We start from the raw sequence: 144,179 nt of genomic DNA on the forward strand, positions 1-144,179 counted from the left end.
GGGCAACAATATCGGGAAGAAATGAAAAATCGATTTTTCTTTGTTTTCTCAAGAATATTCTGGACTAACACAATTTTTTGCTGATCAACTCAACAGCAAATCCAATTAACCTCATCAACCAGCTTTTATTTGGTTCTAAGAATGTTCCTTTAGGAACTTCCCACACGGAAATATTTCAGTTTGAATGAAAAATTACCTCTTCGTCTTTGAAGATGAAAAATTAAATAAACAACCATCGCACCGCAAATCGAAAGGCAGTTTTGAAAAGTCCAATAAATTTTGCTCAAGGATAATTAGTTACTCTGACAAAAAAAAACATATTTAAATTTTTTGCAACTCTTTCAAAAAAGTGCCAAAAATATGATTTTTAAGTGCTTTACAAAATCCACTGTAGTTCTGCAAATATCGCAGTAAGTTCTAATGTTTGATGATAAAGTTTTAGCCTAGTGTACTCCCTAATCGCAAATCGTACCGAAGGACAAAATTCAACGCGACTCTCAGAACGAACGATATGCGTGAATTTTTCACGAAGTTACAGCATGTCAAAAATCACATGAAGTTTCGGACTTCGCACTCTGTTCCTCTAATTTTTTTGTCGAGTGTATATTGATATATATATCAATTGATAATTGATATATAATCGCTTGTGATCGAGTATATTTCAACAATGGAAACAACCTCCACGATAGCTGTTATAGCTATGATGAAAAAAAAGAAGAACGAACAAATTGCGGTATGTGGTCAGCTTGTGTATTGTTGTCGCGAGAGTAAGAATAAATCATGAATCAATCACATTCAGCAGCATTTACAAAATCTCACAAACCATTCACATTTTACTATTTTTTTTATTACTCAAGAGTTGATTCTGGAATTTATTTTATTTTATTTTTAATGGCAGAAAATATAGCATTATGGCATTCAAAGCGAACTTATTTTACGCGGGGCTATTAAAGGCTCCCAAACTAGCCAAACTAACGTTGGCAGAAAAATATCATCCTTGTCAGCTTCTTGCTTTTTATTGTGTTACAGCGTTAAATGCACAAATACCAGCACCTGTTTTTAAGAGAATAAAAATGTTCGTATGTATGAAGCAGGCTTCTCTTTCTCTCAGACTGAATACCAGCTTGGAGTTATACACAAAAAAAATCCAAACGATGCCAAGCAGGGATTGAACGTAAGCTGGCTGAGTTGTAAGGATGTACACAACCACTGGTGCTGTCATAATAATGCATCACATCATGGAAATTGAAATTGAATCTTCTTTCACGCTCAGACAACACGGACATTTTTTTTTTAACGTGAAGTTTTTGATGCGTGCTTATTTGAAAAGTCTCTCTTATTTTGCTTTTTATATTGCTCGTTTATTGCTATGGCATATATATTATACACAAACACGGTTCTCGCTTAAGTAACTGTACAACTGTAGTAACAAATACACAAATTAAAAGGAAATATGTTCAGCAATATCAGTTTATTCGCTCTTTCGTTCAGCGTCATCAAAATCGGTATCAAAAACAACATAGGATGTTAGCTGGAACCCAACATACATAGACATATCCTTGCACTTGTATCGTTGAACATTTTTTTATTTGCATCGAATTTATATTTTTGAAAATACGGGGAGAAAGAGAAGGTGCTTCGTCGCAAACTGTATATGAAAAAAAAAACATATTTAACCATTCCGTCCAGCGCAATCTGCCACATCTTTTCAGTTCAGCTGCACTCATTCGTTCGCAAACAGTTCGTTCCAAAATAGTTCACTCTTAATCAGTTCGTTCTCAACCAGTTCGTTCGCAAACAGTTCGTTCTGAATCAGTTCGTTTTTGAACAGTTCACTCGCAAACAGTTCGTTCCAAAACAGTTCACTCGCAATCAGTTCGTTCTGAAACAGTTCACTCGCAAACAGTTCGTTCCAAAACAGTTAACTCTCAATCATTTCGTTCTAAAACAGTTCACTAGCAAACATTTCGTTCGGGAACGGTTCGTTCGCAAACCGTTCACTCGCAAACCATTCACTCGCAATCAGTTCGTGTGACAAACTAAAGGGTGTTCGGATCAAAAAGTGGTCTACTTAAATTCGCCGTATTTTTATAATCATTCATATAAAAAACCTGATCACCCCTCATTTTGTAAGTGTGTGTGTGTAGAATGATGCCTCTATTTGGATTTTGACATTAGATTTTTAGTTATCAAAATGGCGTCAAAGCAAGAGGAGCGACGAATCAAAATTTTGTACATGCGTCGTGAAAATCCAAACGACACGCACGCAGAAATAGCAAAATCGTTGAATGTGGCCAAATCAACCGTCACAAAGTAATAAAAGTGTTCTGGGAACGTTTGTCAACAACTAGAAAGCCTGGATCTGGGGGAAATCGAAAGCCGGGAGCCGCAGTGACGAACAGAAGAGTGGCTAGCGCTTTCAAGCGCAACCCCAACCTCTCCGTTCGATATGTCGCAAATAAGTTGGGAATATCGTCTACAACTGTGCATGAAGCTAAAAAACGATCCGGACTATCGACTTATAAGAAGGTAGTGACTCCAAATCGCAACGATAAGCAAAACCTTACGGCAAAAACAAGATCTCGGAAGCAGTATACGACATTGTTGACAAAGTTTGATTGCATGGTAATGTACGACGAAACCTACGTCAAGGTAGACTTCAGACAGCTTCCTGGACAAGAGTATTATAAAGTAACCGGAAGGGTGGCAGACATTTTCAAGCATATTAAACTGTCAAAGTTTGCCAATAAATATCTCGTTTGGCAAGCTATCTGTACCTGTGGCTTGAAAAGCGACATTTTCGTTGTAACGTTCAAAAGCGTTTGCTGCCTTTCCTGAAGAAACATAACTTGTCCGTGCTGTTTTGGCCGGATTTGGCATCCTGCCATTATGGAAAAAAGGCCATGGAGTGGTATGCCGCTAACAAGATGCAGGTTGTGCCCAAGGATAAGAACCCTCCCAACACACCAGAACTTCGCCCAATCGAGAAATATTGGGCGATAGTGAAGCAGTACCTTAAGAAGACCCAAAAAAACTGTTAGCAGCGAGAAGCAGTTCAAAACAAACTGGCGTTCTGCGGCGAAGAAAGTGGATAAGGTGACTGTAGAAAATCTGATGGCAGGCGTCAAACGAAAGGCTCGCCAATTTGGACTAGGTCGACTGGAATCTTAACTGAGTATTTTTTCCGTCTTTTATACATATTGAACTTCAAAAAGAAAGATACTTTGATTTTTTCAATAAACCAATAATCGATTTACTTTTTGATCCGAACACCCTTTACCTTTCTTGAAAAAAAGGACGACCATTTGTTTACTCTTTTTGGCGAACTAGTTCTTTCGTACCGTTCGCGAATGATTTGGTCATCTCTAATTCTATCGCCGGAAGCCAAGCAGGAAAGATATCGAGGAGCAGCTATATTGAGCTAATTAGATGTCGAAGAACTTGCAAACTGTGTATGCAATGCGATACCGCAAGAGAAAGAGAGAGGAGTCTCTACTGAGATACGAAGCGGGGGAGCCTAATCGCCAATCGAGGAGTATTGGAATAGGTGGAAGCGTCACGTCGTATGGAGGAGAAATCCATCGTCTTAAATGCGATACACATACAACGACCCATCACCGTGAAGTCAACGTAAAGGAATGAAGTGTCAAATACTATCCCATGGAAATCGTATGGTAGCATTCACATACACCATCACCGGCAACTTTGACGTCGGCAAAATAAGTCCAAGAGAATAGCTGACGGGACGGTGACGGTGGCATTGTATGTGTATCGCATAGAGGTAGGCAAAACGGTTCATTTCAGTGAGCGGCTCAGAGCCGCTCATCCATTAAAACGAGCCGCTCATTTGAGCGACTCTTTTCTGAACCGCGGGTCTTTTTTGAGCCGAGATTTTTTTGAACCGCGGTTTTTTTTAGCCGAGACTCTTCCAAAAAGCGGTTCTTTTTGAGCAGAGATTCTTTCAAAGAGCGGCTCTTCTTTGAACAATGGCTTTTTTGAGCCGAGACTCTTTCAAAAAGCGGCTCTTTTTTGTCTCTCGTTTGAGTATTTTGAGTTTTGGAGGAAGGCATCGGCGTATTAAATTTTCATCGTCATTTCACTAACCGGCGGAGGTCGGTAAATAGTCTTTTCTCAAGGCAAGATTGAGAGTTAGCATTTATTATCTTCACACAGGCTTGTATCAAGACTAAAGGTACATGATTAATGCGTTAGCATAATTCACGGTAATGGTAAGTTGGATTGTAGGATTAGGACACGATGTATCGCAATTTTGTCTGGCAGCCTGTTACATACACAAAAGCACAGCATCAAGTTCATTTGATCTGAGAAAGTTAGTAACAGTTACTAAGTGACTGTTTGAGCAATTTCAACGTTTTGGTTATATCACGATGCCAAGCGGTTTGCTTGCCACCAAATGTTTGTTGCAGCTGAACAAAATACTCTACAACATTTGCATGCACCGCGTTTGAGTGTTTTGGTGAAAATATGAAAAATTAACAATGGTCACTGATGTTTCATTCTACCCTTTGAATTTGTTCTAGCTCAGGTATCTTACAACTTAGATTTTGTGCATAAAAGTTGGTCAAAGACAGTTTTAAAGGGTGTGTCACATCAAATTGCATCACGGAAAAAACGCTGTAGAAATTAAATTTTTAGGAATTATATCTTCAGCTTTCGCTTATAATCAGATAAGAGTGTATAGATCACGTTGGCCATGCTTCACTGTCAATTTTTCGTAAATTTGGAAAAATGTCGTCGAACGAATAAGAGCGTCGTGAATTAATCCTGTACACTCATTTCGAGAATCCGGAGTTGTCACATCGGGACATCGGTAAGATGCTGGGAATCGTCTAATCCACGGTCAGCAGAGTACTAAAACGATACTTCGAGAACCTAACCATCGACCGGAAGGTGAAGAACGGCAAAAATGGATGCTCCGTCAGTGAAAAAGATCACAAGCGCGTAGTTAGGCAGTTTAGACGTGATCCGAGAAGTTCGGTCCGGGATGTCGCCAATAAGCTGAATTTGTCAAGTTCATTCGTCCAGCGGACCAAGCAGCGGGAGGGCCTGCGTACATACAAGGTTCAGAAGGCTCCTAACCGCGACGAAAGGCAAAACACGGAAGCTGTACACCGAAATGCTGACGAAGCCGCATTGCCTGGTAATGGACGACGAAACCTACGTCAATGCGGACTTTCGTCAGCTGCCGGGCCTGTTGTTCTTCTCCGCAGAGGACAAATTCAGCGTTCCGGAGGAGATTCGCAAGCAGAAACTATCCAAGTTTGCCAAAAAGTACATGGTGTGGCAAGCGATCTGCTCTTGCGGAAAGCGGAGCGCCCCCTTCGTGATGACCGGCACGGTAAACGGGTAGGTTTACCTTAAGGAGTGCCTACAGAAGCGCTTACTACCACTATTGAAGCAGCACGAGGGCCCGACCATCTTCTGGCCGGATCTCGCTTCGTGCCACTATTCAAAGGACGTGTTGGAGTGGTACGAAGCCAACGGGGTCACTTTCGTGCCAAAGGAAATGAACCCGCCCAACGCGCCGGAGCTTCACCTAATAGAGAAATATTGGGCGATTATGAAGCAGGCCCTCCGGAAGAACCCAAAAGTTGTCAAATCGGGGGCGGACTTTAAGAGAAAATGGATTTCTGTTAAAAAAAAACTACAACCTGACGTTGTACAGAACCTTATGGACGGGGTAAAGAGGAAGGTGCGAGCATACGGGATTGGGCTCGAAGTATGAATAAAAAGAAAATGCCAAAAGTTGTTTAATAGTTTTTATTTTACTGTCTAAAATTTTCAAAAGGATCGGTCTACTGGGCGAATTTCTACAGCGTTTTTTCCGTGATGCAATTTGATGTGACACACCCTTTATATACGCAGTCGTTGTAATTCTGCGATCTGTGCTCTAGAAAATTCGGAGAATAGATTCATACATTAGCGATGACGGCCAGCTGTATTTATTTAATGAACAGGTGTAGTCCTACATTTCTCCGATTATGTCTCCGACATTACCCACCCGTTTTTTTAGCCCTTAAATTATGGAAATAAGTCACAGTACAAACGTCATTCTTGAAAGTACATTCAGTTACATGATTTCATGAGCAATTTGGCTCATAACATCATACTGGTCCACCTCATATGTACCTTATTGGGTGATAATCTATTTGAGACATTCCAACACTTTATTTCTGCGAATTATTTTCTTTACGATTACTGTGTGTAGGAAAAAGTATAAAAACGTAAACAAATTACTGCTGCTAAAATATGATAATCGAAGAGTTCTTTGTATGGTTATCAACAATTTTGAATAATGATGACAAGATTCATGGAGCAATTGGTTTTGGGGCTGTAAACGTAAAATGATGTTAAAAAAATGTTTTATGAAAAAAATCGGATGAATTTTTATTGTATTTATAATGTAGGACAACATAAAAAAACTAAGCCTCGATTGTTAAAAGAATCCCCACCTAATGTTGTAATAAATATTAGCCAGTAAAACTAATGAAAATTTCTACGGATTCACACTGAAAAAAATAACTGGCATCTATGAAACGGGACACGATGATTCACAACCTGATACCCTTCGAGCAAATATTTGGATAATTGGATTTGTACCAAATATTGTTGGGGGGAAAAAATTGCGGAAAAGAGCGATAGAATGTGCTCTCTTCTGGCCCATTTTTTCAATCGAGTTCGTCGTCTGCTCACGGAATGAATCTCACCTGAGTCTTTTGTACCGTGTACTTATGGATGAATACGAATGTTCATTTGGAGTTCGAGTTCAGTAGTATACATATTTCTCGGAGACTTGGATACTCTCACTCGGAGCTCGCACCTAGCAGCTTAGTTCACGCTCTTAGTGTGCAGCAAACCGGACAGGCGGCTAGTTTTAATTGTATCCCATGGATCGGATTGCGTTCAGTTCGCTTCATTCACTGGCACTGCCAACACGTCGTTGCCGTCGTCGTCATCCAGTGTTGCAGTTCGGTTCTCACGCGTCGTGACAGAAGAGTGAATTATCTCGGTGTATTGGTTCCGTGGTGGATCGGTGAAAATAACGCAGTGCTAGTTCTGTTGACGCGAAATCTTTCGGCTTATAAAATTTGTACTTGAAGTTCAATGTCGTTATCAGCGACTTTCGTCGTAGTCGTCGTCGTCGTCGTTTGACATCTCTGTGATTTGTTCCGATCGGTAATAATGGATGGATTGTTGTTATCCACGCACCAAAGTTTAGTGGCGATGATGAAAATGCAAATAGCAGTGCGCTAAGGTTACCGCCGTGAGACAGAAAAAGCGCGCAATTTGGTGCAATTAGAGATCCGGACGAAGTGATGCAATGGATGATGAAGATTAGAGCCGCACGATGGGAACGATCTTTCGCACGAGGGTTGAAAATGTTGACACACACAAGTCCTCTCAGCCGCGTGGAGGATTTTCGTTTTCAACATTCGTTGTTTTTTTCGCTCGTTGCTTCCTTCTCGTGCGTTTCTGAGCTGCCGTGAGTTGGCGTGACATTGAAGAGATGTGCAGCAGCGCGGTGCTATAAGTCGCCGTGAGATAAAATTAGAGGAAGACAAAGGCAGAGTGAACTATTCTGTGCGGTGTGTAGTTCGATGAGATTACGACGGCTTTTGAGATGTGGTTGTGTTCGGTACACTCTATAGGTCATATTTACAAATCGTTTCCGAGCCTTGAAGAGATGCTAATTATTTAATCGAATATAAAGAAGCACACGAGTTTTTGCACTTTTCCAATCAGGTTATTGGCGCTGATTCAGCAGTGGCGATATAAATTGCTGATCTTCTGGAGTGTAGATTTAGAGTTTTAGATTCGATTGACAGCTTTCTGCAGGTCGGATGGAGGACATCGCGAACTTGAATTTAAAATTCGTCGTTCGTGTGGTTGGATACACTACTTCATTCTCATAGCGGTTTAGGCCTATCGTAAAAGGGAATGTTCCGTTGTTTCCATTCACATCGTTATTTCACACTCGATTTTCAGTAGCTAAATACAAGGTCGATTATTGTCGAATAAATTTTGTCAGATAATACCAATTTTTGTCTCCCCGAGGGCTTCTGGGGATTGGACGATTCAAAATGCGGGAGACGTATTGATCATTGATTCATTTATTGTGTTTGTCTTACTTTGCTACGAAGTGATGCACATGGAATGCTCGGACAGGAAGTTTCGGATCTCAAATCTTGACACTTCAGGCTAAAGGTTGAACTTGTTATTGTATCTTCCAGCTCCCAGTATTGCATATCTGGGAGGTGAAGTAGGCATGTTCACGTTATTCACGTATTATATTTTTCATATGAGAGCCCCAAATAAATAATGAGTATTTGGGGCACTGTATAAAAAAAATTTATATTATTTCACGTCTACTTCACCTACAATTATTATTTGATGCCTTTTGTTTATAATTTCTAGACGTTTGTAATCATCGTTTGGTTCCGAGAGACTTGAATGCTTGCATACGTTTAACTGTGAAAAAATTTGCATTATGTTTGAGTGTTCTATGCTAGGATTTGGTATATTTATTCCTATCCCTGTTTGTGGTATTTTTGGTCAGAGAAGAAAAATCTCTCCATCAATTTGTTTGGTCCAAGGAAAATAGTTCTTTAAAATATTAATTAGCTCTTATAATGGTAACTGGGTATTTTTGAGTATTTCTGTTTCGAATAAAAGTTTGTATTCCATTTGGGTTGGATGAAATATTATTTTTCCACAGCATTTGGGAATTATTTGACCCAAGTATAACTTTTGAAAAGGGCGTCTTGATTTTAGTAAGAGAAATCTTTGATAATTTATATATCAAAAACTATGCTACCGAAATAGTGTCTTAGAAAGAATTATAGAGTATTGATGTCCAGACGTGAAAAAAAAATATACTGGGAGAAGAAATAGTACTCTTTTTTTATTTACAAAAAAAAACTTAAATTGGCAATACAGGTTGGACTCGAATATATACAATTTTGGATGCGATTATATACAGTCTGAAGAAAATTTTTTTATGTTTCAAATATGACTTATTTCAAGAAGAAATGTAACCGTTCAACGTTAATGTGTAATTTAAGTGACTAATTCATATACAGTGGGGTAAAAATCGTGATTTTTGAAGATTTTGCTTGAATTTTCACCAACAGTTAATTATATCGATATTGCAGCCAAATCAAGATAGATAGAAGTTGGGTGTCAAAGAACAAATTGTAGAGCGGTTAGAGAGCTTCAATTTGATTGGTAGAAGCAATCCAGTTTAATAAAAAAAATCAGGATGACATTAATAATAATACATTACCAATTACTAACTTTTAAGTTTTTCACTTCCAAAATGTTATTAAAATCCATTAATTTAGATGTTTCACTACTATATCCTGTATCAAATTTCTCATCTTTCAAATGAAAGCAACAGACTCGTCTTCCGTAGCGTACTTTGTAATGTAGAGTCAGTTCGAGGCAACAGAGTCCGAAACAAAAAAAAAAAGGTCTATTACTCTGTCATTGTTGAAATTCGAACATATTAGTAGAAGGATTTTTTTCCATCAAATATGATCGTCGATCACCCTCTGAGAGAATCTGGATAATTTTTTTTCATGTGAGAAAGGTATTTTCTGTCTTTAAGGGGATGAATCAAAAATCAAATTTCTCTTTTATATTTAAAAAAAAAAAAGAAAAATACATGCATATTTTACATATTCTTTTTATTTTTTTCATATAAAAGAGAAGTCATGTAGAAAATTTAAAAAATAGGTAAAAAATGGTAAAACTGTTTTTGACGAACTTTGTGGAACATTGAATTTTTATGAATTTTCGAAACTGCGAATTTTTGTATGTTAACAATCATTTTTAGTCACAAATTATGAGTCCTGATATAATTTAAAATAAAAAGCTCTTTATCAATCCTCCTTCTAAATGCAGTCATTGTTGAGATATTTAAAAAAAACATTTCTAATTTATTGTCTTTTCTCTTAATTTTTTTAAAATTTATATATGTACTTTTTATTTTTTTAACTTTTTCAAATAGAATAGAAGTCATGTAGAAAATTTGAAAAATAAACCCAAGGTGGTAAAACTATTTTGACGAACTTTGTGGAATATCGAATTTTTTATTAATTTTCGAAACTTGTATTGTTAACAATCATTTTCAGCCACAAATTATGAATCCTGATATGATTTAAAATAAAAAAGCTCTTTATCAATCCCCTTCTAAACGTAACTATTCTCGAGATACTTAAAAACATATTTCTAATTTTTTGTCTTTTTTTATAGTAAATAAATAGGCTCTTTTAATATATTTGTCAAAATTTTATGAATTTGCTTATAATTTTTAACAACTTTTCCAAATACATCATTATGGTGAAAATATATGTTTATGAGTTACGTTGAAAAACATTTGAAACATTGTCTTCATGTGGGTTAATACAAAACGTAGCGATAATGTTTTTCAACGTAAATCTAAAACATATAGTTTTACCATAATGATGTATTTGGAGAAGTAGTTGAAAATTATAAACAAATTCATAAAATTTCATGAACAATTTCCAATGTGGATTCGAAGACCCCCCGCACGAAAAACATATTAAAAGAGCCTATTTACTATAAAAAAGACAATAAATTAGAAATATTGTTTTATAATATCTCGAGAATGGGTACATTTAGAAGGAAATTGATAAAGAGCTTTTTTGTTTTAAATCACATCTGAATTCATAATTTGTGGCTAAAAATGATTGTTACTATACATAAATTCGAAGTTTCGAAAATTCATTAAAACTCGATGTTCCACAAAGTTCGTGAAAAATAGTTTTACCATCATGGAGTAATTTTTAAAATTTTCTGCATGGCTTCTTTTTATATAAAAAAAAAATTAAATACATAAAAAAAGTTAAAAAAAATTAAAAAGACAATAAATTAGAAATGTTTCTTCAAATATCTCGACAATGGCTGCATTTAGAAGAAGATTGATAAAGAGCTTTTTATTTCAAATCACATCAGAATTTGTAATTTTTGGCTGAAATGATTGTTACCATACAAAAATTCCAAGTTTCGAAAATTCATAAAAATTCAATGTTCCACAAAGTTCGTCAAAAATAGTTTTACCATCTTGTACCCATTTTTAAAAATTTTCCACATGATTTCTATTTTATATGAAAAATTTAAAAAAAATAACAAACATATATTTTAGATATTTAAATATTGCAATTTTTTTTGTAATAAAAAAGAGTACTATTTTTTTCACAGTATATATTTTTTCACGTTTTAACATCAATACTCTATAACTCTTTCTAAGGCACTATTTCGATACGACTCATAGTTTTTGAGATATAAATTATCAAAAATTTATATATCGATAGAATAGGAATACTCTCTAACGCCTAGAAACGGCTAATGTGTAATAGATAAAGATGTGTAGCAATGAGATAGGAATACTTTACGCCTAAATGGCTACTGTGTAATATACAACATTATAAAAATGTTTACGATAAATTCGGCTCTGTTACAGTTGAAATGCTAGATGAACCTAATAATAAAAATAAAACAGATGGGATAAAAAAAATCGAAGATTTCTCTTACTAAAATCGATACGTCTTTTTCAAGAGTTACACTTGAGTCAAAAAATCTCCAAATGCTGGGGAAAATTCATATTTCAAAAATACAAGTTTTTAAAATCGGCATTTTTAGTTCGACGTCATTTGGAATTGCACTATACCTATAAATTACGGTTTTCTGAAAGAAGGAATCAAATGTTAAGTATTATACCGCTTGGTCGCTTTGTTCGAATACATGCCTCAAACACTGACATTCATACTCTGTCTGGTTTTACACCCGGCAACACAATTAGATCCAAATTATGTCTTCTATTTATTACCTTCATCTAGTCCTATTTTTCGAGTCTATACAACATATTTTCTGCCGTTTTCCAATATTTTTCATGAGTAATTATGATATGATGTCCGCTGCTTATTACTGATATCGATTTCGCACTGTTTAAAGTGTAATATGGACGGAAAACTCTTTCTCTCTACAAGGGAACTTCGATATAACGTACAATTCGCTTTCAAAGTTGTACGTTATATCAAAGCATAATAAAGAACCCAGGAACATACCTTACATTACTTTATGGTATTGCTGTTTTGGTAAGGTTAGTAAATAGGGATGAAAAAGTTCAATTAGAAGATCTCCAACCTTTCTTATGATGTTTCCTTCATATTGTTGATTAAAGCTTGATTCATTTAGAATCAGGAATCACAACACCAGTTGTATCTCGGAATTTGTTGAAAGTATAAAAATGTATTTATATTAAAATACATATATTTTTTGTTCTTTCAAAAAAGCTATTGACAAAATTATTCCTTTACCGTTGGAATTTTCGTACTTTTCTTCGAATACCTCCATCCGAGTTTAGACTCTCTGTTGGTAGATCCGTTTGATGTTCGGCCAAATTTTTGACGTGGGACTACGTCTAACCGGAGTATATGGGGGGTAAAATGAAAACCTAAACACTGAACATGCAGGAAAAAATGAAAGATTCCGAATGATTATAACTTGAACATTTCATACTGGATCGGAAAGATGTTTGCATCAATTGATAGGGAATATTTCTACGCTTCTATCGCAATTAATAAAATGTTATTTTACATTAGATAAACAATTGAATAACTGTAAAATGTTAAGCGTTATCTAAACGGCATAACTGCCTCTTTTTGATTGGCCCGATCTACGATTTCCCTGACACAGCCATCAAACCCAAGCAGCCTTGGGTAAATCAGCATTTCAAATATATGAAAATCGGGGGTATTTTTGTTCCGACTGAAATGTGTTTCCCTAACACAGACTTTAAATCCAAGGAGCGTGGGGAAATTGGCATTCCAAATACATGTAAGTCAGGGGCATTTTTGGTCCGACTGAAATGTGTTTCCCTAACACAGAGTTCAAATCCACGTAGCGTGGGGAAATCAACATTGCAAATTCATGAAAGTCGGGGGAATTTTTGTTCCGACTGAAATGTGTTTCCCCAACACAGACTTCAGAACCAAGGTGTCTGAGGAAATTGGCATTGTAAATTCATGCAAGTCAGTGGCATATTTGTTCCGACTGAAATGTGTTTGCTTAACACAGACTTCAAAACCAAAATGTCTGTGAAAATCGGCTCTGCAAATAAATGCAAGCTTCGAGTACTTTTGTACTCGCTTGCCTTTGCTGCGATAACGCCTATTCATTAAACAATATGCGTTCGACATACATGTCAAAATCGGAACTGTTCATATAATCAAGCGAATTCGCGGTTCAATAAGTACGTACACTTGAGAGATGCAAACTTCAGAAGCAAATGTAAAATAAAATAATCGTTTGAAAATTCTCCCGTTCACAAACCGTAAAAGGACTGTCATTAAATTTACTATCACAATGCATGAATTGACCTTACATGACATTTCACAATCTTTTTACTTACAAATCAAATATATTGAATTCGGGAATTGTTTCATTCCATCAAAAATTTAATCAATACAAACAAATGATTGATAAGCTAAGGTAGTCCCACGTCAACCTTGCGGTTATATCATAGATATAACCCACCCATTTTTTTTCTATCGGTTGCAGCTGGGGAGCGTTGGGAGGGTTGGTGGTCTTCGGTAAATCATTTTTTTTCCATCCAGTCCATCTTCTTCATTACGTATCTGCATATTCGTGCTGTTTAGTCATGACACAGGAATTGTCGGAGAATCTTGCTGGTCGCTGATGCCATACCTTATTTCATAGTTACGACCGTACCTCTTGATCGTCCTATCGAGGAGGTTCAACAGGCTGAAAGAAGCGGCTTGGAGAATCAGCAGCATCCTAAACTGCATGTTCTCAGCAACAACCAGGTACAACGGAAGAACGGACTCGTTCATGAGATTGACTGCACTTGTCAGCCTGCGGGAATGCTGCCACTTCGGTATCCTGGAGCACGACGAAGTATTTGTGTCGCGAAACTGTGTTATCACCTCGTCGAAATGGAAGAACAGATCACATAGTAGTTGTTGATCTGGCTGTGGATCTTCTGCCTCGGGGGGTTCTTGTACTTGACTTCCATTGATGCGAAAGGTTCGTGTCCCTCTACGGATGAATTGCTTAGCCGTATTGAACTTAGTCTCGACATATCTCTTGCTCTGTTGTTCCTTCCAGTTCTCTGCATTTGCTGCTTGATTTAATCGATTTCCGTTTGGAAGACCATATTATTGCGTACAATTGCCCTACGCCTCGCGTTCATTGCATTTTGATTAAGCTTCCCAACGAACTGTGTATACACTTCCTCGAACATTTTGAGTATTCGAAGGGCGAGTGCTCATTACCGTCTGTGCAGATGTAATAGACGTGAATCTGTTCAATTCGCTCCGTTCTGTTCCGTGTCTCCTTTGTTAGCAAATTAGGCGATGGCATGGCATTTTGAAAGTCCTACCCTACAGTAGGACGTTTTCAAGGTGCCGTCCCTAATTTGGAGAACAGATTCAAGCCACCAGTGATCCGGGAGCCCTAGCCCGGGATAGTTATAGCGCTCTTACTCGTTCGTACTTAGCCACAATCAAGCACCCGATCTCGGTGCCAAAACCAGGTGTATGTGTGTTTCCCGTTCACGCTTGATAAAATGAAATGACTTATCTGATCTATGTGATAAACGTAGAGACAAGTGAGACCAACATGCTCCCCTCGGCCAGAATGATATCGATTCCGGTAATAATAGAGATAGTGGTCTGAAAAATACCCTTCACTCAGAAACTTTTTCAGTGACGCGATAAATATGACTAGGCTTTGCTGTACTACCGTTTTCAAAGCTACGTTGGGACTTCCTTTAGGATCCGGCGCTTCAGTTATCATCGGTCTCTTTGCTGCCGTCTTCAGGTTCTAGATGGTAGGTAGGTTCTATCTGATCACCGTATGGTGTGGTTGACCAGAGAGCTGGATCATTCTCTAGGGAACATCCATTGATGATCCTTTTTAGTTCCTCTGGGCAACTTTCGTGTGGCGTCGGTTCTGGCCCTCTGAATGCTTCTTCGATCACTAAGACAGCTCAATTGAAGAGAACGAATAGTTCGTTCCACCAGTATGTTGGGTGGCGTCCATTTCTCGGTTCATGGTTCCTCGGCATAGCTACACATGCTCTCGTTATTGTCTCTGTTAGCTGTCGTAAATTTATGATACCTTCTCGTTCTTCTTGTTCGGATCACTTATTGGGTACATTTTATAATGCATCTCGAATATATCAACAACATTAATCTTCTATACATTCTCACGCTTCCAATAGTTCAACGTCAGTGCTCAGTGATGATCGGGATCATTTATGTTTTTTTTTCTCCCTGCATAATTATAAATAATTAAAACATGCCCTTCTCTGTAGACCTTCAAACAAGCTTGTACAGTTCAAGCTCCATTTCAGCTCCCGTGAGCTGAGCAGCTGTCAAACGAATTTGTTATTTATCTGCTCAATTAAACAGTCACGTCTCGGGGGAATTGTGCTCTGAATCCGACTCCATTCGAGACGACCAAAAGACGCGAGATTTATCACCGCTGTTGACTCGCACAGGTCCTGTGTACTGACATGGTTGCTCAGAATGCGGGTCTCAAGGAGGTCGCCTCGCGCGCAAGATTCGTTTGCTGATCATAGGTGTCTGCAACAGGGAGCCATACAATGATATCTTCAGAGCAGCTAAATTGGTGTTCGCGCACAGCTTTCAACGAATCGAGCCCGTGCTCGAGGGCACAGAAAACAACAAACCGTAGCAGCTCCACAACGTTCAATTGGAGGCACTGAAGCGTGATCCAGGACTAGTTTGGCAGTATATGGTATTGAAGGTTTATTCAGCGCAAAATGGATTGGAACCCAAGCTGTTGCCACGGCCCCTGCACCGGTTCAATTGTCATCACATAAAGTGCAGATAAAGATTGTTGTCGTGCTGCGACCGCATTATGTATGCAAATGATTGTCGATCCTAAATATAATCCAATCCAAGGGTAGTTTCCAATATGAGACCGTGTTGGTGAGTGATTGTACTGGCAAAGGTTGTACCATGCTCTGATTACAAAATTGAATGATTTGTGAAGTTGCGCAACACGGCATTGTTTACGCTGAAAATCATGATCCGACGGTAAAAAATTGTGTAAATATTCTCGAATCGAAAGTTCGGATAAAACTCAACACAGGATTTGAGTGGCCCGAATGAAATCATAACTAGAGGCTCGCGGAATTCCAGTTCGAGTTCATTTTTCGCCACCTCGATTGGGACCAAATACTGAATGGCGATTTTGTCACTCGTAAATTCCAAATATGACATCGATAATCCGCTTGATCCGGTAGCGGGCGGCGAATAATAAACCATTGAAAAACATCGGTTTATCGGTACCGGCTCGATGTGGGGCAATTTAGAGTGGAATGGTTTTCTTAAGCGGTCTTATTTTTTATGTTTTTGCTACCGCAATCGCAGTTGTTGTATTCGTCAGATGACACCCAATCGACCTCATTGGTATGTTGAAACGAATGGAATGGGATAATAAGATCAGCAGTGATAGTTTTACGCCTGTGTGGTCTTCAAATTACGTTTTGAATCTCATTGCCTCACGTAGTGGTCGTACTGTGTGGTCCTTTTTTTTTTGTTACGGATCTGTTTGTTACAACATCATGGTCATTTAGTTGTGACAATTTCATTGTGATCTTATTGCGATTTTTGCGGAAATCATAAAACAGGGTAGATTGTTCCTGAACCAACTCTCTGAATTGTACTAGGTGTGCAAGTTGAAATTGTCGGTTTTTTTTTTAATGAAGAAAACACATAGTTTTGCGAAGAGCCTTAACATATTTTTATTCCAAGTATTCCCCGTTTCAATCATCTTAACACATCTCTCGAAAATTGGTGACCCATTCTCCAACAACTTCGTATTCGGCGAAGTGCTGCTCTACAAGTGCGTGCGTGTGCGTGTGTGATTATATTTTCCAGGGTTTCTATCGCGTCTTTAAGGTGGTACAGTGTCGACGCGATGACAGTGGTACGGTGTCGACGTCTAGTGGCAACTTCCAATTAGGGGCCATAATTTGGGTCCCAAACTCGTTAGTGTAATGTCTATCAGATTAGAAGACACGAATCCAGTTTTAAAACGTTAAAATCTGAATGAAAATTTTTACATCATGTTATTTAATTACTTGAAACATGTGTTTCTGACTTTTATTCAACAATGTCCAACATTGTCACTGAATATTTTCATTATAATATAAAGTTGTCTTCAAAAACAATTTTCATATACGAGCACTTTGAAACGATTTTTTCGAACTTCAACTTGAAAGTTATCTGAAAAAATCACTAAATCATCAAATTGAAATTTGATTGCAGCATATACAAGTTATAACAGATGACTTTTGATAAAAAATAGTGATTCTCACTGGATGTTTCGAAAAAAAAATCAATTTTGAAAATGTTTAGTTTTCATATGCATTTTTTCAACTTGTCCGTAGAGCGGAGTAAGATGAAACGCGGAACTATCATGAGTTTAATGTGCGGGTTTGCTTCTCGAACTATCTACAACTGATTTATGGAATACTAAATTGAAGGAATTACATATAAAAATTTGGAAAAAGGGTTTTGAAACACGTGAGATTAGGGGGAGTAGTCTAATACACACAAAATCAGGGTTGCCAATAATATTTTTCAAAAAACTGGAAAATTGCTCTCAAAAAACTGGAAGAAAACTGGATCCTGAAGAACCGTTTTATTTTAAGAAGATTGGTTATGATTTATATAAAATTATTTTTTTATCCATTCCAATGCTCAAGAAATAAACTTTTCTTTGAAGCTTCGTGTAGTAATTATATGGAGTTCATAAAACTGTAACTGTAATTACTGTGAAACGATATTTGAGGGACGGTTTCATTTGGGCAAAACTTGAAGAGTCTCGCATTTATCGCTTCATATTCATAAAATCGCCGCAAAACTGTGAATAGTTCAATACCTCAAAACGATACGGATTAGCATAAGATACGAGGTGAAATACCAAAGAAAAATACCATAAACAACTTCCCATAATTTTATATCAATAATGAAATGAGCATATTCCATGCCAAAACAGCACTGCTCAAGTATTACTTTGATATTGAAATTATAAAATTTTGGTATTGAGGAGCTATTTCTCTCATTTTTTGGTATTATTCATTGGTAATTTACTTCTTATATAAGGCTTGTCCAAACCAAATTTTAGTATGAAGATCAAAATGAGATATCCTTAAATATTACCTCTTATGGTAGATCGATTGGTCTGAACTTCAGAATGGTTTGGAAGACCTACAAAATCTGAAATTTATATAAATCGAAACAAAGTGTGACACATTGGCTGTTAAATAAGATAGAAATTGAGTGATAGCCTGTTTTTGAAGTAGTTTGATAAGTTTCCAGCATTCGGTTTGCTCTTCGTTTTAGCATTTCCGACAAAACACCGACGAATTGAACGAAATGGGAAGAACCAAATAACAAACTCGCCTGTCGCAAAAGTCCATGAGGTACATGAAACACGAAAAACAGTATATTTTCACTACACGCACTGCGCGCTAACCGTATTGAATCCGGAAATGTAAGCAATTCGCGATGACAGTGGTACGGTGTCGACGTCTAGTGGCAACTTCCAATTAGGGGCCATAATTTGGGTCCCAAACTCGTTAGTGTAATGTCTATCAGATTAGAAGACACGAATCCAGTTTTAAAACGTTAAAATCTGAATGAAAATTTTTACATCATGTTATTTAATTACTTGAAACATGTGTTTCTGACTTTTATTCAACAATGTCCAACATTGTCACTGAATATTTTCATTATAATATAAAGTTGTCTTCAAAAACAATTTTCATATACGATTTTTTCACCACCTGCAAAAAGGGATTTTTGTTTGAATAGAATATTTATTTGATTCGGGAAAGTAAATTTTCATTCATAATTTTAATTTTGAAAACGTGTTCTTTCCGCCTGAAAATCAGTTATCCTTTGACGCCCCCCTAAACTAGTAAACGAAGCTCAATGTCGTCAACGCGGATACTGAGTTGACTATGTAAGAAAAGAGAGATCGATTCAAGGTCGAACGATAAATGTCAAGAAAAAAAAGACGGGTGGGTAATGTCGGGGACATAACCGGAGTGACGTAGGACTATACAAAGGGGACAGCTTTTGTTAAATATATATTTTAAATATATTGTTTTATTTTCTTCTTCTATGTGAATACCTACCTATCTACCTGAAAAATGGATTAGTTTACTGTTTACTCTTTATGAACATGTTGATGGTTCTGAAAAGAACCTTTGGTGTTGTGTTTTTGTTATCACTCGATATTCCCATCTTGTTCGGTTAAACTTTCCTGTTTAGCTATTGCGTTTGCCACTCGCCACAGCTTTCACAGTTGGAAAATTTCTTCCCATTCAGCTTGTGATATGTTGTTCAGTAAATTACATTTAATGCGACGTGCCGGAGAAACACTTTGCCACTCACTGAAACTAATTGTTGCCTTGATGAGCGCCGAACCGAACCTGTTCTGTTCTTGATGCGGGTTTTCTAATTGTCGTGAGCAGCTTTGCAAGCCAACTCGAGCACTCCGACGGCCGAAACTCTATAATCGCTGTTAGGTATACTGGTGCTCCGGCACCAATCCGTTCGGCCTAGTTACCCTTGCGGAGCAATCAGTGAATGCGATCAACAGGGAACTGGAGACCTGCACGGTTCGAGTGAGACTTTGCCTTTCCCTTAACTTGTCCTCCTTTGTTACTCCCACGATGCCGATGCCGTACAACCACACGGGTTTACGGTTTGAAAGAAAATAAGATATTTTTTTGGGGTCCGCGTGTTTTATACTCTAGCGGTACACACTCACAGGATAGAGACAAATCGGCAGACTCAGCCAGAGGGGCGAGTCCAACGAGACGAACGAATGAGCGTTAAAAGGGAGCGATGGCAAAAAAATACATTCATTACGATTTGTTCGCTCGTTGGATTCACATGCAGGCTAAAAAGGGTCCTTCTCAGGATCACAAAATTATCTTCAATCTTAAGAGTTTATTGTTTTGTTATCACTCGATATCCCCATCTTGTACGGCTAAACCTTCCTGTTTAGCGATTTGTTGCCACTCGCCACAGCTTTCACAGTTGGAAAATTTCTTCCCATCCAGCTTTGTGACATGTTGTACTATAAATTACATTCAATGCGACGTGCCGACGCGCCACTCAGTGTCGCATTGGAGGCGATTTTAACCTGTAATTGAACATTTGCGATGACAGTGGTACAGTGTCGACTATCAATGTTTCGCATTACATGTCCGTCCAATTAGCTAAATGTCGAACTAATTGTAAATTACTGTACTTTCAATCTGGAAACAATTTAGAATTGGTGAAAATTGAATAATCAGGAAAATCCCCAACTATCAATAAGCTCAGAACAACTGTCAAATTCACATACTCATCAGATCTTGGCAAACAAATTATGAAAAAATCAATTTGTGTTTTTTTTTTATTATTTTGGATATTATTTTAGAAAGCATTGAACTGTATTTCCTAAACTCTTTTTTGGAAGGTTTAATGGCCCTGAAAAGCGCCTTGTTTTATGGAATGGTTCCAATTTAGAAAACTTTGTACTCGTGGTTTTGAAAAAAACCATTTCGAACGCCCTCGATGCCGCCTTGTTCTGGATTTACCACTAAAGCAGATTGTATAAAGAACAAACTTTTTTCTTCTGCTACCAGCTGCCGTTTTGCGATTGCGTTTGGCACTCGCTACTCGCTGCAACTGCCTGTTGTCTTGATGTCCACCGAACCGAATGTGTTCTGTTCCGAATGCGGGTTTTCTTATCGTCGCGAGCAGCTTTGCCAGCTAACTCGATCACTTCGGCGGCCGAAACTATATAACGACGGCTAGGTGGACTGGTGCACTGGTACTAACGCGCTCGGCCTAGCTACCCTTGCGAGGAACTCCAGATCAACACGGTTCGAGCGGGATTTTGCCTTTCCCTACACTTTTCCTCCTTTACCATGTCCAGACATGGCTGCTTGGGTTGGTTTGTTGATGTGTTGTGATGAGAACCGATGTGGTGTACGGTTTGAATGAGAATGATCGTTACGGCAGCGGAGCGGGGATTTTTAAGCTGACTGGCTGGCTCGAGAATTACGCATGTGTGAGACTGCGACCAATGTTTCGTTCATTTTTTTCTTTTTCCTTTCCAATCGTGCTTCATTATATTTCGCTGCTGCTCTGGTTGCCCGTTTTGGTCGGTACGATTTGAGGAGCACAAAATGGACCAATCAAAAATGGGCACATAGTGCATTTTGACAATGGTTGATAATTCACAATTATTCAATTATTTATCTCAAGAAAAATGAAATGTTATTCGTTATGATAGATGCGTAGATATATTTCCTATCAATTGATGCAAAATCCTTTGCGATCTATTGAGAAATGCTCGAGTTATAAGCGTTCCAAATCTTGCATTTTTTCCTACTTGTTCAGTGCCTAGATTTCCATTTCACCCCCTATATCTTCCGGTTAGACGTAGTCCTACGTCAAAATTCTCAAGGAATAGGTAGGTGGAGGGAGAGATAATATTCATCATTGTAAATTTATTTTACATAAAATTGATAAAACTAGAGCATACATATAAAAAACTGGATAAAACTGGACGATATTCCAAAAAAACTGGAAGATTTTAAGGGTTCAACTGGATGACTGGATCGAGAAAAAAAACTGGAAGAATCCAGTTTAAACTGGAACATTGGCAACGCTGCACAAAATGGACACTACATACTAGGAATTAATATACGAAATAATAACATCAAGAATACTATTTTGGACGCTTTCATGTCAGTGTAGAGCCACTCTAAACGGCCACTAATGAAGTTTTTTTAACACTGTTTCCGTTTAGGTGCAAGAGAATTTCTATTCTATCGATGCACAACACATGTCGCCTTTTTTCAGCGTAAGAATATTGCTATTGTTCGAATGTTCACAGTTGGGTACCGCAAGATGGCGGATTTCATATTTTCTCAGAACCTCATCAATATGGGTATCAAATGAAAGGGCTTGACTAGTAGAACAGAGTTATTTATAAAAGATGCGAATCCAATATGGCCGCCACCGCAGGATGGCGCCATATATATTTTTTTCACAACCCCATCAATATGGGTATCAAATGAAAGGGCTTGACTAGTAGAATACAGTTATTCATGAAAAATGGCGGCCACTACAAAATAGCGGATTACCTATTTTCTCAGAACCCCATCAATATGGGTATCAAATGAAAAGGCTTGACCAGTAGAACATAGTTATTTATGAAAAATGCCCAAAAATGTTTAAAAAAAAAGTTCTCGACTAGTAGAACATAGCAGATAATGAAAAATCCAATTTCAAGATGGCCGCAGTCCTCAAACAACTAATTACTTTTTGAATGGTTTCATTCAGCTTGACCTGTTTCTATGTATGCTTGAATGTTTGTTGGGTTGTTCCACATTAATAGAAAATTGACCCCGTTCCTGTGGAATGATTCATCTGAAATTTGGAACATACATTTAATTCTGCTGTCATTATAAAAATGCGTATTCCATGATCTTGAAAAATTCAATTTGGCCACCGCAAAAAAAATGGCTGAATGGCTTGATTTGGAGAATACACTACACTTTGAACAACATAAATTCAGAAAGGTCGCCGCCACAAAATGGTCGACTATGTACTTTTTGCAATCCTCTCAATATTGGTATCAAACGAAATGAATTGACTAATAGAATACAGGTACAGGTCGGACATGATTATATACTGACTCGATTATATGTGATTTGATTATATACAATTTTGGACTCGATTATATTCAGTTTGGATTTTTTTTTATATTTCAAATATGGCTTATTTCATGAAGAAATATATTCTTTCAACGTTAATGTGAAGTTTAAGTGGCTATTACATGTACAGTGGGGTAATAATCGTGATTTTTGAAGATTTCGCTTGAATTTTCACCAGGAATTGTTTATATCGATATTGCAGCCAAATTAAGAAAGATCGAAGTTGGGCGTCAAAGAACAAATTGTGGAGCGGTTAAAGAACTTTATTTTAATTGATAGAAACAATCTAGTTTAAAATAAATTTTTCGGATAAAATTAATAATAACACATTAAAAATGATTAACTTTTAAGTGTTCCACTTCCAAAATGTTATTAAAATTAACTAATTTAGTTGTTCCAGTACTATATCCTGTACTAAATTATCTCATCTTTCAAATGAAAGCATCAGAATCGTCTTCCGTAGCGTACTTTTTAATGTAGAGCCAGTTTGAAGCCACAGAGTCTGAAACAAAAAAAGGTTCTGTAACTCTGTCTCTGTCATTGTTGAAATTCGAACATATGCGTAGGAGGATTTTTTCCATCAAATATGATCGTCTATCACCTCCTGAGAGAATCTGGATAAATCAATTTTTTTCATGTGAGAAAAGTGTTTCTGACTTTAAGGGGATGAATCAAAAATCAAATTCCTTTTTCTTATTTTCAAAAAAAGAAAAATACATGCAAAAAAAAACAAATAAAGAAAAAAATTGTTTTGACTCGATTATCCGGAGGATTCGATTATCCGGAGTGAAAAAAAATCAATATTCCGGATAATCGAGTCCGACCTGTATTACCTGACGCGCTCAAAAAGGAAGGAGGGGATGGCATGTGGAAACTAGTTTAGAAATAAATCCAACTAATTCTAAACATTTTTATGCAAATGATCATTTGTGACATGTTATGTGGAGAAGAGGGAGTCTGAAACAGTAAAAAAATGCGTTACGTAATATTTGAACGACCCCTAGTGGCAAAATTAGCAAATTTTACTTGTATCATGTCTGTGTATTCATAAATAATGTAGAACATACTGAGGAACGGCATTTGAATGATTCCATCATTCCTAGTAATAGTTATGATTTCCGTTTCAACTTACCCCGAATTTCAGATTGCCCCGGTGTACCTTATATAAAAATGGGTTTCTGTCGGTCTTTCTGTCTGTCTTTCTGATGCTTATAGTCTCGGAAATCACTGAACCGATCGACATGAACCTTGGTATGTAGGGGTTTTTTACGGCCGGGGAAGGTTTTTATGATAGTTCGAGGCCCTCCCCCCTCTCTGCCATACAAATGAAACACATATTTTTGCATTACTCGAGAATGAATCTAGCAAACGAACCCAAATTTGGCATTTGGAGGTTTTGGGGTACAATAAATGATTCTATGGTAATTAGACACTCCTCCCCCCTCTCCTAGGGGAGAGGGGGCGGTTCAGCCATACAAATGAAACACAAATTTCTGCATAACTCAAGAACTAATCAAGCAAATAGACCCAAATTTGGCATGTGAAGATTTTAGGAGGCAAGAAACGTTTCTATGATGAATGGAAACTAGGGTGGCAATGGATATATGGAAACAATTCCATCATCGAATTTCAAAAACCGACCATGTACAATTTGTTTATTGGCCCAAAAAATGACTTGTGCAAAGTTTCAGCTCAATCGGACATGATTTAGGGGTGCCTCAAAGCGCTCAAAGCGGGTTTTTTTTCGATGCCAAATGACTTAAAAATGCATGAAATGTTTCTCACATGCTCTCCTATGGAGAATATTTAGCCTATCGGTGGATCATGTAAGTTTCGACAAGCATATGATGACTATAAGCTGCACTTTTGTTTCGAAAAAATAATACAAGAAAACTTCCTGAAAAGATTTTTTACGGTAATTACGGAAATTTGACATCATCAGCAAAATAAAAATATTGGTTGTTTACACTGCAATACGGTGAACTGTTCTACGTTCTGAAAACTTCAGCATAACGTCAACAGTATGAACACCTATTATGAATTCGTAAATTCACACTTGTACACTTGATATTCTTGTTCTAATTGAGAGTTAACGAATAAGAAGTGATTTGTCTGTATACAATTTGATACGGAGTCAATGTTCCAAATAATTATTGATCTAAATTGAAACGCTACGTATCGAAGTATTCAGCGAACCCTGTAATCATGTTTTCAATCTGATGACTAAATGCAATTTCAAGCTTCCTCAAATAGATCATTTGCACAGCTTCTAATTGATTACCATTCACAACAAATCACGGTTGATTTGATCGTGAGTCATCGCTTTTTTCCATTCTTGGCCTATCTCCGGCGGTGTTGACTTTGGGCGTACCACGCGAAGGCGTATTGCAAAAATCAAACCCGCTTTTCCACGCATCACAGCCTGCCCTCGGAGTCAGTTGGAAGAACGACAAAACAGTCATCCTACCCAAAGTCATTAAAATATCAGACACACAATGGTGGTGGACCTGTCCGGGGCCACACTTTCCGTGGTTGTGTCGCTTCGGACACCGACTTGTCACACATTTTGAGGTGCCCTAAGTCACGTCCACCATATATTGCTGTCCGACTGTGCAAACAACAGCGGATGTGTTGGGGCGACTGGACTGGTCCAGCCAGAATAAGAACACTTGACTGGGCCCGATATAGAGTACTCCAGGGGGCTATCTTTACATGGCCGTAAACCACAATTCTCGGACAACATCCTACGTGTCTACGTACAACGAGGGCGATCCGCATTCAGTGCTGGGTGTTGTCTGGCAATACTAACTTTACCCGAGACCAAGTCATACCGAGTCAATCAAATTATGTTTTCGAGCGATGCTCGAAACCGAAAGTGAAAAGATCATAATAGATAAGAGCTTACGTTTCGCTGCTGGTTACTGCTAAGATGAGCAAGGTGGCTGCGTGAACAACCACAAGACAGGTAGATTCATTCCGATATCGCACGTCATGATTGCACAGATTGCCCCTAAAGTGCCGAGGTGTCGTGCCAATGTTTCGTGCCCAGAATACGTCACGAGTTCATCGTCTGCTGCCAGCAGAGAGGCTTGTGGGACAAGCTTGTGGGATGGTATTAACATTTGAAGAACAGGTTTTGTCTGCCTGCCATGATCAGCACAGTTATTTCGCGCTCATATTGTGGTCGATGATGATGATGATGATCCTAGGATGTGTTTCAAAATCTTTTTCATTCGATTTTTCACCCATCTGCTTCTCATCTGATATTAACATACTTCAGCTACATGTGCTGACGACGGTTGCACTGAATCTATGGCCTGACGTATTGCATAATCTTGTGTGACTTCAACGGCATCAGCATGGTGTTGTGTGGCTGGTTTTTAAAGTTCCCTTCTCGTGCTCATCCGAACAAGTGTGATGTGGAGGTGTCTCTCGGATTGTGCCTCAAGTTGAGGGTTGTCTTTTGAAAAAAATGCTCTGTATTGATAGAAATCCAGTTCTCGATGGTTAACTTAGATGTATTGTACACGAAGATTATAGCTATAAATTGTAACACGTGTCATTGGGCTCCGTTCTAGGTATCGAAGCTGCTGAAAATAGTTGGAAATAAAGAGAAACTGAGTGATCTAAAAAAGTGTTGCATTATTCCCAGCAAGATTCACAGTGACGCGATGAAAATAAACGATGTCTCATATAGATGATCTTATGGCAGCTTCGCGTGTGACGAATGTGATAAGTTTCCGATGATAATGTGTGATTCTGCGTAGATAAGAAGAGCAGGGAAAGTGAACAAACGAAGGAGAGCATTAACCAGCGAAGATGGCTTTAGTAAACTACACACTGCCATTTGGAAATGTACAGACTTCTAACTGGGCGACAGTTAGCCCAGTCCATAGTCAACATGCGTCGGCTGTGAATAATCTATTATACGGACCAGCGGGTCACCAGGAAGGGGATCCCAACAATCGTGAGTTCAGTCCTTACTCGCCACCGCTACAGCAGCCCCAAAATTCTCCTCAACAACAAAATTCCCAATACCGACAAGCAACAAGAAACAATTACCTTCCCCCACCCCAACCTTACTCGCAGTCTCCCCCGAAGCAGCAAGTTTACCAGCAGCCGCAAGTTCATCCTCAACAACCCTCGAGAACGTACGGCGAGGGATCATACTCTGCAGGTCCTTCGCGAACTGCCAATCAACAACAGCAGAGCCCTAGCTATTACAACCCAGGCGGTTACAATCAGCAGCCACTGCAACCGACGAGCTTCAATGCTCCCGGTCAGCCGCCCCAAAACAACTATCGTAACAACGTTGGATCTCCACAAATACCACCGCCCCAGAGTGGCTTCCAGGCGACTCCCCCTCCGAACCGGGTTCCACCGCCGCCGGTTAGTAGTGGCCGGGGGATAAGTAGCACCTCCGCGGGCAGTGCACTACCCGAGCGACCGCCCGGTTTCGTCAAAGTGAACGCCGGCCAGGGCTCACGGACTCAAGTGCACGCCGTGCTGGACTACGACGATGACGAGGAGGAGTATTATGACGATGCGGACGATGGCTCACCCACTGGCGGTCGAGTTCCCGGTGAGTGTCGAAAATTACCTGTTCAAATATATCGTTTTGGGTGAGGGTACCTCACAGTCATTGCTTTTCAACTCGAAAGACAAGTATGCTTGTACACTTGAAATGTTTGGGTTTTGTTTCGATTGATTGATTTGTTTTTATATCAATTAAAGTACGAATTATGAGGAAGTGGTCACGAAGTTGATTCATCTCCATATTTGAATTCATCATTTTTATACGTCACATTTTGAGCGACATCATCGATAATCCTGAAAACTCAATCGAAATTTGTTTGTTTCGTATATGCGCTAGATTGTAATTCTATATAAACAAAAATGATTCCGTGTCCGTATGTCACGATTTAACTCGGAACAACGGATTTGAACGACTATTATGTGTTTTGGTCTGCGTCAGGTTTATTTGCGAATTTGTACACATTGAATCATGTATCCTACCTAGCTTTTATCCTTAAAAGTGGATTGACTTCAGAAAATACAACATAGTGAAATCATATTTTTGAACTTTTTGTAATGTCATATGAAAAAAATTAAATTGTTATCTTCTCTATCAGTACTTAATCTAATAGTCAAATAAAATCTCTAATTTAATTCTCCATTCTTAGTGGATCGAGTTCAGCAACCAGAAATGCTCCTCGGTGTGCCAAACGTGTCTATGAATCTTGAGGAAATAGTTTTTTTTTGTGATTTTCGAGGTATCGAAACCAAAGAGACCCTAGCGATTTATATCAATATAGTTACAGTAAAAACTGAATATTTCTAAAACAAATAAATAATATTTTTTAAATTTTTTTATATGCTTCGTCAAAAATTCTCAGCCTTTCTAAAATAAGATGAACAGGTAGGGTCTTTTTAGTTCCATAAAAACGAAAACCACAAAAAAACAAATTTTTAAATGTTAAAGCGCGTCCACATTATGCCGAATGATGCCGATCGGCCTGAACCAGGCGGCATATTCGGTTCGTTATGTAATGTGAACGCCACATCGGGTGCACGAAGCCGAAGTCCCATCGGATGTACGAAGCCGTCACGAACAAACGAAGCACCATGTCGTCAACGCTAATTTACTTCGTTTTGTTTTGATTCGACTTTCTCGAATCGGACCCTCTTGTTTCGGGTTGGGTAATGTGGACGCGTCTTTATGCTTGAAGTACACTCTTGCAGTGCAATTCAGTTTAGTTTCTTAGAACTTAAATCAGAGATATGTTCAACGGTTTTAAGGCAAAGAATTTTCATAAGTAGGTAATAGATCTAAAAAAGGCTTAAATTTTCAAAAATAGGTAAATTGTCAGACAAAAGTAGGTAATAGATTGAAAATATGTTTAAATTTTCAAAAATAGGTAAATTGTCGAACAAAATATTAAGACCACTGCCGATGAGATCATTCCGGAGATCAGTGTCTTCCGACTTGCACTAGAACACGTGTATTTTCGAATTTGCCACTGTGAATACAGCCAAGGCATGCATAAAAGTCCCATCCAATAAAAAATAATACTAGATTGAGATGAGGAATATCCTCTAGGAACATTGCGGAAGTTTATTGTTTTAATGTATTTCTAATGAACCAGAGTAAGAAAGAAGAAAGAAGAAAAAAGAAAAAAGAAAAAAGAAAAAAGAAAAAAGAAAAAAGAAAAAAAGAGGTTCTCAAATGGGGATCAACACTAGGGTAGGAGCCTACCTGTTGGTCTCAAATGTTCCTATCTCACGCCTCCACGAAGATCATATGACGACATTTTTAGATCGGGCGTGAACTGGAAACACACACCTGGTCTTGGCTCCGAGAACGGGTGTCGAAAGTGGCTAAGTGAGGGGGTGCGAGCGAGTCAGAGCGCTATATCTCTCCCGGGGAAGGCCTCCCGGGTCATGGAGGCCTTGCCAACCCGCTGTCTCCCGGGCAAAGGAGATACACCCAGAAAATGGAGCTACGTTCACGAAGAATACTCAGAATGCGATCGCCCGAGGAGGGTCCCCGAACTGGAGCTGGTCCTGGAACGGGCGTAAGAGCGAGCGGCCAGCGGCTGGAGGGCGAGGTGCAAGAGCGGGCCACCAGCCGGGTTCAACCCGAAGAGCTACCGCCACACGGAAACAGCAGCCATCGACATCACCAACGAAACGCTGCGCCTACGAGGCGTGTTGCGACTGTCAGACGACAGTCGTCCACACTTGTGGGTACTACTAGGCGACGGATCATGTGGACACACGAAATGAATGAATTCGTGATCCGCGCCTATTACATCTGCACTGCTTTGGAGACGGACATGAGCGGTCGCCCTCGAATACTCGCAATGTTCGAGGAAGCGTATCCAGAGTTCGTCGGGAGGCTTGACCAAAACGCGATGAACGCGAGGCGTAGAGCGATTGTACGCAACAATATGCTCTCCCAAACGCAAGTCGACGAGATCAAGCAGCAGGTGCAGAGAGAACTAAGCTCCAGAACAAGCAGAGCAAGCGATGTGTCGAGACGAAGTTCAGTACGGCTGAGCAATTCATTCGCGAGTGGGGCACGCGAATCAGCACCAGTGGAGGCCACAGTACTACAACCCCCTGAGCCGGAAGACCCACAGCCAGATCAACAACTACTACGCGATCTGGTCTTCCACTACGACGAGGCGATCTCACAGTTCCGCGACACAGACCCATTGTCGCGCCCCAGGATCCCGAAGTTGCAGCATTCCCGCAGGCTGACAAGTGCAGTAAAGCTCATGAACGAGCACGTTCTTCCGCTGCACTTGGTTGATGCTGAGAACATGGAGGAGCTGCAACTGAAAGTTTACTGTGCTGCTGTGGCGACCGCCAAAAGTTTAGGATACCGTATTAGGCCAAGAGGCGGACTGCTCCAACATCTCCGTGAAAGGCGTGAGCCTCCATGGCGAAGGAGATTGGAGCAACGGATCCTAAACAAGCGCGCCGCAATTGGAAGACTGATGGCGTACAAAAGAGGCAGCAGATCGGCGAAATTATGTCGCCAAGTTGCTGTGATCGTGCGGCCTACTGAACTTCGCCAGCTGGGAGCTCACCAGCTGACGGAAAAACTCGACACACTGGTACAGCAATTGAGCGTCCTAACTAAACGGCTGAAACGTTACTCTGACTCTGCAAAGCGCCAGGAACAAAATCGGATGTTCAGAGATAACGAAAAAGCGTTCTACGATCACATTAGCGACGAGAAGCCCGACTACCGCGAAGGTTTGCCAGATATTAGCGATGTGACGAACTTCTGGGCTGGTATTTGGGAGACCCCAGTACAACATCGCGACGGGCAAATGTGGTTAAGACGGGAGGAGGAGAGTTGTGGTGAAATTGGAGAGATGCCAGCTATCATCGTCGAAGAGAACGATGTCCGCGAAGCCTCGCGGTACCTGAGGAACTGGGCAGCACCGGGCCCCGATGGTGTTCAGAACTTCTGGCACAAGAAGCTGACCGTCGCACATCAAAAGATAGCTGAGTGCTTCAACAAGGTGCTACGTGACCCACACAACCTCCCTGAATTCGCCACCCGTGGCGTCACATTCCTCCTCCCGAAAGACAGCAACACATTGAACCCATCAAAGTACAGGCCGATAACGTGCCTATCGAGTCTGTACAAGATATTAAGCAGCATCATAACCGCCAAAGTTTCTGCCCACTGCGAACAACACCATATCATCGCAGAAGAGCAGAAAGGATGCAGAAAAAATACGCATGGCTGCAAAGACCAGGCCATCATCGACGCAACCATAGTCGGCCAGGCGGTTTATAATCAGCGGAACCTAAGCATGGCCTATATCGATTACAGGAAGGCTTATGACTCCATACCTCACTCGTTTCTCGTCCGGGTATTGGAGCTCTACAAAATTGATCCCGTCGTCGTTAGGTTCCTGCAGCATGCGATGAGGCAGTGGAGCACGTCTCTGCACCTTAGTGATGGGGAAAATGTGTTGCAGTCTAGAACGCTGCAGATAAAGAGGGGGATATTCCAAGGCGACTCTTTCAGCCCGCTTTGGTTTTGTCTGGCACTGAACCCCCTCAGTAGGACGCTCAATAGAAACGGTCATGGCTATAAAATAAGGTATGGCGACGGCGCCCACGAAGAAGTGACCCATACCTTTTACATGGACGATCTCAAGGTCTACGCTGATTCACGTCAGCGTCTAGGTGTAGCTATCCGGGTTGTCGAAGACATAAGCAGGGATATCTGTATGGAGTTCGGCCTCGACAAGTGTCGCTGTGTCCACCTGCTGAAAGGACAACTTACCGAATCCGGAGGCTACGAGGTCTATGACGGCGAGTTTATAAGAGACATGGTTCGTGGCGAATCCTATAAATATCTTGGATTCCGACAGCTCACCGGGATTCGCCACTCCGACATCAAGACGGAGCTGCGAGACAAGTTCTTGAGTCGAGTGAACTGTGTCCTGAGGACTTTCCTCAACGCGGGGAACAAGGTACGCGCGATCAACACATTCGCGGTTCCCCTGCTGACCTTCAGTTTTGGTGTAGTCAAATGGAGCAAAACTGACCTAGAGGACCTTGAGAGGAGGATGAGGAAAGCATTTAAAGAGGCCGGAATGCACCATCCTCAATCGGCACTGGAGAGAGTTTCACTGCCACGCAAAGAAGGGGGACTTGGAATCGTCGACATTTCTGCACTGTGTGTTGCCCAGGTACGACAACTGCGCGAGTACTTCGCAGAACGCGCCAACCAAAACGCGCTATACCGGGCTGTCTGCGCCGCCGACAGAGGATACAGCGCTCTGCACTTGGCGCAAGCGGAGTACCAACTCAACTGCAATCTGCAGACAGTGGAGGAGAAGATTGCAGCTTGGAAGCAGAAGGCAGTGCATGGTGCCCACCCCCATCAACTGGACCGGCCACACGTCGACAAGGCCGCATCTAATCTGTGGCTAACGCGTGGTGAACTCTCTTCAGTAGTAGAAGCCGACATGATAGCCATCCAGGACAGGATAATGCCGACGAGAAACTGCAGGCGGTACGTCTGGCATCAAGACGTTGATGACATTTGCCGGATGTGCCATCAACCAGGTGAAAACATAGAGCACATTATGGGAGGCTGTCCCGTTTTGGCCAACGCAGCCTACACCGAGCGCCACAACAACGTGGCCCGTATTGTTCATCGACAACTGGCGCTCCAATGTGCTCTACTGGAAGACAACGTACCAAACTACCGGTACCTGCCTGCACCTGTCCTGGAAAATGACCGTTTCAAGCTGTACTGGGATCGCACTGTTCTGACCGACCTCTCGATCCACCACAACCGCCCAGATATAATGGTTTACGACAAGAGCGACCGCAAAGTCACCATCATCGATGTCGCTATTCCACTGAACCAGAATCTGGAGGAGACCCACGGTCGCAAAATCTGCAAGTACCGACCATTGGCCGTGGAGCTCAAGGAACTGTGGGGGCTAAGGGAGGTCCCAAGAATTGTTCCAGTCGTTCTCTCTGGAACTGGAATTATCCCGAAGACACTTCTGGAAGCGCTAAAGGTGTTGAACATCGAGAAGGAATTGGCCGGCATCCAAAAGTCGGTCATCCTTAGCACCTGCGCGATTGTCCGACAATTCCTCGGTCAGGACTAAAACAGCACGAGCATGCAGATACGTGCATTCCGCAGAGCCTAGTCCCCCTTTGGCATTCAGAAGCCCGGGGGCAGGTGAAAATTCTGGCTAGGTTCGCCTAGTTAAGAAGTGAGATAAGTCTGCCAAAAAAAGAAAAAAGAAAAAAGAATATAGAAATAGAAACGGTCATGGCTATAAAATAAGGTATGGCGACGGCGCCCACGAAGAAGTGACCCATACCTTTTACATGGACGATCTCAAGGTCTACGCTGATTCACGTCAGCGTCTAGGTGTAGCTATCCGGGTTGTCGAAGACATAAGCAGGGACATCTGTATGGAGTTCGGCCTCGACAAGTGTCGCTGTGTCCACCTGCTGAAAGGACAACTTACCGAATCCGGAGGCTACGAGGTCTATGACGGCGAGTTTATAAGAGACATGGTTCGTGGCGAATCCTATAAATATCTTGGATTCCGACAGCTCACCGGGATTCGCCACTCCGACATCAAGACGGAGCTGCGAGACAAGTTCTTGAGTCGAGTGAACTGTGTCCTGAGGACTTTCCTCAACGCGGGGAACAAGGTACGCGCGATCAACACATTCGCGGTTCCCCTGCTGACCTTCAGTTTTGGTGTAGTCAAATGGAGCAAAACTGACCTAGAGGACCTTGAGAGGAGGATGAGGAAAGCATTCAAAGAGGCCGGAATGCACCATCCTCAATCGGCACTGGAGAGAGTTTCACTACCACGCAAAGAAGGGGGACTTGGAATCGTCGACATTTCTGCACTGTGTGTTGCCCAGGTATGACAACTGCGCGAGTACTTCGCAGAACGCGCCAACCAAAACGCGCTATACCGGGCTGTCTGTGCCGCTGACAGAGGATACAGCGCTCTGCACTTGGCGCAAGCGGAGTACCAACTAAACTGCAATCTGCAGACAGTGGAGGAGAAGATTGCAGCTTGGAAGCAGAAGGCAGTGCATGGTGCCCACCCCCATCAACTGGACCGGCCACACGTCGACAAGGCCGCATCTAATCTGTGGCTAACGCGTGGTGAACTCTCTTCAGTAGTAGAAGCCGACATGATAGCCATCCAGGACAGGATAATGCCGACGAGAAACTGCAGGCGGTACGTCTGGCATCAAGACGTTGATGACATTTGCCGGATGTGCCATCAACCAGGCGAAAACATAGAGCACATTATGGGAGGCTGTCCCGTTTTGGCCAACGCAGCCTACACCGAGCGCCACAACAACGTGGCCCGTATTGTTCATCGACAACTGGCGCTCCAATGTGCTCTACTGGAAGACAACGTACCAAACTACCGGTACCTGCCTGCACCTGTCCTGGAAAATGACCGTTTCAAGCTGTACTGGGATCGCACTGTTCTGACCGACCTCTCGATCCACCACAACCGCCCAGATATAATGGTTTACGACAAGAGCGACCGCAAAGTCACCATCATCGATGTCGCTATTCCACTGAACCAGAATCTGGAGGAGACCCACGGTCGCAAAATCTGCAAGTACCGACCATTGGCCGTGGAGCTCAAGGAACTGTGGGGGCTAAGGGAGGTCCCAAGAATTGTTCCAGTCGTTCTCTCTGGAACTGGAATTATCCCGAAGACACTTCTGGAAGCGCTAAAGGTGTTGAACATCGAGAAGGAATTGGCCGGCATCCAAAAGTCGGTCATCCTTAGCACCTGCGCGATTGTCCGACAATTCCTCGGTCAGGACTAAAACAGCACGAGCATGCAGATACGTGCATTCCGCAGAGCCTAGTCCCCCTTTGGCATTCAGAAGCCCGGGGGCAGGTGAAAATTCTGGCTAGGTTCGCCTAGTTAAGAAGTGAGATAAGTCTGCCAAAAGAAAAAAGAAAAAAGAAAGAAGAACATAATTGAATCGCGAAATGTTTTCTACAACTCTTTCAACGTTTCGGTACAAGAAATTTTATTTGCAACACAAAATTTCATCCAATATCTTTGACCAATAGAATTATCCATATCAAAAATCGCCGAACAAAAAATAATAGCTTTTTCTTGATAACGCGGAAAATAAACTAAATGACTCAAAAAATGACATTAAGGCATTAATTAAAATTCATTAATGGGAAAATTCAAAATTTCTAATTCCCGAGTCATAAAAAACCAATTTTCTCTCGGTAAACGTAATATAATTATGATTTGCACTTATTTATTAAACGGTTTTATCTAGGTTGAGTCGTTTGTATGTTTGTGACTTTGTAACTTTGACTGTAGCGCTGTACCACATTAATAGAAATTTAACCCCTTTCCTGTTGACCGTTTAATCTGAAATTTGGAGCACATCTTTATCTCTGGTGTCATTATAAAACTGCGTATTCCATGATTTTGAAAATTCAAGATGGCGGTCGCTACAAAATGGCGAATTATGTACATATTTTCTCAAAACCCCATCAATATGGGTATCGAATGAAAGGGCTTAACTAGTAGAACACAATTTTTTTATAAAAGTTGTAAATCAAAGATGGAGACCGCTACAAAATGGCGGATTACAAACTTTCTAAGAACGCCATCAATATGTATATCAAATTAATGGGATTGACTAGTAGAAAACAGTTATTTATGAAAAATGCAAATCCTAAATGGCCGCCACCACAAAATGGCACGATATTTTTTTTTCATCAATATGGGTATCAAAAGGAAGTTCTCGACTAGTAGAACATAGCAGATAATAGAAAATCCAATTCCAAGATGGCCGCAGTCCCCAAACAACTAATTACTTTTTAAATGGTTTCATTCAGCTTGACCTGTTTCTATGTTTGTAGGGTTGTCCCACATTAATAGAAAATTGACCCCGTTCCTGTTGACTGATTGATCTGAAATTTGGAACATACATTTAATTCTACTATCATTATAAAACCGTTTAACTGAAAAAGTTTTTTTTTACTTGTTTCATTTTCTAGTTTTTAGTAAATTATCTGTATCATTAATATACTTCTCTACATTACTTTACTTTCTTCGGAATATTTTGAAAATACACTGTATTGTATTAGTCAAATCATGTCATTTGATACCAATATTGAGAGGATTGCAAGAAATACATAGTCGATCATTTTAATGTATGTTCCAACTTTCAGAACAATCATTCAACAGGAACGGGGTCAATTTTCTATTAATGTGAGACAACCCTACAGACAACCCTTTTTTTTTTTATTTTTTCTTATATTTATCCAATAGTCAAACACGGTGCTTGTTTGTAGGCACCCTCCGAAATCCAATTGAACTAACAACGATGTCATTGTAAAACATATGGGAATCACTTCTTCGAACTGTTACTCGAAGTTTTTAAAAATATAAAAGGACCTGTCGGGTGAATAAAAAATAAAGGCGGCTCAAATCGGACGCTTGCTTCCTCGAGTATTGCGTTTAGCAACACATTTGGCGGTCCTTTTTTATTTATATAGATAGAAGATATACGAGTGCGTTATTTCACCTGACAATCCACTTCCACTTTCGAACAAAGATCAACTTCGATAGCGCAATCATCGAATGGACTAGCAGCGTTAATTACGATGTAATTATGGAACATATGGGCATTCAATTTTCCGATTTTTTACATTTTCCTTCAAAGTTTCCAACTCCAGTTAGTGCTCTGAAAGTTGAATTTTCATTTTTCAATCTTCTGCAATGGTTTTGTTTGCATTGGTGAAGGCATCGTTATTTTTTCGACACTGATGCCATACAACATCATCGAAACAGCGAAGAGAAGAGTTAAGGATCTCCAACGTGAATATGTGAGAACAATACGATCAAAGAAGGAAAATATTAAGGAATTATCAACATCGGGTTACTATGCGGAAGAACTTATTAATACCAAAGGGCCGCAATTCGCATGTGTTAAAAATTTGCTCATGTTACGCTCGCGTATAATCTGAATCTTACTTCATATGCAAATGCACCTTCTATATATATTTATATTTGCAATTGTTCATCGGAACATATCGTGCATACATTTTACTTTAGTATTGAATTGTTTTTTTTTTCAAATTTATTCAAAGACTCGTGTCAATGTAGCGCCACACAGTCTGATAAGTGAATTGTTCTATTTACGTGTGCTTTGCTCTTCTCTCACAAACACTATTACCCCATTTTAACACGTGGGTTCACCTATACTACTGCAATGGTTAGCTTCCACCTTCACCTTAAAGGTACCAAACGAATTTTAGAATCGAAATTCAGATAATTTATTGTTCTTCCAGAAAAAAATATTGAAAAAAATATTCCTTTACACTTTGAAAATGTGTACGTTATATCGAGGTAAAATGTACGTTACATTGAATGACGTTATATCGAGGGTACGTTTTATCGAAGTTTCCCTGTACACCGAGATGGATATAGATCTCCTTCATGCTGGAAACTGTTTTTTAATAGTAGAATTAGAAAACACTTTCCAACTCCAATTTGTTATGAGATGTAATATTATAGCATCATTAGCTATGTGGATAGCGTAGTCGTGTAAAACAGTCTTGCATTCCAGCCGGCCTTGGTTCGATCTCCGTTGAAGTCGTTTGGACTTTTTTTTTGGGTGCAATCCCAAAAAAGATGAAAAAAAGAGATGTCTGCTTCCATACATACAAACATTTTAAAGCGTTGGGGGACAGATGATTTTATTTGCTCATTTGACGCTACAAGACATGAAAAGACATGGCTTCCGCTAAGAATGAAATGTTTTATAGCAACGCTAGTTTGGGTGTGGATACATTTTCCGTCCAAATCGAATTCTTGTTCCAGACTGTTCTTTTTTTTCATGGAGTTATTCAATTACTGCCAATGCCAATATGATTCATTCGATTCAAAAGGAAACCAAAATATGACCCATCTAATTTAATAAAGAATGTCATTTGAACTATTATAATACCATTTTTTGTCTGAGTTAAAATCCAAGTGAAATTGTAGTGTAGTGTCAAGTTCGAATTGAAAACTCATAAAGAAACTCACAATCAACTCTCGCTGTCAATGTACCGTTACTACTATGGGTGTATAAAGGTGGAAATACATATCAATGCAACCCCCTTCCTCGCACCACATGGCTGTTCAATATCAACCCTTTTCCGACATTGTCATCGAGCTGTCGAACGAATAATTTATTTTATTAACACAACAGTTCCCCTCCTCGCAGCTCAATACTGATAGTAGCTGCTGCAACCAGTAAATTCAATCTTCCTTCCATCACTCGCAACCTAGCGATCTGAGAGATGTCTGAGATGGCTATGGTACTCCAGTCATAGCGCAGTCGCGAGTTTAATTACAATCTTTTGTTGTACGGTCTCAAAAGGGGAATATGAGCTTCTGCGGTTGCGCCGTCCAAGCTACCAACACAGAGGCCGGCTCGCTCAGGGGGGGTTCTTTGTTTTGTTTTTGTTACTTCACAAGAGATGAGCTTCCGCTGCGGCGCTCGGCTTCCATTCGACTGAATTGGTCAATTGTTCGACTTGAGGTCAGAAGACCTCTTTTGATTGACGAGTGCCTCAATGGTCGTTGACGGATTGTTAATTTTATTTATTATTTCGCAATCCCAACACTGTTTCGCAGTCGTGCATCTTTTTATCTCTTGGGACCACTGTGAATCTTCACCCTACAATGTATTCGAGCTTTATAAGCTTATTCATTATCTGAACGGCATGATTGAAGATCGAGGTGAATGGGTTGACACTAGTGAGCAATGTAGTTATAACTGGTTCTCCGCGGGAATTTATTCGAAAACTCTACCATCAAACCGGTGTCATGGATACTTCCGACCGGATATTTCCATCCAGTCTATAATTTATTTGTCGCTACGTGCGGCGAGTGTTTTCATAGTATTTTATTCAACATATGTTGCAGTTCTTTCACCGAATCGTATTTGCAGGATTATGGTTAGGAAGATGCAATGATTTCCGTTGCATGTAATGTGTTTAGAAAAAGTGATATGTATGAAAAATGCGGTAAAATTACAAGTGCAAACTAATCAACTGTAAATCTAAAGGTGGTATGAAGAGAACCTGATCTAGGCCACACATATCACATTTACTATCGATTCGTATATACTACATGGACTGAAAAGTCCCTGGATTTTTAATGAAAACTATTGTTTTTGGGGCATATTTATTCCTCAACATAGTTTCCTTCGAGGGCAATACACTTGGTATAACCATTTCGATTCCCTTTCTGTAGTACGAAACGTCTAATTCTTCCAAATATGCCTCAGTATCACTCTGCATACTGCCTATTGGACTAAGGAGTGTGGTAATGGATCCACGATTCATCCATTGCCACGAAACGTCGAAATAAGTCCACTCGGTTACGCTTCAACAACACCAAACCGGCTGCTGAATCATCAACGCACCGCTGTTTTTGGTCGACGATCAGCAAACGCGGCACCCATCGCACGTATAGCTTTTCCAGATTCAAAATGTCGTGCAAAATGTATCCCACTCGTTCTTTTGAAATGCTTATGGCCTCAGCTGACTCGCGTAACTTCACTTTACGATCGTTCAAAACTCTTGTCGATGCGCTTGTTTTTGGTTTTTTGGATTTGAAGCCTCATTTGGCCTTCCAGAGCGAGGTGCATCTGCGTTGCTTATACGGCCCATTTTAAATTCGCTAAACCACCGATAAACTGTTGTTCTCGAAAGGGCAGAAGTAGAATAACATTTCGTCAACTACTGAATTGATTGTTCAGAAGTTTTTCCCATCATAAAACAATGTTGGATCAAAATACGATACTCCTCTTTTTCCATTTTCTATACGAATTCGTGATCCGCGCCTATTACATCTGCACTGCTTTGGAGACGGACATGAGCGGTCGCCCTCGAATACTAACAATGTTCGAGGAAGCGTATCCAGAGTTCGTCGGGAGGCTTGATCAGAACGCGATGAACGCGAGGCGTAGAGCGATAGTACGCAACATGCTCTCCCAAACGCAAATCGACGAGATCAAGCAGCAGGTGCAGAGAGAAATAAGCTCCAGGAACAACAGAGCAAGCGATGTGTCGAGACGAAGTTCAGTAATTTTAAGAAAAAATACAAAAAAACATTGGAAAAAAAATTCGCTGAAAAAAAAGTTATTTTAAAAATTAAAACTCATCTTTCTCAAAAACGTATTTTTTGAAATTCCTAAATATATATATATATATATATATATGAATAGCCCTTACAATTTCCAACAAGTCGTCCACACATCGGAAGATGAGCACTTTCATAGGGAAATTTTTTTTTCGAACAACAACTTTTTCATGTTTTCTTTAAAAAAATACAACTTATCCTAATTTTGTTTGAAGTCAAGATAGCGATATAGTGTACTCGACAAAGTCTTAGATTTTGTTAAATATAAACTATTGTCGAAGACATCAACTTTCTATCTTTTATAGTTTTTGGTTTATAGTTTATAGTTATATTAGTCATTTTTGTATGAAGACTCCTGAAAAAAAAAAATGTTTCGCTCGTAACATTTTTGTGTGTAAATACTCACGTTTGACATGTTTCTAAATAGAAAAAAGACGGGTGGGTAATGTCGGGGACATAACCGGAGTGACGTAGGACTATACAAAGGGGACAGCTTTTGTTAAATATATATTTTAAATATATTGTTCTATATATTGTTCTACGTGAATACCTACCTATCTACCTGAAAAATGGATTAGTTTACTGTTTACTCTTTATGAATATGTTGATGGTTCTGAAAAGAACCTTTGGTGTTGTGTTTTTGTTATCACTCGATATTCCCATCTTGTTCGGTTAAACCTTCCTGTTTAACACAAGCACAAAATGGACCAATCAAAAATGGGCACATAGTGCATTTGAACAATGCTTGATATTTCACAATTATTCAATTATTTATCTCAAGAAAAATGAAATGTTATTCATTATGATAGATGCGTAGATATATTTCCTATCAATTGATGCAAAAACCTTTGCGATCTATTGAGAAAGGCTTGAGTTATAAGCGTTCCAAATCTTGCATTTTTTCCTACTTGTTCAGTGCCTAGATTTCCATTTTTCATATCTTCCGGTTAGACGTAGTCCTACGTCAAAAAGCATGTAAATTGCGATAATTTATACATAAATATGTAACGAATTGAACATATTTTCAAAGAAAAACATGAAAAAGTTGTTGTTCGAAAAACTTTTTTCATGTAAATGTGCCCATCTTCCGATGCAGAGGCGTCTGGTCCGCCTGTTCAAACTGTTCATAGGACAGGTAGACAATCTCAGAATAAAATGTATATTATTTCACATTTGTAACATGGATGAGGAATTATCGAAGGTAATTTTTCTTGTGATTTACATGTTATCCCGAATATCTTTATTATATTTTCTATTTTGGTGGAACTCAAACCCACCGTGAAGAATATTACCTGATAATTACATTTGAATACACCCTAATCCGCGCGCAGTACAGCCTTAACGCTACGAAATAAGTAGTAATAACTACCGGGTTCAAACCATTTATCTGAACCCGCCGTCATCCAAACACAGGGCAAACACAGTCTACTACGAATGAAACGATCACTACTACTAATGCGTCGCCTTGCGTAAAAATAACGTTTTCGGTTCAATATTTCTGCTGATCAAAACCGATGCAAACGATGGAAAATACACACCACCATTCTTCAGTGTTTGTTCGTAGTTGTCATCGTTTCCCTTTCTGTTGCTCTTTCAATTCCTGACGTCATTAATATTTAAGAGAGGGCACGAGACCGCGAGAGTACACAGAACCAAACACCCCAAGCGAGCATGATACAAATAAAAAAAAAACCAACAAATTCATTCGTGATTCTGTCGATGTGGTGGTATTCTTCGTTGATGTGTGGTTTTAATTCGAGCGTTTTTATCGATTTTGTTCATTCGACAACTTGAACCCGGTACATATAGTACGCGTATGTCTGCTTACGTTTCAAAACCTCCGCTGCATTGGTCGGACATGTGGATGAAATAGCTGCGTACTTTGGTCTTAATGCTGACAAAATTGTGGCCCAGAGCTGTGATGGCGCTACTGTAATGTCCGGAGATAAATCTAGTGTGCAAACATTGGTGAAACAACGGTTATTCACTGGATATATTTACTGTCGCACACACGTATTGAACATGGGTTTGCTTCACCGAAGCTCAAAACAGATCATCATTTCGATAGTGCCTTCAAAGATGCAACTGATATATCTAGCGAAACTATGAAAGACAGTAACGTCATCAATTGTCGTCGTTAATATGAATCGATCATAGACAAAATTATTGACGAAATGACGAAACGGTTTGAAGAACTAGATGAATACAAATTCGTCGCTTTGTTGAATCACGAAATTTGCCGACTTCAATGTCGCATTACCTACTGAGAATTTGAAAATGCTTATTTCATACCACTCGTAATTCGATGAAGTGAAGCTTTGTAGTAAGCTGACGGTTCTTTTTAAATTACAGTCATTATTTTGATTATCGTTGGACAAACCTGCATCCTTCTCCGAAACGGCTGGCCAGAATGATACTGACATTGCCTTATATAACGGCATCCGTTGAAATAACTTTTTTTGTTGTTTGACGGATCAAGAATTATTTGCGGTCGAGATCTGACCAGAAACGGTTATTCGGAATCATAATGATGACTGTGGAAAAAAGATCACCTTTATGACATAAGGCAGATGTTTTTATTTTATGAGGAAATCATTGAAAAGTTTGCGCTCATAGTTGACCGTAGGATTCTTTTGTTATACAGGCAAACCTGTTTTTGTGCGGGTGATAGGGACCGCACAGAAAAAATCGTGTTCGCTAAACAATTTGAAAAATAAACTTTTTGTTAGAAAAAAAGATTTTTTTCACTTTCATAAGCGGCCTACTCACTTGCGCAGATCATAAAATCAACTCTTTGCTCCTGTCAATAAGCTCCTACTGACACCTTAAAACAAACAAAACAAAACATGAGAATGGGAATTAACTGACACAGTCCCTATGTAGAGCGATAAAATACATATCAAAGATAGAAAAAAATGACCGATTTTTTCATATCTCGCACAAAAAAAAAATCACATGAAAAACCGTACAAAAACTGGTTTTACTGTACAGATAAATGTTGAGAAATAAAAATGTTAAAATCTGCCATCGCAAATACTGTTGTTTTAATGTTGCAAAAGAAATTGAACAGGTAGCTCAGTTTGTCACTCGTCGCCTCTGATCCGATGTATAGAAAACTTGTTGGAAATTTTAAGGGATTCATATCTATTTTTTCAGAATTTCAAAAGCATATGTTTTCGAGAAAAATGAATTTTTTAATTTTCAAAATAAATTTTGAAATGAAAAAAAATTAAAATGAAAAAAAAAATCTTTGATAATTTTTAATGAAAACCTAAGCAATTTCCTACATTTCATTTCCATATAAATTATCGTAATTTACATGCTCTGCTAACTTTTCTCTGTTTAGAAACATTTCAAGAATATGTCAAACGTGAGTATTTACACACAAAAATGTTACGAGCAAAACATTATTTTTTTCAGGAGTCTTCATACAAAAATGACTTATATTCCAAAAATTATAAAGGATAGAAGGTTGATGTCTTCGACAAAAGTGTATATTTTAATAAGATCTAAAACTTTGTCGAATACACTATATCACTATCTTAACTTTAAACAAAATTAAGATAAGTTGTATTTTTTTCCAAGCAAACATGAAAAAGTTGTTGTTCGAAAAACTTTTTCCCTGTAAAAGTGCCCATCTTCCGATGTATGGACGACTTGTTGGAAACTGTAAGGGCTATTCATATGTATATTTTTGGAAATTTAAAAAAAAATACGTTTTTGAGAAAAATGAATTTTAATTTTTAAAGTAACTTTTTTGTCAGCGAAATTTTTGACGTAGAACTACGTCTATCATTAAGGGTGCCAAATCAGAAAACAGGTCACGTTTTTATGAAATAAAGTGAACTTAAATAACTATTTTTGCCGCGAACGGATTTTGGTTTTACATACCAAACGAATCGGAAATTCACTAAGATTTGTTTGATACGCTATACATTACAATCCCATGGTTTAAATTGATGAAAATTGGAAGCATTCTCATTTCCTCATACATTTGTTCTGTCCATTTGTGTGCTTTCCTGAACAGAGCTGTCAATAACGAGCAACTTATCGACGAGCAACGAAGGGGAAATCGTGTAAAGTCTCCGTGAACGGAACGTAAACGGAAAAGAAGAAGAACGAAGGGGAATATTTGCCTAGAGTATAAACAGTGGATCTCGCTGAAGCAAACTCTCATTCTTCGTGAGGAAATAGACTGAGCAACATCGTTGCTGGGTAAGCTGGCTTTCTCAAGGCAATGGGGGTGGAGGAGTAATATTATGTATAAAGTAAAGTTTTCCATGGGCCTTCTTGAAGGTTAGAGACGAATGAACTGAAGAAGTTTAAAGTATCAAGCAAGGAAGGAAGGAAAAACTTTCAGTATCGTTCTGTATTCAAAGCAATGAATATCGCTTGTTCTTCCTTGTTTTGCGTCATCACATGTCTTCGTTTCGGATTGAGCTGTGGACGCGACCAAATTACTCACTCGTTGATATCTCTGGCATTGCAATCATTGCATCAAACTGACACCATTGCATTAATGTTTTGAGCTACACAATTGTGTGGGGAATCATCAAGCTAGGCTATTGTCACCTCACCAAGAAAATAAATGTTCTGGAATTTTGTCAGTGATTTGGTTTCGCATGACGGTAGCAAAACTCTCTCCACAAAGGGATGACAGCTAAGCTAATCTAGACTGGTAATATTAACAGTAAGGGCTTCTGTTGAGAAGAGCGCAAAACGGAGATAAGTGTGTGAATATTTAGTTGCTTCAAGCCATCGTATATGGATATTTGTATGCGTACGTGCGTGCTTCATAATCCGTACATAAAAATAGAGCATCTTCGCTACGCTGAAACCCCATATGTTATAATAAATATAAGCAAGGAGGGGAGAGAGCGGGAGGGAAATATTTACGCTAGTGTATTGGTAATGAATCTCTGCTGAGACAAATATTCAGCCTTTTTCCAAGCAATTACCATTGTTTGTTTTCTTTCATCAATGCATTGAACTGACGCTATGGTGAAGCAGGTGTTGAGGTTGTGCACCAAAACATTATTTGTGAAATACCAAGTTATTCAATAAGTTATTTTAAGTTATTAATTTATTTGGGCTCGCGTGCCAGTCGCAAAATTGCTTTCAGTTAGGATTGCATTTGCACTAATCTTGATCATAATGAAGCATGATTAATGAGATTAACAGATAGAGTTCATTTCGTTTATTTAGTCACCAAGAAAGTAAATGTCATTCTGAAATGTTGTATACGATTTGGTTTCGCTTGCCAGTAGCAAAACTTTCTCCACTGAGGAGAAAGATAAGCGCAGCTTATCTCGAGCGTGTATTGTTCTGCGAGCACAAGAATGAATTATCAAACAATTATCGTCAAAAGATTTTACAATAAAAAACATTTCAGGGCTACCAAACTGGTAGGATGGTTATTTCAAAATTTTCGTAGCATTATAAATTAATATTCGCAGTTATTAACAAGCGACTTGAATTAAACTCAGCGCAGTTCTACGTCAACAATGCGGTCGTGTCTTGAACACAACCTCCTATATTTTTTTTCAGAAACAATTTTTGGCATTTTTTTGTGAACATTTAAACATTTAAACAATTTCCTACATTTCATCCTTTAACAAGAATTTTGTAGGTATCATAGATTTTAGGCTATAAATTTTTGTAAAAAAAATTGGCTTTTTCCAAAAAGTAGTCTAATTCTTTTTCAAATATTTCAAGTATGCAAAGTTGCTTAAATGACCCATGTCTTTACTCCCACAATGTTTTACTACTATCTGAGATGGTGCTGCCAACTCCTAAGACGAGTTGGCATGGAATCCGTCTTATATTTCATAATTTTTTTTATTAATGTTAATTCTACAAAAAACAGGAAAAATCACGATCATTTCAGTTAAATCAGGCAAAATTGAGTGTGTGTCAGGTTATCAGGACGTGACCAGAAAGTCTGGGAAATCCTGAAAAATCGGGAAAGTTTGCATCGTTGGTAATTAAGGTTGAAAGGGGTTGTTCTTGTTATTTGTGCAAAGATCATAAATCGGTCCAGCTATTTTTGAACTCTCTGTAATTCGAAACCATTACAATTCCACGCAACTCATTATTTCTTCGAATAAGGTCTAAAAGAGAGCGATCCGATACAGTTTCAACGATTCATACATCTCCAAATAAGTCTCATGAAAGCCTTTCGCGTTACGAGCCTATGAACAATGGAGAAGAACACTTGCAGCGGTGTGTTGATACCCAAGTTGCTAACAGTCAATGCCGAAACTTACGGAATTTGTCCGTTTTTTCGGAAGTACCATACGAATGACAATGTAGTCTTTTCGCCTGACTTTGTGTAATCTCATTACGCGAGAAAGGGTCTTTAGGAGAAATTACCTAATGTTACCTAAATATTCAAACACCAATCTAATCGCACGGAATAAAACAAACTATTGAATGCTGGGTAGTTATGTTTCTGGACCTATGTGAAAAAGTCTCTTTGGTTATAGAGCACGTTATAGAGGAATTTTGCGAACATCAATCGAGAGCATCAAGACGACGCCATAAATGTTTCATATCGACATAATTAAATATGATATGAGCTATGCACTTCCGATATTTTGCCTTTACACGTGTAGGAGGGAAACTATACAAACGAACTGAGGCTATCCAATTCCTGAATCACTTCAGCGGGATACCACACTTCGTGCATATGCCAGAATGGAATCAAGAATTCGAAGGTATCCTCAAGCTATCGAAATGTCACAGAGTGCTGAATGCGTGACTGTTTTAAATGGCACGACCGCCATCTAAATAATAGGCGACCATTATCCTTGATATACTCGTGTCTTCCAGCCGGCAGCAGCGAATGAATGGGGGGAAAACGGAAGATTGATTGAGAGACTAAATGAGAAAAATAGTGATGCAGCTAGCGATGCTCATTTTTTATCAATCTATGTCATCTTTAAGAACGCGTTCGATCAGCCGGAGACAAGTGTATCTTCTCTTTTGGGTTCGAAGCAACGCAATCTTAATTGTATGGTTTTGCATGAACTGAATGACGAGTCAAATGTTTTCAGGTATTCAGTTGAACATGAAACGACAACGTCAAACCACAAAAAATATCGTTTGTGGCGCTCAAGTCATTGATTCCAGTTTCCTTTGTTGGTCATCCTAAACTGCTGCTGAAGTTTTCAAAATACACTCTACTAGAATTCCCCGGTGTGTTTATTTATATTGCAAAATAATGCGATAATAGCGAACGCAAACATTCGCAGAAGCTAAAAAAGTGTGGGTGATCGAGTGAATAAGCGCACAAAATTGTTGCATATTTTCTATTTTGTTTTCCGATGCAGCGATTGCCAGCTTGTGTAAACAATCCAGCTCTGTATTGGTAATATCCGAATATACTGAACAGTGATTATTTTCCACGCCGGGAAGCATCTTCTCCCCGGTATTTACACTGCGATTGAACCGTTAATTAGTTGGACGCTGTAATTAAGTACTACATTAGCTACTACTAGCGCTAGCGCGCAGAGTGTGTGATTGTTTTAGCCTCAATGTATCTCGCTGAGATAAGGTTAGTTCAGTACGGTCAGTACGACAAAGTGGCTGTTAAGCTGTGGCATTGAGTATATCGTTGTTCGGACCTTTTTTTTGCTTGTGTTTGCCCCCGTATCCCCGTAGGTGAGTGTTTCCCTCATCAGTGCTGCTGCGTTGAATTTCTAGTTCAAAACAACAAAAAAAAGTTCATCAAACAGATTTGATTTATTTACCAACACGTTCGAAATGTCAGCCGTAATTTACGATCTGAGGAAATCGTAAACGCATTGCAATGCTTATTCACGGTGCAATATTTGCATACTAACAACTATTTAAGGAAATTAAACAAGGAGCTGTCTGTGCTTTTTGTTGTATAAAACTGATTGGAGGTGTTCGGGTGAGTAACTGTGCAATTCGTCAGAGGTAAAGCTTTGTGGATATGAGAAAGTGTAACGTGGATATTACCTTTTGATCATTATTGAATAGTGAGTCCAACGCCCATATAAAGAATTTAACTTAATTTTCGCCCGCAAATGTTAGATGGTAATGTAAACAGCTCTAGGGGTCATTAATCAAATCGCAGATCAGATTAGTTTTGACATTTCTCGATAAAATGCCCTCAATTATTTATTGTCTGTAAGAACGATGTCGTTGTCGTCACGAGTATCAAAATATCGTGTTGTGTGTCGTGTTACGTCAGTTGTCAATGCTTATGCGAGTTACGTTTGCCGCGATGCTCAACCCGAGAATGTTGCATCGATTTACGACTTCCAAGACAAACATAATTATACCACTAATACCACAAATAAGCGATCGCCTAGAACATGGCACGTACACAGAGCCAGACACTGGTATTGCTTGAATTTCTTTTCACAGATTTTTCTTTCCCATCCGCTCTTCTGTCATAATGGTCCTACGACAACAATGCGTTCTGGTATTGGTCCCTGTATGTTTTAAATTTTTTTTTCAGTATTTTTCGGCCGTGAATTAAGTTATGGCCCTAATAATAATCGAATGATAGCCAAACTAGAAATTAGAAATTTAATGTTTAATATGATGTATGTTCCATCTCCATGAGTTTCTTTAACACTAAGTAACAACCTTTCATGAATTACTATGCATCTCGATGTGGCACCTCGCATCAGGTACGCTGTTCCAATTCATCGAATGTGCACCATACGAATCATTTCGTGATCAAAATTATTGCTGCAAACGCTTGGTATATGAATCATAGCGGGTGTGGGAAGGATTGGCAGCGGATCAAAAATTGAGCCAACCTTGACTTTCGAGCTATGTGCAACTTTCAATGTACTCAGATCGATTCGTGATTCAGTTGGAATTCTGCATGGTGCCGCCAGTTTGGGGTGGAATGGAATCATAAACCTGACGACGGTGTGATCGCCTCCGTAGAATAAATTAGCAGTCACTTACCTCCGGAGACCCATGCCGGTTCTACGTTAGGACTGGTGGTGCGTGTGCTACCGTGAATTAGTAGAGCTCGTGGTCGGTTACAATGTAAGTTACTGTAAACACACACCGGAGGCGTTGCCGTAGAGTCTCGTGCCATACCAATCATCGGGGCAGGTATCGCGAATACCACCAGATCGTCTGAATGGAGCGTTCGTTTGAAATGCAACGTAGTATTTCAAATTACTATGGGCAATTTAGCGAGCGTTTTTTTCCTTCTCTTCCACCGCCAAGGAAGCAATGATATTATCCAACGCTCAATTGTGCGCCCAATCACGATCACATTGTTGAAACGATTATAGCGAAGCTGATTGAAAAGTAAAGCAGGTCGCATTTGTGAATGGAGCACACATTTGATGATGTCCATTTTGTTCTTGTGCCCTTCAGTTAAAACATACTAATGATAAAGTTGATAGTTTCGGCTGATTCTAAAAACAAATGTTCGTTTGTTGTTTTTCCCGTCTATGACAGTTGTTTCGAACTATTTAAATATGTTTTCTGTGATTCTTCAAGTATTTCAGTAAACAATAATATTAGTAGGATTTTTTTTGTGTTAGTGCAGCTATATCTTCGCGCCGGCATGAGTGTAAACGATATAACTTAACACGTAAACGTGTCGAAAAGTGCAGTGTACCACATGAATATGGCTTGGAAAATAAATAAAACAACATATACTCCTGAGCTTTTGCTAGAAAAACGCACAAATGGCTTGAAAATATTCCAGAATTCTGGGAGAAGGAAGTTTGACCGCCTTGCAGTACTAAAATCAATCTCTTGGATTATTTTGTGCGGGGCGTCGTCGAACGGGACATTAATAAAACTACTCACACAACAATTGGATAAAAAATGTTGAAGATAATGACGTCACTAAATCGCGACATGGTAAAACGAGCTTGCAACAGTTTCCGGAAGCGTCTTACAACGGTCAGCGACTATGAAGACAACTTTATCGAATAAAATCCTTTAAAAATGCTTCATAGTTTGAAAGAAAATTATTAAAGTAGATTTCGGTCCATTTACTATGTTTAAATAATTATTTGATCACATACATCACTTTGTGCAAAATTACCGCACGCACCCTGTAAAAGTCGTGATAACCTTAGAATTAATTACCTATTTGTCACGTACGATTATGTCTTCCAGTAATGGTGTCGAATCAGGGAAAAGCGCACGTTTTTATGAACCACTAGCTGACCCGGCAAACTTCGCCCCGCCCAAAATTAATTTTTCGTTACATCCACGTTTTCTTACTAAACGATGTTCATGGTCCAATCGCAGAATTACTCATTGATTGATCTTCTAATGTACGTGAAGAAGGCGTGAAATAATCGAAAAAGTACGTTTTTCACTATAGATCCTACGTCAAACCACATAGGGGTTCAAATAAACCACCAAAATTTGTTATTTAATATCCTTTACACTATTTGCCATACAGCTAGTGATTTGGTTTGGGGGCACTTTTTACTCCCTTACCCGGCCAGGCCCTTTGTGTTTCATTTGTATGGCAGCCCCCTCTTAGAAGGAGGGGGGGTAGTATCTAACCACCATAGAATCATTTACTGCACCCTTAAACCTCCATGCGCCTAATTTGGTTTCATTTTCTTGATTAATTCGCGAGTAATGCAGAAATTTGTGTTTCATTTGTATGGCAGCAAGGCGAAAAGAAAAGGATTAAATCAGTTCAATAAATTATGAAGCTCGAACCATTGAAAATGCTGAATTCGCCCGCTCTCACTGAAATCCGTCGTTAAACATAACCTAGAAAGATTCAGCTACGACCGAAATCCTATTTTACTTTTTTTGAACTACGATTTGCTAATGATTGTTGAATTGAACAAAATAAACTGAAACACCTGAAATCACTTAAATTATTTCGAACACCAGAGCACTATATCTTACTTTCTTGAGTAATATATGCCAAGAATAATACATCAAATATCAATTTCCAGGACCAGACTTTGGAGATTTAGAAAAGCATCTGAAGATATATACGTAGGTGTTGAAAAAGTAGAAATAGAAGCTACTGAACTAGGTGAGATCAAAACAATAGCTTTTAGGACCATTTGCTGAACCATCAGATGGTTGGACGACTAAAGTTTGAATATCGAATAGAAATTTAAATAAAAACATATCCGATTAATTTGTTTAGAATGGACAGTTCGTGTCCTGTTCATATCCTAAGCATTAGCTATATAGTAACTTTAAATGCCCTTCTCAAGAGTTGACAGTTCCCCAGTTTAACCTTATCATGCTACTTTTTAATTCATTTCTATCATTTTTGTGTGTACCTGAAGTATATTATAATGAAGGTATTTACGTTGCCCAATGCGAACAAGCATCCCCTGGTAACTGAATAAATTTCCATTGTGCCTCAATAAAGCAATGTATTTATTTTTACTACAGTGTATATGTTTTCTGGCATTATGCAAATACCGTCAACATCGTCTAATCAATAATTTCTATGCCAATCAATGATACCAAAGCTAAAATTATGCTTAAAAATTGGACTTATAAACCTAATACAGATTTCAATACAGTTTTTTGAGAAATAGTTAAGATAAAAAAGATTTTTTTAAACCAAAAACAAAGATCTTGATTTTAACATGGATGCTAAACAAAAGTTTATTCCGTCTGTTATTGCAGGATGCTAGGGTACCTTGGTCATGCTGAATCAGTTTAATACAGTAGTCCAATGTACGTTGCAGTTCGTTCAGGAAGGCACTGTTCTTTGAACAGAATAATCAAGCCATTTATCATAAATAGTGTGGATGGAGGACCAGACGAGAACCCGTTTTTAAAAGGTCATATATATTTTCGATTTATCATTTTAATCAATTGAATCTTGATCCAAAATGCGTTACTACGAATGCTCCAGGAAGCAGTGCTTCCAATGGTTTCTCGGATGGCTCCTCTTTTCCGGGATTTAGTAGGTTCAATACTTCCTCATGATCATGAGGGGAATCGTTAGCTGATGTGTGGAATAATCTAGCGATCGACGGATATTCCCTCAAAGCAGAATATATTGGGGTTACGCCTAGGGCACGAACGCATTTTCGACGTAGAACTATGGAATTATTTGATTCAATCCGCTTGTTTATCACTTCGGATAATACTTTCGAGTTGTATCAGCCAACTCGCACCTGACTTTCTTCTTCCCCTCAGATATCCACCACAGACTATAAACACTGTTGCTCCTATATTTCGCTTGAGGTGGGAGCGAACTCCACCACATGCCACATTAAGGTTGTATCTAAATAAATCCATTTTCCGAAATTCTGGATAGTCTTCCATATCCATATCCACATAAGCTTTGGGAATTAATGTTATCGTTTGTTATGCTGTGTTCACTTGCTCGCTCGAGGCTGTTAATTCAAATCCCAGATGGCTTATTTATATCAAATAAGTTGAAACAGAAATTAATGTATTAGTTGCTCGTTTTTGATGGTACGGGTAGGAAAACTCACAAATCGATAGAAGAAATGTATGGGAAAATGGGAATGCTTCTAGTTCTCATTAATTTAAACCGTATAGGGATTAGGAAATTGTAATGGGTAGCATATAAACAAATCTTAGGGAATTTCCGATTCGATTGATATGTAAATCATTAGAATTCGTTCATTGTGAAAATATTTATTAACGTTAACCTTATTTCATAAAAACGTGACCTGTTTTCTTATTTGGCACCCTTACTGAAAGACGTAGTTCTACGTAAAAAAAACTAAACTCGTGGCGCACGGCTTATATACTTGCAGCACGGCCAAATAAACCGACGCTCGCTTCTTCTAGACGGCGAAACTGGGGGAGAGCAAATTGAACCAATCCAAACGTGAGATTAAGCGTAGCAGAAAATTAAGACGAAGATGGAACGAAGCCATTGTAGTAGTATAGGTGAAACCACATGTTCTTATAGGATAATAGTGTTTGTGAGAGAAGAGCAAAGTATCCCTTTTTGGTACGTTAATAGATCATTTCACCTATCAGAGTGTGTGGCGCTTCACTAAGACAAGTATTAGAATACATTTGAAAAAAATAACGATTCAATACTGAAGTAAAATGTATGAACGATGTGCTCCGATGAACAATTGCAAATTTAAATATATATAGAAGATGTATCTGCATATGAAGTAAAATTCTGATCATACGCGAGCGTAACATGAGCAAATTTATAACTCATGCGAATTGGGGCTCTTTTGGTATTAAGAAGTTCTTCCGCACAGTAACTCGATGTTGATAATTCCTCAATATTTTCCTTCTTTGACCGTATTTTTTATTTTTGCAAAAATTCACGTTGGAGAACTTCAACCCTTCTCTTCGTTGGCCGAGCCATTTGGATTGAATGTAATACTTTTCCGTTTACTATTTTTGACAGCTGAGGCAGCCGTGGCAGTGTTCCGAGCACTGCAATACAATTTTCTTAACCAATGTTACAGTTGCTAAAACTTACATTATAGACCCATTAAATGTAAAAATAATAATTGTATTGATAGCAACACAATTTTATTTTATTGATTTTCATGACCTGAAACGCTATGACTCAGGAATACCATTTTATTGAGTGGTTTTTATAGCTGTTACGATGATGTTGTATGGTATCAGTGTCGAAAAAATAACGATGCTTTCACCAATACAAACCATTGCGGAAAATTGAAAAATGAAAATTTAATTTTCAGAGCACTAGCTCGAGTTTTCCGACGTTTTTCATTATACATTGCGACGGGATGAAAATTTAATATAATCGATTAGAGTTTGGTTGATTTTACTTGATGGGAAGTGTGCGGAAGCGATCATTTTCTACACAATGTTTCGCAAAATTATTGAATTTCGTGCGAGGTGTGAAGAAGGGAGATGAAAGAAAGGAGTGCCATTGTGACCAGGGCCTGACAATTTCACTTCAATTAGCACATCGTCACTCAATAATGTGTCTATCGCTTCTCAGAACAGAACCAGAACCATGCAGGCTAAAAATATATCTATTCTCTTTTCACGCACAATAAGAAAAATATCTCGTCTCTTTCGTACATATTCCTTTCATTTCACGTTGATTCCTTTCATTCTGCAAACAAAAGCAACGTTAGAAATCGTCACTTGGAAATTAATTTGAAGCATCCATGTATTCTGGCAGTTTGTATAGAAATGAATGTTTCCTTGTTGCATTCGAAACTTATTCACTGAAACTAATGAAAACGGTGCAGTGAGGGTTGTGTAGTATGCCTGCAGGAGTAATTTTTTACCGGCGCTAGTTGTCAGTGTGAAATTAGTGATGAAACGGATAGTAGTTTGGTCGGATACTGGATACCGGTCAGCTTCGAGTCCGGATAGCCGAGTATTCGACAGCCCGATGTTTGTGTTTGTGAACGTGTATTTGTGTGGGTGTTTGTGTATGTTCGCGTGTTTTTTGGGTGTTCGTGTGTGTGTGTGCGCGTGCGTTTGGGCCTATTTTTTTTTGCTTGCATGCAGGTGTGCGCTTTTTTTATGCGCGGGCATGTGTAGGCGTGTTTGCGCGCATTTGTGCGTGTTTGTGTGCGCGTGTGTACGTGCGTTTGCGCGTGTTTTTTTCTTGCTTGTGTGCAGGTGTGCGCGTTTTTTTGTGCATGGGCATGTGTGGGTGTGTGTGCGTACGTGTGCACGTATTTGTGCGTATTTGTGTGCATTTGTGCACGTGTGTGCTTGATTCTTTTTTTTCGTGCGTGCGTCTGTGCGCGTGCACGTTTGTGCGCGTGTATGTGCTTGTGTGTGCGCGTTTGTGCGTCCATTTGTATGTTTGTGTGCGCTCGCGTTTTTGTGCACATGTTTGTGCATGTTTTCGCGTGTGTGTGCGTGTTTGTGCACCCAATGGTATGTGCGTGCGCGTGCTTCCGGCGTTGTGTATGCGTTTGTGCGTGCGCTCGCAATTCTGCGTGGGCACGCTGAAAGCGCAGACGTAGTCGAAAATCGCGTAATTTCGAGCAAATCGTGTAAAAAAATCGCGTAATTTCGAGCAAATCGCATAAAAAAATCGTGTAATTTTGAGCGAATAGTGTAAAAAATATCACGCAAAAAACGCATAAAAATAAATCCAGCGTACTTGCAAATAACATGCTTCTTCGTAACATGGAATACATGTTTGATACAGGAAATATAATAAAATAAAGACAGCTCAAATCGGATTATTCTTTTCACCCTTAGAGAGGGTGAAAAACTCGAGAAAGGAATAGTCCGATCTGTGCCGTCTTTCATTTTATTACATTTTCTGTAACAATCATGTATTCCAAATAACAGAGAAACATGTTATTTACAAGTGATTGAAGAATTTTGAACACGGTCCGCGACGATCCATTTTGGTAAAATAAAACTTACGTTTGAAAGCAGCAAGCATCCTCTAACATGCGAAATGAAAATAAATATAACCCGTTCAAGCAGTTTTAATCGTCAGTGAAAGCTTCTGCTTTTATACTTGTAAGAGAACGAAAGAGGAAAGGAACGAAACAAAAGAATCAATGTTACTGTATGCGTAGAGAATATTTCGTTTCCACTTCACCCCGATACACTGAAATTAATCCACCGAAAATGACTGTAGTAGAAGTGAGAGTTGTATGAATAAAATTCAATCACATTTATTAGCTTCGAAAATAACTAGCCCTGATTGTGACAGCCATTCATGGCTTCCTTCCGCCTTCACTTTAAACCAAATGCATAATTCATTGCACAGTCCCGGCCCGAAGAGCACATGTAGCTTGTTCTTGACCAATCAGAACATGTTATATTGAAAAAGTTCAGTTGTTCGAAGCTTGATTTCATAGATTTTTTTTCTTCATGGTAATACATTGAAGTGTCAAATTCGATTGATACGAATATCTTATAAATTCATCAGGAAATAACTGAGGCAATAAGCGTTTGAAATTGGATAACTTGCAACAGATACGACAGATTGATTTTATTTCAGTTTGCACCCCTAATATGCTCCCGAAAAACGTAATCCTACGTCAAGTCGTGCGTGTTATATTTGCGTCCTACTCTATACAAACGCCGCAGAAACTTTTTAATGTTGACACAACTTGCAAAACCGACGCTATTTAATTCGTTTATTTTTACAGGCTCAGTTACTTAAGTTTAAAGGAGCCGAATTCTTAAATATAATTTTAAAACTATATATAGGAACAATTTTCTTACATCTATGGTTAGTAAGGTGGGAAACCGATTACTCGCGGTGTACTCGAGTTTAGAAGGGTGACATATTTTTAGGAGAAGGATGGGATATAAGGAAATCGTAACAATGTTGATGAACACTCAATTCTTAAATCTATTCGTATATCTATAGTGCATTTACGTTTCAACATATTCTACTGTTTATAGCAAGGGAACGAATTACCCGCAAAGGAAGAAAAGGAAGGTATAAGGATATATGGACAATTACACACGAAGAACCATAGCTTTAAGGAAAACATATATATGGGATATGTAATCAAGGTCTAACCGAGCACATTGGGCTGTCTTCCTCGGGCCCGTAGGGAGTTTCCTAAATTCGATCTGGCGACCAAATACACCTCGCACGACCAAACAAAGTGCTCGATGCCGTGATAACCTTGGCCACAAACGCAGAGATTTCTGCTTTTTTTTGTCGAGTGTATATCAAAAAATTGACGTAATTGGACCAAATGTTCGATCGAATAATTTTAATTTAAATTATTGATGTACATGTGTTAATCAACTGAAATTTATCGTTACGCTCGCGTAATTTTTTTGATTTCGAATGTACCATTACCCGGGAAGTATTCAACGGGAACGTTAGTTCTATAATACTTCTTTCGAACACAGTCACGTAATTGTTCCAATCAGTGAATGTAGACAGTGAATTCCAATTCCAATCCAATAATGTTATGGCATAAACAAGTCTCGGTCACCGTAGAATCGTTCGAGAATGTTTGCTATGAGAAGATTGTTAATCGCGATAAAATCGTTTGGTATGTCAGTTATGCATTGGAAAACCTCCGAACAACTTAGTACAGTAAGTTACCTCTAGTTCGACATACGCGATGACAGTGGTACAGTGGCGACTTTCAATATGGGGCCATCATTCGGATCCAAAACGCGATGTTTACCAAAATGTCCAATTATAGGCGAAAATGTCCAATTATTCGTGTCGCATTACAGGTCTGTCCAATAAACTAGATGTCGAATTAGCGGTAACAGACTGCACTAGCTACTTCTATCACGTAATGATAAGTCCAAAAGGTGGTCAACCATGCGCACAATATGGCTTCACAGCAGTTGCACCGCATGCATTGTGTCAGGAAACCTGGAGCATTTTTTTTTTGGCAGCCAATCGTGACGCGTGCGGCGTGCCAAAATTTGTCTAACCAAATGGGGGACTATTGTATTTAAATTTTACGTTGTGATTGTTCCCACACGACCTTTGACGATGATTCTTCGATTCGTAGAAATTGGATGAATAGGGTCTTCCGACAGGCACTCGTCTGAACTTCTTTTTTTTTCGCTTTTCGTGTACCTACCAGTGACGTGCCTTCACATGACTATGCAAATTCGCTGCCGCAGAACAAACGATAGTGAGTCGAAGTCGGTTGCAAATGCCATCAACTGAGTCAACCATCAGAGCAGATTTATTGGCTCACCGCAATGGTACAGATTCTACAACAATTGATTGTATAATAGAGCGCATAAACTTAGCAGCTCGTATCGATTTCAATGCGTTGGATAAGGTTACGAGCATTGAAGCCTCTTCTTAGAATCGAACAATTGATCCAACCGCGTCGGCCCACACATAGACAATTAATCATCATTTGTGTAAGCAGCGGCGAGATTCCCAGGTCAATGTTTCATTGGTAGTAACTACGAGTCGGTAGTTTATTTACGTTTCCATTCGGATAAAGTTGCCCTTCGAAATGCTCCGCTCACTTAACAGAGATTGTTGATCTTACTGCGCACAAAGAGCAGTTCTAGGGAATTACCTTTTGAGGGAAAGCCACATTACACATGTTATCATCCTATTTTCATCCGTTCGAATAGTGAGAAATAAAATCCCATAAATTCTATCATTAAACGCTAACATTACTCATAACATTCCGTTCACAGAGCAGAAGACAATCCTGTATTACTAGTTTATTTTCACCTACCGTTTCAGATAATCGTAAAAATTCTCGTATGCCAACGGTAACCCCGATACAGGGTCCAATTTTTCTCAAAAATGGAACAGTTCCTGTCGTGCCATTATTCGCATATCCTCAAGTCAGCAATGGAACTTTTGTCCAGATACCGGTGAGTACTATCAATCATTGTTGTTTAGTTTGCTTCTTGTGTGTTGATTTCACAGTATAGGTTGACATGAGTATTATTTGACTCATGAGTATTATTTGTGAACCAGATTTCATTGAGAACTCGTCTGAACAAGACCTACAGATTTAAGGAGTGTTACCATTCATTTCATGGTAAAACTGGCATTCAAATCACTAAAATCAACTGAACCGGAAACGTATGACAGTTGTGACTGCAAATGGGATACAGAAAATATTGTATTTTCACCGCTCGTCTGTGTGCATTCGATAGGAAGAAAGAAAACATAAACATTCAATTGACGGTGGTGTATTGTCGTGTATGTGACTGTGTATTCATTTCTGAAGAGATAGCTACAGCTAAGGGAATGCATTCATAGTCACGTTCACAGTACATATTGAGCCATAACTTTAACGCAAGAGCACTGTGTGAACGTCCCAAAAGTGTCGACTATCTAGAAGACTAATCAAGACCTGGGAAATCTTAGTTTTTATAGCATTGTTTGGAAGCTGACACTTCTTTACATAAAATAATTGTCATGTGAATTCGAAAAATATAGGGTTGGGGAAAAAGAAATTTCGTATTTCTGATCGAAATTTGACGCTTTATTTAACATACTTAAAATTATCCAATTTAAGTCAAATGTACGTCGTTTTGTTCGCAAACTTGTTGCCATTTAGAAGGCAACTTCATTATCCCCCTCTTATAAAACCCCCCCTCCTTATTTGCAAAAAAACTCAGACAGCCAGTTTTCGCAAGCCTCTTTTGAGGCCAACTTAGTATCACCAAGAGCATTTTACATGGACCGGAAAAGATGATAATCATTTGGAGCCAGGTCCGGACTATACGGTGGGTGCAAAAGGACATCCCATCCGAGCTCCCGTAGCTTCTGGCGGGTCATCAAAGATGTGTGAGGCCGAGCGTTGTCCTGGTGGAAAACAACACCATTCCTATTGATCATTCCTGGCCGCTTCTGGTCAATCGCCTACTTCAAACGGTCAAGCTGCGCACAGTAGAGAACCGAGTTGAGGGTCTGGTCATAGTTGAGCAGCTCATAGTGGATGATTCCCTTCCAATCCCACCAAACACACAGCAAAACCATCCTGGTCGCCAATCCGGGCTTGGCGATGGTTTGAGCCGGCTCACCGCGCTTCGACCTCGACTTTTTTTGCTTTAGGTTGTCGTACGTGATCCACTTTTCATCACCAGTCACCATCTTCTTCAAAAACGGCTCGAGATCGTTCCGTTTCAGCAGTGCATCGTAGACGTTGATTCGGTCTGAAAGATTTTTTTGCGTCAACTCGTGTGGCACCCATACATCAAGCTTTTTTTGGAATCCAATCTTCTGCAAATGGTTCCAAACGGTTTTATGGTCTATACCCAGTTCCAATCAAACCAACGCTGTGCTGTGCGAATCGTTACAGAATCGGGTCCATAAACTACACGAATGTTTCCGGCCGTCTTCGTTGCAGTTTTACCTCGCAGGTAGTAAAAACGTAAAATATGGCGAATTTTTTGCTTGGTGGACTCCATCTTTGACGCGCTATAACTTGAGACTGAAAAGGACAATCAGAACACTGTCAAAACGACACTTGTAGCACAGATTGTCGTCTTTAAATAAGCCGTACAGTATGTCCCGATGCGATAAGTACAACACAAGATATGTTTAAGTGTTGCCATATATTGACAATATACGACATTTCTTTTTCCCCAACCCAATATACTATTTTCGAAAAAATATACTAGTTTTTTAGAATTTTGGATTTCTGGATCCCCAGGTTTATACTTTTAGAAAAACATTTTAGTATTTTATTTTATATTTTTGAGGTGTCGATGCGAAAGAAGAGACCCTTGCTTTTTATATGATTTTCCGAATCATGAAACTTTTGACATAGGACTATGTCTTTGATTTCTATATAGGGGGGTCACTCTACGAATGTAACGATGTAACGATACATTAAGAGTTTTCAAACGCATGTTACTCAATATGTTTATTGGGACATATGTTGTGTTATATTTCATTAGACAGGAAATTTATCCAGATTTTTTTTTGCTTGAAACATGAACAGTGAATATAGTAAAAAAAAGTTAACAATTTGATGATTTAATTGGGTATGTTTTCTTTCGATTGCACTATTCACTCGCTTCCTCCCCGACGAAACGAGCAATCTGTTTGCCTACATTCGGGCGTTAGTTTAGATGCGTAAAATGAATTATCCACCATTTACCGATAATAGGCATTAATTTTATATTATATTGTATGTTGCCCAATCAATTTGTGCTCAATTCATGTTTTTATCGTGTAGGTCTCACTACTAACAATTTGTGTAATTGTGGTCCAGGATAATATCGAGTATGTTGTTTGGTTATGTGAAAATACAATAAATGAATTTAAATGGCTGCTGATTAAGAAGATCGAAAGGGTATATCCACGTAAATCAGATTATGATATCTTGAGTAGTCGTGATCTTACTTGGCTCTAAAGTTATTACAAACAATGTTCCGGACAATGTGGTAACGAAGGAGATAATGCTATTTTTATCTAAAAAATACAGATTTTGAACAATGAAAAACTCAATTACAATGAAATCCCGATTATCCGCGAGTGGATGAACCGCGGTGCGGATTATCCGCGAAAGCGAGTTCCATAGTAATTCTATAGAGTTTCCCGAAATTTGCCAGTGAGAAGTAGGCCCTTGCTTTTTTGTTTTGGTCGTAGCCTTCATATTATCTGACCACTGGTGAACATGACCTCGCAGATGGATAGTTCAGTGTTTTCTGTATTGATAGATCATAGTTTTCATGCTGAAATATCTTTATTCTGTGTTTACACCTCATGTTTAGTAGTATATCGCGTTATCCGCGATTTTCGTTATTCGCGGTGACCAAGCCAGACTATTCCGCGGATAATCGGGGTTCTACTGTACTACACACAATTACAGTCCTATGTCAAGACCCGTCCGTGCCCCTAGGCTCAGACCCATCAAGTTTTTCACATAGTATATGAACACTAGAGTGCCAATGGATGTATGGGAAAAAAGTGACCCTCGAATTTTCAAAGCGAACTTGATTATCGCACATCGGTCAAAGTTTGAGTTTTTTGAAAACCGAAAAATCACCCAAGGGGAGGAGTTAATGAAATCGGGGGTATCTTTACTCCTCCCCTTGACCGCTGTGCGACACTAGTAAATGAAGTCCGATTGATCTGATATTTTGCATAGGGTAGTTTTTCGTGGGAATCATCATTTTTAATCAAGTTCGCTTTGAAAATTCGAGATGGTCATTTTCATTGGCACTCTAATGAACACATATCAGTTCGGAATGAAGAACCCTAAGAGTGAGATAAAAAACAGCGGTGTGAAGCTTGATTTTTTTAGTGAATCCTTTTTTTTAATTGCCTAAGAGTTATATACGACTGAGGATGGTTTACATGGTTATTTCATATGAATACACTTACGCCATTTTAAAGCGGTTTATACGGCTATTCACAAGCACTTTTTAAAAACAAATTGTAACTATCAATAACCATCAAGATTAATACATTCCATTTTCCTATATTATCCGGTGATAAATTATTAAGGATGGAACGATCGAAATTTGTTATACCACTTATATTTGATATATTATTTTTGAGTTTATTCTAAAAAAAAGAATAACACCTATATCCACTATCTTTTAAACTATTCACATCCAAAAAGTTATTTAACTCCACTTATTTAAATGTTTCACAACTTTATCGTGTACTAAATTTTCTCATCTTTCAAACGGAAGTAACAGAATCGTCTTACGTAGCGTACTTTTCAATGTAGAGCCCGTTTGTGGGAAACAGAGCCCGAAACAAACAAAAAAAAAGTTCTATAACTCTGTCATTGTTGAAATTCGACCATATGCGTAGAAGGATTTCTTCATTGAATATGAGAGATTCTGGATATTTTTATTTATTCATATGAGAAAAATGTTTTCTGCCTTTAAGGGGATGAATCAAAAATAAAATTCTACTTTTATATTCAAAAAAACGAAAAAAAATTTGTGTAAAAACAAATATTTTTTTTTGACTTGGTTATATACAGTAAAAAAAAGACGGGTGGGTAATGTCGGGGACATAACCGGAGTGACGTAGGACTATACAAAGGGGACAGCTTTTGTTAAATATATATTTTAAATATATTGTTTTATTTTCTTCTCCTACGTGAATACCTATCTACCTGAAAAATGGATTAGTTTACTGTTTACTCTTTATGAATATGTTGATGGTTCTGAAAAGAACCTTTGGTGTTGTATTTTTGTTATCACTCGATATTCCCATCTTGTTCGGCTAAACCTTTCTGTTTAGCGATTGCGTTTGCCACTCGCCACAGCTTTCACAGTTGGAAAATTTCTTCCCATCCAGCTTGTGACATGTTGTTCAGTAAATTACATTTAATGCGACGTGCCGGAGAAACACTTTTGCACTCACTAAAACTAATTGTTGCCTTGATGAGCGCCGAACCGAAGCTGCTCTGTTCTTGATGCGGATTTTCTGATTGTCGTGAGCAGCTTTGCAAGCCAACTCGAGCACTCCGACGGCCGAAACTCTATAATCGCTGTTAGGTATACTGGTGCTCCGGCACCAATCCGTTCGGCCTAGTTACCCTTGCGGAGCAATCAGTGAATGCGACCAACAGGGAACTGGAGACCTGCACGGTTCGAGTGAGACTTAGTCTTTCCCTTAACTTGTCCTCCTTTGTTACGTCCACGATGCCGATACCGTACAACCACACGGGTTTACGGATTGAAAGAAAATAAGATATTTTTTTGGGGTCCGCGTGTTTCATACTCTAGCGGTACACACTCACAGGATTGAGACAAATCGGCAGACTCAGCCAGAGGGGCGAGTCCAACGAGACGAACGAATGAGCGTTAAAAGGGAGCGATGTCAAAACAATACATTCATTACGATTTGTTCGCTCGTTGGATTCACATGCAGGCTAAAAAGGGTCCTTGTTCTGGATTTGTCACTAAAGCAGTTTGTATAAAGAACAAACTTTTTTTCTTCTGCTACCTGATGCCGTTTTGCGATTGCGTTTGCCACTCGCCACTCGCTGCAACTGCCTGTTGTCTTGATGTCCACCAAACCAAATGTGTTCTGTTCCGAATGCGGGTTTTCTTATCGTCGCGAGCAGCTTTGCCAGCTAACTCGATCACTTCGGCGGCTGAAACTATATAACGCCGGCTAGGTGGACTGGTGCACTGGTACTAACGCGCTCGGCCTAGCTACCCTTGCGGGGAACTCCAGACTATCGCGGTTCGAGCGGGATTTTGCCTTTCCCTTCACTTTACCTCCTTTGCCATGGTCAGACATGGTTACTTGGGTTGGTTTGTTGATGTGTTGTGATGCGAACCGATGTGGTGTACGGTTTGGATGAGAATGATCGTTACGGCAGCGGAGCGGGGATTTTTAAGCTGACTGGCTGGCTCGAGAATTACGCATGTGTGAGACTGCGACCAATGTTTCGTTCATTTTTTTCTTTTTCCTTCCCAATCGTGCTTCATTCTATTTCGCTGCTGCTCTGGTTGCCCGTTTTGGTCGGTACGATTTGAGGAGCACAAAATGGACCAATCAAAAATGGGCACATAGTGCATTTTGACAATGCTTGATATTTCACAATTATTCAATTATTTATCTCAAGTAAAAATTAAATGTTATTCTTTATGATAGATGCGTGGATATATTTCCTATCAATTGATGCAAAAACCTTTGCGATCTATTGAGAAATGCTCGAGTTATAAGCGTTCCAAATCTTGCATTTTTTTCCTACTTGTTCAGTGCCTAGATTTCCATTTCACCCCCTATATCTTCCGGTTAGACGTAGTCCTACGTCAAAAATCTGAGACTGTATATTAGGGTGCTAATGAAAATGGTCATCTCGAATTTCAAAAAGGTACCCCATGAAAAATGTTCACCACCTCGAAAAAACACCCTACGCAAAATATCAGCTCAATCGGACTTAACCCTTTCGTTAGGAGCGTCGTCTATAGACGACATCCGCGCGACGAGCTGTGTGTACGAGCGTCGTCTTTAGACGACATGAAATTCATACTGCTCTTCGATCACACCAGCGCGATGTGCATACTTTTCGGCGCAGTGCTCCGTACAGGGATAGCATTTCGGCGGAGCAGCGGTTATATCCGTACAGGGATAGCATTTCGGCGGAAAGTTACAGTTAAAAGTATGAAGTCACCTCAAGGGATATAGTATTGCTGTACGAATTTTAAACACGTTTTTCTCGAAACCATGTTAGTTCAACTGGTGGTATCGATATCTTAGGATCTACTCGACTGATTTATCTGAATTTTTTTATCAGCAAAAATGAATTATCTAAGCCGTTTTTTGATATCTCATTTTTTAGATTTTTTAAAAATCGCTATTTAGAGATTTTTAATGAAAAATATATAACTTTTAACAAAAATGACCGTCGTTTTGGCAATTTTCCAAATTTTCAAAAACCCGTATGTAACGCTTTAGGTATTGTCCCAAAGTTTCAGAATATTTATTGGAATTTGTTCTACGACACTCCGTTGCTTTAGAACCGATACCACCAGCAAGGTACCGTTTTTCAGACAGCATCTACGCGTCCAGCTGTCAACAACGTCATAACCATTATTTGTGCACTCAAAAATTGGAAAATACATCTTCAAATATACCTTGAACAATAACCAAAATACACGAACTCTTCACTTTATTCGTAACATCCGAAAAAAATCCGCGAAAATTCATTATTTTCCGACGTTCCAGACAGGGGTCCCCCTTAAGGGATAGTGGCGCAGAGCGGTAAAACTTTCAGTTTTTTGAAAATCGAAAAATCACCCAAATATATTGGGGTTTTCGAAAAAAAATTGTTTGAGGCCAAATGTCTTAAAATTGCATAAAACGTCGAGATCTAGTGTCATCTCGATTTTTTTTTGTCAAAAATCGCCATTCTGGGACTTGGTTTTTTTCGGAGTACGAAACACTAAGTATGGTTTTGGGTGCCAATAAAAGTAGTTATCTCGATTTTTCATTCGGAACTTGCTAGGAAATGTTGATTTGCACGATAATATACCCTATGCAAAATATTAGCTCATTCGGACTTCATTAATGGTGTTTTGAAAACCGAAAAATCACCGTAAATCGGGGTTTCTAAAAAAAAATTGATGCCAAATGTCTTAAAATTGCATGACACGTCGAGATTTACAGTTATCTCGAATTTTTTTTTTTTGTCAAAAAAAATTTTTTTTGGCATTTGGTGGTTTTCCGCCTGAAAAATCGATTTGTGACAAAACAATTTTTTTAGATAACACTAAATCTCGACGTGTCATGCAATTTTAAGACATTTGGCATATATTTTTTTTTAAAACCTCAATTTCCTTTCCTCCCCCCCTGGGTGATTTTTCGAAATTCAAAAAACTCAAATTTTGACCGCTTTGCGCCACTCTCCCTTAAGTCCGATTGAGCTGATGTTTTGCATAGAGTGTTTTTTCGAGGTGGTGAACATTTTTACGGGGTAACTTTTTGAAATTTTAGGGTGGATTTTTTCCATACATTCATTGGCACCCTACTGTTATATAGTTGAGTCCATCCAGTATTTTGATTTTGATGTTTGCTCTTCGGTTCTTGATATAAAATCCAAGCAAGGGGAGTAATGTTTGAAACATTCGCTCGCGCAACGTGAAAATCTATGCTTATTGCAATCGAAGTTGTCTAAATTCTTACTGTACCCAAATCAACTGTGATTGTAGCTTATGTATCAGTAGAGTACTGTAGAGTTTATTCGCTGTAAATTATATATATTGAATTTTCATTCGAAACTACAGAAACATTTGGAGAACACTTGGACATGATTGCTGTTGAACTGTTGAACTGTTTGCTTATGAATCCGTACTAAGAATCAGAGAGTCAACTATTTTTGTACGTTTCGTGAAAAAACAGTTCCAAAATATCGTTTTGTGAAGAGTCATTAAATTTTCTAATGAGTTAACCGGATACTATGAGTTTTGCTTAAGTGGGTATTCTAGAGTAGATGTACAATTTTTGGACGCTTCGAGCTCTGATAAATATAACAAATAATATTTTTATTATCCATTACTTTATTACTTGATTATTAATCTATTAAGAATACTAACATATTTAAACGAAACAAAAATATTGAATATTAAAAGGTTACATAAAAAGTGAAGTGAAGACGTTCCGAAAAAATAGTGCCATGGCGTACACGATTCCAGCTCTTATCCGAATCAAGAGAAAATCCAACAGATGAAAATATTCAGAGAAGATGCCGCTATGGTATGAACCTCTGGCGAGCCAAAAAGATGTTTGTATAGAAAATGGCGGCAATTTGCATTTATTTTCAAAAATAGGGTTCTCACAACTTTGAGTGAAATATTATAGAAATGATTACACCTATACCTCGCTATACGGCCCCTCTTTATACGGCTTTTCGTTGAACAAGCTTGGAACCGATCCGATAGAGTTTGTATGAATTTGTATTGGAATAATTGATTCGTTATACGGATTTTTTCTTAGCGGCCCAGGAACGTATCTAGGCCGTAAAGCGAGGTATGGGTGTACTTATTGGTTCATCGAATATAGAGATGTATAAAGATCTCCTCTCCTAGATTAGATACCGCATCACTCAAATGGTTACTCGGTAAATAATTTCGTAAATTCCTTTCTAGACAATATTCTTGATGTCCAAACTCCAGGAATATGGGGGGAAAAAGTTGATTTTTTTAAATTTCTAGACTAGAGTAACCTCTTAACGAAGAACCTGCACTGTAAGAAAATATTGATCTGATTGATCTGATGCATAAAAATCGAAGATAATGATGAGTTTCGTCATACAGAATTCGAAGTAAAAAAAGAAAATAAATTAATAATGAATCAATTCAACATGAGACAAAGGACTAAAGAAGGGAAACCAAATGCAAAGCATGAAAAAATTAATTACATTTTTCCATGGACGTGACTGTCAACATCGATTCAAGCAATTATTCAACATCTTCATATAATGGCACCTTGCCGAGCGCACGACCAATGTCTTATCGTACTCACGAAGGATTCGCCAGAGATATCGCAAAAGGTCAGCTCGGCAGCTGAATAACGAGCTTCAATTAATAACCATCAAAGCTGCCCCCTTGCCAGCAGCCAGCCGTCATTTTCCGCACGAAACTGGGCCAGCGATGTTGAGTGGCGACCAACAGCCCTCCGATCATAAATTATCAATCATTCATCTTCTCATCATAAGTTTCAGTTCAGTTTGACTCACTCTATTTTTCTGTCGCGTGTGACAGTCGGGAGGACGCCAATTTCATATGCAAATTTTCCCGCCATCGGCAAGAATATTCATCACAACCGCCGGTTGATTTCGAGTCGATGTTTGGAACTGATCTGCCGGAATTTCACCGCGTGGTACCTTGTACCTTGCCATTCAACTGAATAATCAAACCGGTTGGCGGGAGATCTGGCGGTTAGGTTAATCAGTAGACTTTTTTTTCTTCATTCTTATTTATCTGTTGAGAGTTTTTTAAAGAGAATTTTTCAATCATTTCATATTAATTTTTTCGTGATATTTGTGCCCCGAATTGTAAACGGTGGTTGAGTTTATTTTAGTATACCAAACCTAAACTTGAATCATGCATAACAACTGGTCGAGCACAAGATGCACAACAAGCAGAACAGTGTCCAGACTTCTTGATAATACGATGACTCAATTCATCGAGCTGACAGCACTAAATGTTACGCTGGCCAATGTCTGGCTGAACTTCGCGAAAAAGTTTAGCCGATGCCAATCGCATTTCGAGACTTATCGATGGGCGTGATATCGATGAAATCATTTGCCGAGAATTTCAATAAATTCTTAATTCGAACAGAAATTCCACCGGTAATGTACCGATGCTGAATATCCTCGTTTGCTTGTCGGCTTCGATGATGTGTCTTATTGACTGTGTGAAAATGCGTGGCAAAGGCGTTCCATAGAATTTTTCGAAAAGTATCAGAAATGCGCGGGTGCGGATAAATTTACTGAGAAGAGCACTATCGTTTCCATGGTTGAGATAATCTTTATTATATCAAACTATCGAGGCCTTGATGTTGCAATGCGATAGCTGAGGTGGTTAATCTGTCTGTGGTATTTAGACTAGATTTCCTCATTTGTGTCTGACAAGATTGTTGATTAATGAATCTCGTCATGATGAAAGTGTTTTTGCTTCATGGGAGATTGTCGCAGATTTGCTATCGACTGATACTTGAACGTGAATACACTGTACTGCCGTTCTACGCATAGTTGTCCCATGTTCCAGAATCAGCAACTGAGAAATATGCATTCAAAGTTTTCCACTATATTTGTCTACCAGAAGCTTCAAGCATTTCAGTTTAGCAATACAGCGGTTTTTTATAAGCAGTAAATTATTGTCTAATGAAATTTGAAAAGTTTCCCTCACTTGAATCAATCAAGCTTAATTAGTTATGCCTAGAATATCAACATGGGGAAATTGAGCTTAATGTTGTTTTTTTAAAGCTAAGAACAAACAATAACTTTTTTGGTGTTTTCCGAAGATTACGCACAAAAAAAAATCGTTTTATGAAGAAAGGTGAAGTTGATATAAAGTTGGGAAACATGAATTAATTTTATCCGGAAGATGGCTATAGCTATCGACCAGGAACCTCTTAACATAAGTCAGTGAAACATTTTCTCCCCACTGACAGTTCCATAATTATTAGTGGGGAGAGGTAAAACTCTGAATTCACTGAGGTAAGTGATGTGATTTTGTAAACGAGAACTATCGACCACTCGACGAAACGAAATTCCGAAAAGCTCACATTCATCTATCATTCATTGCGTGTATTTTTTTATCGAACTTCAATCGCGACAACAGAAAATTATGCTTGGGAAACCTAACAAGATAATCCGAAAAATTTCTTCAAAACTTATCAGACCGGTGATATACTCCATTATTTATCGTACTCCTATCACGACAGCGAAAAATCATTCTTGGGAAACCTGACAAGATAACCAATAAAATTCTTTTGAAATAATCGAACCAGCAATATATTTTATTACTTATCGTGCCTACTTTTTATCAAATTCAATTATAGTGGCAGAAAATTATTCTTGGAAAACTAAGAACACCAATTTTCAGTTAAACGTCCTTTAGGATTTCCCCTATTTGTGCTACATATCATTGATTATAGAATAATCTACTATCAAAAAATGTGTAACTGTTGATTGTATAACTTTTTTGGCGTTTTTTCATTGATTTTTGAAATGGTAAAAAAACACTTCTTATTTTGCTGGCGGGATAAGAAGGGCCACCCGCAGGGTAGATGGAGCGATACTTTTTTCAATCAATTTAGTCTAGTACAAAAAAACAGGAACAGTGTTGTCTAAGGTACTAAATGTTTAGGGTTATTCATAGACTACACACAAACTTCGCAAAAGGCTTCCATTTGCTGACTTTTCAAAAAATTCGTGATAAATCTAAAATCTAAAATCTCACAAAATCTCTTCAAGTAAAGTCTTAATGACCCCGAAATAGATGTTTCTGGTTCCGATTCGATATGTGCTTTTACCCCGTCGAAAATGGTCCGTCTTCCCCCCAGAGCCTTTTGCATTATTTTACACTTTACATGTATGCAGGCAGAACCGGAACAATCTACTGAAAGACTGGGATACTGGAAACTAACGGAATACACTATTTCGGTTATCTTGAAAATTAGATCGCTTGCAACCTCAATAGACGAAAACTTTGTTTTGTTTATAATTTTGATATTTCGTGCGCTCAAGTGTCTCGAAATGACAAAAGTATGCTATTAATGCTTCTTGCGTAGCATATTTGCCAAAATACCGAGAATTTCTTATAAAACTAGAAGTGGTCCGTTTTACCCCGCCGGACGGTCTTACCCCGTCTTCGCCTACGTTATTTATCGTGCCTACTCTTTGGGCCTGATCACGAACGCCACTTCACGGTGAAAACGAAAAGAATTGTACGCGATTTGTATGCATTTCATTCCGTTTTCACCGTGAAGTGATGTTAGTGATCAGGCCCTTTATCAGACTCCAATCGCGACGGCGGTAAAGAATTAATAGATTATAGATTAAAGAATGATAGAATTATAGAATTATAAAATTATAGTATTATAGAATTACAGAACTATAGAATTATAGAATTATAATATTATAGAACATGCTCATGAACAATATAGATAACATTGTGTAACTGTACCGACCTCGGACGCTCCTTTATAGGTCTATCTCCCACATCAACTGTTTCTTTGTACTGTTGTAGAGTACGGCACACGAATTGTTCATTTATGCAAAACGATTTGAGCAGCTCGTATATCTGTTTTGCCGTTTCCCCGCACTTAAGTAACGCGACAATTGTCACACGCTTCTCGTACAGACCGAACTTCATAGTTTTTAGGAAACCGAACAAAAACTGATGAAACATTCTCTCTCTCTTTTATATACTCACGCTTACGTATATTCCATTCTCTCTAATAAGACACTTGAAAACGTTTCCAGCAGTTACTACCAGGACACGTCATAGTCATATTCAACTGAGGATAGTCATCGGACTATGAAGAAATTCAATTGGAAATGACTTTTGGTTTCTTCACGCAGTTTCTCCGTCAACATGACTCAATAGTCAGTCGGGCGTTCAATCGCTATCTCCCTCCACGACTCGATGATCTCATTTCATTCTTCCCCGTCAAATAGACTTCATTGTATTTTGAAGTGACTCCTCTCAAAATGAATTCATTTCTCTCTCATGTATCACGTATGCACACTCTTACGAAATATTGATATATATATATATATATATATATATATATATATATATATATATATATATATATATATATATATATATATATATATATATATATATATATATATATATATATATATATATATATATATATATATATATATATATATATATATGGCGAATTTTTTTTGGTAAATATTACCATTGTTTAGTCAATTTTTGCAATACGAATTATTCGTACATATTGGCGTATATATATATATATATATATATATATATATATATATATATATATATATATATATATATATATATATATATATATATATATATATATATATATATATATATATATTGAGCTTCGTTTACTAGTTTAGGGGAGCATCAAAGATAGTAATTGATTTTCAAGCGGAATGAACACCTTTTGAAGATTAAAATTATGAATTAGAATTAGTATTCTATTTAACGAAAAACACTTTTCTTTGCAGGTGGTTAAAAAATTTCGTACGGAAATTGTTTTTGAAGAAAACTTTATATTATAAAGAAAAGTTTTAGTAAAAATGTCGAAAATGGATATTCAAATGTTTAAATAAGAGTCGGGAATACGTGTTTCAAGTATTTAAATACTATATTTGAATATTCAAATATAGTATTTAATTACTTCATTTAAATTTTAACATTTGAAAACTGTCGTGTCTCTATTCTAATCCGGGACCTAAATTCTGGCCCCTAATTGTCGTCACCAGGCGTCGACACCGTACTACCGTCATCGCGGATAACGCGATAACATTGGTGAATAAATGTCAAACCGGCCAGTATAACTCAGTATAAGCCGTCGGTCCAACGTTGGTTTAACATATACTTTAAACATGTTATGCTAACCCAACCTTTATGCATGTATTGTTATTGTAGTTTTAGTGATTTATTGAACTATCTAAAATGCGATATTAACAAAATTACATTGCATATTAACTTGTGTCACGGCTAGTGCAGCGCACGACATCTGATTCTGCATCGATTGAGTTCTGGTCCGCGGCTACAAATTAGGAATACACTATGATTACTACAAACAGCTACGATAGCCAATTCTCACCATTACTCTCTCCCAGGACCAGCGTGTAAATACTTATCAGCCAACCAAATTCGGGAAATACCACGAAGCTGACGAAACCCAGGCGGCATTAATTGAAGTCAGCTCTATGTCCCCTTGCAACATTGAGTTGGAGCACAGCGTCGGTGGAAACGGAATCTTCGTCCGAAAACATCCAATTGATCGAACCACCAATTACAATCGTCAGCAAATCTTTTATGAAGTTACCCTTGACCTAAACCGACAGCATAGCGGTGGAATTAGGACTCAGCGGGGCTCGTTCTTGGGCCTCGAAATCGCCAGATTCCTCATTATTGAAGTAATATCTTCGCATTCTCCCCCAGCAGCACGGATCATTGTTTGGCTGTCCAATATGTATCAAAGTTGATTAAAGAACATAAATTGAATTGATTTTAAAGTCACTCACCTTTCCTGAATCTGGGTTAATTCGTCCTTCTTCTGTGGAGAAATCAATATAGGAAAGTAGTTCCGCTCAACTCATCTATCAGCACGGCAATTGGGTTAATAATGTTATGTTTACATTTTCTTTGCGGTTGCCAGTAATGACAATCGTCAAAGTTAACGATACCCCCTAGTAAAATGTACCAATCGTTGTCGGGGATATGTATTGCATCAGACATTCATTTAACATACAGTTGGTAATATTTACAGAAAATATGTATGTCCAGTCCCTGAAGAGAAGAGAAACATTGCATCGCAAATTCATTCCCTGCACCTTTTGTGATTCTCTCAGCGAGAAGAAGAGAGTATTTTTGCATCCGTGAAACAGTACATCTCAAATTAAAACCAAAATAGAAGCAAAACAAGACACTTTGAAACGTGTTGGAACATGTTTTGACGTAGGACTACGTCTAACCGGAAGATATAGGGGGTGAAATGGAAATCTAGGCACTGAACAAGTAGGAAAAAATGCAAGATTTGGAACGCTTATAACTCGAGCATTTCTCAATAGATCGCAAAGGTTTTTGCATCAATTGATAGGGAATATATCTACGCATCTATCATAACGAATAACATTTAATTTTTCTTGGGATAAATAATTGAATAATTGTGAAATATCAAGCATTGTCAAAATGCACTATGTGCCCATTTTTGATTGGTCCATTTTGTGCTCCTCAAATCGTACCGACCAAAACGGGCAAGCAGAGCAGCAGTGAATAGAATGAAGCACGATTGGAAAGAAAAAAGAAAAAAATGAACGAAACATTGGTCGCAGTCTCACACATGCGTAATTCTCGAGCCAGCCAGTCAGCTTAAAAATCCCCGCTCCGCTGCCGTAACGATCATTCTCATTCAAACCGTACACCACATCGGTTCGCATCACAACACATCAACAAACCAACCCAAGCAGCCATGTCTGGACATGGTAAAGGATGAAAAGTGAAGGGAAAGGCAAAATCCCGCTCGAACCGTGTTGATCTGGAGTTCCCCGCAAGGGTAACCAGGCCGAGCGTGTTAGTACCAGTGCACCAGTCCACCTAGCCGGCGTTATATAGTTTCGGCCGCCGAAGTGATCGAGTTAGCCGGCAAAGCTGCTCGCAACGATAAGAAAACCCACATTCGGAACAGAACACATTCGGTTCGGTGGACATCAAGACAACAGGCAGTTGCAGCGAGTGGCGAGTGGCAAACGCAATCGCAAAACGGCATCAGGTAGCAGATGAAAAAAAGTTTGTTCTTTATACAAACTGCTTTGGTGGCAAATCCAGAACAAGGCGGCATCGAGGGCGTTCGAAATGGTTTTTTTCAAAACCACGAGTACTAAGTTTTCTAAATTGGAACCATTCCATAAAACAAGGCGCTTTTCAGGGCCATTAAACCTTCCAAACAAGAGTTTAGGAAATACAGTTCAATGCTTTCTAAAACATTATCCAAAATAATAATAAAACACAAATTGATTTTTTCATAATTTGTTTGCCAGGATATGATGAGTATGTGAATTTGGCAGTTGTTCTGAGCTTATTGATTTTCACCAATTCTTAAATTGCTTCTAGATTGAAAGTACAGTAATTTACACTTATCTCGACATTTAGCTAATTGGACGGACCTGTAATGCGACATATTTAGTTGGACATTTTTGTAAACATAGAGTTCGGGGTCCAAATTAAAGTCTGCTTCATTTAATATTGGAACACAAACAATTGCGTGTAGTTCAGTCATTTATTAACGAATTCATAATTTGTTTTTCATACAAATGTAGCATATTCTTTACTCTTTCATAAAAAAAATTTAAAAAATTATTCATTGCTGTTTCGAAGAAATTCTCGTACTTTTCCCGTAATACGGCACATTAGGCGGCGCACACCCTTTTCGTCCACCGTTTTGGCGATTTGATTCCACCAGTTCTTCATTTGAGTCATGTTCCTAACAAGTTTTCGCTTTGCCTTAAGCCTCCGCTTCGTGATTGCCCAGTATTTCTCTATCCGCAAACACGAACTTAAATTTTGCAGGTACATCCCCCCGAGCCGTCGCCAAATAAAATTTTTGACCTGGGATTTGCCCAAAGTCCGCCTTCACGTAGGTCTCATCGTCCATCAGAATACATCCGTCGAACTTGGTCAGCACTTGGTCGTACAGCTTTCGAGCACGGATTCTGGTCACATTGTTCTGCTTCAGCGTCCGATTTGGCTGTTTGCTGACTCGGAATGACCTTATTCCTTCCCGGAGACGAATTCGTCGCACCGTACTGTGAGCGGCCTGGAACTTATTGGCCAAATCGCGGTCTGAAAGATTGGGATTCCTCTTGACGGCCTTGATGACTTTCCCACGCAGTTTCCGGTCGACAGTTCCACTCCGACTCTTCGAATGCGGCTTCCGAGCCGTCGTCAATGTTTCCTTGTACTGCTTGATAACACGCCATACGGTATTTCTGGGCATTTTAAGCTGTTTAGCTAGCTTAGATGGCGACAACAATGGATTTTCAAGAAAACTGTGCACAATTTTATCTCTCCGTTCGGCTTCCATGGCGGTTGTTTACAAAATGCTATCGTTTGGTGTTATGACATAAATACATGGTGAAAGGTAATGAATTTCCCGACACGTGGGTGAAAAAAGTTTCCAAATCCGTCCACTAGGAGCGCCACAATGAGCAAAAGAATTTGTTCCAATATTAAATGAAGCAGACTTTATGACCCCACATTGAAAGTCGACACTGTACCACTGTCATCGCAAATGTTCAATTACAGGTTAAAATTACCTCCAATCCGATACTGAGTGGTGATAATGCGACGTGCCATTGAATGTAATTTACTGTAAAATATGTCACAAGCTGGATGGGAAGAAATTTTCCAACTGTGAAAGCTGTGGCGAGTAGCAAATGCAATCGCTAAACAGAAAGGTTTAGCCGAACAAGATGGGATATCGAGAGATAACAAAACAATAAACTCTTTAGATTGAAGATAATTTTGTGATCCTGAAAAGGACACTTTTTAGCCTGCATGTGAATCCAACGAGCGAACAAATCGTAATTAATGTATTTTTTTTGCCATCGCTCCCTTTTAACGCTCATTCGTTCGTCTCGTTGGACTCACCCCTCTGGCTAAGTCTGCCGATTTGTCTCTATCCTGTGAGTGTGTACCGCTAGAGTATAAAACACGCGGACCCCAAAAAAATATTTTATTTTCTTTCAAACCGTAAACCCGTGTGGTTGTACGGCATCGGCATCGTGGACGTAACAAAGGAGGACAAGTTAAGGGAAAGGCAAAGTCTCACTCGAACCGTGCAGGTTTCCAGTTCCTTGTTGGTCGCATTCACTGATTGCTCCGCAAGGGTAACTAGGCCGAACGGATTGGCGCCGGAGCACCAGTATACCTAACAGCGATTATAGAGTTTCGGCCGTCGGAGTGCTCGAGTTGGCTTGCAAAGCTGCTCACGACAATCAGAAAACCCGCATCAAGAACAGAGCAGCTTCGGTTCGGCGCTCATCAAGGCAACAATTAGTTTCAGTGAGTGGCAAAGTGTTTCTCCGGCACGTCGCATTAAATTTAATTCACTGAACAATATGTCACAAGCTGGATGGGAAGAAATTTTCCAACTGTGAAAGCTGTGGCGAGTGGCAAACGCAATAGCTAAACAGGAAGGTTTAATCGAACAAGATGGGAATATCGAGTGATAACAAAAACACAACACCAAAGGTTCTTTTCAGAACCATCAACATATTCATAAAGAGAAAACAGTAAACTAATCCATTTTTCAGGTAGATAGGTAGGTATTCACGTAGGAGAAGAAAATAAAACAATATATTTAAAATACATATTTAACAAAAGTTGTCTCCTTTGTATAGTCCTACGTCACTCCGCTTATGTCCCCGACATTACCCGTCTTTTTTTTTTCTGCACCATATTTAACAATGAAGAGTTGAGATTTGTGTCAAACGTGAATGAAAGACCCCGTGTGTTTTTATGTTCTATTCTTGTCGCTTCGTGCTTTTTCTTTGTGTAACCAAGCAAACTATTTCCCAAAAGTGTTTCCGCTGTGAACTTCGTAAGTTCAAGCGTCCATTGGCACGTTGTCCCGGGTGAAACGGTGCACCATCCGACCAGAGCCTCCGCTCTGGAGCTTGTCGAACTAACAATGTACATTTTATCAATGTTTACATTACCAACAATTTGGTAACTCTTTTTAGTAATCCATTTTCTGGGGATCATGTATCGATGTTTGAGTTCAACGTGTTTTGACACATACTACAGCTGAGCTAGATTGATTGGTATCGTACACGAAAATTACTGTCATGTATAGAATAGCGTGCAATATTGTGCTCAAACTGCAGGATATTTTGCACGCTATTTACTAATACTAACGCGAGGACCCTCATAGCATACCTAATAACTGTCTAAGTTCGTTGGTTTGAGTTCACGGATAGACAATAAACCGTCCATTAATGGTGCAACTACTTCTTTGCATCAGAAATCAAGTTTTCGTTTCACTTTATATGGACGTAAAATAAAATTGTGTACGCGGGTAAGAGATTAGTGTCAAGGGGAAATGTGTGGATTGAAGTCAGTTGAATGAAAACATATATTTGTATTCATTAGTCACGTCAGTTAGAATAAGTATTGACTAGAATAATTCATCAGTCATCCTCGCTTTCAACGCTCGTCAATCCATTTTCTAGTCAATTCAGTTTCTGTTGATGGCGAATGCCGAAGTAAATCCTAGTCGATGCGAATCTACTGAGAGTAGAGTCGATCATCGAAAAAAGTACGCTAATTCGCAAAAAAATATCATTTAAAAGTTGATGGGTCTGAGCCTATGGGCACGGACGGGGTTTTGACATAGGACTATGATTGTGTGTAGTAATTATATCTGAATTGAGTTTTTTCAATGTTCAAAATCTGTATTTTTTCTCTTTTGATACATCAAATGGAAGCCCGGCATTACCACCCCTTTCTTCCGTTTATTCAATTATCAGAAGATGGAGTCATTATTTTTCATTTTTAAACACAAGCCTAAATAGTTAAGATCTACATAAATATAAGCCTAAGTCAAATCAATCTATGACTACAGAAATATATCTATATGTATAAAAATGGATTTCTGTCTGTCTGTCTGTCTGATTTTTATGGATTCCGAAACTACTGAACCGATTAACATGAAAATTGGTATGTAGGGGTTTTAGGGGCCGGGGAAGGTTTTCGTGATAGTTTGAGACCTCTCCCCCTCTCTAAAGGGCGGCTGCCATACAAATTAAATTTCTGCATTACTCGGGAATTAATCAAGCAAATGAAACGAAATTCGGCACGAGGAGGTTTTAGGGTGCGATAAAAGTTTCTATGGTGGTTAGACTCTCCACCCTCCTCTATAAGAAGGGGTTGCCATACAAATGAAACAAAAATTTCTGCATTACTCGAGAATTAATCAAGTAAATGAAACGAAATCTGGCATATGGAGGTTTTAGGGTTAGGCAATAAATGTTTCTATGATGGTTAGACACTCCACCCCCTCTCTTAGTGGGGCGGGGGGCTGCCATACAGATGAAAGACAAATTTTTGCATAATTCGAAAACTAAACAAGCAAATGTAGCCAAATTTGTCATGCGAAAGTTTTAGGGGACACGAACAGTTCTGCGATTGGACCCATGAACTTGCTCATATTGTGAGAACATGAATGTTTCAAAGTATTGATAACAAAAAAACAAATTTTGGGCGGGACGAAGTTTGCCGGGTCAGCTATATAGATAAACATAGCATTATTTCCTTCATTACCACGTTGTCCGGAACATTGTTTGTAGAGGGATGTGGTAACTTTATAGCCAGGTGTTGTATATTAAGTATCCTATGGCAATTAATGCTCTCTTGGGACTTTCGTGTAGCTGCTGTAGTGAACTGATCTTATTGGGTGCTAAGTTCTGCTTATGTATAGGTAAGGAAAAGGAGAATGGGCAAGTGCGTTCGAGGAAGTGAAGCGAGCTTTTAAGGAAGATATATATGGGGAACATAATATTGAATATATCGCGACTACTCAAGCTATTATAATCTGATATGCGTGAGTATACCATTTCGAACTTTTAAATCAGCAGCCAGTTAAATTCATTCATTGCTAGTTACATAACCAACCAACATGCTCCATATTATGACATCATGATCAACAATTACATAAATTGTTAGTAGCAAGACAGACACGATAAAGATGTGAATGAGCCCGAATCGACTGAAGTTTGTGGATAATAGAGTAAAACCATATTACGAGATCATCCCTCCATTGATTCTGCCAACTGATTAATGCTTATTATCGGTAAATGGAGCATAATTCAAAACACGCATCGCAATGAGAGCTTACGCCCATATGTAGGCCACAAAATTGCTCGTTGCGTCGGGGAGGAAAGTGAGTGGTTAGTGCAATCGAAGAAACATATCTATTGCAATCGTCAAATTGTTTAACTTTTTTACTATATTTTGTTTTCGTGTAGCAAGCAAAAAATTGCTGGATAAATTTCTTCTCTAAAACACAAAATATGTCGTGAGAGGCCTTAGAAACAAATTTAGAAAGTTGGGTCGGGTGGGGCTAGTTGGTCATATGGGTAAGTTGGTCAGTGATGATATCTTGGAATCTACCAAACTGAAATGAGAACAATGAAGTTTGACTTCTCGCACACCGAGTGGACAAATGTGGGCTCCCAATCTTGGAATCTGAGCGTCCAAAAAATTAGCGATCTATGGATGAAAAATAGCGAATTTCTGATACAAAAAAAAAGCAAATTTAAAAAATACGGACATGGTTCTGATTTCGCCAAAAATCATTCACGGTTTGCGCATTATAAAATGAGTTCTTAAACTGGTTAATAACCATAAAAAAAACGGCTCAAACGTAAAACAAAGCTTTATTGTACGTATCAGCTTTAAGTGTTAATGGAAATCGCTTTTAAAATTATTTTTGTTGAATTTTCATGAATATTCTTTTTAATAGAGAGTTTGAGAGCAACGCATATAAAATTTTCAGGTATGCTGTGTTTCATTACGCGAGCTATAAACAAATATAGAAGGCATATGTATTACTGCTAAACCCAGTGTATTTGAAACGAGACAACCACCACACAAACCACTTGCAATATAATTGTCATATTTATATTTTTTGTTGTTAAATTGTCATTAAATATAATAAGCGCTCACATTGTATATCAGAACTCACAATAATGCATTGAGTAATGTAGCATACCTGGAGGCTATTTCTATATACTTTGGGGCGAACGGTAAAAATGTCATCAAAACAAATGCAAGCAAGAATGCAAGCGGTTGTGCGTCGCAGGGATGCCAGGTGATTTTTTTCCAAAAGTCTTGGTACGAGAAAATGTCTTCATCATAATTTCGGAGGAATGTTCTTCGCACAAAAACGGAACTGTGATAACTCTATTTGTTTATTTTAGCTTTGAAATTTCGGTTGTAACTCAAACCATATCCATGAAACTAATTGTAGAACAGAAATGTAACCGGAAGACCTTGGATTTGTGAAGAGGTCGTTTGAAAGATCTAGGTTGATATATTGTATAGTAGGGCCAAAATAATAGAAATTCAATGTCAAAATCATTCGAATTTTCGAGCGCAAATAATCTAATGTCTTTTAGACAGAATATGTATTCGGACCGCTTCGTTCGCTGAGACTAAAGCCCTACTTTTTTGACGATATTTTTTCGGCCAAAAGTTAGAATTTCATAGAAATAACATCTTTTAAAAATACACGTATGCTATCATACTGAAATTTCTTCACATATTTCATAATGTATTCAAAATGTCTTCACAAAATCAAATGTCTTCAAAATGAAGACATGTCTTCAAACCTGGCATCTCAGGTTCGTCACAAAGTGGAAGAGAGACGAAATCGCTAGAGAAGATTGTCTGAGTTATTTTCAACGATGATAATTTGAAATTTTCATTATTTTGTTTTATTACTTGCTACATGATATTAGTTAATTGTTTTTGTGTTGATTTAAATAATTTATTTATAATGAAGGAAACTTCTAATGGAAAAACGCTTATTATTTGCTCAAAAATAACATGCCTATTATTGACCAATTAACCCCGTGTGGAGGATTAGTTGGTCAATATATTCTGAAATACAAAGACGTTGAATAAAAGGAAAATTTCAAATAATTGATTCTCTGGTTATTTTTCATTGAAAGGGTAAAAGGTAAGCTTCATTGTGGTACATCACATTCTAACGCAAAACTTCGTACTACAAAGTTATAACCAAATTTATTCAAAAATGACCAACTAGCCCCGCCCTACCCTACAAAATAATTTTATGCTTGAACTTTACCAGAAGGAATAGCCGACAATTTTCGACGTACAATTTGTGGCTGCTAAAACAATCAGTAAATTCAGCGCCAGGCTCAATAATGCCACCAATTCGAGCAATCCATTCAATCAGACAATTTACGACTTGCTTCCGCCCTGTTTATGCGTCGAGAAATACGGCGTTTATATTCGAATGCACAGAGATCAAGTGCAAACAACGATCGGTGTTATTCCTTCGCGGGCCTAAAGTAGCTCTAAAGGCCACACCCATCGGTATCCATATAGCAAACCGCAAGAGGTGGCGAAAAATCATATTGGCCGCCTCTCGGTGCCCAGTGCCCGATCGGCCCCAGATAACTCGGATAGACGGCTGGTGTTTGTGTGTTATTAAAATGTAAATTAATTTACGTTTCGATCGATTGCGCTCTGGGTCCACAAGGACAGCAACCCGACCGTCTCTGTCCCCGGGTGTTGTGCTCCAATCCGATACACCAAACGATAATTCCATACCTGTGCTGACTGCGAAATGGAACTCTTGTACTCGGCTTGTACGGTGGGATCGGAGGAAAACTCGTTCCAATCCTGACACACAGCATACGCTTTTTACCAATCTTAAAAAGAAAACATAAAATAAATCAAGTTGTCAACCATATCCAGGCGGCCACAAACGCTCGACACCGGGCGGGAATATTAAGTACCCTTATTATGGCCAGAAACCATACCGTTTCGCGGAGGGTTCAGGCTCACTTGTGCCTCGCTTGTTGGTTCAGGTTAAATATAATCATCTTCGGCATTTTTGCTTCATTTATACTCCTATAGGCAATAACGCCGAATGCGTTTACGTGAGATGACTTTCCGATTCGCGCGGTTTCGCGACGGGGGGATCACGCAGAAGCATAACCGAACCGTAACCCATCGATGGATGAGTGAGTCAGAGACCAGACCGGAACGATTATTGGCATTTTGGTCATAATCGAGTCCGGTGTACACGTTTGCGATATTATTACTATTATTACGCAACACATTAGATGTCTGTATTGAATTCTCATTGTTCAAAACTTTCTACTTCCAGATTTGGTGGACAGCACTATCCGTTGCGCTTGGTCTCAACGTGCGAGGAGATGTGATCAAAGGTGTTCCTTGTGTTAAGAAGTATCATCAGCTGTTCTGTCCGACGGCGGGAAATACTTATCCTATGTAAGTATAGTTTGTAAATTTGTTGGTTTTAAAATATTACAGATTAAAAATAAATCACACCCGGTTTGATCGAAGGAAAAAGTGTAGTGATAATTTATTACCGCTGGAAAGTATGGAAAATTAGCAAAAATATTGCTAGGATTACAACAATCTTTCCTAAACAACGAATACAGTGTGCTTCTTAATGTCTTCTAACAGAAGTAAAATTCATCCGAAGGTTGCTACTTTGTGATCACGTATCCTAGCACTATCACTCCTTGCTCTAGCACACCTCTGATAAAGTAGTATAGTGGTAGATATTCAGGTTCTTGGTTCAGGAACCAAGGATACGGTGCAATACAGATAGCAGATTGATTGTCGCATCAAATAGGGATCCCTTGCACAACGAAAATCGTTGACTAGCAGTACTGCCATCAAAACGTGTCCTGTATTGTACGGGAAAGCGCTATGTTATCGCTTCGTGGTTATTTAAAATACTCATTCTGGCACTTACCATCATTGGCTCGCACGAGTCAGGCTCATAGAGTGGCGCTCAATATCGGGGTAACGCATTTGATTGTGATTTTAGACGCTGTTGATTAACTTCTGCTCACAATCCGAGGTATGAACGTATTGGCGCGTGTATTTGCGTCTGTGTGAGTGCGTATGCACGTTGGCGTTTTTGGGTTGAGTTGTGCTTCAACGCATCGATCTTTGAGACCCGAACGTTGAGCGTGAAGAGTTGGGCTCAAGCGTATCCGTTTCCGTTGCCGTTTGTGCACCTGCTCTTTTACCAGCGCCATTTTGCTCTAACACGATCATCGTCTCGCTCTAACACCTTATTTTTCCAACTCCATTTCACTAACTAAATTTCGATATTCGATATTCGACTTCCGCCCTTTCATACAATACCTCTCCCCCTCTCTAAGGAGGGGAGGCTTGCAATACAAATGAAACACAACTTTCTGCATAGCTCGAGAACTAATCAAGCGAATGGAGCCAAATTTGGCATGTGGGAATTTCAGGATACGTGAAACCTTTCTATGGTAGTTCGATACTCCTCCCCCTTTCTAAGGGGGGTTGCCATACAAATGAAACATGGGTTTCTGCATAACTCCAGAACTAATCAATCAAACTGAACCAAATTTGGCATGTAAAGGTTTCAGGGGCACAAAATGTTTCAATGGCGGTTCGAAACTCTGAAAGATTCGCTCTGAAAGAGGGTGGGGGCGGTGAAGGCTTGCCGAACTCGAGAACTAATCAAGCAAGTGGAACCAAATTTGGCATATGGAGGTTTTAGAGGACAATAAATGATTCAATGGTGGTTCGACAATTCTTTCCACTCTCTAAAGTGTGGCTGCCATACGACGCTTATCAACTCGAGAACTAATTAAGCAAATGGAACCAAATTTGGCATGTGGAGGTTTTACGGGAATGTTTCTATGGTGGTCCGATACTTCTTCCCTCCTCTCTAAGGGGGCTGCCATACAAATGAAACGCAAATTTCTGCATAACTCAAGAACTGATCAAGCAAATGGAACCAAATTTAGCATGTGGAGGTTTTGATTTTTCTATGGTGGTTAGACACTCCTCCCTCCCTCGAAGGGGAGAAGGCTGCCATACCAATGAAACATAAACTTCTGCATAACTCGAGAACTAATAAAGCAAATGAAGCCAACTTTGCCAAGTGAAGGTTTTTAGGGACGAAAAATGTTTCTGTGATACATTGAAATACCTGATGTGGTCAGGCTTAAAAATCGCGATTTCGTTTAGATATTTTTTCGAGATTTTTCGAGAAGTTCCAAAGCAAATGCATTTCCGCGACAGTATGAGCGCACTTTTAAATTTGCATTCTCTGTGCGTTAGCAAAGAAAAGATGAACAGTATTATTTATATATTGTAACGCTAACCGATAACTCAGACGATGGCATCAGAATGTAGGATATCACGCTACATATAAATGTCGAAATAAGTTTATTCACATACGAACATATTCAAAAGCAATAAGAATAAAATATATTGGAATAATATTATAAAATATTATTAACATCAAGCCATAACTATTATAGGAAAGTTATTTAAAAAAATCTGTAAATTCTGTATGAAACTCTAAGCATCTAGAATCTACAGATTCTTGGTTTCAACAAGTTTAATTCAAGTCTGTAGAAATACAGATTATTCTGTAGATATGGTAACCTTTTTTATCCCGTTTGTTTATTTATTTAGACTCATTAGCATTTCAGCTGTAATAGAGCCGGATTTTTAAATCGTGTACATGTAACATGTTTTATCGTATCTACACCCAAGCTAACGTTGACAGAAAACATTTTTCTGTTATTTTAGGCTCATTTAATGTAATAAATCGGGATGCTAAAACATGTGCTAAAAATTAGTTTTGGGTGTAGAAATTGTACATTACATAGTAGCCTTTTTCAGACTTTCTCAGACTATTGCATATGATACATTACACAGTAGCCATTTAATCGTATCAGTATTCCTTCTGTTCTTCCATTGTTCAGCAGACCGGACAGCGGAGACAGTTGAAATGATCATTGTTGTGTTTTTTATAGCACAACAGCCCGATGTTTCATGCAGAGCAGAGCAGTTGTATGGATGAATCGATCTTAATTCGACCGTGGATCGATCTCCATCTCTGATGATTGTTGCGTGGACGTAGTTATTGTATAACAACAAAAGGATGGTCAATTGAGGGCTCTGAGTTTTGAACTCACGATCGATCGAATAGAAAGCGAACGCGCAACCAATACGGTTATGAAGACCCTTGGTAACCTTGCCCACCATAATAGTTCAGAAATGCGTCCGGCTGAGGGTTATTGGGCAATCGTTAAACGTAACGTTAGTAACAGAGGTAGAGTAACTCACACATAAAGAGTTGAAGAAAATAAGGTCATACGCAAACAGAAAAGTTAAGGGGGTATTCTAGTGTAGAGACACGAATTTCGAAAGTTTTTTTTTTAATTTGAACTAAAAAAACAAAGGATATTTTTATCATCCACTAGCAGACCCGGCAAATTTCGTCTCGCCCAAAATTGGTTTTTTGTTTTCAATACCTTCAAACATTCACGTTTTCTTACTATACGCTAGTTCATGGGTCCAATCGCAGAACTGTTCATTGATTGATCTTCTTAATCGACCCCGTTGGATTTACCTTTTTCTATAAAATTCCTGGTACTTCTACCAAAACTCATCATTATATTATCAGATTATTTTCAGACACAATTCTCGTTCAAGATTTTTCAATCGCTTGCGAATAACATGTTCTCCGTTACATGCATAAATGTTTGATACAAAAAATATTATAGAATAAAGACAGCCCAAAATCGGACAATTCCTCGAGTTTTGCTCTTATCAACACATTCGGCGATCCATTTTTTTGCATAGATAGAAGAAGCTATATGAGTGAGTTTTATCACATTGAAATCAATTTTCACTTTCGAACAAAGATCAATTTCTTTAGCGCAAACATAAAATGGACTAACAACGCTTGTCACTATGAAATTGTAGAACATATGGGAATTGAATTTTCGCAAATTTTCCCATTTTCATCAGAATTTTCCGAAAATTTTCAATTGTCATGTTTGGTTGGAATATGTTTGACTAAAATATGTGTTTTCATGTTTTCGTTTCTTGTCCCCTAAAACCTTCATATGCTAAATTTGGCTCCATTTTCTTGATTAGTTTTCGAGTTATGCAGACATTTGTGTTTCATTTGTATGGCAGCCCACCCCTTCGAGAGGGGGAGGAGCGTCTGCTCACCATGAAAACGTTTCTTGTCCCCTTAAACCTTCAGATGCCAAATTTGACTCCATTTTCTTGATTAGTTTTCGATTTATGCAGAAATTTGGCTCCATTTGCTCTCGAGTTATGCAGAAATTTCTGTTTCATTTGTATGGCAGGCCCCCTTAGAGAAGGGGAAGAGTGTCTAACCACCATAGAAACATTTATTGCACCCCAAAATCTCCAAATACCAAATTTGGTTGCGTTTGCTTGATTAATTCTCGAATAATGCATAAATTTGTGTTTCATTTAAATGGCAGCCCCCCCTTAGAGAGCAGGGAGGGGTCTCGAACTATCATAAGAACCTTCCCCGACCCCAAAAACACCAACATACCAATTTTCATGTCGAAAGACAGAAAGACAGACAGACAACATTCGGTTTAGTAGTCATGAATTTAAAAAAAAAAGTTATTTTTGGAAAAAAGAGGAAATAGTTGATTTTTCGGACAACCCTAAAATGAAAACGGTCATCCTACTGAAAAAAAAATAAAAATACGGGTCTAATGTTTGGCGATGAAGAACAAAACTACCAATTTTCATAAAAAATTGTGAACCACTATATCGGTTTGGCATGGAATGGCCGTATATCGCAATAACGATGTTATGTACCATTATACAGGAAATTTATCCAGCATTTTTTTTTGTTTGAAACATAAACATTGAATATAGTAAAAAAAGTAAACACTTTGACGATTAAAATGGGTATGTTATTTCGATTTTACTAAGCCTCTAAGAGACAGACATTCATTTTTATATACCTTCGACATATAACCTTTTACAACAGAAAGTTGTTGCCATAAGAATATTAATTTTATCCCTATCATTGCCTAATTATTTCAATTTTTTTTTACATTTAATTCATACAAACAAATCAAGTTAAAAAACAACTTATTGTTTTTCCATAAACCTTTTTCAATGTTTTGGAAAAAAAAGAAGTCAGATATTCAGGATATATGTTTCATATAAATTTTAATAGTTTCTATTCAACTTTTTCTCTGACAAAGCCCCGTTAATATGGGTATCAAATGCAAGGGCTTGAATAGTAGAACACAGTTATTTATGAAAAATGCAAATCCAAAATGGCTGCCACTACCAAATGGTGGCTTACATATTTTCTCAAAACCCGATTAATATGGGTATCAAATGAAAGAGCTTGAATAGTGGATCACAGTAGATCATGAAAAACCCAAATCCAAGATGGACACAATCACAAAATAGCAAATTACTTTACTAAACGGTTTTATTTAGCTTGAACTGTTTGTATGTATGTTTGAATGTCTGTAGGGTTGTCCCACATCAATAGAAATTTGACCAATAGGAACTGACCGAATTTATTATTTAATCACCTTTATCTCTGCTGTTATTTTAAAACTGCTTATCTTGAAAAACCAATTTGGCCGCCGCTACAAAATAGCTGATTCCATATCATCTCAAAAAAAGGTTGATTGAGATATGTGTATCAAACGAATGAACTTGACTTGGAGAACACACTATTTATTTTCTGCAATCCACTCAATATCGGTATCAAATGAAATTATTTGACTGGTAGAATACAGTACAATGGTTTTATTGTAGAGAAATATTCTAATGAAACAGATAATGTACTAAAAACTAGAAAATAAAATAAGTAAAAAAAACTTTTTAAGTTAAACGGTTTAATTGTGATTAAACATAATAATGTACTAAAAGCTAGAAAATAATTAGGCAAGTAGCAGTTAGCAGTTATCACACCTCTCCTTCATTATTCTAGGGCATTGATAAGACTAAAATAAAATCGTGGGGCACGTTGGATTTCCATTATCCACAATTAGCGACTTCATCATATGTCCCACGAATTTATTTTAGTCTTACGAGGGTCACTATTTATATTTCGGGAATAGGAACAAAAACAAATAGTTAAGCTGCGAATATATTTTTATTGTTTTTTAAAGTACTCGCCACGATGATCGATACACTTTTGCATGCGCTTAAACCAATTTTCAAAGCATTTATTCCAATCGACACGAGCCTTTTTTTGAGCGATTGTCAAATTATGTGGGATCCAACGTGAACATAATTTTCGCACAACTAAGTGTTCATGTAAAATCGCATATATGCTGGTGGAACTAATGCTTAGGGATGCCTCAATCTCACAATAGGTTGCATGACGATCTTGCTTAATCATTTCGTGCACAGCATCGATGTTTTCTGGCACTACAGTCGATTTTGGACGACCTTCACGAAACTCGTCGGACAGCGAACTACGACCAGGATTGAATTCACTATACCAGCGATACACAGTGGTTTTTGATGGAGCTTCAACGCCAAAGGTCAAATTAAGTTGATTGACGCACTCTTGTTGTGATAATCCACGTCGAAAGTCGTAAAAAATCATCGCACGAAAATGTTCACGATTCAGTTCCATTTTTTTTTCCGAGACCAAACTTTCAACTAAATATAAAATAAACAAATAGCGTCCGTATGACAAAATGTTCTGAGTACGTATATCGTCAAAAATGTCAAACTTTACGATGGAACCGTCAGATGGACTCACATGACATCAGTGTTGCCAATTTCCGAAATATAAATAGTGACCCTCGTATCAATGCCCTAGACTAATGAAGGAGAGGTGTGATAACTGCTAACTACTACTTGCCTAATTATTTTGTAGCTTTTAGTACATTATTATGTTTAATCACAATTAAACCGTTTAACTTGAAAAGTTTTTGTTTACTTATTTTATTTCTGCTAAACTTGCTCTTATTTACAATCATAAACACAAACAAACTGCGTTGAAATAATTTTGACCAAACCTTTGATCCAAATATTATTCCTCTGTGTATTCGTTCAAAGCAATATTGTTTACCACAATCCCTACCAGCGAATCCACAGCAGCAGCAACATCAGCTCTCGTAACACGCAGAAATGCGGCATTTGGAAATAAGGCCATCCAAACGCTCCGATCGGATGCGCACTCAGTTGTGCGTTAGTTCGGGGCCGTTTTGTTGACTGCCACACGGCGACTCATTTGCAAGCGAAGGCAAGGCCATTCTCAGGCGAGCTCTAAGCATGCACAAGCGAATTGGATCGACAGATTCGCCGATAGATGATTTCCATCCAGTTACACGCAGCTATCGGGTGCCCCGGAAACCTTAAATGTCAATACCGTTCGAATGCGTTTGTTTAATTATCTTAATTGTTTTTTACGTTTTCACACATACACAGAGACAAAATCGAAACGTTCATCGATGAGAACAAAGCGCTAATGAAGCGAATGTATGGCGACTTCGAGATGACGTCGCGGTATTCTCCCCCACCGCAGGGCGGCAATAAACGGAAACGCCATCTCCAGGGTTCCACCGATGACCACTTCACGATACTTCCAGAGCTGATGGATTTGTATGGTGTACCGGGTTCGCCGGACGGACCGCAAGAGTTTGCAAGCGGCAGGGGTGATTCCTACTTTGGGAGGCTACGCAACAAGAGACAAAGCCAAAGCCGCGGGAACGGAGGAGGAACGACCAGCGGAAATGGTGGGAGTAACGGAAATGGGAGCGGTAACAGAGCCAATGGAAGGCAGAGTTCGTCTGAGAGCAGCGGCGAGAGCACGGGGCGGTAAGCATAATGTTCCCCTTATTTTATTAATCACGTTTTCTAGTGACGTTTTTCTCCCGCTACCGCAGGGTCGATGCATGCGAATCTAAGATCGAAATCGTGACACCTTATTGGGCTTCCAACTCAGCTGGGAAAGTACGGGCGATCGTTAACACGCAACACTTCGAGCAAGCCATTCATCAAGAAGTTTGTTCGTGAGTATAGCCAACGAACTCTGCGTTCTATCTCCCAGCTATAACAAAATCGTAAAATTTTAGGAAAACTCAAACGTCACGTTGCTCGGGTGATTGCGGTTGCGAGCAGAAGTACAAATGGCACCGGCTGCTCGCCTACGACCCGGACAACGACTGCAAGGGTATTTTCATGGATTGGTTCCTGTTTCCTTCGTGCTGTGTGTGTCGGTGCAACCCCTAGGATAACATTAGGTACCCCAATTCAACGATGCAGTTCGATTCAAAGTGCATAAAAGTCGTGTCCTTAGCGTTTTTGGGGGGCGCTCGCTCCCGCCCCTCGTCCGCTCGGTTCAGTCTGTAATTTCTAGTGGTAGACGTAGTCAGAAACTGAAACTATACGAAAGAGATTCAAAATTCTTTTAATGATTTTGCAATATAAGCCATCCTAGAGTCATATAATTTGGAGTAATAGTTACCGCACACGTGCTAGTAGGGAATGTAGCCAAATTATAGTTCGCGAGAAAAGTTCTTAATAGATGATAAGGTGCTTACGCTTTGGAAATAAGTGATGATCTGTAAATATTTAGATTAAATTATTTCTGCGAAAAAAATCAACGTGCCTGAGTATAACTCGTTATTTTTGGTTTATTTTCGAGCATATCCAAAAGATGATTCATTGTTACAAACACGTGCGAAAGTGGTGCCACGCGCCACATGCGACGCGAGGCGTACCGCTGTTCGCGAAAATGTATGGCATCTTTAGGTGAATCGTGTCTAAAGTGAGGGGGCCGCAATCAAAGCTTTCCATTCGCCACAGATATGGAAGCTCAATGATTTTATAGCAGGCATGAGCTTTTTGCTTGATATAAATTGGGGATGGTGAAACTTTTCACCATTGTGGGTGACTTATTAAAATTGGGGATGGTGAAACTTTTCACCATTGTGGGTGACTTATTTGCGTTAAGTGATAATGAGAAATGTAGTTATTTCAAATAAGCTTAACCTGCAGAGTACGTAGTCTATTTTATAAAATAAAGGACGGAGTGGGGTCAATAAAGTCCCCTAAGCGAAAAACTTACCTTATAAATAAATTAATTATAGAATGCTACTAATAAGTTTTTATACAGGATTTAAAATAAAACTCGACAACCTAAACAGGAAAAGATGAAGGTATTCAAGAAAACACTAATCTTGGGGGACCTAAAGTCCCCCACTCCATACTCTAAGGGTTAAGATTGATGAGACAATATAAAAAAAGTGTATAATAAGCCTTAAGATCAAATTGAGATGAGTGTGCTCTTCAACATAAAGGTATTATCTACGTATGTGATAGTTTAATTCACCATAAGTCAATTGTAACTATTCTATACTGTACAGCAAAAGTCATAGAAATTATTTTTTTAGACGTTCAAATTGTAGATTTTCCAACAATAGGAACAAAAATGGCCCAGGAGTAGTTTAGTATGTCCACAATTTTTTCTTCACAAAACTGAGAAAAACAGCTTGTGTGCATGGTGGAGGGTTTTATGAAGAAATTAACATTTTCAAAACTAAGGTTATGGATGAAAATAACATTTTTCATTATTATAGTACAAAAGGTACTGGAAAGGTACATATTTTTCTAATTTTCTTGGTACAGATCCTGTACGGGAAAACATAACAAATGTTTGTTAGAGGAATTTGAAAGAGCATATTTCACTCTACATAATATGTGGTTTCGAGAACCACAGAAATAATATTCTCGTGTTTGAGTAAATTAAAATTAAAATCATGAGTTTCTGGGTGAAAACCCATCAATTACTTTGAGCAGGATTAAAATATTGACAAGTTTTGCATTGCAAAATGTTGATGTTGATAAGCTCTAAAAGTCGTAAGAAGATAGTTTTGATGTAGAATTTAAATAAGGTAAATGATTTTGGTTTGTCCAGTCGAAAATACGATCATGGTTTGTCCACTGTTTTGAATGTCCTAACTCAGCGCACCTGTGTCAAATCAGGTATTCGAATGTTTCAAAACATATACATAATATTGTCTTTTTTATGATTTACAGTAGTTTTTTAGTATATTTTTAGAATTCACATGTTTTAAAGGATTATAAAATCCACCTTCTATTGCAGAGTTGCAATTTGTCACAGTCACTGCATATATTTCGGCTACTATGACGACCTTTGCAACATTACCACTAAACGACGTGCAACAAAACATAAACCGACAAAACAAATTCCTCACTCTTTGATGCTAAATAGTTTGTCAGAGTGTTTTGACCATCGAAGCATGTTGCAAGTCAGCGCACTATGATCGTCAAGACAAGAAAAACCATGTCACCTGATGTAATGGAAGTTTACACGTTTACCAGGATGCGTTTGTTCACTTTGCTACTTGAATACCATTCTTATATAAAATGCCAAAACTTCGAGGAGAACAAAGGGTATAAATGAGTCTAAACGGACTTTCAAATACGTGAATTTCGATATCGGGCAGAAATGTCAACGAAAAGAGAAATTTCTTCATTAATTCAGCATGTAGAGATTGTTCAAGCTTTGGACAATTATATATTCCGTTGCCTAAATGGTTTGCAATCGCTCATACGTTATCGCGTGTTCGACATAGTATTTACTTCAGTAAATATAAAAACAACAACCGGAATGAAAATCGAAGCTTTGCTCGATGAAAAAAAAATGCAATCTGCGACAATCATCAATTCTCGCGTAACTTTCGAAAAGGTCCTATGTAACATTCACATCAACTCGAGAAAAATGAAGTTAAAGACCGGAACATTGTTCAGCGAATTGTTTCAAAAGGAATCGATTTTTATCACTACTTTTACCACTAGCAGCCAATAATAACTTTGAAAAACCAATCGTGACTGTTGTAATGTGATTTTAGTTTGAAATTGAAGCCTCCGAGCGAAAAATGTTACATTGGACGTTTTGACTGACGGCTTTGTATATTGGACGAATTACGTTGCACAATGAAAATTTGAAAATAACTACTGAACAACGATCATAACACTAGCACTTCGTGCTAAAGGCAGATCTTTATTGTTATCAATCGTAGAACTGCACTAAAAACGATATCTACACCCGAAAATAATACAAACTCAAAATGTCCAAAGTGCGACTTCGTTTTGTTTTGATTGCTTTGTTACTTCGGACATATCGAGCATCAGAGGAGAGTGGCATCCGAAGTAACAGTTGAGTGCTTAAAATAAGAATCTGTACATTGGACATATTTTGTATCGGTAATAAAAAGGTGAAAAGGATAGATACTTGAACGGTTGTTTTCGCAATGCGTTCAATGATTGAGAGCTAATGGTGTGCATCCATAAACTCGATTTGTTTACATTTGTTACTTAGGACCTTTTCAAAAGTTACGCGAGATTTCTAGGGCAACCGTTTGGCGCGCTGCAGTTTGTTTATTGTGTCCTTCGCGCATAGCAGGAATAAAGTTTCATTTAAGGTGAAGGTGGAAGCTAGCCATTGTAGTAGTATAGGTAAAACCACGTGTAAAAATGGGGTAATAGTGTTTGTGAGAGAAGAGCAAAGCACATGTAAATAGATCAATTCACTTATAAGACTGTGTGGCGCTTCATTGACACGAGTCTTTGAATACATTTGAAAAAAAAAATAACAATTCAATACTGAAGTTAAATGTATGAACGATATGTTCCGATGAACCATGCCAATTGCAAACATAAATATATAGAAGGGGTATTTTTGCATATGAAGTAAAATTCTGATTATACGCGAGCGTAACATGTGCAAATTTATAACACATGCGAATTGGGGCTCTTTTGATATTAACAAGTTCTACCGCATAGTAACTCGTTGCTGATAATTCCTCAATATTTTCCTTCGTTGGTCGTATTGTTTTCACATATTCACGTTGGAGAGCCTTAACGCTCTTCGTTGCCTGAGGCATTTTGATTGAATGTAATACTTTTCCGTTTACTGTTTTTGAAAGCATAGGCAGCCGTGGCAGTGTTCCGAGCTCTGCAATACAATTTTCTTACCCAATATTAAAGTTGCTAAAACTTACATTATAGACCCATTAAACGTAAAAATAATGATTGTATTGATATCAACACTATTTTATTCTATTGATTTTCATGACATGAAAGGCTATGACTCAGGAATAACATTTTATTGAGTGGTTTTGATTGCTGTTTCGATGATGTTGTCTGGCATCAGTGTCGAAAAAATAACGATGCTTTCACCAATACAAACAAAACCATTGCCGAAGATTGAAAAATGAAAATTTAACTTTCAGAGCACTTGCTCGAGTTTTCCGACGTTTTTCACTATACAGTGCGACAGCAGATGAAAATTTAATATCTTGTGAGTAATCGATTAGATTTTTGTTGATATTACTTCATGGGAAGTGTGCGAAAACGATCATTTTCTTCACATAGTTTCGCGCAATTATTGATTTTCGGGCGAGAGGTGAGGGACGGAGATGAAAGAAATGAGCGCCATTGTGGCAGCCATTTGTGGCTAGCTTCCACCTTCACCTTAAACACATTAAAATGCCCAAGAAAAGGCAATATTCTGAAGAAAGCCTAATTTATGAATGGATCAATATGATAACAGTAAACTCAAGCAATGAGAAATGCAACATCTACTTGAAAATTTGAATAATTTCAACGCCTTATGGTAGTATTAGCAACTAGAGACTTGGGGCTTTTCGACAAACCCAAACTCGTATTGATTATAAGGTAAATGATTTTGGTTTGTCCAGTCGAAAATATGATCATGGTTTGCCCACTTTTTTGAATGCTCTAATTCAGCGCTCCTGTGTCAAACAAGGCCTTCGAATGTTTCGAAACATATAAATGAAATTGCCTTTTACATGATTTATAGTAGTTTGATAGTATATTTTTACGAAATCACATGTTTTAAAGGATTATAAAATACACCTTCTATTTGTGTCAATGCGCCCCTCATTCGAGCTAACTTTTAATCGATCACCAGATGATTATTTGGCACGTATTCAGACCTTTTCTGGATTACAACACTTATAAATATTGTAAACATCATGCTTGCTCACCATTTGTATCGGATTTACATAACTAAACCATTAAATTAACGCATTTTGATGAACTCAATTCTGATCATGAGTTGTCCAATTCAATAATGTTGTTTTGTCCACATGATTTCTATGGCAACCGCTTGGCGCGCTGCAGTTTGTTTATGTTTGTTTATGGTGTGCTTCGCGCATAGCAGAAGTATGGTTTTTCTGTGTTGATTGTGTTGAGGTGAACACTTCTAAAATGCCCAAGAAAAGGCAATATTCTGAAGAAAGCCTAAATTATGAATGAATCAATATGATGACAGTAAACTCAAGCAATGATAAATGCCACATCTAATTGTGAATTCGAATGTTTTCATTCAAAAATGGAGATTTCTAAAACCGGAAAAACCATGATCATTTTTTTGGACAAACCATGATCAGAGGTGGTCAAACCATGTTCATAATTCTTCTTTAAGTAAAATCGTTAAAAAACATAACAAATTGAATAATTTCAACACCTTATGGTAGTATTAGCAACTAGAGACTTGGGGCTTTTCAACAAACCCAAACTCGTATCGATTATGTGTGATTTTCGTGAAGAAAAATCGATTTGCATTTACTAGTTGCGTAAAAACACCCCAAATTGGACAAACCAAGATCATTTACCCTATGTGATTTTCATTAAGAAAAATCGATGTGCATTTACTAGTTGCGTGAAAACACCATAAATCGGACAAACCAAGATCATTTACCCTATGAAAGTTAAAGTAAAATAACCCGTTATTTCTTGGTTACCCTAATGCAGCTTAGATTGAAAGCGCTAAAAATAACTTTGTTGGAGATATTTATTCTCTAGACAAAAACTGTCTTCCTTGTGTTCCTTGTGTTGTTACATATGATAGAACGCTCATTTTTATGTTATCAAAAATAGGGTAACCAAAATTTTAGGTGAAATCGAAACTTGTTTTTATCTTAATAGATAGAGATAAATATAGTTCGACAATGTTGTAGATCCAGTTATTTTAATCAACTTTGTTTATGTTTTGCCCCAGAATGAATGACAAATAATGAAGAGAGCGTATTTTTTGGGAAGAAATATCAATAACTTGGAGTGAAGTTGTGGTATTGATAAGTTCTACATCGCAAAATGTTTGTATCAGTAAGTTCTAAAATTCTTTTGAAGACAGTTTGTATGTACAATTTAAAATATAAAAAATAGAGCAAGAAAACAGTTTTTTTCATGGTGACTCTAACGCAACCCAGAAAAAAGGCGCTATAACGGTTATTTCAAGAGATAGAAAAAAAATTGTTTTACAAATATGTCTCAAATAAAAGGAACCACAACATTGTTGAACTATGTTTACCTCTATATATAAATATAAGGAAGTTATATTTTTTTTTCATCGACAGGTTTGATCACCCTATTTTTGATAACAAAAAAGTGAGCGTTCTATCACATAAAACAACTTTGTCGAAGACAGTTTTTGTCTAGAAAATAACTGTCGAGCTCTAAAAGCTTATTTCCACTTAAGGGAGGACCCCTGTGTAGATGGTCGGAAAATAATGAATTTTCTTGGATTTTTTTTTCGGATATTACGAATAAAGTGAAGTGTTCGGGTATTTTGGTTATTGGTTAAGGTATATTTGAAGATGTATTTTCCATTTTTTGAGTGCACGAATAATTATTATTACGTTGTTGACAGCTGGATGCGTAGATGCTGTATGAAAATCGGTACCTTGCTGGTGGTAACGGTTCTGAAGCAACGAGGTGTCGCAGAACAAATTCCAATGAATACTTTGAAACTTTATAGCAATACCTAAAGCGTTATATAGGGATTTTTAAAAATTCGAAAAATTGCTAAAATGGCGGCCTTTTTTGTTAAAAATAAGTTATTTTTCATGAAAAATCGCGAATAAATCGCTGTAACGCTTTATTCTATTTTTACATGCTGATAAAAAATTTCAGCCAAATCGGTCGAGCAGATCCTGATATATCGATACCACCAGTTGAAAAAATATGAGATAGGTCTCGTCGTTCATCACCAGCGTCACGTCGCGATTCGCCGGGACAATCGACTTGACCATCTTATTCAGCCGCTGCCGCTGCGTTATTGTCCGAGACCGAGCTCCGAGACCAGTGGACGCGACTTCCGCTTCCTAACATGTTTGTTCATGTTCGCCAGGTACTTTTTCGACGCCGGTTGCACCGACCTCCCGGCCCGTTATAGGCGCTGCCATCTTTGCTTAAGGGGGACCCCTATCTGGAAGGCCGAAAAATAATGAATTTTCGTGATTTTTTTCGGATGATAGGAATAAAGTGAAGTGTTCGGGTATTCTGGTTATTGTTTAAGGTATATTTAAAGGTGTATTTTCCATTTTTTGGGTACACGCATAAAGATTATTACGCTGTTGACAGTTGGATGCGTAGATGCTGTCTGAAAATTGGTATCTTACTGGTGGTATCGGTTCTGAAGCAACGAGGTGTCGCAGATTGAATTCCAATGAATATTCTGAAGCTTTCGGACAATACCTAAAGCATTACATAGGCGTTTTTTAAAATTCGAAAAATTGACAAAATAATGGCCATTTTTGTTAAAAATTAGTTATTTTCATGAAAAATCGCTGTTTAGAGGCTTATAAAAAATCGAAAAAATGAGATATCAAAAAACGGCTACGTAACGCTCTACATAATTCATTTTTACGTGCTGATAAAAACATTCAGTCAAATCGGCCGTGTAGATCCTGATATATCGATACCACCACTGGAAAGAACATGGTTTCGAGAAAAACGCGCTCAAAAATTCGTACTGCACTACTATATCTCTTGAGGTGACCTCACACTTTTGGCTGTAGCTTTCCAACGGAATCAAATATCGAAAAATCCTTTTGGGACTACATTTTTGAGGGCATAAGCATTCCAAAAATGCGAAAAATAAAAAAAAACATTTTTTAAACTTTCCAGACCGGGGTCCCCCCTTAACCCTTTCACGCTTAAGGGAAATATTTTTCCCTTCTACAAAAATCGTTATCGATTGTTCAATTATTATTGAATCGATAGTTGTTTACCGAATGTCAAAATAAAACGTATGTCCAAGGCAGCAGATGTGTTTCTGAATGAATAAAAAAAAGAACTGTCAAACATGGTCCGGTCTGACTTAACCAAGACCACATAATAAATATGTTTTGTGCAATGTCTACTTGTGCTTCACAAGTAAACGAAATGGTTTCGTAGATGGTATTCTATTTATTTTACTTTTCTGATAATTTTAATTATGTTTTTTGTGTTACAAAGCAATAAATAAAATACCGATATAACAAACCTAACTCTTCGTTTATTTACTTTTTTTGGTCCATAGGGAAAACTATTTCCCATTAAATTATAGGAAACCTATACACCCTGCTATGATTTTCTGGTGATATTCTCTTACTTACTTTGTATTTTACTTCTCCCCACGAAGGAAGTGAGCTCCTAAGTGAAGTTTATTCCACACACCAAGTTCCCCAAGAAGGTGCTGCTGTGGCTGACAATCAACGAGAAGGGGATGTGAAAGCTGCTCTTCTTTAGCTCTGGACTGGCCGTGAACGGGGACGTGGTGTTCTGGCCGAATCTGGCATCGGCCCACTACTCGAAGCGATCGTTAGAGGAGATGGAGCGGCTGAATATCGATGTCGTACCCAAGTCGGCGAACGCGCCCAACGTCCCCCAGCTGCGTCCCTTCGAGAATTTCTGGCCAACCTGAAGCGTAAGAATTACTCCAACAATTTGTTCGCGAAAACTGAGAAGAAATTGATAAATAAAACGGAAAAAGAACTTAAAAACATGCCTACATGCACGTTTTCGTCCGCCATGGCGAATGTTCCTGTTAACTGCCGGAAGGCCGCTTGAAAGGGCGTAGAATTTTTTTGCGAGTAAGCTAATATACAGGCATTCCATGCCAAACCGATATAGCGGTTCTCAGATTTTCGTCAAAAGTGGTAGTTTTGTTCTTTATCGCAAATTATTAGACCCGTATTTTTTTTATTTTTTTGTTAGGGTGACCATTCTCATTTTAGGGTGGTCCGAAAAATCCATTTTATCGCATTTTTGCCAAAAATGACTTTTTTTCAAAAATTCATAACTTTCGAACCACTGGACCAATTCAGGCATTCGACAAATTAAATTAAATTAGCTGGTCTTTTTTGGAAAAATGCTACAGTGGCAGAGAATTTGAATTATGTTTTCATTATTATTGATTGTATTGGTTTTTTTATAGTTTGCATGGTCTCGGTCCCAAAGGCGCTATATTTTTTATATTTTTTCTGGAAAGCTGAGGATTTTTCACATAATATATCTCGAAATTAGGGAGACGTTTTTTGGTTATGAGTTTTCAAAGTTAACCGATGGTTCGAAACATCATTTTTTCCCATTTTTCCACTACAAAAATTCATAACTTTTGATCTACTAAACCGATTCAGATGATCGACATATCAAATTAAAGCCAATGAGCTAGTATTGTCTGAAAATATATTGCACTCTGATTAAAAATGGATTTTGTTTTCGTAATTATTGATTATCTTTGTTTTTTATAGCTTACATCGTTTCGGGACCAAGGGTGCTATATATTTTTTATATTTTTTCCTGAAAGCTGAGGTTTTTTCACATAATGTACCCGAATACCAGCGAGGTGTTATTTTTCGTTATTAAGTTATGACTTTTCAAAGTTAACACGTATTCAGTTTTCGTTCAATATTTCTATGCGACTAGACTGGACTAGACTAGACTGCACTAGACTGGAATATAATCCAATTAATTAGCAAGCGTGTTATTTTTTCAAATAAAGCTACCTAGTAGGCTTTAATTTGATATGTCGGTGCAGTAGTTCAAAAGAAATAAATTTTTGGAAAAAGTCATTTTTGGGAAAAAAAGGGAAAATGGTTTTTTGGACCATCTGGTAACTTTGAAAAATCATAACTCAAAAACGAAAAGAAACGCCTCCCTGGTTTCGAGATATGTTATGTGAAAAATAGCTTTCCATAAAAAATATAAAAAAAGTAGCACTCTTGGTCCCGAGAGCATGAAAACTATAAAAAACAAATACAATCAATAATGACAAAACCAAAACCTGAAATTGTAGCGTAGTATTACCAAGTTTTTTTTCGAGAATGACTAGCTAATTAGCTTTCATTTGATATATCGACCGTCTAAATCGGTTCAGTAGTTATGTTATGAATTAGTTAAAAAATATTATGAATTTTTAAAAAATGTCATTTTTGGAAAAAAGGGGCAAAGTCGATATTTCGAATCACCCTGTAATAAAAATGGGCATCCTGACAAAAAAATAAAAAAAAACGGGTCTAATAGTTTGCGATAAAGAACGAAACTACCACTTTTTACGAAAATCTGAGAACTACTCTATCGGTTTGACATGGAATGGCTGTATAATTACCTTCCATGGGAAATTTATCAAACTCAATTATCTGTTTTAGTTCTTTTTATCACCATCCGAAAAAAAGGCAATTTTTTCAATGCAAACGTTACTAACATATATTTCAATAGGGATGCTACAAAAGTAGATCGATAGGGACAGCAAACTACGCTATATTTTCCCGCTCTCCTAACATTTTTCTTCAGTAATGTTTGCCATTTCATTATAGAAAGATATACGATGCAACAACGAGTCGGGATTATTAAAATTTACTACCGAAATTCGGAGTCAATGACCTCAACTTTAAGAGCGCTACGTCCAATTTATGGTCGTCATAATCGTCCTGCCAGATCAACCATTGAGCGTCTAGTGGAAAAATTCGAATCCACAGGCACAGCACAAAATGTTCCCGTGCCAGTGAGACAAAAAAGTGCCCGTAGTGTCGAGAGTATTGCTGCCGCTAGCGCATCAATTGAGGAAGACCCAAATCAGTATCTCACACGCCTTTCTCAAGCGTTGGGCATCTCTGTGACGTCGTTGTGGCGAATTTTGCGAAAAGGTCTTGGCCTACAACCTTACAAGATCGAATTGACGCAATAACTGAAGACGCTTGACCACTAGAAGCGTCGTATATCCGTGAATTGGGGTGAACAACAACTTGAAACGGATTCGGATTTTCATCGAAAAATCATCTTCAGCGATGAGGCTCATTTCTGGCTGAATGGCTTCGTCAATAAGTAAAATATGCGTTACTGGTCAGGCAGCAATTCACACGTACTCCATGAGTCACCATTGCATTCCAAAACAATAACGGTATGGTGCGGTTTATGGTCCGGCGGTGTCATTGGGCCGTAGGGGAAACCGGGGTAATACGGACAGTGGGGGCAATATGGACAGGTGGTTGATTTGTATAGTTTCATTTTGAATGTCAGATTTCTGTTAATGAGAACACCTTGTACATGTTATTCTATTATATTTAAGCCACCCTATGGGCATGAATATTGATCAAAAGTGGAAAAGGGAAGCAAAAACCGAAAATCATGCATGATTCCGCGTATGGATGTAATTTTAGCTGCTTCGATATTAAGCATTTTGAGTGATTTAATATCAAAATTCAATTCACTGATGGTTATATTTCGGTTTGAGAGTTAACAGAGAAGCGATATTAGGTATGTACGGAAAGTAAATTCATTTTTGAGTGAAAATTTAAATTAATGAAATAATTGTACTGGTGGGGTAAAACGGACAGTTGCCAGTGGAAGTGAGCTGTGAAAAGTCTGTATTATCTACAGGTAAACTTCGATATAACGTACATTTAACTTTCAAAATTGTACGTTGTATCGAATTGTACGTTATATCGAAGCATAATAAAGTACTCACAAACGTAGTCTACAATACATTATTGTGTTGCTGTTTTAGTAAAGTTAATGAATAATTTCAATCAGAAGACGAAGCTAGCCTTTCTCATAATGTTTTCCTTCGTACTGTTGATTAAAGCATGATTCATTTAGAATCCGGAATCACAAAACCAGCTGTATTTCGGGATTTATTGAAAGTACAAAACTTGTTTTAGCATCACAATACAGGTGATTCATTGTTCTATCAGAAAAAAAATATTGAAAAAAAATTTCCTTTACGCTTTGGGAATGTGTACGTTATATCGAGGTAAAATGTACGTTATATCGAGTGACGTTATATCGAGGGTACGTTATAACGAGGGTACGTTATATCGAAGTTTCCCTGTATTCCTAAGGAATGCGCTGCGTATGTAATGGTAATCAAATCGCCAAATGTGGACTGTTTAGAAGCTGACTGGAACTAACGAAACATAGTTGAGGGTCTGTCCGTGTATACTGCTGAAAATCACGATATCACTTCTAGGTGGATTAATTCGATTTTTTCATCATTTATCGGACATTCGTGATGAGTTCAGACCTTGGATGAATGAAATTATTCTATTCGCGATCGATGAACCGCTACGCTTTCCTATATTACAAACCTGTCCATATTCCCCCCACTATATGTCCATATTACCCGCTTCGAAAAAAAAGTTGTAGGGTAATACGGGGTGATTTGGTCATATGGGGTAATTTGGACCACCCCTTTATCTTAAAAATTAGGGCTCAACTTGGATTTTTTGTAATGTCATTTCCTTCTATTGTTGAACTGTATGTACCTAAAGTAAAAAAACTTTGATAAAACTTCACAAGTAGAGGGAAATGGTAGCATGAACACAACAAGCACTTTGATCGTCAAAAAATGTAAGTTTTCCTATCGTGGTTTTAAGGTTTTTCCCGCTAATTAAACAAACTTTTCGTGTATTGTGCAGTAAAGTTCTGTTCGCCTACAGAAGAGGAACAATTTGATTTAGCGAAACTGTAAGTTTGAGAACAATAAATGAAATTAATTGCATTTTAATTTTTGCGTGTTGTGTGGGGTGACATGGACACGATTCTATAGGGTGAATTGGTCCTACAGGTTTGATACTTTTCTTTGATCTAATTGATTACAGATGCCGCTGAATTACAAAAAAAAGGAAGGGCAGATAACGTTAGAAGAGGAGCTTGAAAGAGCAACGTAGGGCATCGAGAACGGATTTTCTTTGACCAAGCATCAAAAGTGTTTGAAAATGCTCGACCAACAGTGAAAAGATTCATTCAGAATTCGAGATGGTGTCAATCCAACTTTTCTGGTCTGGAATCTGGCCAAGACACCTGGTATCGATCCCAAAACATTGTTACTGATTGTTACATTATCCCAAAATACTTTACATAAACATAAGTATGTTTTTTTCGATAAAACACACATTGGACCAAATCACCCCACAGACGGTCCAAATCACCCCGCATTAAATTTTAATGTCCAAAATTATCTCTTGTATTTTATGATATATTTGGTAGATTGAAGCTTTATATAATGATTAAACATTATTTATTGAGAGAAAACAAGTGTATTATCAAGACCGGCACGTTACTGTGAATGGGAATCGCTACCGCTCAATGATAACCGAATATTTTTGGTCCGAATTGGATGATATGGACTTGGACAATATGTGGTTTCAACAGGATGGCACCACAAGCCACACAGCGAATTTAACAATCGATTTATTGAAAACCAAGTTTGGTGAGCGTGTTATTTAACGAAATGGCCCAGTCAATTGGCCGCCTCGGTCGTACGATTTGACGCCGTTAGACTGTTTCCTGTGGAGCTACGTCAAGTCTATGGTCTATGCCAACAAGCCAGTGACGATTGATGAACTTCGTACGAGTATCGAACGTGAAATTGCAGCAGTATCGGCCGATTTATGCTTGAAAACCGTCGGAAATTGGGTTCAGCGTCTGGACTTCTGCAAGTGTGCCCGTGGTGGCCATGCAAATAAAATCGAGTTCCATACATAATGGCATCAGATGTACTTTCACATGAATAGATAATTTCATTGATATCCAAAACCGTTTTTGTTTTATTTAAAAAAAACTTTTGTAGCGCTTTTATTGAAAACCCCGTTACGTTAGATAGGCGAGAAAGGATGGAAGTGTAACTCAAGTAACTCATACCGGAAAATAACTCTTTCAATTAACTTTATACCACCATTATGCTGCTGTTCCCCTATATTTATCTAGTAATTGACCCGTAACCAATGAGTTCACTGCCAATTAACTCTAACAATCGATTTATTATCAATTTTCTCCACCCACAAAAGAAAAACGGCTTCCATTGTGCTAGGACACCGAAAAAGAAGTGGGAACGATCAACGCCCGCTCGCAGGCAACATGTTAACCGGGTTGAAAAGAAATAAAAATCATTGAATTTATACTCCGACGACGTGACTGGGAATTGGAAAGTCATAAAAACCTTGTCTCCGGTGGAGAACACAACCCACTGAAAGCATAACTTCTATGCGAGCCAACCCAGAAACGCTGCTGATCGTTCCGGGATGAAGACGAGTGCTGGGCTGCGCTTTCCAGGGGGGAAGGAAAAATCATCCCCGGAAAAAGGTGAAATTGCAGCAATGTACCTTTCGCCCGACTGCGGGGGAAAGTGATAGGAAATTATGACCCATCGGGGAGCGACCAGCCGTTTCGTCGCTATCGAAAGTGTACCACAAGTGGCTACACGTATCTTCTGCTGCCGGTGGATGCTGCAGTGAAAACAGGGAAAACCGTTCTTCCGGTGAGCAATCAGTGCGCTGGAAGTGTTTAACTTTGAATTTACGGCACTTTTGCGTCAACCCAGAAGTGGCATAAAATCAATGTGTGTGCGCGCGGTGAAAACGCACGTGACCTAAGCCGGGAAATCAACCGGAAAGCGCGTTTTAGGAAGAAATCAATTTCTTGTTTACGGTTTGCTACGAGGAGAGGGGGATAGTTTGTCTTATAAATAATATAGGAAATTAACCTGATTATAGAGAATAGCGAAATATCTAGTGTTGGTCTATTTTTATGCAAAGTCGTAGATTGGATTAGCTAATAATCTTCCGAGAGTTCATTAAACTTTTCAATCACCACCGTGGAACACGTTACGAATTCTATTCGTTGATAGAGCCGTAATAGTCTGAGTTGAAAATGCTCCCATTTGAATTTTTCTATCCCCTTCCCGTCAATTCAAGTGATTCTACAAGGTTGAATTTCGCCATCCCTTGTCGGTGCGAATTTCGGGCACCCTTCTCCCCCGAAAGAGAAAATCTCCTCCGAATGTGTGTCAAATCCCTGCTGCAGACGTAAATCTAGCAATAGACTATAGAAACAGTAGTAAAAATTCCAAACCCTGATGGTGTATAAATGTTACTGGGGAAGCATTTCATCACTTCATTACCTTCATTTAATGCTAATGCCTCTGCCGCCTTAGCCGGGATTTGATGCCGTTTTGGAGGAATTTATTTCCGGGTGGGAGGATGGATAATGGGCTCGGATTTGGAGCCTGACGATGAAATTGCGCGAAGGGGGATTGACAGAAAGCGTTCGCGGTGGCGAACGAGAATCTTGGAATTGTCACATCCTTTGTTGTAGATAGAAGAAACGGAATTGATCAACAATATAAAACCATAGGCCCATACAAACAGGACACAATGCTTCGGAATCATTATCGTTTAAATATCGGTATCCTACGGCAGAACCTGACATAATTACGAGCATTACTTGCTGCTATCGTCATCTTTCTGCCGTAATGAGTGGCAAAGATATTAAATATAATAATCAACCACTTCCGGGAAAGCGTAGCGCTCGTTAAGCTATGCTACCGACGGGTTAAGACGGTCCCACCAACTGTGACAGGAAAATCTATTTTTATTTAATAACAATATAAACTACCCCGCCATATAACATGACTTTTTTTTTCCTATGCTAGAAGAAGTTCCTCCGTGCCTTTGTCTGACTGTGTGTGATAAAACATTTGCCCTCGCAGTTTCGCCTCTGGCCTCGATCCAGCAGCACACAGGACGCAGTGTTGACAATAAATAACACAAGATATTAACCTTTTATCATTATAAGTAACGCTCCGTGGTTCTCGGGGTAGTCTTCGTCCTGATGGGTTGACTCCTGCTCCTGCGTTGCCTAGCTTCCTAGGTTCGATTCGGTTGGCCTGGAGAAGGTAACACTTTAATAAAGTAAACCCGGGTGACTCGGCGTGAACGGGACGAGATTTATATTCGCCACCCAATCGCGCTGGGTGGGAGGATAATTTTCTCTCCGGGAGCAGAAGACGATAGCTGGAATGATTTTCTGCAGTTATTTCATTATATGGAGGAGTTTGTGTGTGTTCTGGCATGAGGTTCGCTCAATGCAGCGTGAGTCTTCCTGAAGCGAATATAATACACCCAGGTTTTTCTTACGCGGGGGATACGTACCTCGTAAAAAAAACCGCGTTAATTGGAAAATCCGCGTAAAAAAAGCATGTCGCCTTATGATAGATATCAAATGGGACTATCCTTACGTAAAACGGAAGTAAAAAGTTGAGTGTTGCTCGATGACTTTAGAGTTGGTTATTCCATTCCAGTTGGTCCGAAATCCATTTTTACGTAAGATTCTTCCTTCCATCCTTTGTACCAGAGTTTTGGTAGCTAAACTCTACTCATAGGCCCTGTTTGATTGCTTGCTTCTTGCTCACAGACTGATTCTTCGAATGGTAGGTACCTACTACGAGCAGCACTCTATTTTAGTGCGATTCGTTGTCAGACAGTCAGATAGTTTTTTCCTGCAATTTCGTTGGTTACTGGTAGCTATAGTTCGGTTTTCCTCACAATAAGGTCATCTGCTGTTGCTAGAAGATTCCCTTGTGATGTGTATACTCTACAGCCGATGCACGTGAAATATTTCTGTTGGATCGACCAGAACTAAGTAGACAGTGAAAGACATTCACGAATCGCTACCCGTAAAAACCTCGTCCCGTTGTACCGCCCGGTGAGTTCCCCGTTATCCAACACCTAAAATCCACGTAAGAATCGCTATAAGGTACGGCACTAATTTCCTTCATAAGCGCTACGCTCCGTTACAAGCACTAATTACCGTAATCGAATTTCATAAGTTTATAAGTTCATAAGTTCATAAATTCATCATAAGTTCAAATTCGCGCCCATTATCCATATTCCTCTTAAAATGGCATCTAATAGTAATACCGGTAAGTTTCTTCTTTTGTTTTTCAAAAATTTTAATTATTCCGCAAAAATGGTTACATATTTAATATTCAAAGTTTTGCCCATCCCTACATCCAAACTAGCGTTGTCAGAAAGCATTTCATTTTCGACAGAAAACGTGCCGTGAAGCGTCAAATAGGCAAATAATGTCATTTGTCTTCCAACACTTTAAAATGTTTGTATGTATGGAAGCAAACATCTCTTTCTTTTTTTCTTTTTTCATCTTTTTTGGGATTGCACCCAAAAAAAAATCCAAACGACGACAACGAGGATCGAACCAAGGCCGGCTAGGACGTAAGGCTGTTTTACACAACCACGCTATCCACATGGCTAATGATGATGTTCAGCAAATGCGTGATAATATTGCACCTGATTATAAAATGAAGTTGGAAAGTGTTTTTTAGGAGTAAAAAAGGAGCGCATGAAGGAGAGCAATATCTATCTCGGTCTGGGCCTGAATCATATTTCGGACAATATCATATTTCGGACACTTTGTTCTAATATCTTGAAATGCTTAATGCACTGATGATATATCTAATTCAGAGATCGAAATCCTCGCTCGGATGCACGATAAATATTCAATCAATCAATCTAGCTTTCGATGAACCGTGTATTGTTGATATTTTCGTCTCTTCGTTTTCACCGAAAATTCTTTTTCAGAGAGAAAGAGATGTGGAAAATTTCGTTCTCGGAAGTTCAACGAGAATGGTTTTTCGTCTCTCATTTGGTACTGAAAATATGGAGCGAAAAATCATAGCTAACTTTACCAACGTTAATCTGTTAGGACAGCGTCCAAACGATCTGCATTTGGACAGCGTCTGAATTGTACAAATATTAATCCATCTCATGTTCACTTCACGATGAAACCCAATATTGCCGCATATTTTCATGCAATGTTTTCAGCTGTACTGAAGAAGTGAAAAAGCATTATCGGCATCAAGGAGTCACTGAAAACGAAACCATTTTTCGGCAATCATAACTCACCGAAAAATAAAAATCGGCTTTGCATTTCTCGCGAGAATCGAAGTGAGCGTATAACATTCTCTCGCCTCCTATATTCTCAGCTATTTTTCCCTGTGGGTGAAAACGGATGTTTTTCGTTTCAAATCGGCGAGCATTTCGATCTCTGATCTAATTAATATCACAATTGCTTCTTTAGAGTAATTCCTTGGTTTTACTATCATTTTACATGAGAACTACATTTGAATTATAACATAATTGGCAGAAATCTTACAACACTACTCACTATCGTTTGTGTTTGACGTTTTCTTAGCGAGAGCACGTAGAATTTACCCGTCCATAAATATTTAAATTTCTCCCGTTTCATCAGATCTCATCATCATTAACAGTTTACTGTGATTGCTTGGTGAGTGTTTCGCAGTTGAATATAAAATATAGTCAAGTGTAATGTAATTTTCGTCCAAAAAATTTCAAAATCCGAAATTTGAATTCAATCTGTCCGAAATTTGATTTAGTGTCCGAAGTTTGATTCTTATCCGCTTCATTTGAAAAGCATTTTATTCGATGATTTTTTTTATGTTTTCAATCAAATAGGTACCAAAGTAGAAAACTTAAAAGCATATTGAACTAATTTATTAAAAACATCAACCAAATAATACCTGTGTATAAAGTTGAGACCTGTTTTCTGCATCATATGCCTTAAGCGTCCGAAATATGATTCAGAACGGTATGCGGAAAGCTTATTTGTCTTTTGTTTCGCTCGCTCGTATGATTCTTATATTGCTGTACCATGTATATTATACAAATGCTTACCAGTATTTGTGAGTTATGACATTTTCTGTTATGTTATGTCTCATTGATTGTAATAAATCGGGATGACAAAACATTAGCTAAAAATCAATTTTGGGTGTAGTCCAGAGTTGCAAAATCTCACACTCACTTTACTGACAGCGCAAGATATTGAGACAACATCAAAATCAACCACCAATGCCCCTGCAATTCATGACAAACGAACCAAACTTAATTACATGCAACCGACACTCCGTCACGTGGAACATTTGGTTTTTGCATTATTCCCCACACTCATTCGTTCCACTGTCTCATTGAGAATTTACGCCCGAAATTTTCAAACGCATCTTCGATCAGCTGACAGTGGAAGGGAACAAAATTCCATACAAGGAAATATCATCTCACTGACACCGCGTCAGACGTTCAAACGCGTGTTCGTGTGTATGTTTTCCTGGTATGTTTCTAGCCCCGGTCCCATTTTTGTGCCGCTTATTGCACACACATCGATGGGCAACGGCACAGTTGAGTGCTGAGTTTATGGGTGTATGACCAACGAAAATTTCACCAGGACGCAATGAAAGGTGATATTTTCGACTTGAGAATTCACTGACATCGAGAATGAACTGATATTTCTGTTGATGGAACGAAAACTATATCAAAACAAACGAGATGGTGAGCCAGCGGTCTTAGGCACAGCGGCACCGCGATAGAAAGAAGTGAAGAGTGTCGGTAGAGATATTTTGCACTGATAAAAATTGCTTTTCGATTTCAACATGTTCTTTCGAAATTTTGCATCCTTGGTGTAGTCACAACTTTTTCCCATCTTTCTGGAAATTCTCGGATCCCTTTGCGGAAATAATCGGCTGGTTTGTCGGCTAACCACGAATCGATCCAATTTTTGACTTCATCAAAATTAGGGAAGTGCTATTCAACCCGGCCATGTTGCATCGATCGAAAAAGGTGGTGATCGGACGGAGCAATGTCTGGAGAATACGGCGGGTGGGATAGGACCTCCCATTTCAGTGTTGTTTTTTCTTTTCATCGCCAGTAACGATTCGATGCAAAAAACGCTTTCTTTTATGCCGTTGAAAGGGGTTGTCCGCACGTGAAAAAACCACTTTCGACGTCTCGTGACTTCAATTCATACAGCACCCAATGTCCTTTCTTTCGGATCATTCTCATTGCTTTTAAACGATCGGATATGGTTTACTGAGCTACGAGCTACTGAGATGAGTATCTGAAAGCTCTTGTCACGTTTGTAATGGATCTTGATCGAGTATAGTCTCCAATTCTTCACCTTCAAACAAGTCTTTTGACTTACCACTTTTAAACCATGTAAACCATGTCTGACACGTTCGCTCAGTTGGAGCATGGTCACCATAAACTTCCACCAAAAAGCTATGACTTTCCACAGCTTTTTCTTCTTATTGAAGTAATGAAGTAACAATCCCCGCAAAAACACTCTTGTTGGTACGAAATCGAACATATTCGAAGTGGCAAAAAACTATGTTATTTACGCTTCAACTTTTTGACATATACTGAAAAAGACGCGCAATGACAGTAGCTATCCAACGAATGTCTGGAAATTTGATTCGCTGGAATAATAATCAAGTTACGCCATCTGTTGTAAAACCGAAGAAACTTACCGGTACACCTAATACATTTCATGTAAGTGACAAAATGATTTAGTTACCTAAATTAACAGGAAAGTTCAAAACTAGATTATCAAGGAAACCTTCATTCTACAGTAGATAATAGTGCGTATTCGTTTTTGTGAAAAAGTTCAAGCGTATTTTTTAGAAATTCGATTAGTTTGTAAATAGCTTGTGGGGCAAGTTCGCACCAGGGTTTTGCTCTCAAAAAAAAAAAAAATGCAATGTCTGGAGAATACGGCGGGTGGGATAGGACCTCCCATTTCAACGTTTCCAAGTATGTTTTTACCGGTTTCGTGACATGCGCCGAGCATTTATCAGCTCATAGTACACCACACCCAGCTGGTCCCACCTAACCTTCTGGCCATGAATATTCCTCGCGGCCGTCGATGTTGATGCATGGCCGGGGTATCCATACGTTGCCCGACGTTTAGGATTGTCGTGATGCACCCACTTTTCGTCGCCAGTAACGATTCGATGCAAAAAACCCTTTCGTTGATGCCGTTGAAAGGGGTTGTTCGCACGTGAAAAAACCACGTTCGACGTCTCGTGACTTCAATTCATACAGCACCCAATGTCCTTTCTTTCGGATCATTCTCATTGCTTTTAAACGATCGGATATGGTTTACTGAGCTACGAGCTACTGAGATGAGTATCTGAAAGCTCTTGTCACGTTTGTAATGGATCTTGATCGAGTATAGTCTCCAATTCTTCACCTTCAAACAAGTCTTTTGACTAACCACTTTTAAACCATGTAAACCATGTCTGACACGTTCGCTCAGTTGGAGCATGGTCACCATAAACTTCCACCAAAAAGCTATGACTTTCCACAGCTTTTTCTTCTTATTGAAGTAATGAAGTAACAATCCCCGCAAAAACACTCTTGTTGGTACGAAATCGAACATATTCGAAGTGGCAAAAAACTATGTTATTTACGCTTCAACTTTTTGACATATACTGAAAAAGACGCGCTATGACAGTAGCTATCCAACGAATGTCTGGAAATTTGATTCGCTGGAATAATAATCAAGTTACGCCATCTGTTGTAAAACCGAAGAAACTTACCGGTACACCTAATACATTTCATGTAAGTGACAAAAAGATTTAGTTACCTAAATTAACAGGAAAGTTCAAAACTAGATTATCAAGGAAACCTTCATTCTACAGTAGATAATAGTGCGTATTCGTTTTTGTGAAAAAGTTCAAGCGTATTTTTTAGAAATTCGATTAGTTTGTAAATAGCTTGTGGGGCAAGTTCGCACCAGGGTTTTGCTCTCAAAAAAAAAAAATTTTTCAACCAAATTTTTTAGGGGACCCAAAGAAAAAAAAACTAATTAGAAGAAATTCACTCCAGAAATGCTCGAAATGGCCCGAAATGGCTTCGGGAAGGAGTCTCGAAGGGTCGGATTGCGATAGACTTCGGTATTTCAGAATCAGCTCTGAGGAAGAGGCTCATATCAGGAAGTGATTTATGATTTGAATCTCCATTTATTCACATTTCTACTTCTGCTGGGATGTACCAGCGAGCATCTAGGACGGTTCAGACCAGTATTTACGAGTGAGCAGTCTGGGGATCTGGCGAACCATTGTAGAGCTCTGGATAAATCTTTCTATGGTATGGCTCTCAAAGCCTGGCTTTTGATTTTGCGGAATCCAACAACCTGTAGTACGAATCCAACCAAGTTGCTAAACTGGCAGGTTGGGCTTCTAGCTTCATGAGAAAGCATCGTCTGTCTCTTCGAACCCCATAACAGCGCAATGAAGCAACAACGCTCCAAGGCAAAGCGTCGGAATCCTCAGAAATAAAATCCAAGATGAGAAAGAAAAATAAACAACTGCTTGAAAATAATTCAAAATGAAAAATGTTTTTATTTTCACCATGCATTCAATTGAATAACAGTTATGTTTCGTTTGTGTTTATGTTTTCACAATGAACTTTAAATAAATATTGCCTTTTTTCAATAATGAGTTTCAATTAAAACAGGTGAAGATAATCATGTATTCATAAACTTGATTTGTTAATAAAAATAATTCTGTTTCGAATGTTGGACATTTTCAGATATCTTATATTGGCAGTATCCTCCCTCCCAAAAATTGATATGTGGATGGCCCGTTATCATATTTTTAGGTGCCAGAAATTAATCAGCCGTCCCTACCCATAAAACATCACACAACACCTCTCTCCTCCCCACTGGATGGTGCCTGCGCACATACACGTCTGCACCGCGTTGCATTCTGAAGACTGGTCATCCAGCTATCGACAAGATGGCAATGTCAGCAGAGCTTTCCAAAATTATCCTTTTCGAGCCAGAGATAATAGTTGTTTTTCAAATTGGTCCTTTTCAAGGATAGAGACGACTGAATTGAAAAAGTGTAAAGCTTGCATAATCCATATTATCGTCATCCGCTTTAGCAAGCAGAAGGCGTTAATTTATCAAGCTAAGTGATTAGGAAATGTGGAATAGCGGTTCTAGTGAAACTAATTATAATCGCCTGTGTCTGAGTGTGTGTCAACTGCGAAAAAGACCGCCGCGATAGTAATTACGATGGATACACAATGCAATGCGTACATTGACATAACAAAACTAATTGTGGCATATGCCTAGCTTGTGTATTGTTCTCGCGAGGGCAAGCATGGATCATCGATCAATCATCTTAAACCGCTTTTGCAAAACCAGCAAAACCACTGACCCTTTCCACGGCCACCAAAATTTTCTACTGATAAATTATTCATAAAATTTCGATGCATTCTAAAATAAATAATACCCGGAGGGATCAACAAGCTAATTGAATGAAATAGTCCTACATGAACATTGCAGTCGTGGCTCGGACAAAATCCCCTATTTTTCTTACTTTCAGAGATATACAAGATCTCGTTGAAAATGATGTATATATGAGTGAATATAGAAAAATAGTTTGTAATACAGTAGAGCCCCGATTATCCGCAGAAATGTCTGGCAAGGTCTCCGCGGATGTCGAAAATCGCGCATAAAACTTGAAAGAACTAAAAATACGATGCAAGCACGAAAAAAAGCATGTACACTAGTGATTAAACATTGTGAAAGCCATGACCATAATTAAAGAGGGAAACCCTATCACTCACTGACAAATTTCTGGAAGACCTATGAAATGGCTATGGAACTCGCTTTCGTGTATGATCCACACCGCGGATTATCCGCTCGCGGATAATCGAGGTTCTACTATATTAGCTTTATATCCTCTAATGTTCTTACTGGGTACGGAACATTAGAAAAACGAAAAAATAGTAGTTATGAAACCGGTTGAGAATTTAGTGCTTCATTACAAACATCAATTTCGCATGGTTCAAGGGATTGAATGTAGGTCGTGATTTCATTCGCGTGATATCTCGGCTTATATCCAATCACTACAACCTAAACGCGCATTGCATTGGGCTCGCAGCAAACAATCTTTGTAATTATGGCGATGGCTACCACGACATCGAGCATGTTGTCTGGTCGTGTATCCGGTTCCATACTGCTCGCTCTCAGCTCTCTAGAGCACTGAGAGCACAAGGCAGACAATCGGAGATCCCCGTCCGGGATATCTTAGGTAGCCGTGATCCTGATCTTCTGCTTCATCTATACATGTTCCTCAGGAACGCCGATGTCAACGTTTAATGATGTTTCCTTCGTTGTGTCCCCGTTTTATATCCCTCCTATCCGATCGATAAACTTTTACTTAGTCGCGGCAGTACATATACACACTCTTTACAGATACACGGGCCAAAGGTTGTGCAGTCCACTGATCCTTCAACAAGAGCCAAAGGTTGTACCGCTCATGACAACTCTACATGAACTGATGATTGCGCCGGTTAGTGACCATTCTATCCTGGATTCCTCGAGTCGAGAAAGACGCACCACGCTAGATATGAGGTACAGACTAGGGGGGCGTTGCTGATTAAGGGTCAGCTGCATTCCAATAGGAAGTATCCCGTGTCGGGCACACGTACAGAGCATTGGAGACAGCAACATCCGAATTACGAAAACACTTGTAATACTAACCTCGAGCCAACCGCGAGTAATCGGTTACATATTACTAACATAGATAATAAGAAAAATTGTCAAAGTATTGAACTCCCGGCCCCGTGAGGCTAACGCCACATGAGCCTTGATGAAAATATATATTTTGGAAAAAAAAAAACAATTTCGCATGAATCACAGAATATTTCGAAAGGTACAATTTGTTCGGCTTGCATTCAACCAAGCAGCAGTACGCTAGAATTTGTATTTCGATCTCGGTATACAAAATGTTCGTTTATGCTCTCAAACACTTCCAAACTAATTTTCATCTGCAATTTTTTTAAAATTAATTCGGCATAACTTCTCGTATCGGTTTACATTAGGTCTGAAAAACACGCAGACCAGTCCAAAACTTGGATTCTCTGGTCAATAAACCAAGTTGACGAGAATTATGGACGAAGATGCTTACTGAATATTTTCATCCCAATGCGTTTAATATCAACTTATATATCTCTGAAAATTAAAAAAAATAACAACTGATTTCACTCATGAAACAAAGTCCTAAGAAAGATCCTAAGATCCTAAAAAAGCGATTTCACTCTCGGACTTCGCGCAAAGCCGTACTGTGTGTGACAGTAGCCTTGAAAAGTCAAGTTGCCAAATTTTAAAGTCAAATTTTAAAGTTAATTTCAGCTACGAACTCAAACTTCTATATGGATAGAAGGCGGACCCATCATCATCATTACCGCTCCATCAAGCTTGTTTACCGCTCACCAGCTGGATCGAGATTATCATAGATATTTAAAATGACACATCTTTGTTCTTTCGCTCGATGCAACTTTTGTGTAATGGTGTAGATTTGGTTGCAATTTTCCGAAACGAACGGCTTGTGTGTGATCCTCAGCAGAGCAACAACTGTCGTTTCGGTAAATGATCGTTTTGAAAAGCTCTGTTAGGCATATATCGATCGTGTACATCAATAGTGGGATTTTTGATTTGAAAGACAATAGTTTGATTCAAAATGAAAAAATGGGTAGGTGATACCTATGATATAACCGCAAGGTTGACGTGGGACTACCTTAGCTTAGCATACATTCGATTGTATTGATTAAATTCTTGATCGAATGAAACAATTTCCAAATTCAATTGAATCCAATATGATTGCTTTGTGAGTAAAAAGATTGTATAATGCCATGCAAGGTCAATTCATGCATTGTGATATATTATGTTCTTCGTTACAAGTAAATTTAATGACAGACCTTTCACGTTTGGTATGATGCCTAGGACAAAATATATGTACGGAAGAATTATCAAACGATTATTTTATTTTACATTTCTTTCTGAGTTTTACATTTCTCGAGTGTACGTACTTCTCGAACCGCGAATTTGCTTGAAACTGGAAAGTTCATTCGCTTCTAGTGTCTGCACGATTTTCCCAGGTTCCTAAGTTTAGAAGATCGTGTTAGGACAGACATATTCCAGTCTGCACAAAGGCAAGCGAGGACAAAAGTACTCGCAGTTTGCATTTATTTGCAGAGCCGATTTCCCCAGAAACATTGGTTTTGAGGTCTGTGTTAGGGAAACACATTTCAATCGGAACAAAAATACCCCCGACTTGTATGAATTCGCAATGTCGATTTCTCCACGCTCCATGGATTTGAAGTCTGTGTTAGGGAACTTTTTTTCGGTGAGAACAGAAGTCCCCCTACTTTCATGTATTTGCAATGCCGATTTCCCCAAGGCTGCTTGGTTTTGATGGCTGTGTTAGGGAAGCCCTAAATCGGGCCAATCAAAACGAGGCAGTTAGGGCGTTTAGATAACGCCTAATATTTTACAGTTATTGAGTTGTTTAGGTAAAGAAACAAAACATTTAGTTGCGATAGATGCGTAAAAATATTCCCTATCAATTGATGCAAACATCTTTCCGATCCAGTAAGAAATGTTCGAGTTATAAGCATTCTAAATCTTAAATTTTTTCCTGCATGTTCTGTGTTTAGGTTTTCATTTTACCCTCCATATTATCCGGTTAGACGTAGTGCTACGTCAAAATTTTTTTTTGTGGTCGAGTGGTTAGCGTTCCAGCGTCTAGTTTTTTTTAGGAACGCTAGTGCCTTCGAAGAAATTGAATTAATGTGAAAAATCAATCAGAAAACCATTTAATTTGAAGAGTTATTGTGAACAAAACCACATTTTTCGGAAGAATAAATCTAGTTTTAATATAATAGCAGTTCAGTTCAACATAAAACTAGAGCTATGGAAAATATTGTTTTGACTAATATATCTCATTTAACAAGTGTGATTTGCAAACCAATTTTTTTCCACAATTTACAGAATGCTTGATATCATGTACAAACAAACAGCTTCTACCTAGACTGTATCACTCCAGTAATTCCAGACTAAAAAATTAAGCTTAATTCATCAAACCAGTCTTCTCCAAGTGTACTCCTTCTGAGCAGTGTACACTCCACAAAACGCTTTCGCGAAATGCCAATTCCCATTCCTAGCACCGACTTTGGTGGTTGGTTTACTTCATAAACGATTCCTTCTGGCTCGACTTTCCACCATAGCACCATTTGCCCCATTGGCATAGTAGTGCCGAGCTGTGGTAGCGTACATCTGCAAGAAAAAGGATTGCGAATCCATCTTAACTGGACTTAATTCGAATTGAGTCGGACTTCCCTGGCTGTGAGAAAGTACGAAATGAGCACGGTAATTGGAATGGGCAGACAGAAATAAAATTATCTTATTTTCTCGCTTTCGCTCCTGGAGCCAATTACAGACCCGAAAGGAAGCTCAAGCTAACCAAACTGCGGCTTAGTTATGCTGCCGAAGCTGATCGACAGTTGTGGAAATTGAAAGAACGCTTCAATATTTCACTCGTCTAAAAGCAGATTTAATGAAAATTAACCACATTCCCCAGTTAAACTTTCAACATTTCTAAAACTTTAATTTCCTAGTCATTTCCAGCCCGAACACAACTTCTTTGCATCTGCCACTGCGAACCACAAAGTTCATCACCTCCGCTGCCCTAAAACTGCAATAAATTCCCAAATGTCATTCCGCCGGAGAAGGCACCGTTTTGAATTTACAATCGACGCGAAATAGCAAACTCTCCCCGCTGCAGGTCGAGCGTGAAATTTAAATTGTTCAGTGCCTTCTTTCGGCGGTTTGGTGCCCGCGAGTTGTGTCCTCGGCATTCGGACCAGAATAATACAATCATAGTCGTCGCAAGGACGAGCGAATCCGCGAAGAAATGGCTGAAGCTCATTAGCATTACTTTTCTTCGGGGGTATTAAAATTTATCAGAAAACTGCTACTTACGTTGGTCCTTGCGATGGCGATGGCGGCGGCGAAATGAAACAGCCAAACAATAGGCATTAAAAAGCCAATTTTCGCTAATAAATTTTCACAGTAGATGCTTCCTTCCTGGAGGACAATGCAGTGGAACCTAGTCGCAGCAAGTCGGGTAGCAAGCCAACTTTTGTGGTAAGCCGAGTCTTCGGCCAGGAGCGCCAGGAGCAGTTGTTTGACAAATAATGGCAAAAGCGCGCCGGCTCTAGGTATTTAAAATTAGAGGCAATTTTCCGCTCCCGAGAACAAATAAATCGGTTGAGCGAGATTTTACTACACTTTCCGCACTTATTCCATGTTTAATTGTGCCATTCTTCGGAACTTTCGGTTTGGGTAGCTAAAAACAATGTCATCGCTGTGAGCAATGAACTATTACCACAATTTCCGACAGAAATATAAAACTGCCACACCGAAGTCCTTCCTGGCGGAAAAAAAAATAATTAAGCAGCGCTGCAACTTCGGTGATGAAAATTTAATTTGACACCGGAAAGGCCTTAATTTTCCACGACATCTGTTCTAACTATAACTCGATAACACGGCGGCTGTGACTTGCTTTTTTTCGGTTCGTTCCATGTTGTATCATGCGAGCGAATAATATATGAAAAAAAAAGTTTATTGTAGAAGAGTCACGAATACCAACCACTAGCGGAGCTTTCGAAACTGCTAAATAAATCACGAATTCCTGTGGAAGAATCTCCCGGCTTCGGGATGGCATCCGATGGTGGGCGGAAAGGGCGGAAAACCCCGAAAGTGCAATGTCACGAACGGTTGAGTTGACACTCCGAAATTCAACCAGCAAAGCTTGCCAGAAGTTCCATGAATATGTACGAGCAGTGAGTGGGAAAACGGATGGCGAAAAAGATGAAAATTGACGTAAACCATTCGAAAGTACATCTGAATGGGTTTTAATGCCCCGCTATCGGCACTGATTGATGACAGGGAAGCAGTTGCTTCAATGATTCGAATCAATATTCATTTTATTGGGTTGTTTCGGTTGAATTAGGAATGGGTTCACATTGGCAATTGGATGGCGCATTTAAGTTCGCATATTTAAGTTCGATTGCATTTAAATTTCCAAAAACGCAAGGGTTAATGCGCAATGTTGTATAATTTGTGGTTGGCAAAGAAAAAAAAACAAATAAAATACAATTTTTTTGAATTTTTCGATTTCTGCCTCAGTGGAACTTACGTTCATAGGGGAACTTTGCCGTCTCTATAGTAGTATTGTTTGCGTTATTTTTAATGGTAGTTAGTTGAGATTCCTATACCAAATAACACTCCTTGATGGTGTCCTGAATGACAAGTTTGACAATACGCGTGTCTAGTGCAAAATTATTCTTTGGTGAAAAATCCTCCCACCAGAATCGAACCCTAATCTCCCGGAAATGTGAGATGCTAAACACTCGGTCGCGGAAGTTTCTTTATGTGAGTTGATGATTTTTATTTAGAAACTAGCTAACCCTGCAAACTTCGTCCCGCCCACAATTTGTTTTTTGCTTTCAATACCTTCAAACATTCACGTTTTCTTACTATGAGCAAGTTCATGGGTCCAATCGCAGAAATGTTCATTGATTGATCCTTTAATCGACCCCGTTGAATTTACCTTTTATTATAAAATTCCTATTATTTCTAACAAAATTCTCACATCAAGATTTTTCAACCACTTGCAAATTACATGATTTTCCGTTACATGGAATAAATGATTGATACAGAAAATATGATAGAATAAAGAGAGCCCTAAATCGGACAATTCCTTCCTCGAGTTCTGCTCTTATCAACACATCCGGCGATCCTTTTTTTGGTATAGATAGAAGAAGGTATATGAGTGCGGTTCATCACATTAAAATCCATTTCCAGTATCGAACAAAGATCAATTTCGCTAGCGCAAATATCAAATGTACTAACATCACTTGTATATTGAACTCCCGGCCCCGTGAGGCTAACGCCATGATAAAAATATATATAAAAATATAAAAAGAACATCACTTGTCACTATGTAATTGTAGAACATATGGGAATTTAATTTTCCGAATTTTACCTTTTTCCTTCAGAGTTTTCCGAAAATTTTCAGTTGTCATGTTTGGAGGAGTGTCATACCATCATAGAAACATTTCTCATACCCAAAAACCCTCACATCCCATATTGTGCTTGATTAGTTCTCGAGTTATGTAGAAGTTTGTGTTTCGTTTGTATGGCAGCCCCCCTTAGACAGGGGGAGGAGTGTATTCACCATAGAAACGTTTCGTGCCCCGTAAAACCTTCACATGCCAAATTTGGCTCCATTCGCTTGATTAGTTTTCGAGTTATGCAGAAATTTGTACTTCATTTGTATGACAGCCCACCCTTAGAGAGCGGGAGGAGTGTTTAACCACCATAGAAACATTTATTGCATCTTAAAACCTACACATGCCAAATTTGGTTTCGTCCCCCTAGGGAGTGGGATGGAGAGTCTAACCATCATAGAAACATTTTTTGCACCCTAAAACCTTCGCATGCAAAATTTGGTTCCATTTTCTTGCTTAGTTCTCGAGTTATGCAGAAATTTGTGTTTCATTTCTATGGTAGCACACCCCCCCCCCTCCTCAGAAACGTGGGAGGAGTGTTGAACCACCTTAGAAATGTTTCTTGTCCCCTAAAACTTCCACATGCCAAATTTGGTTCAGTTTGCTGAATTAGTTCTTGAATTATGCAGAAATTTGTGTGACAGACCCCCCCCTGTCTATTCGCCATGGAAACGTTTCGTGTCCCTTAGAACATTCGCACGACAAATTAGACTCCATTTGCTTGATTAGTTTTCGAATTATGCAGAAATTTGTCTTTCATTTGTACGGCAATTCTCCCTTAGAGAGATGGGTAGAGTGTCTCACCACCGTAAAAACATTTATTGCATTGTTCCATTTGCTTGATTAATTCTCGAGTAATGCAGAAATTTGAGCTTCATTTGTATGGTAGATCACCACCAATCACCCCCCCCCCCTTTTTGAGAGGGGGGTGGAGAGTCTAACCATCATAGATACATTTATTGCACCCTTAAAACTTCAACTGGCCAAATATGGTTTCATTTGCTTGATTAATTCTCGTGTAATGCGTAATCAGTCAAATAGTTTTGTGACGTGACAACACCTGACTTTTTCTTGCTTCGTGATTGGTAATGTTGGCATATATCCATGTGTGCGAAAAAGAACTAAAAAAAAAAAGTTTGACAGTGAGAGATAGGATTTAAGCGAGGGGGAGATAACGTTTACATTTAAAAAAATGGACAAACATTGCCGATTTTTCGTGGGTTTTGCTTCACACGCTCTGACGAAACTACCCATGCAGCATGAATCATAGTAACCCATGCAGAAGCATTTTGACAGCTCTATCAGTCGAACTCTAACCGTGATGGCGAAAACAGTGAAGCTATTCCGTTAAGAAGTGTGCGCGTTCAAAGAACGGTACCTCGCCGCATCGGAAACGGACATTGTGCGGAACTTTGTGGACGCCGGATATGCCCGTTCCGGCATCTACAACATTTGCACTACTGGACAACAATCAGAACATCGAAAGAAAGCCCGGTTCCGGACGGCCGACGACCCTGAGCGACATGAAGCTCTAAAGAATGCTGAAGAGAAAGATCGAGGAAAAAGTGGCTACATCGTTGCGTGCACTTGGCCGGGACGTCGGTGCATCCGGCCAAACAGTGAAAAAGTACCTGGCGAACATGGACATACATGTCAGGACATACATGGTCAAGTCGATTTTCCCGGCGTATCGCGACGTGGCGGTGGTGATGGAGGACAAGACCATTCTCACCCTGGATGGCAACGACTGGCAGGGCACTTCGTATTTTACTTCCCTCACGAAGGAAGTGAGCTCCAAAGTGAAGTTTATTTCACACACCAAGTTCCCCAAGAAGGTGCTGCTGTGGCTGACAATCAGCGAGAAGGGGATGTCAAAGCCGCTATTCTTTAGCTCCGGACTGACCGTGAACGGGAAAATTTATAGTACGAAGTGCCTGCCGAAAGTAGCGTCGTTCATCATGAAATACCATAAGGGCGAAGACGCGGAGTTCTGACCGAATCTGGCATCGGCCCACTACTCGAAGCGATCGTTAGTGGAGATGGAGTTGCTGAATATCGATGTGGTACCAAAGTCGACGAACCCGCCCAATGTCCACCAGCTGCGTTCCATCGAGGATTTCTGGGCAAACCTGAAGCGTAAGATCCACTACAACAATTTTGTCGCGAAAACTGTGAAGGAATCTATTTATATAAAAATGGATTTCTGTCTGTCTGTCTGATTCTTATGGTCTCGGAAACTACTGAACCGACCAACTTGAAAATTGGTATGTAGGGGTTTTTGGGGCCGGGGAAGGTTTTCGTGATAGTTTGAGACCCCTCCCCCCTCTCTAAGGGGGGGCTGCCATACAAATGAAGCACAAATTTCTACATTACTCGAGAATTATTCAAGCAAATGAAACCAAATTGGGCATATTGAGGTATTAGAGTGCAATAAATATTTTTATGGTGGTTAGATACCCCTCCCCCCTCTCTTCGGGGTTGGCTGCCATACAAATGAAACTCAAATTTCTGCATTACTCGAGAATTAACGGCTATCCATTAATGAAACCAAATTTGGCATGTGGAGATTTTAGGGTGCAATAAATGTTTTTTACGGTGGTGAGACACTCCACCCGCTCTCTAAGGGTGGGCTGTCATACAAATGAAATACAAATTTCTTCATAACTCGAAAACTAATCAAGCGAATGGAGCCAAATTTGGCATGTGAAGGTTTTACGGGACACAAAACGTTTCTATGGTGAATACACTCAACCCGCTCTCTAAGGGGGGCTGCCATACAAACGAAACACAAACTTCTGCATAGCTTGAGAACTAATCAAGCACAATTTGGGATGTGAGGGGTTTTGGGTATGAGAAATGTTTCTATGATGGTATGGCACCCCTCCAAACATGACAATTGAAAATTTTCGGTAACCTCTGAAGGAAAAAGGGAAAATTCGGAAAATTAATTTCCCATATGTTCTACAATTACATAGCGACAAGTGCTGTTAGTCCATTTGCGCCAGCGAAATTGATCTTTGTTCGAAACTGAAAATGGATTTTAATGTGATGAAACGCACTCCTATATCTTCTTCTATCTATACCAAAAAAAAAAAGGATCGCCGGATGTCTAAAAACCAATTTTGGGCGGGACGAAGTTTGCCGGGTCATCTAGTTGATAAATAAAACGAAGAAAGAACTCCAAAACATGCCTACACGCATGTTTTCGTCCGCCACGGCGAATGTTCCGGTTAACTGCCGGAAGGCCACTCGCAAAGGCGTAGAATTTTTTGCAAGTAAGCTAATATAATTACCTTCCATAGAAAATTTATCAAACCCAATTATCTGTCTTAGTTTTTTTTCATAACCATCCGAAAAAAGTGAAGTGCCAACCTTGAGGTGACAGTAACCTCTGAGCTAGCCGCTTCTTACAAAATATTTGATAGCAATGACAAGAGCCCATAAATGAAAGCTTTCACTTTGTTAGGAGCGCGAACGTTTCGCAAAGCTATTTGTGTAGATTGTCAATCTATTCTAATCATTAACATGTACTGTTGATTGCTCGCTGTCTAGAGCACTGGAGCTGAAATACTAAACTTCTTGAATATCGAAGTAATTTTTCAGTATATCTTAATGAAATTATCTTCAAAGCAGAATTAAACATCTCAGAAAACCCAGAACGGCAACAGATAATCTGAACCGAATCTATTGTGTGGTGGCGGCGGAGGCGGAGGCACTAGACGAATTTCGCGCCAACTTGACCAGAGTTGTAGAGCACATATTTATCTACCATTTATCTACCATTTCATCAAAATCTAAGATGATCATTTTGAGAAATTGGAATTTTAGTTTTTAAAAATAATTTTTTTTTGCGTGAGATTTCAAAACAAAAATTTTTCAGTATTTTTTTGGAAATTCAATTATTTTCCCTAAAATCTTCCATAGAACACTTTATTGTAGGAATTACCATTTTCGAGTAAAAAAAAATAAAAAAAATGGTCAAAACTATTTGGCCCTTTCCATATGTTAGTCTAGATAAATTTTCGGAAAACTAAGTTGCTTAATTAGGTAAGGTCTTCACGCCCAGAAGGTTTCATTAAGTTCTGAGAGGGTCATGCCAATCCCATAGATGAGCTGGCGCGAAATCCGTCAATAGCAAAATTTCACCTTCAGTTTTCTACCGGAGAACACAATTCTCAAGACTGAATGATACCTTACGTCACTTTTAACCAGGAAACAATAATTGAGGGGCTCAGAATGCAAGGGGTGTAGGTGACTTGATCGATTTATCTTCGTCAACTTTTTCTTTGATTAATAACTCAACTGCAAAAACGTTCCAATTTGAGTTTGCTATAGAATTCGATAGATGAGGTTCTGACCTACCTTCCACATTGTCAAATACAGCTGGGAATGAGTTTGCAGCTAAGTTATGACCAAAAGAGAGAGTCGATGTAGAGAAATCGATCTAATCACTTACACTCCTTTCATTCTAAGCCCCTCAATTGAAATCTCGAAAATTGCATGGTCGATTGGAAAAAAATTACAATTGAGTCATTCACGATTTATCAGTCTAGCTACCAACCGGACGACAGCAAGGTTTTCCAAATGAATTCCAATTTTTCAAGGCCAAATTTTTTAGTTTAGTTTTATAAATGGGTCTTTTTCAAGGCTTGAAGCGAATGAACTAAGAAAGCTTAAAGCCTCTATAATTCGAAACAACTTCATAATACCAATGAATCCAAATACACCCCTGAATTCACAGAAACTTTCTGACGGTGAACGTCCTATTTAATATTTCTCATCTGCTGGGAGTCTCTGCTCTACACTATGTCTGCTTCTTGCATATTCTGAATATCACTCTGCGGCAAAATAAATGTTCAATACAGTAGCAAAATAGAAACTGAGATTGGCCAGGTCGAGCACAATACTTAGAAAACTTTCACTGACAGCCAACGACAAATCCTAACTATGGTGGACTTGAAGCAAGTTTTTGGATTCGATTGTAATGCATACCGTCGAAATCCGTTCAGAGCCTTAAAAAAATTATAAAATTATTAACGTTAAAACTATTTGATGGAAAACGTCACCTGTTATCTGATTACTGAAAGACGTTATCTTATGCAAAAATAGGTAATGATTTCATATTTATATTTTCATTTTTATCCACTAATGTCAATTGGATTAGCCATAATGATCGGATTTAATATATTCATTAGATATTTAATCTACTAGACTACTAACTTATGTGTAAGTGTGTAATGTGTCAAACTCCATTGTTCTCATCTAATGTTTCCTAGATGATTTCTTAAGTTTTCGTGAGACACGTACGAAATGGTCACGGGTCAGACGGGCCAAACCGAAAAGCCCGGTGAGCTTTGGTTGTGGCTGCTCTATCAGCCATTCCATGCCAAACCGATATAGTGGTTTTCAGATTATCGTAGAAATTGGTAGTGTTGTTCTTTATCGCAAAACATTTGACCCGTTTATTTTTATTTTTTCATTAGGGTGACCATTTTAGGGTTGTCCGAAAAATCAACTTTTTCCTCTTTTTTCCAAAAATGATTTTTTTCAAAAATTCATACTTTTGAACTACTGAACCGATTCAGACGATCGATATGTCAAATTGAAGCTGAAGCTTTTAAAAAATACTATACCTGCAGAAAATTTAAATTCTGTTCTCGTTATTATTGATTGTATTCGTTTTTTATTGTTTTCATAGTCTCGGGACCAAGGGCGCTATATTTTTTTATATTAGGCTGTCAAAAAAGTCCTGCGGTGTTTTTTTTTAATTTTCATTTGTTCATAAAATTAGTTACAATCATTTGTTTTAAGTCAAATATTCGCCGTTTTGTTCGATGACTTGTTCCCAACGAGATGCCAATTTCATAATACCCCTGTTATAGAAGCTCGCTTCCTTATTGGCAAAAAACTCGGATAGCCAATTTTCACAGGCCTCTTTTGTGGCTAACTTCTGACTACCTAGCTCGTTCGCCATGGACAAAAACAGGTGGTAGTCACTTGGTGCAAGGTCCGGACTATACGGCGGATGCAAAAGAACCTCCCATCCGAGCTCCCGGAGCTTCTGGCGCGTCACCAAAGAAGTGTGTGGCCTGGCGTTGTCCTGATGGAAGACAATGCGGCATCTGTTTATCAAAGATGGTCTCTTCTTCATGAGTGCTACCTTCAAGCGGTCCAGTTGTTGGCAGTACAGGTCCGAATTGAGCGTTTGGCCATAGGGAAGCAGCTCATAATAGATTATTCCCTGACAATCCCACCAAACACACAGCAGAACCTTCCTGGCCGTTAATGAGGGCTTGGCCACCGTCTGAGCCGCTTCAGCGGGCTTCGACCACGACCGTTTGCGTTTCACGTTGTCGTAAGTGACCCACTTTTCATCGCCAGTCACCATCCGCTTCAGAAACTGGTCGATTTTGTTGCGATTCAGCAGCGATTCACATGCGTCGATACGGTCAAAGATGTTTTTTTGCGTCAACGTGTGTGGCACCCATACATCGAGCTTCTTTGTGAATCCAAGCTTCTTCAAATGGTTAATAACGGTTTGATGACTTATCCCCAGCTCTTGGCCGATGCTACGGCTGCTACTATGCCGGTCTTTCTCGGCTAATTCAGCGATTTTGTCGCAATTTTCGACGACAGACCTTCCGGAGCGTGGCGCACCTTCGACGACCTCTACACCATAACGAAAACGTTGAAACCATCGTTGTGCGGTGGAAATGGAAACTGTATCGGGTCCATAAACTGCACAAATTTTATTGGCAGCTTGAGATGCATTTTTGCCTTTGTCATAGTAGTACTGTAAAATATGTCGGATTTTCTCTTTATTTTGCTCCATATTTGCGACACTATAACTCACGAACGACTTAACCAAACAAAACACTGTCAAGGACTACATTATAGCGTGCAAAAATACCTTTCCAACAACAAGTATGACTCGATACAATAAATACAACTAGAACTACGCGCTTACAACGACACCTCGCGGAAATACCGCAAAACTTTTTTGACAGCCTAATATCTTTTCTCAAAATCTGAGGATTTTTCACATAACGTATATCGAAACCAGAGAGTTTTTCAGTTATGAATTTTCAAAGTTAACCGATGGTCCAAAAATCATTTTTCATTTTTTTTTTTTCCAAAAATGACTTTGTTCAAAAATTTATTACTTTTGAACTACTGGGCCGATTCAGATGATTGATGCATAAAATTCAAGCCAATTAGCTAGCCTTTATTGAAAATATTACACATTCTCCAGTTAATTGAATTTTAGTCGCATACATCCAGTCTATGTGATAGAAATATTGAACGAAGACTAAAAACATGTTAACTTTGAAAAATCATAAATTAAAAACGAAAAATAACACATCTCTGATTTTTGGACATGTTATGAAGAAAGATTTCAAGAAAAAAATATAAAAAATATGGCATCCTTGGTCCCGAATCCATGTAAACTAAAAACAACTAATACAATCAATAATTACGAAATCAAAATCCATTTCTTTTCGCAAATCTAATATTTTTCAAAATAGACTATCTAATAGGCTTTAATTTTATATGTCGATAATCTGAATCGGTCCAGTAGATCAAAATTTATGAATTTTTGTGTTGGAAAAAAGAGGAAAAAAATGGTTTTACACACCATCGGTTAACTTTGAAAAGTCATAACTCAAAGACGAAAAAACCGCCTCTCTCGTTTCGACATGAAACAAATCTTGAAAAATCTTCAGCCTTCCAGGAAAAAATATAACAAAATATAGCGCTTTTGGTCCCGAGACTATGAAAATAATAAAAAATGAATACAATCAATAATAACGAAAACAGAATTCGAATTTTATCCAGGTATAGTATTTTTTTCAAAAAAGACTAGGTGAAAAAAAAATCATTTTTGGATAAAAGAGGAATGAGTTGTTTTTTTCTGACAACCCCAGAATATAAATGGTCACCCTAATGAAAAAATAAAAAATACGGGTCAAATGTTTTGCGATAATGAACAAAACTACCAATTTTCGCGAAAATCTGAGAACCACTATATCGGTTTGGCATGGAATGACTGTATAGTGTTGTGTTTTGTTTATTAGAAATGTGGAAAAGTGATAGAACCATAACAAACCTATAATACGAGGTACGGCTATTAAATAACGAGACTGCGTGCCTAGAGATCGCCCTAGAGGGGTGGGGGAAAAAACGAATAGTGCGTTCGGTAGCTTGAAGTGTCTGCTATAAACGCACGAAAACAGGTTTTTGTCACTATAGTAGTTTGCGATCAGCAGAGGTTTGAATGGAACGTGGTTTGTAGAGCGCGTCGGAAATCATGTGTGACGAAAAACACGAACAACAACGCACCTGCCTATAACGCGCTGTCGTTGATGTAATTTTTAGCCGATAGGGCATTCCAGTGCTCGAACATGCCCCGTACTCGCCAGATCTAGCTCCATGCGACTTTTTTCTATTCCCCGAAATCAAATCCGTGTTGAAAGGTACCCGATTTCAGTCTGTAGAAGAGGCGAAGGAAAAAGCGACGCGGCTTTTGAACGCCATCACAAGAAAAGAGTTTCAGCACTGCTTCGAAAAATGGAAAAAAACGTATGGAAAGGTGTGTGAGGAGCCAAGGGGAGTATATCGTTGTACTGTAATTTTTAAAATATAACCCTTTTTCGTAACCGGACTCGTTATTTAATAGCCATACCTCGTACATCCAATCACAGTGTGTGTCATCTTCGAAAAAGGACGCCTAAGTTTCGCCTTTTAGTGATTTGTTAGCCTACTAGAAATACTTAAAATAGCAGCGAACGGACAATATGGAGAGTGAAAAATTGCAATTTATGCTTCGTACGTTCTCAACTTACTGGTACGAATAGGTTATTCGCGATTTCAAATCATAGTACCCGACCAACTAGCGAGCAGACAAAATTCTTTCCTAATGCAGATCAGGCATCTCGTAACCCAATACCCCGATATCTATGAGCTTCTATTTATTTTAGTACGATAAACGTTACGCATGTATGTATTCATCTAATACAAAAAAAAAATAACGCTCAAACCAGAGACAAGTCAACAGTTCTTCAAGAATCTTTGATTTATTACTATTAGCAGTCTACCTGAATGATGCTATAGTGTGAACAAAAGATAGCGGATCGTGATCGCGATTAAACAGCAATACTAACTACGAACTTCAGAAAATTCTGTTATACGGTTTTAGTAATACATCAAATGTTGGTTAAAACGGACTTAGTATACATAATTTCTAAGAGTAGTTTCAATAAAAGGACCTCCTACCAACCAAAATCATGTTGTATTGTGATTGAGATTATATTAGGCTGTCAAAAAAGTCCTTCGGTATTTCCGCGAGGTGTCGTTGTAAGCGCGTAGTTTTAGTTGTATTCATTGTATCGAGTCATACTATAGCTTGTTGGAAAGATATTTTTGCGCGCTATAATATAGTCCTTGACAGTGTTTTATTTGATTAAGTCGTTCGTGAGTTATAGGGTCGCAAATATGGAGCAAAATTAAGAGAAAATCCGACATATTTTACAGTACTACTATGACAAAGGCAAAAATGCATCTCAAGCTGCCAATAAAATTTGTGCAGTTTATGGACCCGATACAGTTTCCATTTCCACCGCACAACGATGGTTTCAACGTTTTCGTTCTGGTGTAGAGGTCGTCGAAGATGCGCCACGCTCCGGAAGGCCCGTCGTCGAAAATTGCGACAAAATCGCTGAATTAGCCGAGAAAGACCGGCATAGTAGCAGCCGTAGCATCGGCCAAGAGCTGCGCATAAGTCATCAAACCGTTATTAACCATTTGAAGAAGCTTGGATTCACAAAGAAGCTCGATGTATGGGTGCCACACACGTTGACGCAAAAAAACATCTTTGACCGTATCGACGCATGTGAATCGCTGCTGAATCGCAACAAAATCGACCCGTTTCTGAAGCGGATGGTGACTGGCGATGAAAAGTGGGTCACTTACGACAACGTGAAGCGCAAACGGTCGTGGTCGAAGCCCGCTGAAGCGGCTCAGACGGTGGCCAAGCCCTCATTAACGGCCAGGAAGGTTCTGCTGTGTGTTTGGTGGGATTGTCAAGGAATAATCTATTATGAGCTGCTTCCCTATGACCAAACGCTCAATTCGGACTTGTACTGCCAACAACTGGACCGCTTGAAGGTAGCACTCATGAAGAAGAGGCCATCTTTGATAAACAGAGGCCGCATTGTCTTCCATCAGAACAACGCCAGGCCACACACTTCTTTGGTGACGCGCCAGAAGCTCCGGGAGCTCGGATGAGGGTTCTTTTGCATCCGCCGTATAGTCCTGACCTTGCACCAAGTGACTACCACCTGTTTTTGTCCATGACGAACGAGCTAGGTAGTCAGAAGTTAGCCACAAAAGAGGCCTGTGAAAATTGGCTATCCGAGTTTTTTGCCAATAAGGAAGCGAGCTTCTATAACAGGGGTATTATGAAGTTGGCATCTCATTTGGAACAAGTCATCGAACAAAACGGCGCATATTTGACTTAAAACAGATGATTGTAACTAATTTTATGAACAAATGAAAATTAAAAAAAAATACCGCAGGACTTTTTTGACAGCCTAATATTTCCTCTTTGTATGAATTCTGAAAAGTTTTCCTATAAAAAGATTGATAATGTGCGCCAATTTCAGGTATCAAGTCGCTTTACACAATCTTTCGTGGAGTCGCCACTTCGTTGTTGGCTCACTTGCGGGTCTTTGCGAGAACACACGAAGATATTTTCGTTCGCTCATTTGCACATCGTTTACGCTTTCAACTTAAATTTATGAATTTTCCTCCAGAAATATATGCATTCCTCTATATCATCCATCGTAGCAGCTGCTCGTGCATGGCGGCTAAGGTCGAAAATGTGACCGCCTTTTTTTTTGGCTCGCTCGTGTGCTTCTTGAGCCAGAGCCATTTTCTCGTCACACCAGACAACAAGCGGCCAGGGCGAGCTCCCGAGGATCAGCGCAGAATGTTAGGAAATAACAGGAAAAAAAAATGACAACGTCGCCACCGGCTTCATTGTATCCAAACGAAGAGCATGCATGCATCCGAGCCGGCTCCCCCCTGGAATGTTTTATAACGCTGTGTCTGGTCAGGATGAAAACCCCAATATGGTTTGGTTCTCAAGTACTTCCCGTGTTCGGGGTTCCGCGTAAGCTTTCCCGGCGACGATACAACGGTTTTCCTTTTTTGGCGTGTTGCATATAAAATATGCAAACAGCAAACAGACCGGAAATATATATTATTCCGCGCCACCGAAGAGCTAGCTTTCGCTCCGCGAATCAGGGCGCAACGGTGGAGGGAATGGGCGGAGATTTAGTGTGACTTTCATAACCCTCGGAAAAGTTGCTCGGAATAGAAAATTAATTCTTGAAAATTGCAGCAAATTTGAAAGTATGCTCAATGAACTAGATGCGGTTCATCTTCAAGTATGGCAGAAAGTTTACTACTAGTGGCTGCAAGATGGAATGGCATCTTGCAGCCAGGGGAGAAAGGGAATTAACTGAATAATTTTTAATTAAATCCTTATTTCCCTAGTCGATGTGCTTTGTCGAGTGCAGTCTTCCAGTGCTGTTGCCATTGCGCGGTTACAATCTTAACAAAGGGGCAAATATGCATTGAATTTTAAATCTGGCAATGTTTTTGATTGGGAACTCATATTTAATGTAGGTCCCACAGAAGAATGCATTGTCGTGCACTCGAGGCATGCGACTATCAGCTCACTTATCCCTTTCACACTAGCCAAGCGATGAGCTTTTTGCTGGGTGCAGACAGTGGATGGCATTTTCGCTGCTAATTATAATATCCATTTGAATTTTCCTCACATAATGAACCCAACCCCGAGAGACTAGTGAAGCCAAGAATAAGAAGCACGGTAGTGCTGATCCTGTCTTCAACCCCAGCCGCATGGGCATCCTGAGAAGCGAGTTGCCTCATCCATTCACACTTTCGATGACACTCTTCTGCTGTGGCGCTTTGGGTGTTGGAAGTACACGAGATTAGTTTTAGCACCAGCTGAGCAGCCCGAATAGATCAAGGAAGGTGTTATTTGAAGCCCCAGCTGGGAACACCTCACTGCACATCCACCGGAGCGGGTCTGCTCAAACAACACGGACCCGACACGGAAAGTAAAATTACTTTCCTCGGTAGTAAATCGAATCACGTAAAATATGCCCGAGTGTGTCCCTTTTGTGAAGTCTGTCCCGGTCCTGGATGGAGAACGTAAAGGGAATTCCTAATTATCGGCTCACTTGACACCGTTTGTGAAGTTGGAAGTAGTGGAACATGGATGGCATGAATAGATACCATCAAAGGGCTGAAATCCTAACGGAATATCCTTACTTATTTGATGAGCAGTAGCTCGTCATCATTTCACCTGAGCGATGAAGAAATGGAAATCTGATGCTTATCTGGGAGATAGTTGTGCCATCGGATGTAAATTGGGTTGGGTTCATTTGGGAAACCATGCACTTCCTTCCGATCAATCGATAGAAGTGGCAGGAATCAGGGCGAACCAGAGATGTCAATTGTTTTTTGGGAAATTCAAAAGTTTTTGCGAACTTATCGATTTTTAATTATTTAGGATATGTTGTATAAAAAGTCATATTTTGCATAAATATCCGAACTGTCAAAATATTCAAATAAAAAAGAAAAAATAATGATAGAGAATGCCATTACCGTTTTATCTCAAATTCCGAACAATTAGGCTAGGCGCAAATTGAGACGCGTATAGCGCGCGTAACTTAGCGCGATATAGCGCCTGTCTTTGTGGCTAATGAAAACAGATGGAACGGCGCAAGTTGGCCAGACGACGCGAGATGGTGGAGCGCTCGTGAGACACGACTCGCTCGACGCTGTGGCTGAGCCACAGTTTCTCGTGCTGCTGATTCCGGTTGTGGTGGTTGTGTTGGCGAACAATCATATAGCGCCGTGAGTCTGATACTGTATGGTTGTACCGGTCGGAAGGTTGTGTTACTAAATAAATATATCACACAACTCTGTGTGAATCAGACATTTTATGCGAGTGGCACGTTGTTTACGCCAAACTGAGACTCAATATGCGCTCCACCACGCTACGTTTGTGGCACGTATGAGTCGTGTTGATAGTCTCGTGTTCGCTTACGAGCGCTATACGCTTCTCAATTTGCGCCTAGCCTTAAGCTTTGATGGCCATTAAACAGTGTCTCATTACTCAAAATGGTACTCTTTGCAAAATTAAATTGATTTTTGGATATAATAGAGCCTTCTTTTGACGTAGGACTACGTCTAACCGGAAGATATAGGGGATGAAATGGAAATCTAGGCACTGAACAAATAGGAAAAAATGCAAGATTTGGAACGCTTATAACTCGAGCATTTCTCAATAGATCGCAAAGGTTTTTGCATCAATTGATAGGAAATATATCTACGCATCTATCATAACGAATAACATTTCATTTTTCTTGAGATAAATAATTGAATAATTGTGAAATATCAAGCATTGTCAAAATGCACTATGTGCCCATTTTTGATTGGTCCATTTTGTGCTCCTCAAATCGTACCGACCAAAACGGGCAACCAGAGCAGCAGCGAAATAGAATGAAGCACGATTGGAAAGGAAAAAGAAAAAAATGAACGAAACATTGGTCGCAGTCTCACACATGCGTAACTCTCGAGCCAGCCAGTCAGCTTAAAAATCCCCGCTCCGCTGCCGTAACGATCATTCTCATTCAAACCGTACACCACATCGGTTCGCATCACAACACATCAACAAACCAACCCAAGCAGCCATGTCTGGACATGGTAAAGGAGGAAAAGTGAAGGGAAAGGCAAAATCCCGCTCGAACCGTGTTGATCTGGAGTTCCCCGCAAGGGTAGCCAGGCCGAGCGCGTTAGTACCAGTGCACCAGTCCACCTAGCCGGCGATATATAGTTTCGGCCGCCGACGTGATCGAGTTAGCTGGCAAAGCTGCTCGCGACGATAAGAAAACCCGCATTCGGAACAGAATACATTCGGTTCGGTGGACATCAAGACAACAGGCAGTTGCAGCGAGTGGCAAACGCAATCGCAAAACGGCATCAGGTAGCAGAAGAAAAAAAATTGTTCTTTATACAAAGTGCTTTGGTGGCAAATCCAGAACAAGGCGGCATCGAGGGCGTTCGAAATGGTTTTTTTCAAAACCACGAGTACTAAGTTTTCTAAATTGGAACCATTCCATAAAACAAGGCGCTTTTCAGGGCCATTAAACCTTCCAAAAAAGAGTTTAGGAAATACAGTTCAATGCTTTCTAAAACATTATCCAAAATAATAATAAAACACAAATTGATTTTTTCATCATTTGTTTGCCAGGATGTGATGAGTATGTGAATTTGGCAGTTGTTCTGAGCTTATTGATAGTTGGGGACTTTCCTGATTATTCAATTTTCACCAATTCTTAAATTGTTTCCAGATTGAAAGTACAGTAATTTACAATTAGTTCGACATTTAGCTAATTGGACGGACATGTAATGCGACTTATTTAGTTGGCATTTTGTAAACATAGAGATCCAAATTATGACCCCACATTGAAAGTCGACACTGTACCACTGTCATCGCAAATGTTCAATTACAGGTTTAAATCGCCTCCAATGCGACACTGAGTGGCGCTTCGGCACGTCGCATTGAATGTAATTTGCTGTACAACATGTCACAAAGCTGGATGGGAAGAAATTTTCCAACTGTGAAAGCTGTGGCGAGTGGCAACAAATCGCTAAACAGGAAGCTTTAGCCGAACAAGATGGGAATATCGAGTGATAACAAAACAATAAACTCTTTAGATTGAAGATAATTTTGTGATCCTGAAAAGGACCCGTTTTAGACTGCATGTGAATCCAACGAGCGAACAAATCGTAATGAATGTATTTTTTTGCCATCGCTCCCTTTTAACGCTCATTCGTTCGTCTCGTTGGACTCGCCCCTCTGGCTAAGTCTGCCAGGTAGATAGGAGAAGGTCACGTAGGAGAAGAAAATAAAACAATATATTTAAAATATATATTTAACAAAAGCTGTCCCCTTTGTATAGTCCTACGTCACTCCGGTTATGTCCCCGACATTACCCACCCGTCTTTTAAACTTGACTACAATAAAATTGATTTACAAATGAATATTCATGGTGAAAAACTAAAAATATGTTTAATCACTTTTGTCTCAAATTCCGAACACCATTCTTGTCATTGACTCATATTCCGAAAACTTTTGTCTCAAATTCCGAACAGCAAAAATGCTTTTTTTTTCAAATCATATCTTTTGAATATTGGACCGATTCATATGATCGATGTATCAAATTAAAGTCAATTAGCTAGTCTTTTTTAGAAAAATGTTACACCCGCAAAAAATTGATTTTGAATTCGTAATTATCGATGGTATTTGTTTTTCATAGTTTGCATGGTTTCTGAATCAAGGGGGCGCTATATCGGTATCAATACCTACAAATGATGTTAAAATGAAGTCTATAACCAAAACAATATCAAGGTTTTGATTATTGAATTATTTATAACATTAAAGTTCAGTAAATTCATATTGAAAAATGAAGTGTTCGCAATTGCGTAGAAACTTGATTCATGCGTAGAAACTTGATTCATATTCCGAACACTCGTTTTAATGAAGATTTATGCATAAAATATCGTTTTTTTCATCCATTTATTGTAGATTCGTACAAATTCTAGCACTTAACATGAAAACAACAAGCAAAATAGTTGAAAAAACTACAAAAACTGAAAAACTAACGTTTTTTACAGAATTTCCTAACGCATAATTTAATCATTGGTTTTGACTGTCACTTTTTTGCAAATGCTCAATATTATATATTTTAGACTGTATCGATACCTGTAAATGATGTTAAAATGTAGGCTAAAAGCCAAAGAATTTCAGGGTTTTGATTATTCAATTATTCATAACATTAAAGTTCAGTAAATTTACATTTGAAAATGAAGTGTTCGGAATTTTAATCATGCGTAGAAATTTGATTCATATCCCGAACACTACTTCAATATTAATTTTAATGAAGATTTCTGCATAAAATATCATTTCTTTTACCCAGTGCTTGTAGGTTCTTACATTTTCTAGCGCTTAACATGAAAACAGCAATCAAAATAGTTGAAACAGCAACAAAAACTACAAAATTAACGGTGCTTGTTTTTTTATGGAATTTGCTAACGCAAACATTTTATCATTGGTTTTGACAATGAAGCTTAGACCTCATAGAATGTCTGTGTTTTCGTTATTCAATTATTTATAACATGAAAGTTTAGTAAATTTATAATTAAAAATGAAGTGTTCGTAATTTGAGACTGTTCGGAATATGAGACAAAATGGTATATAAACTGTTTGGTTTAAATTAATTAAAAGAGATTTTTATAAAATATTTCAATTTCTAATTATAAACAATCTCTTTTAACTTAATCTAAAAATATAACATTATCAAACACGCAGAACTTGTTTTTTTCATTTCAACGCGTTTCATTCAATAATTTCATTTCTATTCTTTTATTTGATTTCAGACAAACACAGCAAGAACTTTCGGATTCCTACACTATAAATCGGCCATTTTAAAATTAAAAAAAGTTCTATGTTAGTTATATATGAAGTAAACTATATTTCAAATTTCAAAAAATATTAAATGAATTACGTTTTGACCAAAATCAGGTGAAATTCACGTATCTATAAGATACACACAAATTCACATTTAGAAACAGAACTAGAATTTGATTTTAAAGTAGCGGATTGTTTTCTCGAGGATAAAAATGGCACAGTTTTATAAAAAAACTGACTAAAATTCATTGTACGGAGGTTTTGTGAAAAAATTTGTTCATTGAAGCTTCACCAAAATTTAGCTAAATCTCACATTACTGACCGGGAGCTCTCTGAGACCGTAAAATCATTGCTCAATATCTAACTAATTTCGGTCTATTCTCGCCAGTTTGATCTCCACTACGGAGATGTAACCTGATATATCCAGTTTATTTTTTTTAAATTTCTATAGAGTTATTATAGAATTATAAAGTCTGCTTCATTTAATATTGGAACACAAACAATTGCGTGTAGTTCAGTCATTTATTAACGAATTCATAATTTGTTTTTCATACAAATGTAGCATTTTCTTTACTCTTTCATAAAAAAAATTAAAAATTATTCATTGCTGTTTCGAAGAAATTCTCGTAATTTTCCCGTAATACGGCACATTAGGCGGCGCACACCCTTTTCGTCCACCGTTTTGGCGATTTGATTCCACCAGTTCTTCATTTGAGTCATGTTCCTAACAAGTTTTCCCTTTGCCTTAAGCCTCCGCTTCGTGATTGCCCAGTATTTCTCTATCGGCCGGAACTGGGGGCAGTTTGGGGGGTTGAGGTCCTTCGGTATTACGCTGACCCCGTTCGTTGCGTACCATTCCATAACCGTTTTGCTGTAATGGCAGCTTGCGAGGTCCGGCCAAAACATTACTGGACGGTCGTGGGCACGAATAAACGGCAGAATCCGTTTCTGTAGGCACTCTTTTTTGTAGACTTCTGATGTCATTGTCTTGTCAGTGAGAAAGACTTTAGTTTTCTGTCCACAACTGCATATCCCCTGCCAAATCATGTACTTGCGGGCGAATTTATCCGCAAACACGAACTTAAATTTTGCAGGTACATCCCCCCGAGCCGTCGCCAAATAAAATTTTTGACCTGGGATTTGCCCAAAGTCCGCCTTCACGTAGGTCTCATCGTCCATCAGAATACATCCGTCGAACTTGGTCAGCACTTGGTCGTACAGCTTTCGAGCACGGATTCTGGCCACATTGTTCTGCTTCAGCGTCCGATTTGGCTGTTTGCTGGCTCGGAATGACCTTATTCCTTCCCGGAGACGAATTCGTCGCACCGTACTGTGAGCGGCCTGGAACTTATTGGCCAAATCGCGGTCTGAAAGATTGGGATTCCTCTTGACGGCCTTGATGACTTTCCCACGCAGTTTCCGGTCGACAGTTCCACTCCGACGCTTCGAATGCGGCTTCCGAGCCGTCGTCAATGTTTCCTTGTACTGCTTGATAACACGCCATACGGTATTTCTGGGCATTTGAGGCTGTTTAGCTAGCTTAGATGCCGACAACAATAGATTTTCAAGAAAACTGTGCACAATTTTATCTCTCCGTTCGGCTTCCATGGCGGTTGTTTACAAAATGCTATCGTTTGGTGTTATGACATAAATACATGGTGAAAGGTAATGAATTTCCCGACACGTGGGTGAAAAAAGTTTCCAAATCCGTCCACTAGGAGCGCCACAATGAGCAAAAGAATTTGTTCCAATATTAAATGAAGCAGACTTTAGTACAGGTCGGACTCGATTATATATAATCGCAATTTCACTTTCAACGTTAATTTTCGAATCCAATACATATAAAATCAAATCACAAAACAGCTATTTTTCTATTAATGTTTGACATTCATACATTAATGAAAAAATTGTTTTCTTGAGATTCGATTATGTATAGGATTAGAAAATAATTGTCGAAAAAAAATGGTCGACTATATATTATCGAGTCCGACCTGTAGTTAGCAAATACATTTGTGATATGTTATAAGTTTATATGATCAGAATATGTTGTTAAATATTTTGAAAAAAATCAGTATTAATTTTTGAAAAACGTTCGATTGGTAGATTTAAAATGGCTTGTTATATCTTGAAAATAGTTGCCATGATTAAATTTCAACATTTTTATAACATTTAACCATTTTTGGCAATTTTTTTTATTTAAAATGATAGGTCGTACTGTTTCCTTGCACGATTTCGTGCAACCAGATACTGTTTTAACGGCCTTTTGAGATATTCGACCAAAATCCTTTTCGCATAGGGGAGGTGGGGGTGATACGGACATGTTAAGAAGAACTTCAATTATATCTTTGGAAACGGATGCTTTCGAACACTTAAATGCACTTTCGTGCAATTCAATATACTCTTTTTCGAATGTTTTACCAAATGTTTCTAAATGTTTTTACTGAAATTAAAACAAATCGAAAAGTAGAACATATATGTCGATGAGGGAATATAAGCATATAGTAGGGGGAATATGGACAGGTTTTAACATACGGAGCGTAGAGGTTTATCGCTCCCGAGAGGAATAATTTCGTTCTCTCTCATTGTTTGTTTGTCCAGCAACTAAAATAGAACAAACAGAGAAAGCGAGCAAAAAAAAGAGTTGAATACTCTTGCCATCAATTTCCATTATGTATTGGATGTGATCTCAACATCACTGTTCATTCCATTTTTTTCCACTCACAAATGAAATTACTTTGCCTTATATAGCTAATATTGCTTCTCTGTTAACTCACAAACTGAAATATAACCACAGCTTTCCCCGGCTTCCCCGGCTGCCATACAATTGAAGCATAAATTTCTGCATAACTCAAGAACTAAAATGGAACCAATTATGACATATGGAGGTTTTAGGGGACAATAATTGTTTCTGTGGTGGCTCGACACTCCTCCTTCTCTAAAGGAGGAGGGGGGCTGAAAAATTCGAGAACTAATGAAACAAATAGAATCAAACTTAGTATATACAGGTTTTAGGGATCGATAAAAGTTTCTATAGTGGTTCGACACTCCTCTCGCTTCTCTAAGGGGGGGACTGCCATACAAATGAAATACAAACTTTTGCATAACTCGAAAACGAATCAAGTAAATGGAGCCAAATTTGGGATGTGAGGGATTACATAGAATAACATAGCGACAGGCGTTGTTAGTCCATTTGATGTTTACGCTAACGAAATTGATCTTTGTTCGAAAGTGGAAATGGATTTCAATGCGATGAAACGTACTCCTATATTTTTTGCTAATTATACAGGTCGGACTCGGTTATCCGGAGTATTGATTTTTTTTTTACTGCGGATAATCGAGTCATAAAAAAACAATTTTCTCTCGGTAAACGTATTATAATTGATTTGCACTTATTTATTAAACGGTTTTATCTTGGTTGGCCCGTTTGTATGTTTGTGACTTTGTAACTTTGTAATTTTGTAACTTGGTATGAAGCGCTGTACCACATTAATATAAATTTAACCCCCTTCCTGTTGACCGATTGATCTGAAATTTGGAACACATCTTTATCTCTGGTGTCATTATAAAACTGCGTATTCCATGGTCTTGAAAATCCAAGATGGCGGCCGCTACAAAATGGCGGATTACACATTTTCTCAGAACCGCTTCAATATGGGTATCACATGAAAGGGCTTCACTAGTAGAACACAGTTATTTATGAAAAATGTAAATCCAAGATGGCGGCCGCTACGAAATGGCGGATTACACATTGTCTCAGAGCCCCATCAATATGTATATTAAATGAAAGGGATTGACTAGTAGAATACAGTAATTTATGAAAAATGCAAATCCAAATTGACCGCCACCACAAAATGGCGCCATATATATTTTTTTTCTCAAAACCTCTTCAATATGGGTATCAAACGGAAGTTCTCGACTAATAGAACATATCAGATCATGAAAAATCCAACTCCAAGGTGGCTGCAGTCCCCAAACAACTAATTACTTTTTAAATGGTTTCATTCAACTTGACCTGTTTGTATGTATGTTTGAATGTTTGTAGGGTTGTCCCACATTAATAGAAAATTGAACTCGTTCCTGTTGACTGATTGATTTGAAATTTGGAAGACACCTTTAATTCTACTGTCATTATCAAACTACGTATTCCATGATCTTAAAAAAATCAATTTGGACATCGCTAAAAAATGCCTGAATGACTTGACATGGAGAACACGAAACATAATAAACAACATAAATTTAAAAAAGTCGCCGCCACTAAATGGTCGACTATGTTTTTTTTGCAATTCCCTCATAATCGGTATCAAATGAAATGATTTGACTAATAGAATACAGTACATCATGAAAATATTCCGAAGAAAATTAGGTAAGAAATAAACGTTGGATTTCCATTATCCACAATTAGTTGTTTCATCATATACTCCCAATTTTTAGCGGCGGCCGAATTAAAATTTTCAAGAACATGGAATACGCAGTTTTAAAATGACAGTAGAATTTAAAGTATGTTCCAAATTTCAGATCAATCAGTCAAAAGGAATGGGGTCAATTTTCTATTAATGTGGGGCAACCCTACAAACACTCAAACATACATACAAACAGGGAAAGCTGAATGGAACCATAAAAAAGTAATTGTTTATTTGGGAACTGTGGTCATCTTGGTTTTTGTTTTTTTTTTAGTCTACTGTGTTCTACCAGTCGAGCATTTTCATTTGATACCCATAGAGGAACTGGTACAAATTCGGTACCCCATTTTGTTTTTTTTTGGGACTAAGCTCTTGGCCAATGCTCAGAATTTCTTCATATTACGTCGGCTTATGAAGGGATCTATTGCTGACATTTCCCAGCAAACCGATTCCAAAAATCTTGATTTGGCTCACTTCTTTGAACATAGAAGTGAAACAACTCAAATTCGAGTACCCGAGATACTTGGGTATAAATTTGGCACCCCATTTTTTATTTTTTCAAATTAAAAGAATCGTCCTGAAATCACTGAAAAATGTATTTTTTTTCATACAGAATAGAATTGAAGTACACTATTTTACGTAAATTAACTCAACTTTAACGAAAAAGCATGCAATTTTACAAAACAAAGAGGAAGAAAAAAACGATTTTTTCAAGAGAAAGTGAACAAATTTTATCTCGATTTATTTCTAACTAAAAAAGTAAAACGAATCAAAAGCCTTTACAAAAGTCGCAAGCGTAGTATTCAGTCTCTCAATCGGTGCAGGCAGAATAGCATAATGTATCATCAACACTATGTTTACATTTGGGTGCCAAATTACCCGCATACCGAATTTTCACTTTGGAATGAAATCTATGAAATTTGTGATTAAAATCTCGATACACTTACTCGAATTCGTTGAAGATTCATTGAAGAATTTCTTGATTCAAATCAGCTTTAATATTGAAAATCGGCTCACTATTCGATTTTTAATGAAAGACGCACATGAAAAATTTTCGAAATATCAAAAACAACAAAACTTGATTTTTTTTTAAAAAACACAGATTTTTAGGTTTTTGACGTTTGTTACTACATTACTAGAACACTTTTTTTTTTTATTAACCACCAGTGTTCGCTCATTACCGCCGGAGATCCGGGTGTGTACCAAATTACCCACGGGGTACCGAATTTGTACCAGTTCCTCTATTGATGGAGATTTGAAAAAAAAAAATATGGCGCCTTTTTATGATGGCGGTCATTTTGGATTTGCATTTTCCATAATTTTTCATAAATTACTGAAAATATGTAATCCGCCATTTTGTGGTGGCCGCTATCTTAGAATTGCATTTTTCATGAATAACTGTATTCTACTAGTCAAGCCTTTCCATTTGATACCAAAATTTATTGGGTTGTGAAACAAATATATATGGCGCCATCTTGTTTGGCGGCCATTTTGGATTTGCATTTTTCACAAATAACTGTATTTTGCTAGTCAAGCCCTTTCATTTGATACCCATATTGATGGGGTTCTGAGAAAATGTGTAATCCGCCATTTTATAGTGGACGCCATCTTGGATTTACAATTTTCATAAATACAGTGAAAGCTCTCTATAGCGACATCGCAAGGGACCGTCGTTATAGAGAATTGTCGCTATAAAGGACTGTCGCTATAGTGAATTTGGATGTCGTTATAAAGAGAGAAAAGCCCAAGTTCACACGAAACAATAAAATTACAATTAATTTCTAACAACCTTAAATCAAAACATTGAACAATAAATACAAAATTCAGCTCATTTGTCCCCCAACACGTGTTTCTTTAAATCAAAAAAAAAAATTGAAAAGCTGTCATTCGGTAAATTTGTTTTAGTTAACACGTTGAGTGCCACGGTTTCATAGCGACTCTATGGAAGTTTTTAAACGTATTAGGGTCATCGTTCCTTATCGTAGTGAAAGATGTTTTTGTTCGAATGGGAATGCTTATGAGCTAATATGATTATATTTGTTACCATTATTATCATATGTTATACTGTCAGTCACCGGTGACTGACGCAGTCTGAGCGAAAACTCGGTGTCAGTCACCGGTGACTGACGTGGCAGTCAACGTGTTAGTAAACCACCATAAATAGTTTTGAAAGCATCATATAACTAGTTTTGAGAGGATGGGCTTATAGTTCCACTGTGAACTACTTCGTCAGACACTGAATGAGTTTCATCATCATTGTTATCTATAGATGATTGCTCTTGCACTTGCACAAAATTGCTCCTTGCAAAATTGCTTGTGAAATTACATTTCACTGGGCATATATTGATTTATCTTGTTACTCCGGGTCAGATGTCGTGTAATTGCGACTCGAAACCGAAATAGAGTTATTCCCAGTTGGGTAATGTCAATGCAAATAGGATTTGTTTTATTGATTAAAAAATGCAGGTGCTCCATCATATTATTTTGCTATAAAAAGTGCTCTGCCATAAAAAAATCTATATTTGAAAATATTAACAATTTATAACCAAATCTTCAAAAGTTGTTCTTGTTCTTGTTCAACGAGCGCTTCAAATTTGATCGGAATACATAACGGCCCATGTCGTAATCAATGCTATTTTCGTAATCAATGCTATTTTCATCCATATCAAATTGTATGATTTCACAAAATTAGCTTTGACCAAGCAATTAACAATAGTGGATTGTCTGCGCTATGTTTGTGTTGAGCTCAGATGTCTGGCAACTGAATAGAGGGGAAACTGATAGCATTCCTTTTTTGTCTTCCTCTAGCACTGTTTTAGCGGAATGGATTTTATTTGCGCCAGAATCAAGACAGACAAGAAAACGTGATCCACAACACCTAATATACAGGGTTTTCCAACTTCAAATTCCGAAAGTAAATTGAAATAAAACACACTTAGAATTCGAATTTCGATGAAACTTTTATTTCAAATTGAAATTTGGTTTATGCCATTATGTGTGAAATACAACATCATTCAAATGTCCACCAAGGGCTTCCTCGCACACCTTGATCCGGAACAGGTAATTTTCGTTGACTTTTCGGCACATATGGGGCGGTATCTCAGTCATATCTTCACGAATGTTCAAGAATGTTCAAGAGTTTGCGGAGAGTTGGCATAGACACGGTCTTTCGCATAACCCCACAAAAAAAGTCTAGCGGGTTCAAATCGCATGATCTGGACGGCCAATTGGCATCAAAAATTATGCGTCCCTCAAATTTCGTTCGCAATATGGCCATGTTCGGTCGTGTTGTGTGGCACGTGGCGCCGTCCTGCTGAAACCACATGTCATCCGTATCCATATCTTCAATTTGTGGCAAAAAAAATCGGTTAACATGCGGCCATAACACTCACCATTCACAGTTACCGTCTCGCCGTCCTCATTTTCGAAGAAATACGACCCGATGACTCCACCAGACCATAATGCGCACCAAACAGTGACTTTTGGTGGATGCAATGGCCTCTCAACAATCACGTGTGGATTTTCTGAGCCCCATATACGGAAATTTTGGGTGTTCACATAGCCACCGAGCTCGAAATGTGCCTCATCGCTGAAGAAAACTTGATGCGAAAATTCAGCATTTTGCTGCTGTTGTTCGTTCACCCAATCGACGTATGCCCGACGCATTCCATGGTCACCACGCTCTGATTTTTGTACCAGTTGGACAAAAAT

At 38.6% G+C, this 144,179-nt stretch overlaps 1 protein-coding gene and 1 long non-coding RNA gene across 4 annotated transcripts; one reads left to right on the top strand and one right to left on the bottom strand.

Annotated features, from left to right (window-relative positions):
* Window positions 1-6,922: 6,922 nt before the first annotated feature.
* On the top strand, window positions 6,923-90,282 carry LOC129776987 (protein spaetzle 3). 3 transcript variants are annotated; one of them, XM_055782995.1, is made up of 7 exons: window positions 6,923-7,670; window positions 26,407-27,410; window positions 58,148-58,281; window positions 81,995-82,119; window positions 89,101-89,490; window positions 89,559-89,684; window positions 89,748-90,282. In XM_055782995.1, exons 2-7 carry the CDS (start codon window positions 26,648-26,650, stop codon window positions 89,902-89,904), a joined length of 1,695 nt encoding a protein of 564 aa, XP_055638970.1. In that variant the 5' UTR covers window positions 6,923-7,670; window positions 26,407-26,647; the 3' UTR covers window positions 89,905-90,282. The 3 variants fall into 3 exon arrangements, with proteins under 3 accessions (XP_055638970.1, XP_055638971.1, XP_055638968.1); XM_055782996.1 differs by having other exon boundaries at window positions 6,923-7,607; XM_055782993.1 differs by having other exon boundaries at window positions 6,923-7,197.
* LOC129776988 (uncharacterized) lies at window positions 71,992-72,895 on the bottom strand. Its single transcript, XR_008743184.1, has 3 exons — window positions 72,600-72,895; window positions 72,176-72,536; window positions 71,992-72,118 (listed from the first exon to the last, which is right to left on the bottom strand). It is a non-coding gene; the product is annotated as an uncharacterized LOC129776988 (long non-coding RNA).
* Window positions 90,283-144,179: the final 53,897 nt, after the last annotated feature.

This window comes from Toxorhynchites rutilus, chromosome 3 (assembly GCF_029784135.1).
Source record: "Toxorhynchites rutilus septentrionalis strain SRP chromosome 3, ASM2978413v1, whole genome shotgun sequence".
Taxonomy (NCBI): domain Eukaryota; kingdom Metazoa; phylum Arthropoda; class Insecta; order Diptera; family Culicidae; genus Toxorhynchites; species Toxorhynchites rutilus.

Coding starts and splice junctions, on each gene's coding strand:
- LOC129776987 (XM_055782995.1), top strand. CDS start 26,648: ATGGCTTTAGTAAACTACACACTGCCATTTGGAAATGTACAGACTTCT. Junction 58,282..81,994: donor GAACTTTTGTCCAGATACCG/GTGAGTACTATC, acceptor TTCTACTTCCAG/ATTTGGTGGACAGCACTATC. Junction 82,120..89,100: donor GCGGGAAATACTTATCCTAT/GTAAGTATAGTT, acceptor ACACATACACAG/AGACAAAATCGAAACGTTCA.